At 39.3% G+C, this 103,440-nt stretch overlaps 4 protein-coding genes across 13 annotated transcripts; 1 reads left to right on the top strand and 3 right to left on the bottom strand.

Annotated features, from left to right (window-relative positions):
• Nucleotides 1–2,744: 2,744 nt before the first annotated feature.
• Nucleotides 2,745–16,261, bottom strand: LOC135473468 (transmembrane protein 272-like). The gene is made up of 4 exons (XM_064753318.1): nt 16,061–16,261; nt 5,257–5,410; nt 4,324–4,383; nt 2,745–3,208 (listed from the first exon to the last, which is right to left on the bottom strand). The coding sequence occupies exons 1-4, from the start codon at nt 16,259–16,261 to the stop codon at nt 2,745–2,747; spliced, it is 879 nt and encodes a 292-aa protein (XP_064609388.1).
• A 17,187-nt stretch (nt 16,262–33,448) lies between these two features.
• LOC135473970 (uncharacterized) lies at nt 33,449–39,067 on the bottom strand. The gene is made up of 5 exons (XM_064753941.1): nt 38,825–39,067; nt 38,225–38,318; nt 36,878–37,002; nt 35,419–35,574; nt 33,449–34,715 (listed from the first exon to the last, which is right to left on the bottom strand). Exons 1-5 carry the CDS (start codon nt 38,880–38,882, stop codon nt 33,988–33,990), a joined length of 1,161 nt encoding a protein of 386 aa, XP_064610011.1. The 5' UTR covers nt 38,883–39,067; the 3' UTR covers nt 33,449–33,987.
• Nucleotides 39,068–42,439: 3,372 nt separating this feature from the next.
• On the bottom strand, nt 42,440–83,538 carry LOC135474057 (pericentriolar material 1 protein-like). Of its 9 annotated transcripts, none has more exons than XM_064754049.1 (38): nt 83,430–83,538; nt 77,496–77,675; nt 76,807–77,067; nt 75,927–76,106; nt 74,105–74,203; nt 73,140–73,232; nt 71,614–71,751; nt 70,550–70,720; nt 68,771–68,881; nt 68,357–68,450; nt 67,996–68,165; nt 67,396–67,593; nt 66,771–66,910; nt 65,306–65,479; nt 64,367–64,549; nt 63,622–63,873; nt 63,126–63,255; nt 62,229–62,316; nt 61,619–61,796; nt 61,251–61,369; nt 60,667–60,855; nt 56,710–56,801; nt 56,353–56,515; nt 55,413–56,121; nt 54,225–54,280; nt 53,310–53,499; nt 52,635–52,866; nt 50,783–50,875; nt 49,532–49,735; nt 48,648–48,842; nt 48,114–48,352; nt 47,516–47,648; nt 46,974–47,162; nt 46,491–46,615; nt 45,993–46,272; nt 45,561–45,629; nt 44,951–45,074; nt 42,440–44,058 (listed from the first exon to the last, which is right to left on the bottom strand). In XM_064754049.1, exons 2-38 carry the CDS (start codon nt 77,640–77,642, stop codon nt 44,042–44,044), a joined length of 6,225 nt encoding a protein of 2,074 aa, XP_064610119.1. In that variant the 5' UTR covers nt 77,643–77,675; nt 83,430–83,538; the 3' UTR covers nt 42,440–44,041. The 9 variants fall into 9 exon arrangements, with proteins under 9 accessions (XP_064610119.1, XP_064610122.1, XP_064610123.1 ...); XM_064754052.1 differs by having other exon boundaries at nt 48,648–48,824; XM_064754053.1 differs by having other exon boundaries at nt 49,532–49,687.
• A 126-nt stretch (nt 83,539–83,664) lies between these two features.
• Nucleotides 83,665–89,656, top strand: LOC135473177 (trafficking protein particle complex subunit 2-like). Of its 2 annotated transcripts, none has more exons than XM_064753020.1 (5): nt 83,665–83,824; nt 86,610–86,728; nt 87,089–87,236; nt 87,509–87,594; nt 88,192–89,656. In XM_064753020.1, the coding sequence occupies exons 2-5, from the start codon at nt 86,633–86,635 to the stop codon at nt 88,288–88,290; spliced, it is 429 nt and encodes a 142-aa protein (XP_064609090.1). In that variant the 5' UTR covers nt 83,665–83,824; nt 86,610–86,632; the 3' UTR covers nt 88,291–89,656. The 2 variants fall into 2 exon arrangements, with proteins under 2 accessions (XP_064609090.1, XP_064609089.1); XM_064753019.1 differs by having other exon boundaries at nt 83,816–83,910; nt 88,192–89,655.
• The last annotated feature ends 13,784 nt before the right edge of the window (nt 89,657–103,440 follow it).

The following is a 103,440-nucleotide window of genomic DNA, read 5'->3' as shown; positions in this document are numbered from 1 at the left end:
TAAAAGCAAGAGAAAAGATAGTTTCGATGACTTTATTCTTGACGTTTTTGACAGCGCAACCATTAATGTAAACGGGATCAGAAGACTGTAGAAGATAAATAGTTCTCGCATCTTCATCAGGTCAAGGCAGACACTTAATGGGGAGCAAAATGGTACAATGTCGACAGTCCATTTATCGGCCATATTAATCGATGTGCTGGTGATAGATATGGTGACATCAGCACTTCCGGTACAGATCGCTCATGCGCAGAACCTGACGGATGTACGTACGTAGAGAGTGTTCATCAAAGGAGCCATATCGATCAAGAGCAGGATAATGGTTCTGTTTGAAGTGACAAGGATCTCTCTCTATATTCATTGCCATAGCACACGTTTACAAATAGTATGTATTTTGGGGGGGTTCCAATTCACGATCCGTCTTTTGTAACATTTCCAAATGTCACGTAGTCTGAGTGCGAAATATTAGACTTGTGCATTGTATTTTTTTCGCCCTTAACTCACAGAATATAAAAATAAGACGATGAAATTGTCATATATTGTCCAGTTCTTGAATACATTAGTTCTAGCTGAACTTGGTTCAATTTTTTCAACAAACACTTAGCAGGATTGTCCAGTTTTCGCTAACTGAATATGTACAATTTGAGCAGAGGTGACAACGTCAATGATTATCAATGATAATTTACACATAAGACAGATTGAAGCACTTTAGGTGGTGGATAGAAAAAAGATACCGAGAGTTGTTTCCCTTTATCACATCATATTTCCCTGGAGAAATACGCCAGCACTTCTTTACTCTCTGTACAGGAGAATGTCACATACATTGTGTACTTTCACCGGTCAGCGTAAGTGTTTACATTAGTCACAGCTGTTGGATCATGTCGACATATCTGCAGGCCCAACAATTTACGCCTGAAAATGTGCTAACCACGCCAAGGTGCTACTCCTACAATCTGTGTTAGAGATGTCTCTTTTAAATCCCGTAATAAAATCAGAATTCGGCACTTGTACTGAGTCCACTATAGTTCTTAAGAATGTTACACCAGGTCAATGTGGCTGACCCGACCCGACAGTACCATTTGTTTTTGGACGCAATGCACAGAACAAGTTATTCGCACACTTTAACTGACAGTAGATGCGAGAGGTACCTCGCATGAATAATATCGAGAAAACACTGTGTTACAGCCACCTAGACCATTTGCAGGCGTTACACATGCTCAGCAAAGCCCTCAGCTTTTCTTAACAAGGTCTTACAACCATCACTTTGGATCATTGTCATACCATATATGGCATAGTGACCCCCACTGGTTTTTACACGCGTCACATCTGAGCAATGTCACGCCAAATCCTAACCGCTGTTCGTCCTGCTCTGTGTGATCGGCCCGGATAGCACAGTTGGTAGAGCGTCCGCTTCGGGACGTGTAGATCCAGGATCAATCCTTGATCGAGTCACACCTAAGACTTTAAAAGAGGAAAAAGAGGAAGAGCTTGGCGTTCAGCATTAAAGGGATAGTGCAACGACTGGTTGACCTGTATCAGCATAATGGCTCGAGCGGGGGCGTCTTACTTGCCTTCGGTAAGTCGTCTCAGTGAAGCAGCACTAAATAAAAGAGCGGTGGAAATCCGTCCTGTAACAAGGAGGCACATTACACGTACATGCACCCTAAGGATTCCTTCGTCGTCATATGACTGAAAAATTGTTGAGTACGACGTTATACCCCAAGCACTCACTCACTCCTGCGCTATGTAGTTTTTACATCTGGGCAATGTCCTTTCAGCTGTTGGTCTGACAGAATGTCCTTTTCTCATGGGCTTTACAAATGACCACGAAAAGTTCGCACCAGCGTTAGTTTACATGTGTCACATTTAACCATTGTTTCACCAGCGTTAGTTTACATGCGTCACATTTAACCATTGTCACACCAAGCCCGCAACTCTGTTTCACCAGCGTTAGTTTACATGCGTCACATTTAACCATTGTCTGTTGGTCTGACAGGATGACCTTTTCTCATGGGCTTCACAAATGACCACGAAAAGTTCGCACCTCTGTTCCACCAGCGTTGGTCTACATGTGTCACATTTAACCATTGTTTCACCAGCGTTAGTTTACATGCGTCACATTTAACCATTGCCACACCAAGCTCGCAACTCTGTTCCACAAGCGTTAGTTTACATGAGTCATATTTAACCATTGTCACACCAAGTCCGCAACTGTGTCCCACCAGTGTTAGATTACATGCGTCATATTTAACCACTGTCATATTAATTCCACGACTCTGTTCCACCAGCACCAGTTTTACACGAGTCACATTTAACCATTGTCACACCAAGTTCGCAACTCTGTTCCACCGGCACCAGCTTTACATACGTCACACTTAACCATTGTCACATCGTCCGCAACTCTATTCCACCAGCGTTAGATTACATGCGTCACATTTAACCATTGTCACACCAAGTTTACACCTCTGTTCCACCAGCATTAGTTTACATGCGTCACATTTAACCATTGTCATACTCTGTTCCACCATCGTTAGTTTCACATGCTTCGCATAGGAGCATTGTCATGTTCTCACCTTCGTTGACCTGGAGAAGTTCTAAGAGGCCTTACATCTGATCACTGTTACGCGGAGTCCACATATTATTTTGTTCCCTCACTACTTTCTACGTCACATCTAATCAGTGTCACCCCAAGCTCTCACATCTTTCGGTCACAGGGAACTTCTAACACGTCTCACATCTGACCATGGTCACGCCAGATCCGCGGCTCTGTCTCCCCGGCAGGAGTTTTTGCAGGCGTTACAAGTAATGAAGCATATGGTTACAATGAGTATGAAGGCAACGACGCCGTGTAGCGTCAGGATTTTGTAAAAGGTGAAGAGGTAGACGAATCTGTCGCACCAGTTGTTAGGGCTGTACAAAGGCTGCTGGTAGTTTGGTTGCCAGATGGAAAACACCCAGTAGTTTCCCAGAATGAACCAGACGAAAAGAAAGACACTGAGCCCTTGGTTTGTGAAGCGGGCTGACCTTGACATGACCTCGTCCGTGTTCTCTTCGTCCTCGCTCTCCTCAGTATCTCCCAACTTCTCGTAACGACGAACCTTCTGCTGATACCACAACAACAACAACACCTTGATGAAGCCAAGACAGCCACCTATGAGAAGATAGAGGGGTATGTTAGGTTCCTCTGGGCAGTCTCCCATATAGCTAGCACCTGTACAAGAAAGAAAAGAAGGAAAGGCAATTAACACCATAAGACACAAGGGTAAAGCACACAATTTTCTGACTGGTCAAAAACAATAAGAAAACAAGATATACTTTTTTTTCCTTAGCTTTGATTTAGCTTTTATGTCACCTTATGATCTTATGCTGATAGTCCTTCATCATATCAGCTTTAAAATTAGTGGCTGGAGTCCCTATGCAAGTTTTCCCGCGAACTCTCAACTCGAATCAAGCTGAACTGAACATTATTCTCTTGCAGTGAATGAACAATGTGCTATCAGTTCCCTCACAAAATATCAACGCAAAAATAGAAATGAGCAAATGCAGGAATAGACTTCACCGTGTAAAGAGTTCCAATCCAGATGATAGACATTAGTGATATACACCTGTTTTTATTTATTTATTTATTTGATTGGTGCTTTAGGCTGTACTCAAGAATATTTCACTTATACAACGACGGCCAGCATCATGGTGGGAGGAAACCGGGCAGAGCCCGGTGGAAACTTACGACCGTCCACAGACCCGCCTGTCTTTAACCCAAAGGTCACCACGGATACGAGTGTACGTGACACTCATATACACGTGGTTAAGGACAACCTAAACATGATGCTGCACGTATATAGTGTGTGGGACATGTTTTAACACATAACCATTCTACATTTGGGTGTAGAACTTGTTTCGTTTTACAATTATTATGGGGCGCATTTTCAGGGTCTTGCACAAATTCTGGTGACAAAAAAGAGACGAGACGGCATCGAGTTTCGAACCAACAAGATGCCTTCATCTAACCTCGACTTCCACCGTTGATATGTAATTCTTACGATTATAGGTGTCTGACTATCAGGTCGCTGACTTGAAACCCAGAGTGGTCTTGCCATTTTCACAAGTGGGTGCTGTCTTACGATAAGGATTGGCATCCCCAAAATTATAACGGCATTATTATTACTGTAAGAAAACATTTTAAAAGACATTTTTCACGAAAAAATGTTTTACTAATGAAAGTGTTTTATTACAGATATCCTATCTCTCATACTTTAATATAAAGAATTAAGGACGCACCTTTTTCATACAGGTTATGTATCAATTTTGCACACACTTATTACTCACCGACTGAAATCATGGAGATTGGTAATATAAGTAGCAGTACAAGAAGCATAGTCATCAACACTGTAAGGAAAACATTTGAGCATGTATAAATAGTAGTTCTGACATTTTCAGACCAGCGACGTCTAATAACTAAAATTAGAGCCAATGCATGTTTATTTACCTACTTCTACTTAAGCCATGTTGCTACTTTTTTAGTATTAACATGAACAGTGTAAACTTAACGTTTACATGAGAGAGTAAAATCCTAACTGTTGTAAGTTGGAAAGAGACCGTATTTCACGGGTTACATGAAACCATTTGCCAAGGATCACAGCTTCGTCGCTTCTCTGGTTTTACTCCCCATGCTGTTGGGGTTTTTATTATACTTGGAAGTAATTAAAAATCTGTTCCCTTTCTAACACCATAAAAACCTATCTTCTCTCGTAAAGGTGATATATTCCTGACAATACCACCCCATCTACAATCATATAAATGTGTATAGCTGAAATACTGGCATTTTCTTGGTACTGCTAAATAAAGTTTCTCTAATTCTTCATCGGCACAAAAGACTAGTTCATTACACGCAAGATATTACAAGATGACCGATAGTGGAACTGTTTAAACGTTTAAGGGACGTAGAATCGTCACTGACTGGCTGTTGTGAGAGATGGGCTAGTCCCAGCCAAGGCTTGGGCTAAACAGAATTTGGGTATATCACTTTTTATTCAACCTTGACTATAGCTGTATGTTTTAAATCAGGATAGTCAGCAAATCAGTGTCGATTCTATATGCATTTAAAGTACAACAACAACAAGACGCAAATTCTGATCGACTTTCAATGTCTCGACGTAACTGTTCAAGAAAGCACTGTACGCTGATGCTTTGACTTTCATGGGGTACAGTAATACGGTGACATTCTCACGTTGTGATATGGTTTCTGGGACGTGAACTTACGCGAAGAGCAGAAAATGTAATATATTCTCTGGAGGAAGTCACACGTGCCGGGGCTATCATCGTTCGCTTCCTGAAGCTGGCGGAAGATGGTGCCGTAAGAGATAGGCTCGAAATCTTCATCAAGCGTGTGGGTGCCATCAAACGTGTCAGAGGACTGTGGGTATAAAAAATACGTCTTCATTAGGTACGTCGCTGTGCAGCAAACATTTGTCGTTATAAAAGCAAAGCACAATATCCTGGCTATCAGACACGCCACTGAAAACTCTCTTTGATTTTAAGGTGGCTTATGCATTTTATTAAATATATCAAGAATTGTCAATAGCCAAACGAATAGATGTGTAAAGCGGCACCCAACAAAATAAATATGTTCCGTGACAGCAATCTCTTAGAATTTAAATATACATCCCTATTTTGCTCCAGGAGGTTCACTAGTACGTGAAAGTATTATTTCGTGAAGGTGAATCTTTCGATTGTCCACTTGGATCGACCTTTCATGGTTTATGAGTGGTATTCGAATGTCGGATTTGATGCTTACATTATAGATGTAGTTTTGAGTTATCTCAAACAATGGTAACATTTTCTTTTTGCTCTGTTTTCCATTAATGAATTTGTTGAAAATGTACATTAACTCCAATAAAAACCTTTAACATTATCAGCGGTAATTTGTTACGTTTACTGCCCTGTTAAGTCAGAAAATTATTAAAGGTCACAAATAGATTACTACCTGAGTCCGATCATCAAAGATTTAGCAGATTGATTTTTAACAATGGGTTGTATGAGCAAACAGTAGTAATGTTGTGAGGACATTAATTTCATACTCAGAACAAAACTTCTTTGACATCGTTACTCAGTAATAACAATGAATAGCCCATTCTCTAGTATGGCTGGCGGGGCCCGAAAATGCTGTATCATTTTCACGGAAAAGGCAACAACTTTTACAGATTTCAGTTAGTCCTATTTCATTATTGAGCTCATTTAAAGCAATATTGAAGTAGGATCAGATAACAAAAACAGTGTCTTCCTTTCCGGGCGTACGTGGGAAGGCCCTTCAGCAGCCTGCGGATGGCCGTGAGTTTCCCCCGGGCTCTGCCCGGTTTCCTCCCACTATAATGATGGCCGCCGTCCCATAAGTGAAATATTCTTGATTGCCGCGTAAAACACCAATCAAATAAATAAAATAAATAAATAAAAAAACAGTGTCAACTTCATCTCGGCAAATTATAATGTGCGACTGGAATAACAACAAGTGAACATGATCAAAAACATGTTATATCAACAGCATTTGACTGATTATCATATTTTATCTGATTCTTTTTCTGGACCTCTTAATTACACCCCCTTGCTACATGCATATTTACAGAAAAATGTAAGAATGTTGTTTGTAAATGACCGTTATAACCATAATAGATACACCGATAACAAACAAGTGCATTTCTTACCGACAACAAGTATTTCCTCTTGGAATTAACGTTAGGTGCTGATGCCTCAATCAAATTGGGCGACGTGCCCGTGAGGTACGCTACACCCCAGCCCTTGAGATTGCCCTTTTGGAACCCGGGCTGGGTAGCAGTCTTAGAGGCCTTAGCTGGCATGATCAACTGTGCATGTCCAACTTTTGCTCTGCTTGGGGGAGCCGAAAATGGCACTTTAGGGGTCCTGTGTTATTTTATAACCGTATGTCAGAAGGTCTGGATAGTTTACACCTTTGTACCGTTACCAGTGTATTTTAGAACCTCACCGTATGGTATAAATCCATCTTAATTAGGGTATTATATAAACTCCCTAATCCTGTTATAGCTGTAGGTGCTTATTACATTAGTGAAACTTCACCCAAGTGACTACTGGTACAAATCGGATCCGATTCGGCGCTTAAGGGATTGGTCGAGAGTTAAACTGTTCACAAAGACTTCAAGAAATCGTGCTCGTCTTGTCGGCATAAACTGTACGCAAATTAAAGGAGTTGTTAACAGAAGCAAAGTAATACAAAGATGTGCTTTGTAAGTGATATAACTGATTCTGTTATAGCTGGTTTTAACGAACGTGTGGACTTCACTCTTATTTTTGCCATTGGCGTTTTTACACTCACCCCCTTTTTTATGGGTTGTGTAAACTGGTCCCCTGTCCCCTGGTGTTTTTACTTCATACTGACAATCATTTCACTTTGCAACGTCGGTCAGGCATGGATTGGTGTCGGAAGTCGGTCAGATTTCTCAAGAAAACGCTCGTCACAAAACACCTGACGAACCTCCTGACGTCATGAGCCAAACCAGCTGTAAACGAATTTCCCCACGTCATCAGCCCAGCTAGCAAGAGACCAATTCGAATCTGCCATCTCATCGGTCATGGGATGGTGAACATCCAGGAGGCTTCATCATTCTCTTGGTCAAAAAGCCTCCTTACTCTGGTTTGATTTAATGCAAGACAGCCTATATCTTTACTCAAACAATGATTCAACCCATCCTCGAGGTACATGTTCTGCATTAGTGACATTGTTAGATAAAGGATGCCTGACAGAGTATGGCAGAAATACCGGTTTTAAACTTGCAAATATATGACAAAACTGATCACATTGTAAAGTTTATTTTTTACATATGAAGACAAACGTTAACCAAAACGAGCACGTAGGAAGTTTCACTTTTGGATTGTCTCCATTTTTATCACATATCACTCCACTGTTTTTAACACATACAGGTATGACACTGGGTTTCTCTCTATAATGGAGTAAAATGATTAGAACCCAAAGGAATATACACATACACCATTCAAGACAGATTTTTTGCTACTACGAATTATTTCTGGCTGTAATAATAACCTGTTAAATGACATTTAATTTTTCTGAAAACACTGTCCGTAAAACCGATAGCATATTCGCGTAGAAATAGATCCTCCACTTGAGTGGAAACACCTTCATCTATCAGACTGAATGCCGCCATTAAAGTGAAATTATTTACGCAACAAAAATAGGTAAAAATGTACGCTAACAATAGTTTAGATATGTTTACACAATAAATGGAGTAACTTTTAGTTCATGAGATATGGTCACAGAGATTTCGGTAAAGATAACGGTACCAGTGTCTAAATCTAGCATATAAAGGTTGGCGTATTACGCTTTTGTTGTTGGGCATCGATCACGTGATTGCATAATAAACATGAAACTACAAACTGGCTGCAAACTGATACTCCTCACACCTGGCGCATCTTTCAGTCTTATGAAAACAAGTACATTTATGACATCATTGTTTTTCTGTTTGTTTAGCTAGTGTGTGATCATTTTATTATACACTTGTGCTGGAGCTCCACAAGATACAAGTATGATAATTGGGCGTATGTTTTGGCTGTGATTGGGTATATGTTATTACTAGGCACCACAGATACGTTCACCGAGTTTGTTCTGCTAGATGATGGTGTCGTATGAACGGGCTCATTAAAGCACGCAATGGTCAATCTACGCGATCTCCATTATGAAAATGAATGACCTCTGGCTGACCTTGTTGATTTTTACACCTGTGATTATATAACAGAAAACAATTGCCACAGCTGTCATTTCCTGCTATGCGTGAAATGATGATTGCCGAATAGCGATTTACGCGGTGCGATAGACAATATCCCATTCTCCCAGAGGGATACGTTAAGCATACCAGACATTGTATCTCTAATACGAAAGGGACAAGTCATGACCAGAGAGTTAAGGTGTTTTTTTTGTCAGTTGCATAGACAAACGAGGTGTTCGCTCAGCCCCTGAGTCGACTGCTTCCTCATTGCATCAGTCCGTCCTAATTTGTCGCTGGTTTGACTCTCAATACTGTAAGTCTTATATAAAGAGATTATTCACCCGGATCCGTTTAGTTAGTAAACACATGTCTGTTTCGAAGGTTAGTCTGGTTACACCTGACCATTTGCCAAAAGTCACGCCCTCGTTCTTTCTTTCAGAAACATCCTGAGTTCACAAACGTTCAGCTCCTCAATTTTCGCCATCGACGTCTAGTTTAAATAACTTTTTTACGAAACCCTTTTCAGACACTAATTTTATAATAAATAGGATCAAAAATAGTTGTCTAACATTTTTGACAGGTCCTGTTTTTTTAATTACCTTTTTTAATGAGATTCTCTTATCTGCACTTTTGGAGGCAATAAGCAGTGGTTAGCTCTCATGTCTTGGGATAGTTTGGATGGTATTGCATGAAAACCGTTGAAGATCTCCTCTACCATTCTGACATACATACACACTGAGCTCGCTCTGCGGTCGAAATTAGTAGAGAGCGGGTGGTGGTGGCGTCGTCAGTGCTGGCTTGCTTATTTATAGCTCATACGACACGTGAGTTCGGTTCTATTCTCGAATAGGGAATTCCCTTGCTTCTCTAGTTTTCGGGACTTGGTGGAAGTCAGTTCTGTCTTGTTTAGAATTACATAAAGTTTACTTGCATCCCGCCAATATGATACAAAAGACATCAGCGTGCAGAGTAAAACTATAGCACAGATGACAGTGAGATATAGGAGTTGTAAAATGATCACAAGTAATCAGTGAAATCCGGTATCTTGTCAATTTACCTCAGTTACGGTTTTTTTTCCCAGTTCATGTAATTGCTTATAAATAGCAGCTTATGAAACCCCTAGCACCAAAGCTTAAGCAGAACTGCTCTTTCGTCATCATATTATATGTTACTTGTGGGGAAGCTCGCCATTACAATGGGAAATGCCTTTGCTGTTCTCAGCGGTAACTTGATTCACTTCGGTGTCATTGTAACTGTCGCTCGATCATGTTTGTCTTGTTCTTCTCATTTGTTCCCTGGGTTCTTCCCATGCTTGGGAGTCCAAACAAATCACGCAGCTCATTCAGTCACTAAAATTGTGCCGACTGTCACTAGATCTATTCTCAGTATGATGATTGCCAAGCAAGGAAGTACTAGATTGACAATTTACCAAAAGGCTAGCTATGATCCTTGAATTGAAGCCTGGTTAACCCGGGGTGAGGGTCTGTATATTCATCTTGTATATTCATGCTGTATATTCATCTTGTATATTCATCTCGTATATTCATGCCGAATTAGATCGCCACGTTGGATATATGAGCTGTTGCAGTCAAAGCAACGGAGAGATATATTTTGTTATCGACACCTTATATTCTAGCATGATGCACGATTTGAATACTGATTTCACTCAGTCCCCTAGAACATATCTTGCGTCTTTCCAACATCACTGAATACTGTTGACTGCTTCTCTTTGCATGGATATATGAACTGCTGCCATTCAAGTGCAACTGAGATACATAATTTGTTATCGACACCTTATATTCTAGCACCGCGCACCTTTTGAATACTGATTTCACTCAGTCCCCTAGAACATATCTTGCGTCTTTCCAACATCATTGAATACTGTTGACTGCTTCTTTTTGCATGGATATATGAACTGCTGCCATTCAAGTGCAACTGAGATACATATTTTGTTATCGACACCTTATATTCTAGCACCGCGCACCTTTTGAATACTGATTTCACTCAGTCGCCTAGAACATATCTTGCGTCTTTTGCAGACCTATACCCGTTTTCATGTGAATACGACTATATGCAGAAATTACTTAAGAGTAATATCTTTAAAGCTCGATCCTTTTCATTTACCAAGCGGTATATTGTTGATCTACTGGCGTTAAATAACCCCCATATTGCTGAAGCGGTGAAGGAAATCTATCCGCCTTCATTGGATTTAAAGGAGACAACAGATAGTCCTGATGGTAGATCTAATTTGGATCTATATCTGTACAAAGACGAACAAGATCTCCTTTCACGCCGCATTTACGACAAAAGAGATAATTTCAATTTTGAAATTGTAAATTATCCTTATTTGGATAGCAATATACTAAAGGGTCCTGCATATGGCGTATACATATCTCGACTTGTAGCATTTATCAGATCTTGCGTTAATTGTGATGACTTTAATCTGCTTCACAAGTTGTTAGTTCAAAAACTATTTTGTCAAGGATACTCCATCAAACGCTTTAATTCTAAGTTTCTCAAATGTTATAATGAGTATAACACTCTCGTTGGCAGGTATGGACTGAACGTTCAGAATCTCTGGCCATCTGCATTGCAATCAACCGCGTAGACGGCGCTGTTATCCTTATGTACATATCTATCGCGTAAATGGTATTTAACAACACAGATGGCGCTGGTTGCCGAGTATAAGCGTCTATCTTGTAGACAGCTTTCATACAGACCAGCATGTCATGTGTAACATCATAGATGGCGCTTCTTGTAGTATGAGATCCTTACATATTAACGGGAAAGACGTAATCGTCCGTTATTTTTGCATCACAATCCGTTCGGTTAAGGTCTGTAACGCTCGTCATTTTCTAACTGTATCTAATATCGCTTAACCTGGGGCTAGGGGCCGTAAAGGCAGCCATTCTCATTACATCTGCATGATGCCTTTGTGAACAGTTGCACTCAAAGAGCGACTGCGATACCTTGTTTAATTGTTATTTGACCTGGAACTCATTCATGGACTACGAATTTGAACTTTGATATGAAATTCATGCCTGGAAAATCAACTGTCTGCATGACATCATTGAAAACTGATGACCGCTTCTCTCTTGTGTGTTACCGGCTTTATTTCCTATTCGTATAATTTCTTACATACCTTTGTCTTTGGGAGCGTTGTTTTGGAAGCGTTGTTTTGGAAATGGATAATCGGCTTGGAACGCCTTTTACGGACTACGAATGGTATACGAATGTCGGACATGACGCTTATATTTCAAACATTACTGAAAACTGTTGACCGCTACTCTTTCCATGATTCCGTCCAATTTTCTCGCTGTATATACTTTTTTTTAGTTCTTTGGTGGTTTGTGTTATACGTCGTTTTGGGAATTGGCCTTGCGGTTATTGAAATGGAACGTCCTTATACGTTGACGTTCCAGTTTCGACACAATGTCTGTTTCGACGCATAGATTTGATGGAATAACCACACCTAGTCACGTTATACTGACATGGTTGTAATCAGTCCTGTTTCTTTGCTGTAACCGCTCAGTGCTGAGCGCTAGTCGAAGAATAAGTACCATTTTTCTTTGTCCTTGGTGTGCCTTCGAGGCGGACACTCTAACTATTAAGCCACTCAAGCAGCCACACTGGTAACGTAATACTCATTCATTTCAAGAGAGCAATGGTCGGCTTGGACTATGGCAGCGCTATGTTAGTGAATGTTCCAGTCAGTCAGTCAGTCAGCAAAAAAGTTGATATTTAATATGAAATACCCTTTGACATCAGATTACCACTGTTTTATGTGTGCTAAATAAATCACACATGGACAAGCTTGTGCAGAGTAACCTGTTGCCCATAACTGACAGAAAATCTATATGTGATAATAAGGCGTATTTAATGATTCAGGAAGACTTCGTGTCAGAGATGAGGCCCTCCTCTCACTCCGGTATAGGCCGATAATAGATAACGTCATGCACACACCATATGGTGTCTTCAGCCGCCGGTGCCCCTTGTATATTTCACTCTTTTGCCAATAAAGCCCTAAAAGCACCCTTCTTCTGGACAAGGCACAGCCCGACACACAAAGGCCAAGCCTCTCGGGACAAACCATCAATCATCGGTAACAGGATAAAATTTCCGCAACACGATTCTCGGCTTTCAGAGTTATAGATTGTCCGTCAATGCTCAGACAATGAATTTCAGGACGCTATAACGTTGGAAAAGTGAGTTGTTCACACTATACCATTTCTGTAAAGTCAAGGACTCAAACTACAACGTTGTAACAGTTTTTGAAGAAAATCTTTTCAAGGCCTTCACTGGGTTGTTCTTCTGACGTGTGAATGTGTCGACTCGGGATTGTCCTTTGACCAATCGGGAGAGATGTTCGAATCCAGCATGTTCAGCTGGGGCGTTAAGTCACGATTGTCACGTTAATGTACTTGGGGAAGAGCGGTGATATTCATCACCCATTAATGAACTGACCGCCATTTGTGAAATAGCGGAATACTGTTAAGGATGGCTTCAAGCCGTGTTAAATAAATAGACAATTTTCTCTATATCGGTGGTCAAGAGTAGATTAAAAGCTTAGTATATAATTTGATGGTTTTTGTACAGGTACCCACACGCACCCCTAAACCCCACGCCACCACATCCTCCTGTTATGGTAAAGCAGCATCCACCTGTTGTGAAACATTTTCATGAATGATAAGAAAGAAACCTTAAATGAAGTAAACAAGGCCATTTGGCCCTACCCATTATCACAGGTTTGTCGTTCATTCGCTTTAACTGACGTCATTCGTTATTTTTCCTCCTCGGTATAATAAACAGTAGACAGCCCGACCCGTTGATGAACATCGAAGATGACACCAGCGTGACGGTAGTTCTAATCATCGTCAAGGAAGTGAGGCACGATTTACCACTCCTTATTAACGGGTGCTGCACCATCACTAACACAGCATTTCTTTATTCCTCCAAACAGCTAAAACTTTTCTTGTTTTATTGTGAATTATGAGAATAACTGGCAACATTAATAATGCCCAATAATTACCGCCGGGAAGTGTATCTGGCTTTTGTTAGGCCCATAAAATGAAATATTGCCTCTGTTAGACAATTTATAACCCACTTTTCGTCTCCGTGTTTGGAAAAAGGCCGAGAGCTATGGGATTCCGTCCACGTCCGAGCCCTCTGCACGCTGAATCATTAATGACTGACTTCAGACGACTTTTAGTAACATGGAAAAGGATGTAAATTATAGAACATATGTCAGGCGAAAAAGCTAGGTCAAAAAGTTAAGAACAACTCACAAAAGGTCTGTATTACAAAAGTTCAATACAAAAAAAATCCAAAAAAAAAAATTGGCGTATGAAATGTGGCTATTTCTTAGAGCCAGGCAATCATAGATACCTTCTAATAGGCGGTGTAGGGATGAGCAGATAAGTAGGTGAAGATGACAGCAACGATAAATTTCCGGTTTGCTACTTTAACATTTGGCTCCACGATGAACTGGTTAAAAGGTCTTGCTTGGAGTTTGGGACAGTAACATTGTCCTTTGGCACGTGATTACCTCGGCGCGCGATTACCTCGGCGCGCCAGACAGAGGCTCTATGACTCTTATCCAGGAAAGAAGGAGACAAATGGCTTTCTAAAGGTTTGGTCTCTACTGAGCTGTGGCAATTCCAAAGTATCGGTAGACATACTGTCAAGGTCATTCAGACTGGATACCATCCTGTCATGGAAACCAGTGTGTGTGTGTCCACTCACCCCTCCTTTGTTGAATGTGGCAGGGTTTTACTCTGATAAGTATTGTTATTAGCACTAGGGGTTATTTTAAATGTCAATTAAATTTTCTTTAGTGGACGCATAAAGAGCACCGTGCATTCCGGTGAGGATGGGATTTAACGGCCTAACATATAAAGTGAGGAAATCCACCAACTGCTTTTGTCTCAACACAAGCTACAGGTGATTGATATTTATTGAATGCATTGCAAATGGCACCATGTGAATTTTCATGAAATATAGAGAAGCTGTAGAGAACAGGGAAGAAGACAAATTATTGTGGAAAACGCGAGCCAAATGTGAACGTTTACAAGACTCAGTACATTCTGTTAATAGTATTGCAATTTCTTTTGCAAATCGTCAAAACCTGTGATCTCTTTTGCATCATTTCTGGTATTTACAAGTGTGCCTTGTATAATTTGTATCCTGAATTTGGGTAGAAAAGGAATTACAACACGGCTCTGACCGAGATCTGCTCAAGGTTCGTGTCATACTGAATGCCAAGTATACGTAAACAATAGTTAGATGTTAATAATGCAACGAGAGACAACCGAAACCTGTTACAAATGAGCAAATGATACATTCAGACGACAGGTTTGCGCCACTCAGACACAGTAGATGTCGTTCCAGCTTGGTTTGGGCAGCCAATTGGCGCCAGAACAGTAGTTTGTACAATGCTATACACGAAACACGTCGCATTAGCTGAGAGCACGAGCTAGAGGCAAACTTCATTTCCTCTGAGAAAATTTAGGCGAAAACTGAACTGCAGTCAATGTATGTACTGTGTGGTTAGCCTTGTACACAATTCATAGTGGGCGTGCACTACCGAAGCGCACTGTCGAGATCGGATAAAACGTGAAAACGACCCGCTAAACAGGGCGTGAATTGGCTATAGATCGGCATAATGGGCCTTATATTACCAAGGGCCTTAAACAATTCCGAGTAGATGTACGCAAAGGGTTACTATGGACAACCGATATAAGACCAATTTCGCGAAAATTCGCAAAACTATTTTTTCTGCTGATGTTGTATATGCTTTGGGAGTGATACCATTTACGAAATATAAAGTGACCTCTAAAGCTGAATGTTATGGATCCATTGCGTCCTGCAGTTAACTGAAACTGATAATGTTTTGATCGTGTACATGTAAGATTGCTACTACTGAATACAAACTGGGATATTCAGTTATTTAAGTCATTTAACTGATTTTAGTGGACTGGAGGGAAATTAATGTTTCATTCTGGATATCAACCCCTTCGGCTTATACGGGTAGTCCTGAAAACGGTTTCAGTTTCGACAAGGAACATCAACATAAAGAAATGTATATGCCAATCGCAATAATAATTTATTAACATTTAATTTAACATTAATGATTTATTTGTGCATCACGAACATTGACAACAACAACACTTTTATCCAAAGCAGTTACAACACAGATTTCAAAGAGCTCCTTTATGAACTATAACACAGCGTACATCCAATACGAGTATAGGTGTAAAATTCTTGAGTATGGCGTCAAACAACTATCAAATAAATAAAGAAATAAATATACTCACCTGAATGAGATACTTGGATGATGAAGCTGACAATGCCGGAGATGTCTTCCCTGAGTGTCCTTCCTGAGGGTAGTTCCCGTGACGATCATCTGGGGTGAGGCCTGAGTTCACATACCCTCGGGTAGACTGGCCCGCGGGCTTTCTCGTGGACTGCCTTCGCTTTGATCGCACCATAGTGCCCTTCCGGACGAGGAGCGACATATTGACAGAGAAGTGGTGAACAGACTGATGAAGATCACGTAGTCAGGAGCGGAGTGCTCGAACGATGACGGATCAGAGCCAGGGACAGGAGTCACGGAGTCAGGAGCAAAGTACACGCGCGATGACAGTCATACAGTCAGGGACAGAAGTCAAGGGGTCCCGACCGAAGTGCTGAGATCACAGATCACAGAGTCAGGGACAGAAGTCATCACACGTTGACAGATCATAGAGTATTTACACATACGAAGATCGCCGATCACGGGATCACAGAGAAACCCATGAAAGATAATGAATGAAAGATCTAATCTACAGTATTTGGAGTGCAAAAGATCATTCCATCAGTGCATGGGCTTTCACAGGTGAATGTACTCCAGAGACAGGAGTTTGGGTGTTTTTCTCACGGTGTCTGAGTCGCATTTACCCGTAAACGGTCTAGACACCTGGTAAGGCGTCCCCACACAGTAACACAGTAATGGATCACGACGTCTTTATCCCTGAAATATCACGAAACCATATGGTATAGGTAATGATGGTAGAAACTCCACCAGGTAAGAGAATCTTTACCCTTCGAAATATCACGGAGTCAGTTCTTGAACTCCCCGAGGTGGAGAATACCTTGACGACTGAAGCTCCACAAGATGACCACAGAGTTTACACTGTGAAATATCACGGAATCAGTTCTTGAACTCCCCGAGGTGGAGAATACCTTGACGACTGAAGCTCCACAAGATGACCACGGAGTTTACTCTGTGAAATATCACGGAATCAGTTTTTAAGTCTCCCCGCGGTGTAAGGTATATATGTCGAGAAGACGTCGACGGCAGAAGCTCCTCATCTCATCAGGATAGCCACCGCTTCCCATCTACCTGAAACTCTCTTCACTTCGCCTCTTTAATCTGGCTGAGTGGGCTGATAGTAGTACTCCAGTTGGTCATAGTCATCTTTCACGTCCGTGCCCTCATCCCACCTCTTCACTGTCCACTCAGATAGACTGAGGAAAAAAACGACAACAACAGCTAAGGAAAAAAAGACAGCCAAGATGTGGACTGATTACAGAGATTATTTTGTCAGCTAATCCCAACTTTTGGGGGTCGGGTGGTAAGATTGAAACCCTAACCCCATTCCCTGGGCAGATGAGTCTAATTAGTTTTGAGGAGACTTTCCCAGGCTGATTCCACTTTGCCGCCAAGTACGGATGCGTAATGTTAATATTTCTCGAGAGGTCCCTCCTCTCTTTTCTGACTTCAACGCTAAATTGCCTGGGCAAGTTCGGCGAGTCTTTCGCATACATCGTCAGCTAGTCAGCATCAATAGGTGGAAAAGCAGACTCTTATTGGCAAGCAAAATTTATAGCGGAATCACAAATGATCACCATTCACTTAAAGCGGGTGTCAGTGTATCAGCCCATAGCGTTATAGCCCATTATCAAATGCTTCTGTCATTTTTAGCGTCGAGGTACTCTCACGCTGCTTTTCAATTGGATAAGCAAGTGAAGTCGCATTTGGATTTATCAGTTGTAGGCATCTATATTTCGGGTTATAAATTATATAAATTGATAAAACTCTCGTCTATGATTGTATAACTACATGTATACTGTATTTGTTGATTTCAATTGTCTACACTGTATAGATCGAGTGTAAATAAGGCCAAGTATTTAGGCGTTGATACAGACATTCGTTTACCAATAAAAAATCATAGTGACGGCTGGTATAGGCCTTATAACACAGGCCTTGCCTTGAGATCAACCTATCGTCAAGATGCGAAGACACTTGGTTTTATTCGTATTTCAGATGATACACTCTACAGTATCCCACTTGTTATAATCGTCAAGCGTGTGCCCATGTGTAATTATAAAATAAAAGCCTTTCATACATTTGGTGAATGAGTAAAATAAAGGAAATGCCTTCATTTGAGTGGTTAGAGAAGGCCGGAATATATCGACCTACATTGTACTACATCAAACATCTTCCGGCTGCTTGCAATTTAACAAATGACACCAATACATCAACATGTGTGTTTCTGTTATTTTAGGCCTCTGGTCATTTTTCTTAAGGGTTTTTTCTAACTGTTCATGTTTTTTTTCTTGTTCATGTAAATGCTTAAATAATATAGCAACTTGCACTACCCTACATTAATTAGGTAAATAGAGTATAATGAGGTTAACTGCAATGTATCTGACGTCAGGCGTCTTGAAACACTAAAAAATGCTGTGTTGTCATCATATTTAATCAAAATATCACACAGAAAATAATGTAAAGAGATCCAGATCATCTTTCCATTTATGAAGATCGGATAAGAACGCTATACGCTTTCTTCAGTGGTAGCGTTCTAGTGGGTTCTTTCCTTTGGTAGTATTTTAGTTTGCTTGTCTTTTGAGTCCGTGTATTTCGGTTATGGATACACTTGCCTTGTTTATTCAACTCACGACTGCAAGCTTCTTAATTTAGCCTTAGGGAAAGTACAGTTTAACCGTTTTTACGCCCCAAAGAAGAAAGCTAAGAGCTCTTTGGTACCTAAATATGCTAGGACACACCGTAAACTGCAAATTAAGAAATAAAAACCTGACGTTTCGTGTATCCTTTAAGCTATGTAGCCTGTTGATCATTTTTACCCTTGCGATGCTATCTTATGAGCAAACGTAGTACTATAAGTGTTGTATTGTTCTATATTGTATGATATACATTGTTAAAGAGATGAGAATGGTCACTTCCGCTTGGAGCCTAGTCGCCGATGCACGGGAAAAGGTAACTTATTGTAAACATCCTATTTCTGGTTCAAATAGTTCTTTGATACCTATGCTGCACACGGCTGGCCACTGCGTGTCAAAGGCACCCAAATGGATGCGTGGAAGATACCGGCCTAATTGCCACTGTTTGTCAAAGCCACCCGTTTGTTTGCGTGGAAAACACCTGCCCAATTGCCACTGCTTATCAAAGCCGCCCGGTTGGATGCGTGGAAGACGCCGGTCCAATTGCCACTGCTTGTCAAAGCCGCCCGGTTGGATGCGTGGAAGACGCCGGCCAAACGTACAGTTGTGTTTAGTTTATCACGCTGTTGTATGGAGTGTAAAAAAATCAACACATATTGTAGGTATACTTCACTTGCCGGCGTGCGAAAGTAGCTTGTCTTCTTTCATATGTCAATATAGCATATCAAATATAGGTCCTGTACATAATGACTACATGTACTCTACAAAATTACCCCCACTCTCACCCTTTGTTCACCCAACGTGGAATTACGCGAGATATCTGCGTTTCTCATAATGAGAAAGGCAATATGCTATGTATCCGAATGATAAACTGTATCAAATTGCTTAACTCAGGCCTGCATGAACTTATTGGTGTGAGTAGCCTTATCTCCAAGGCTCCATAGCAGCAGCATATGTATATTATTGATCTCTCCTCTAACAAATTCGTATCTAATATGATATGCAACGAGATCTTCAAAGACCGCATGTCATGGTCGTGTAGCGACGTTTGACCGCCGGACACTGGGGCGTGCGGCTTATAAATCATCTAATACAACGGCTGGCAGACGACGGCATGCCGAAGGTCACGTGATCCAGTCATTGTTACGCTGCTCACACGCCGCCGTGTCACATGAAGACAGATGGTGGCAAGTTAAGCATATAAATTTAGTTTGCTATTTGCTTGCAATGTTCACATCCAAAGCAAGAGTATTGTGCCTTAATGTGTTATGTATGTTCAGATTATGGAATATATCTGGTTGAAACGTTGAAGTGTGGCCAGTACTGGTGTTAACAAAATGTACCTGCGTAGTAAAACTTACAGATGAGGGGCTTTGCTTTTTACCATTCCTTTTAGTTTACCTCAACCTATTCACAGCAGTATGACCACAATAATCATTTAGCCTCAGTGGCCAACCTGTATAAAATTTTCATCTCAGCGTGTACCGAAATTCACCCCAAAACAAGGCCAAAATATTTGCTTCAAACTCCCACGACCATCTGCAAGTTATGACAGATCTTCCCACTCACGACCGCATTGATACATGAAGCTAAAACTCTAAAAGGGATCGACCTCATATTTCAGACCACGGTTCTTTAGTGTTCACGGTAATGATGTCTCTTTTGAGGAGATCAACATTAAATTTCCTTCCTGAGGATATTCTCTTCATATGAAAGTATCTGCCGTCGATTATGCAAAATAGACAATGACAGTTAAGTTTTAAAGGAGACAAATTTGAGGGATATTGCCCTTCAGAACACTATGATGGGTAACAGAGATGCACATTACGCACGGCAGTTTAAATTTGAGACAGCAGTCGCCTCTAGAACAACTGACGCTTAAACCACAATTCATAATGCCATCGTTAATATTTGCCCGTATGAAGCAAAGAGCATTAACAGATGTAAATAGACACACATAACATTCTCTAAACCTTAAGCTGCAAGTCTGTAATACAAACTGGACAAAGGGGCATATTATAGTGCGTATTAAAATTTCTAAGCAGCTCACAGGAAAACAGTGAACTGAAACGCAAAGAAAAAGTATCATATCCTTGGTTTTGTCAATTCCTTTGATTTCCGGTAACATTTTGTTGGGTTGCATTACATGTATCGATGCATGCAATCAGGATTTAGCTAGCATATGACTTGGTCGCATTTCACGTCATCAGCCAATCCGAATGCTGTTGGTTTATGGTATGATCATGTTTAATCATATTGTCATCAGCCAATCACAACTCGGCTAGTTTATGGTGGGTTCCCATTTCTTATTACCAGCAGGAAAAATAACCTCCAAACAAAAACTGTAACCTGCAAAGGCACCTGAATGTTGAAGTAATTAGACACCACCCGGAATAAATATATATAAATGCAAAATTTAATATGCTAGCTAGAGATAGAACGTCTTGGCTTATGTGATTCATTATCGACTAAACTCGAAACTAAAGGCATGTAAAATTTAATGTCCAATGTGTCAAAACGCTGTCTATTTCTCATTTCTGGTTACATAGAGACAAAAGCTCAGCTTTGGAAATAATATTCCCTTCCTTTGAACAAATGATAATAAATGTACACTTCAGACACACAAAATTATAAATTATTTTACATTACAATACAGTTGGAATGAATAGCAGAAGCCTCTCCCCAACGCGGTCGCTGTGAGTTGAAGTCCAGCTTATACTGGCTTCCTCTCTGGTGGTAAGTGGGGAGGTTTTGCAGCAACCTGCGGATGGTCTTAGGTTTCCCCCGAGCTCTGTCAGGTTTCCTCCCACCATAATGCTGTCCGCCGTAGTATAAGTGAAATATTTTTGAGTACGGCGTAAAACACCTATCGAATAAATAAATAAATCAACAGGCGTCGAGATAGATATTCGTATACTAGCCGTCAAACAAAATGGACGCTCGAAATCAATATTCGCTAGATCAATTCCCAAACAACTTCCAGCACAAACCACCAAAGAACTAAAAAAAATATATAGTATGACATTAAGGCTGCTTCATGCAAAGAAAAGTAATAACAGTTTTCATGAATGTTGCTAGTTTATAAATTGCTGATAATCAAAACGTGTATCTCATTTGCGATGTGATTGCAACTGTTCATTTGTTCAACGTGGCGATCTAATTCAACACGACGAATGTGCAGCCCCTAGCTCTTCCATATTGTTTTTAGCTGATTTTAATAAGTCAGACAGGGTTACACATGGAGTACATTTGCAGCTGAATAAAGTTATTGCTTCCGGCTGCTGAATGAATGTCTCCTGTAAGGTTGACTATTTCTCCTTTATGTTAGCCATCGGTGTAGGACCCAGGCGCTGGACCTAATCACCTCGCTCGTCTCCTGGCACAAATCTTGGCAGATCTCATCTCCTCTCGTTATCAAATGGTAGATTACGTGATCTGGTCAGAGAGTTGCTTTCAGCTGTTTTGTGATTTGTGGAGCTCCAGAAACCGGCGTCATGCAGAGGCGTTCCACCCAGAAGATTTGTGCAAAGTCTAATAAGGGTACAACTCCCGTGTGTGGCCAATGTTGAATGGAAAGACTATTGCCCAAGTTATAGATTACTCTGGCAAATAAAATGGTAATCCTCCACTGATAACAACCTAACTAATATTTCCTTCTGCTGAACTATGGCTCCTTTTTAAAGGTAATGAAATCACTAACGTGAACTTCGTGTCAGATGAAAGAGCATTAAACACTGTCCAGGAAAACAGTTAGATGTTTCTTAGAAATCTATAAACCGAGTAAAATGCATTTCAAACATTAGATTCTACGGTGGCTTTGTCTGGCCTTATCGTGACTGACCTATGACGTCATATGAGCTTTGCGACACACATTTGTGACCGCTAAACTTCTACAGTCAGCCCCTATGGCTCAGTTGGAAGAGCGATCGTTTCCGGGGCTGTAGATCCAGGGTCAATCCTGGATCGGATCACATCTAAGACCTTAAAAGAGGAAGATATAGCTTCCTCGCCTGGCGTTCAGCATTAAGGGGATAGTACAATGACTGGTTGACGAGTAACATGGCTCGTGTGGGGGCAACTTACTTGCATTCGGTAGTCGTCTCAGTGAAGCAGCACTAGATAAAAGAGCGGTGGAAATCCGCCCTGTAACAAGGAAGCACATTGCATTCGTCGCCATATGACTGAGAAGTCAAGTACGACGTTAAACCCGAAGAACTCACTCTACATTCAACATACACATACATTTTGAGCTTTGAATGCATTTACCGTGTGACCATTCGTATAAATTATTTCAGGACATCTGCTTTCCAGTATTGTGCTTAATAGCCTGTATTTATTTATTTGATTGGTGTTTTACGCCGTACTCAAGAATATTTCACTTATACGACGGCGGCCAGCTTTATGGTGGGTGGAAACAGGGCAGAGCCCGGGGAAAAACCACGACCATACGCAGGTTACTGACAGACCTTCCCACGTACGGCCGGAGAGGAAGCCAGCATGAACTGGACTTGAACTCACAGCGACCGCATTGGTGAGAGACTCCTGGGTCATTACGCTGCGCTAGCGCGCTATCCAACTGCGCCACGGAGGCCCCCTTATATTAATGTATATCAAATGTCATGACAACACAGCATCTCGACTAATTCTACATCAGTGACGTCCAATAAATTCCAGGTAGCATAACCGCATTTTGTTCTTAACTCTACTTATGCGATGGCTATAGACGGCGTGAAATTTGCTGATAATGAAGCATTTTCATTCACATTTGGAAACCCTTTGTGAGAAAAATTGACAAGAGGCCGTATTTCATCATTTATGTGTGGCTATTTTCCAACTACATGACCGTCGTCGCTGCTTTAATTTTACTCTATATTCCACTCTCTAAATCTTTTAGTGCACATATATACATGTGCTCATAAAGGCCTTCTCTACATGATACAATGATTTCTTTTATACAGTTGTTGGTAAATGAAGCTTTGAGTAATCATTTGTTCGGTTGATCGATTTCTTGACGGACACTGGTCCAACAAAAAGCACCATAATCGTCATAGGTTACCAGGAGACAATATAAGCGCCCTGCCATGGTGATACATAACTCATCTGCTTAGGGCTTATTCCTACCTGAAACACACCTCAAATAGGAAACAGGCTGAAAACACGCCTTCTGATCTAGCCCGGGGATCACGAAGCGATCTTAGATTTAAGTCAAAATTTCAAATCATTATCTTAAAATTTTTTATTTCTTACATATCAAGATCAAGATATTGCATTACAACGTAAATTATTGTAAAACAAATTCCAGCAAGAATTACAGAAAGGAACATGCCAGGTTTAATTAGTGAAATTTTGACTCAAGTCTAAGATCTTGTAGTGATTCCGGTGCCTGGCCATTAACCGACATAAACAGCCCAGATCGACGTCCACGATAGAGACGAGATTTGCCTAAATCGACCGTCAATTAGTTCTCTTTGGTTGAATTAATGCAGTGAAAGTCGAGTGATTCTAATATAGGATTCATTTCCACACACAATGAAGAGTTCTATCTAGGATTCACTGTCAGATAGACGTGTCTCCTGGCGCGTGAAGTCATTCCCTGTTACGTCTATATCAGGCTCGTGCATCAGAGACGTCTCATTTCCCACGCAGGATATAACGCCATCAACACTTGACTTCTAAAGCTATTTTCACCTTGATTACACAAAGCAATGTCTATGGTCAGAATAAAGGCGTAATTGGACATTAAACGAGCGAGCTGATTCCGGTAATTAACAGATGACTAGTTATAACGTTGATCGGCAAAATTAACTTAACATGCATTTTAAACGATGACCAGTAAATAAGGGTCAAGTCTAAACTTAACAGGAGTGGTGCTTTTTTACCATAAATCATTTGGCGATTCTCTTTTGACCTTACTCCGTGAAATTCAGGAACACATTTGTGGAAATTTTGGCTGGTTGAAGGTGAAATTCTTCGTTGTTGACCCAAAATTCATGAAGCCTTCAAACTGTAATTATTCTGACTGGCGAGATTTTATATGCAGTTTACCTGTTAGCTAATTGCTAAATGTCATTTAACTTTCAAGGGGTTTTCCCGCCTCTCAGGGAGTAACGGTGTGCAATACTGTCAATCCTTTAGTGTCGTAGTGTGAAGTTCAAGGTGGGTCCTGACGTGGAGCATAAGGTAGGTCCTGACATGGAGCACAGAGTGGGTTCTAGCTTGGTCCTGACGTGGAGCACAAGGTGGGTCCTGACGTGGAGCACAAGGAGGGTCCTGACGTGGAGCACAAGGTGGGTCCTGACGTGGAGCATAAGGTGGGTCCTGAGGTGGAGCATAAGGTGCGTCCTGACGTGGAGCATAAGGTGGGTCCTGACGTGGAGCATAAGGTGGGTCCTGACGTGGAGCATAAGGTGGGTCCTGACGTGGAGCACAAGGTGGGCCCTGATGTGGAGCATAAGGTGGGTCCTGACATGGAGCATAAGGTGGGCCCTGACGTGGAGCATAAGGTGTGTCCTGACGTTGAGCACAAGGTGGGTCCTGACGTGGAGCATAAGGTGGGTCCTGACGTGGAGCACAAGGTGGGTCCTGACGTAGAGCATAAGGTGGGTCCTGACGTGGAGCATAAGGTGGGCCCTGACGTGGAGCATAAGGTGGGTCCTGACGTGGAGCACAAGGTAGGTCCTGACGTGGAGCATAAGGTGGGTCCTGACGTGGAGCATAAGGTGGGTCCTGACGTGGAGCACAAGGTGGGTCCTAACGTGGAGCACAGAGTGGGTTCTACCTTGGTCCTGACGTTGAGCACAAGGTGGGCCCTGACGTGGAGCATAAGGGGGGACCTGACGTGGAGCATAAGGTGGGTCCTGACGTGGAGCACAAGGTGGGCCCTGACGTGGAGCATAACGTGGGTCCTGACGTGGAGCACAAGGTGGATCTTGACGTGGAGCATAAGGGGGGTCCTAATGTGGAGCACAAGGTGGCCCGTAAATGGAGCAGTTTTCAGTGATGTTGGAAAGACGCAAGGTATGTTCTAGGGTATTGAGTAAAATCAGTTTTCAGATCGTGTGGCATGCTAGAATACCAGATAAAAAAGTATGTATCTCAGTTGCACTTTGATTGCAACTGTTCATATATCCAACGTGGCGATCTAATTCAACACGATGAATGTACAACTTCTCGCCTCGGGTTAAGTGGAATTAGACAAAACCATTAAGCAGAGCCGGGACGCTCTGTATATACTGACTTATAAGACAACTTTACTCACATGGTGGGAAGTGGTGTGGAGTACACGATGAGTCGTGGTGTACAGAACACGATGGGATGTCGTGTGGAGCACACGATGAGTCGTAGTGTGGAGCACACGATGGGATGTCGTGTGGAGCACACGATGAGTCGTTGTGTGGAGCACACGATGGGATGTCGTGTATAACACACGATGAGTCGTAGTGTGGAGCACACAATGGGATGTCGTGTGGAGCACACCATGAGTCGTAGTGTGGAGCACACGATGGGATGTCGTGTGGAGCACACGATGAGTCGTAGTGTGGAGCACACGATGGGATGTCGTGTGGAGCACACGATGAGTCGTAGTGTAGAGCACATGATGGAATGTCGTGTGGAGCACACGATGAATCGTAGTGTGGAGCACACGGTGTGAAGTGGTGTGGAGGAAATGGTATGTCGTGGAGTAGGGTATACAGTGGGTCTTGAAGTGAGGACACAGGGAGTGGTGGTGTGGGAGAAACGGTGGGTCTTGGAGTGAGGGCAGAGTGAGTGGTGGTGTGGGAGAAACGGTGGGTCGAGGAGTGAGGTCACAGGGAGTGGTGGTGTGGGAGAAACGGTGGGTCTTGGAGTGAGGACACAGTGAGTTGTGGTGTGGGAGAAACGGCGGGTGGTGGAGTGAGGACACAGTGAGTGGTGGTGTGGGAGAAACGGTGGGTCGTGGAGTGAGGACACAGTTTTTCTGACTTGAACGACACTTTTCAGTTATTTTGATTGCAATTTCAGGCGCAGCATGGTTCGTTTGGAATTTACGGTTGCGACCTGTTGACATTTCCTGGTTATGAAGGAACAAGAAATTCCCCACTATGACATAACGGTTTATGTTCCAGCTGCTCCCGTCACACGACTGTCCTATAACAATATGAGGGTGTACACGAGGAGCAGATTGCTGCACCATCATAAACACCCACCACATCATAAACCCCGCAAAATTGCAATTTCCCTGTCTCGAAATAGAGAACGTAATCTTTTACATAGGATATGAAATGTTAAAGGATGTTCTTATTTTTCTTGGCTTCTTACGCCAAGTTTTCAATTATTAGACTGTCCAAATAAGAGGATTTAGCTATAATCCCATAACGTCAATAACAAACGAACACTACAAACACAATTCGGTGTTATGAATTTTGAAACCACCTGCACGTCTAAAGTTCCTGAAGTTTGCAGACCATAGGCCCAATCAGAAAACAGTATTTCACTCTCCAAAAGTTGAGAGTTGATGCAGAAGGTACGCTTGATCACTGATCTCTTTTTATATAATAGTGAATATTTCTCACTATAAAATACAAAGAAACGCTTTCATCGTTTATTTGTGATTTTGTTTTCTTTGCACAAGGTTTAAGATACAGCCTAATAAGTCGACCAGCATGTAATAAACCTATGGTATAAAATAGCAGTGGACAATCTATGATACAAGTTTAATAAGATAAGAAAACACAACGTCATCATCTGCGATGGCGTGGTAGACTAGTAAATTTTGCCACACATACAAAAAGTATACGACTGACAGAGCAGTGGAATCATGAACAATGTTGAGGTGAATGAAAACAGCAGTGGGTGATATAATGGTTTTCATTGGACGTAGTACATATCCCAGAAGTCTAAGAAGTGGAGGCAACTCGGTGACCAAAATCACCAATGAACTGATGGGGCCGCAACAAATTCCATGGGCTATTCTTTTCAGCGACCAGCAGAATCCAAGAGTCAAGTCTGACATTCGCATACCACATGTAAACCGTATAAAAGAACGTTCCAAATCGATAATAACAAGACTCATTTCCAAAACAATTTACGTAAAACACCACTTCCGCACATAAAATGTAAGAAATAATATATAAATTTTAAATAATGCTGGTAACATGTAAAAGAGAAGCAGTCAACAGTATTCAATGTAGGGATAGGCAGTGGATTTTCTACACATTCCGTAAATAATATACAAATTGGATAAAATACAGGTGTCTGTCATGCTTTGATTGCAACTGATCAAAAAACTATAATGTTGTTGTGATAAACATGAATGCTTATGAAATCCCAGACAAGGTTAAGCGGAATTAGCTACATCTGTGGCAGGTCGCCGGAGACCCTGAACGCTCTGACCATATTTGCCAACCAGAGTCTACACTCATTATAAGGTTTTCGAAACTTAGAGTGAAGCCGTTTTATGGAGTATCTTTGACACTCTAGTTTTTGAATCATTAACTTGTGACGTAGATTTGTATCATGATATTTTACAAAGAGTCAAAAACAAATGCCAAAAAGCGAGCAATCTGATACACTTCAGCTTTGATCTTCATAACAGATGGAACTCAAAACCCACTTTCGGCATACCTGCCGTTTTTAGCGTTTGTGTCTTTCCGGGCTTCGCGTTTCTCTTCTCAGGATACAAATATCGTTAATAAACTATTTTGGTTAGATGCACAGTGTTGCTATAACACTATCACATTTTGGGGCAGTCCTATTTCGCCAGTATCCTGTGTTCTATACGATATTTCAGATAGGCTGTTTCATGTTGTGGTGGGTCAAACCGATTTCCCATTATCTCGGATCATTAGACAGTTAAGGTCTATCAGCGATAACCCACCAGCACAATGACTGCTCTCCATTGTGTCTGCAACTTACTGTATGATCACTTTCCTCCACATTTGTGTATTTTATACCAATATGTCTTTGCATTGTTTTAATGTTATTGAATGTTAAATATGATGAAAACACAGAATTTTGAGTAGTTCTGGACCATTGACGTGTAATAAATTATAATTAACATCACTGAATTTTTTATACCTAATTCTGCTAGAGGACGTGTAATTTGCTACTATTTGTGCATTTCATGAACAGTTAGAATAAAACCCTCACTGAGGTAAATTGACAAGAGGCACCAGTTACATGTGACCATTTACCAGCTATCACACTGGTATCGACACAAGCCCATATAAGTAAAACTCCTTTCTATTCCTTTCAAATTAATACATATTACTCCGGTCAAGTCCTCATCCAATCGGTCCTTTTTATAAACCCTATGATCGAAATCAAAACTAAACCGGAAATGTCAGGATGAATATTTGTTTATTTTATTGGTGTTTTACGTCGTACCGGTACTCAAGAATATTTCACTTATACGACAACGGTTAGCATTATGGTGGGCGGAAACCGAACAGAGCCCCGGTGAAACGCACGCAATGCGTAGGTTGCTGACCTTTCCAGGTACGACCAGAGAGGAAGCCAGTCTAAGCTGTGCCAGAAATCACAGCGAAAGCATTGGTGAGAAGCTTCTGAGTCATTATGCCGTTAACCACTCGGTCTAAGTATAAGGAGCGGCCACCTTACCTGACCTTATGTTTTGACACAGTTGATACTAAAAGACTTCATCATATAATTCTGCTGTACATTATTCGGTGGGCACTCATTACATTGATTGTTACATATTGCCGCCATCGTCAGCAACATTAAGATGCATTAAGTAATCGAGGATTCCATGCTGCGGAATACATAGATTAGTAATCTAGCAACTATCACGCTTGAACAATTACTTTGTCTAAAACAAAAATGTCGCGTAGGCTCTACTCCGAGACAGACTGAAGCACAAAACGCCACACTGTCCTGACAACTATGCCACGCCAAACTTTCATGGCATTGCTTTGGTGCTAGGTGATGTATACGTTGCTAATATTCAAGCATTTACATGACAGTTATAGAATAAAAACCCAACTGAGATAAACTGAGTCATTTCTGCCTTATTTCACTGGTTACCCGATACCATTTGCCAGTTATCTCAATGTCGTTGCTGCGCTGGTTTTACACGTAACGCTGTAGCCTTTTACACTGATGCAGAGTAGAGACAATATTCACCCCCACAAGAATCACTGGTATCATCCTCCGATGGTATGCCTGTTTCATGGACATTGGTCTGTAGCCTTAAAATAGCCCAACCATTTGACCGTTTACAGCTACGTCACATTAACTAATTGCATCTCCAATGTATATGGTGTGTTTTAGTGAAGAACCAAATCTATTTCGCTCCGTGTTTTAAGGCGGTAACCAAGCGGGAAATGGAGAACAATTCGAGTTTCAGTTGTAGTGAAAGCACACCGTTGGTCATCTGGTCAGTACTGTTTGACCAGCCGCCTTTGTAACCATCCTGCTAAGGACAACATGACCAAGAACGACTGACCATAATACACCACCACTCGGCTGGTGTGGTTATTTTAGTCAACTGGTGCTAAAGTGTTATCAATGGTAAAGCGTATTTCAATAACCCAGTTACACCAAATTCCTTCCAAACAATAGCTGTACAAATACAATATGGAATACTTCACGCTTAAAGCCATTCGGGTCCAAGTTGTATAATCTATTCTTATACTGTATTAATGTGGTATACTCTTTTAATGTGGTATACTCTTTTAATGTGGTATACTCTTTTAATAAGGTATACTATTTTAAAACAAGAGAATGAATGAACCACCCGGTTTGAACCCAAGTCACAACTTCACAGAAAAAGATAGCTTCTTTCTTTTCAAATATACCAAAGTATAACTCACGGTTTGGGGGACTCACAATGGAGTATAGGTTGACCATTTTTCAATCTGTTACCAACATGAAAACGTCCATCTATTAAACAACTTGGAGGACAAGAAAGGTGCCCTAGATGCAACTACAGAATTTTACCACAATTGCAGCATAATTCTATGAAAGAGAAAAGATCAAGGCTTTCCAATTTATTCCACTGGTCAACTGCATTAAATCAACAATATCAGAAACCCTCCACAAACCCTAGTCAATTTGTTTCACAGAAAAGAAAACGATCTGTCAATGGTTTTAAGGCATTTTATCCAAACTTATTAAAATGGTCTCACTTATATTGATCACAAGACCCAAAATTTTTGTCAAAAGTTAGTGTTACAAGCTGCACGACAACAGCACAGAAATGACAATTATAACACGTCAACAAGCAAGGATTCGTTATCCGCCCGGTCTTAGACAAATCAGTTTCCCCAGAATCTGACCATTTACCACTGTATCATCATTTCTTAACCAACAAATGATACTAAAGACTCTACAGTGGTAACATTATCCACCATCTATCTTGGTTTACAACAGGCGGCCACATACTCAAGAATGTATTGCTATACGCATCACCAATTATCCTAACTGAATAATGGGCTATTATATGGTTCAAATGAAAACAATGTTTTTTTAACTGTTGTAAAATTTTACCGTAAAAAGTTATCTCTGGTTTGAATATAGAGTTACCAATTACTAAATTAGCAAGGTCTTAGTAATGTACTCTAGGACAAAAATTGTTATCTGATGAGTACTAATGCTTAGCACTCGAAGCTAACAGCGATGGGTTGTGGCTCTATAAATTTAATATTACGGTTCATTAGAGGCCCAGGCCTACCAGTAACCTGCAATTGTCATGGGTATCCCCCTGGCTTTACAAGCTCTCCTCCCACAATAATATTCTTGAGAACGATGTAACTCCAAACAAAGGCCAATACACAAGTACATTACCTTTCATCTCGACTTGACGAAATCACTCTAATCAATAACAACATTTAGAACAGAAAAGCTTGCGGATTTACAATTGCTCTAAATACAAAACAGCAATGACACTTAAGCCATACGTTACACTCAAAAAAATTAAACTGTTAATTTTAACAAAAAGTCTGTTGTCTGAGTGTTGCTAGAATCTAGCGTCACTCAGACAAGAAACTTTCTGTTAAAAATTAACAAATTAATTTTTGAGTGTCCCAAGAAAAAAGAACACCTTAATTAAGAAATGATATATCTCATTTGTCCTGAATAATCTGTAATAATATACGGTAAACTGTAATCAATCTTTCACAGCAAAAGATATGAGTTTACCATAGTATCTATATGAAGGACGTGTTAACATCCAACAGTAACTCAGAACAAACTCCCACATTCCTGAAATGAAGATGATGTTGTAGTATTCACCGTTACGTTACTTACCTGTTGTTACGGACATATTTTCTGGCCTCTCGATCGGGGTAAGCTATGCACAGCTTGTACAGTCATACGCTTCCAGTCCAGTCGTCTATATGCCGTGTGAATGCGCAGCGTTAACTAAAAGCCAAGCCTCCGCGGAGCCGATGCGTGTCTAACTACACTAGCGATGGCCTGGTTCCGTCAGCGACAGTACCTATCTATATGTACATATACGCATCTCATTTCCTTACCGGTCCAGGGACTACAACCTGTGACCATTGGTTTGTTGTGGGGTCATATGTGGACCACACAATCTAAGAGGCAAATGCACGCGATCACTTCACCAGCGTTGTGTATAGTGCACCAGTCACAGAGACCGCCACCTTCCTAATTACCAGTAAATTATCCACCAAGCGGGATACACAAAGCGTTTACAATTACCGTTATACAGATTACGTTACTCACAATCACAACATATGCGTTCAAGTGAGATATCAATAATGTTATATTCACTACAGATTCTTATGAAATTTACAAAACACAAATAAACGTGTACAGTATCTCTGGGAAGTATTTTTGCTACTGGTTTTGCGTGGCTGATAGTAACTACATGTATTATTTCGTATTAACTGTTTTGACTGTAGACCGTAATTGTTTGTCTAACAGAAAAACGATAATGTAAAACTAACGCGGTACGTGTTTAGTGACAATGTAGGGAATTACTTTTTGCCCTATGCTTTAGTAGCTTGCATCCGATAATGGTGCAATATTCTGCTTTTCCATACAGATGACGGAAATACATATGAAGCGGCATACACGTAGCTACTGAAGTACAACTCCAGCTGAGTCGGGTGGTTACATCGCATACACAGGACCAACTCTGAAAGCCCTGTTAAGCTGAGTCGCATATTAAGCTCTCGTGTATGCCGAACTTAAGTTATTTATTTATTTATTTATTTGATTGGTGTTTTACGCCGTACTCAAGAATATTTCACTTATACGACGGCGGCCAGCATTATGGGGGGTGGAAACCGGGCAGAGCCCGGGGGAAACCCACGACCATCCCCAGGTTGCTGACAGACCTTCCCACGTACGGCCGGAGAGGAAGCCAGCATGAGCTGGACTTGAACTCACAGCGACCGCATTGGTGACCGAACTTAAGATTTAACTCATTTGGTCGTACAGAGTTGGTCGCAGTCACCCATGGCATGCGAGTGAACTCCAAATAGCGCCGATTCCAGTCGAGACGAGTGGAAGATAGGGTTAATTGAGTCGGATCGGACCATAAAGGCTTATAACGACACAATTCAGCTAGAGTTGCACTTCAGTTGTGTGACCATCAACTACAACAAAAAACAGGTTAGTGCAATTGCGAGATTTCCGCAAAAGACAGATTCGGTCTACAGTCGGATTCGCACAAAAGATAGATTGGAGAAACAGTAAGATTCGCACATATGACACAGTGAGGCGACAGTCAGACTCACACGGACGACACATTGGGGCGACAGCTAGATTCGCACAAAAGACACAATGGGGTGACAGCCAGATTCACACAAAAGTCAGATTCAGGTAAGAGGCAAGTGAAAATATGCAAGTGTTCGTCATTTTGCTAGGAATCTGCATTTTGGCGTTCAAACATAAACACTTGTATAAACACTTGTATAAGAAACAGTACATAATAATTTTATTATATACCACGATCAATAATCATGATATGCACTGTTAGTAAGAATACACGCGGGGGGAAAGTGCGGGCTTTTAAAGTGTTCAAGATACGTAAGGCACATAATAGTTTTACGGATCTTTTTCGTATGTCTTCGTTATTCTGGAAACACACGATTAACCGACCTGCGCTTTAAAATGTTGTTAAACGTAAAATATATTGGCTTACTACGTTCCACATGTAATTAAGTGCTTCATACAATAAAAACTTCACATATATTTTCTCTCCATGAAGTAGATATGAATATGGCATAATAATTTATGATTTAATGAAAAGATCGGATAATTCATTCAATATTTCGACATCTTCCTTTCAAATCTCCGACGAATGCCTGAGAATCAACTGTTACTTTTTTTAATCATTTGCGAATCTGCAAAGTTTTGTTGAAAACACGGTTGTTTTGATCACCGATGACACGTGCTTGTCACACACAATATTTCTTTCAGGCGCTGGACTCACTCTCACCTCTGGTGTTGATAATGATTGCTCACGTGACGTTCGCATTCTGCTCTGGGTACTTCCCAGTCTATCCCCTGACGTCACTGCCGTTGGCGTAGTTAAAGACTGTCTCTTACTCTTGTCTATTTTCGCGTTGTCGTCTACACTAACATGTGTGTTCATCGACTCGCCAACTTGATCACCCATTTTTCCTTGACTTTTTGCGCCTTCTTTTGGCGGATAGAATACGTACATCACTCTTTTCCTGTCAATTTTAGAGTTTTCTGTTTCCTTTGATTGTTTCACACCATCGATATTGTCTTCCGTCTGTCCTCCAAATTGCATATCCCGGATTAAGGTGTTTTCTGCCATTTTCACCACCGCATGAAAATCGATGTGGGGTCTCAGGGGGCTGGTTAACTGTAGACTGCTCCTGTCTTCTGTATTTGTGGCACCTGGTTGTGAGCTCGTCCGGTCCACTGCCGGTCGGTAAATGTTATCTCTACAGGAGACCAAGACAATTTTAATCCGGTTCGCCATCAGGAACAGTGTCGCTGCCAGAAAGGTGAAGCTTATCAGTCCAACAAGAACCAGCAAAAGGTCACGATGAACGCCCGGCGTCATCTTTGTCTGCTTCACACCGTCTACAGGATATCAGAATATACAATACATCAATGTGTTGTAACTTTTACTGTTTAAGGCATGATTAACCCACTAATTCCGTTGCATATGTTCAATCTTCCATTAACTTTGCTCAGCGATTTGTGGAATCTCTCTCCAATATATCGACTGGTTGATTTTATGACTGACTGCTTTGCTTTCTGATCAACTCATGTTGAACTTAAATGTGACGTTTACCATTGTGGAGCGTTTTACTGAAGTAGCGATGCTCCACCACTAATACATGGACCTGCTTAACATCTTTATACTTAGGTAACCCTTTCTTGAATTTAAAACCGAACAATTTTGTGTTAATTTATACCATGTCATTTTGGTTTAAATGAATACTGCGTTCTTGTGACACCTTCCCAATACTGAAAAAAGTCCCAGCAGATGCACTGACGCATTTCTCTTAAAACCAGTTCTCGCTTTGCAAATGCACACAGATGTATATATTCAAGGCGTTAATTGTTTTGTCTAGACAATTGAATTTTTGAAATGGAAAATCACCACAGGAGACAAATATTTGATTGTTTTCAAAACGAAGGGGGCTAATTGCGTTGCGGAAATGTGCAACCAAGGATGCCTCTGTATATATCAAGTTTTTAATAACAAAAAACGTTTTCCCTTGCAGTTCCTGTGCAGATACGATGCGAATGCACAATGTAATGAACATCTATCATTTACCTTTTCGTTCGCACCAGTATTCCAGGGCAAATCCCCTCCGGCAATCTCGAAGGTTGGTTTTAAAAACGGCTAGCACGTTATGTGAAGTTGGCAGCAGCACTGGAGGTCTCCGCGTGCCACACCATCGGTACAGAGGCTTGTAGATCCGGTGGGGCCCTGGCAAACGGTTGGAAGAGAAAAGTCCACATCTGAGTAAAACCACAAACTATATTTTGTTCTCATCGACGAGTTTAAAACATCAACCCTCTTTCAGACATATTTGATGGCATATAGCCATTTATGAAATGGGCATGTCTACATCACACGGGAGAATTTTCGTCAGTAATTTGCCAAGAGCTTGATGATGTACACCGAACATTCCGATTTCTCATAAACATGAAAATTCTAAAGTAGGAAGTTATTGAGTTTAACAGCAATATATATATATATATATATATATATATATATGATAAACATCTGAAATGAGACATTAAACATTTCCACGCGCACGTTACAAAGACAGCGAAGTCTTGTTTAATTTTTTCTTATAAAGACAGAATTAATCATGCATACAAACTTTTACTCCATACAGTTCCTACTTAATGCACAACCGTTAACAATTATAGCAGGTGAAAGCGGTTGATTGATTGATTGATTGATTGACTTGGTAAGGATTTGCTCAAGAATAACTTAGGGTGGGGTTGGTCAGATTTATTAATGGAGGGAGCACAAACCCAGCTAGAGCGGCTCCTGCTATATTCAATTTCAATAATTTAGCGAAGAACCCCCTGGAACATTTGGTATGATGTTCCAATAAGCAAGCGAGGGCTACCTGGAGTTTTAGACACTATGTTCCAGTGACGTGGCATTAGAAATATGTTGTAAGCCACGTCATAACACTATCCGGACACAAAGAAAAATGTATCTGTATCAGGTATATAATCAGGTATATTGTATCAGATATATAAGAAAAGTGCAATCTAATACGTATGCAATATTGTTGTGTATACCTACTGGACTTTTATACAACCCTTCTGTATGAACACGCGGTTTGTTCCACGGTTTTGCAACAGTTTACTTATTGATGAGTCAAAAGAAATTTGTGGACAAGTACGGGTGTGTTTAAAGGGAAAGAAGCACGTGCACCAATGAAGTAAGCACGTGCTTTCAAACAGCAAATGAGTACTGCTTTGTACACGTGTTTGTGTAGCCCGCGAAAATTTACACAAAAAGGTACACAATGTGTACACATTAATGTTCCTGTGCAAATTTGTTACAATTAATGTCTGCCTGTGATACATATCTTGTGCTTTGAGACAGTATGTACATAAAGTTGGGAAGTGAGCTACATGAATATGTACCGGAAGGCACGGTAATCAGATGAATTTGAACACGTATGTAAATTGGATACACATGCGTTTGGTAAGCATATTCTGGAAGGTTAGGTTATGAGTCCAATTCAGTACATGTATGTACATACCGTCGTGAATTTGAACATAGTCGCTTCGACACCCTGTGCTCGGTTCCAACTGAGTGTCCTTGACCTTTAGTCGTACCACTTCGCCTTCACCTTCAGCGTGAATAATCCATCGACAAAGCAGGGCTCTGAAATGTAATTCATTGGCGCTATAGTCGCTACAAAAACTAATTCAGAAATGACGTACGGCAGCGAATATGTTACTCGTGGTTTTCAAATCTCATAGTAAGAAAGAACATACACACTTGCATTAAAGTAACCTACATAGTGGTCTGTTTGAGATGCCAGTTGTTAGTTAGGCCATTTTAACTATAAGTAATGTATTAATATGTATAAATGCTTGGGATTCCAGGTCCATAATCGCAGCGCAAAATTCCCAAAACGTCGTCTAACAGAAGCCACGAAAGAACTAAGAAAATATCTAAAATACGAAAGTAGAACGGAATGATGCAAAGAGAAGCACTCAACAGTTTTCAATAATGTTAGAAAGGCGCAAATTATATTTTGCGAATGAGTGAAATTAGTATTCAAATCGTGTACCTAGTTAGTATATAAACTGTCGATATGAAAATATGTACATTTGTCTCCGTTGCGCTTTAATTGTTAATGTTCATATATCCAATGTGGCGACCTAAGATAAGATGACGGATTCAACTTGGTAGCACGTTTTTCACAATGCCATCTCATTCAAAATAGGAAGGTCTTCCAGCAACCTGCGAATGGTCGTGGGTTTCCCCCGAGCTCTGCCAAGTTTCCTCCCACCATAATGCTGGCCGCCGTCATATAAGTGAAATATTCTTGAGTACGGCGTAAAACACCAATCAAATAAAATAAATAAATCATTCAAAATATCACTCTTCTGAGATGGCGCTTTCATTTCGTTGGTGCTTGCCATCTGAAATGTCGGCGATTTATCTTGGGCACTCCACCCAATAAAACCCAACGCCGTTGAAATATTCACCAGCATGCCGCTAAAAAGCAAATAAAGAAACAAGCCATTTGCATGTACTTTGTTATAATTCCATGGAGCATTTTGAAAAAAGAAGCATAATACCAGTTTTGAAAATAAAAAAATGTTCACAAATAGTCAATGTTTTCTCAAAACACGACCATTTAGGAATAGGAAAACTGTCAATCAAAAGTATTAAGCAAACTCATTTCAATGTTCGTCACGGCAGTTTTTATTTCAAAAGTGGGATTTATTTCAAAATTATACAGCAGGATTATTTCAAAACTAGTCTGAATTTGAAAAAGTGGAATATATTTCAAAAGTGGAAGTCTGTTTCAAAAATGGTGAAGTGCACTAAATTAACCCATTGTATACTTCGACATATGGTCGTGTAGACCTACCTGTCGTATTGGTTTGGGTAGCCGGGTGAGGTAAGGACCTGTTTCCTGGATGTTGCAATCAGTTGAACGGGACTGGACGAACATTCCGAGGAGGCTAGAAATATTTCAAAAGTAAGGTAACAGTGATATACTTTAAGAATAACCCGCTGGTATATTTACCGATACGTTGAATTTTAAAACATAAAAAATATTCGACACATCAAAGTCTGTCCCACTACGTATTGTACCTGTGCCAGTGAAGACTAATTGTTCATCCTATGCTATAAAAACTGTTTACCCTAGGCCATTTTTGATAAATACAAGAAAATTGGTCTTGGTAATTATTGAAGTGGAGCATCCATTATGGCTGACAAACGTTAGGCCCAACACGAATTTCTGCTACCACACCTAGATTATTTCAGTGTACGTCAATGGCATCAAGCACGTACAGTGACATAAATAACAGGGAGTTCTAATCAACCTAAAATAAATAAATACATACATACATACATACATACATTACATACATTACATACATACGTACATGACTGCAATCTAAATGTTATATCTTCAATAGTAAGTTCCAAAACATAGCCATATAGCAAATGTCAATTCACTTACCTGACATACCAAGGAAAAGAAGTATTACACCGATGAATAAAGCGATATTAGGCCCCATGACGCACAAGTATGTATATGTAGCGTATTCACAAATGATCCTGGAATCCTCAGGCTTGTGATCGTGATCGTACACAGCTACAAATGATCTTATACGTCGTAAAGTACACAGCCACAGGTGATCTTATGCGCCCTGAAGTGCACAGCTACAAGTGATCTCATACGTCTTGAAAGGCACAACCAAAAGTGATCTTATGCGTCCTGAAGTACACAACCACAGGTGATCTTATACGTCCTGACGGGCACAACCACAAATGATCTTATACGTCGTAAAGTACACAGCCACAGGTGATCTTATATGTCGTGAAATATCTTATGCTCCCTGAAATGCACAGCCACATGTGATCTTACACTCCTGAACTGCACAGCCACAAGTGATCTTATACCTCCTGATGTGCACAGCCACAGATGATCTTATGTGTCCTGAAGTGCACAGCCACAAATAATTTTATGTCTTGAAGTGCACAACCACAAGTGATCTCATACGTCCTGAAGTGCACAGCCACAAGTGGTCTTATATCTCCTGAAGTACACAACCACATGTGATCTTATACGTCCTGAAGAACACAACCACATGTGATCTTATACGTCCTGAAGAATACAGCCACAAATGGTCTTATACGTCCTGAAGTGCACAACCACAAGTGATCTCATAGGTCCTGAAGTGCACAGCCACAAGTGATCTTATACCTCCTGATGTACGCAACCATATGTGATCTTATGCGTCCTGAAGTGCACAGCCACATGTAATCTTATACGTCCTGAAGTACACAACCACATGTGATCTTATACGTCCTGAAGTACACAACCACGTGACCTTATACGTCCTGAAGTGCACAGCCACAAGCGATCTTATACCTCCTGAAGCGCACAACCACAAGTGCTCTTATACCTCCTAAAGTGCACAGCCATAAGTGACCTTATATCTCCTGAAAATACGCATCCACAAATGATCTTGCTCGTCTTGAAGTCCACATTTACAAGTGATCTTAGAAGGCCTGAAGTTCAGTGACATACATACGCTTAATTTTACGTCTTAAAGCGAAAATACAAAAAAAAATCTTAGTTACAAGTTACAAAAACAGATCTTACGCCTAGAACTGTTTATCGAGAAGTGGTTTTACCTTCAGAGATGCACATAGGGAAAACTAACCAAAAGTCCTTAAGTGGCAGGCTAGGGCCTATTACCCCTGAAGCAATCAATGACCGTTGAAGTACCCATGCATTAAGAGACTTGAATTAACATTGTGACCTGTATACGACGATCATAATCTGCTAATCAATGTGGTATGGTAGCACTGGAAACCCCGGGGTAGTTACACAGGGATAAAACTAGGAACTGATAATCTGAAACCAGACCTTGTAAAAACCGCTAACTCCTGAATCAGTCTTTCCTTTTCAAATTCATTATTTATCTTATTTACTCATACAGTGTTACAAATTAGTCTAAATCCTATTATCGAAACCTGTCATGACGTGATCTGATTAGATGCTGTGTTCATTTCGTGTTCGTATGCTCACGCTGTCAAACATATTTACGTATATATAGTCTCAATACAAATCAGTAGTCTGAGAGGCCATATTTGTGTGACATATCGAACACAACATAACACACAGAAGAATGAATGAATGAATGATTATGGTTTAACACCACATTCACACAGAAGAAAAAACTTTACACTGTATTAAGTCATTTATAATAAATTATAGCTCATATGCCATCACGCCCGACTAAAACCTTAGTATGCTAGACATCCATACAGCTTTGTGTTGGTGGAGCTCAGTGGTAAGGTTATTGCCTATACATGGAATGGAACTACTCTCGTGTTGTCTTGATCGAGTTCTTCCATGCACGTCTGTAGATTTTGAACTATATACTAGATTTTTGAATTATATATGACGTTGTGTAATGAACTTAATTGATAAACAGTTCAGCGGCAGTAATACAGACAACCAGATTTCCACATACATGTTTATACCACGATCATCGACTTTTTCCATCACAGTTTGATATTTTGAACTCAAGTTCAGTCTATATTCTACGTTCTATGATCCATGACAAAAAGTTCATCTGTACCATACAGGTAGCGGAGCCACTTCCAAAGTGGTTCAAATTATACAACCTATCAAGATAGAAGTTTTGTGGGAGGTACTACAGAGAACCCGGGGCCTATGTCCCACCTCCATCGAGTTATTCAATGCGTTGAAACATCAAAGTTGTAAAATTACCCAGGACTGATCTTTATTCTATGTTGTATAAACCCATGATCAAGAGTTCAGCGGCAGTGCTATACAGATACACCGGTTAAATGGTAGTCAAAAATGATATAATGTGCCGCTTCACTGAAATCATTAGCCACTATTTACACTCCCAATCACATGGGCCCAGTTGTTCGAAAGTGCATTAGCTAATACTGGTTTTAAGTCCCCTTTATACTTAAATTTCAGCCAAATTCAGCAGCAAATGTGGTTGTCCAAAGTCAAAGCAGAATAGCTGTTGACTTGCAGTTCATATTTAATATACCATCACGTAATTATTTTGGGGCTAAGTACTAAAGACTTCGATGAGGCTTAAAGTTAAATTTGGTAAAGTCTAAAAACAGCTTTGAACAACCGGACCCTGCTGTTTTAAGACACTGGCAAACTAGCAGCAGCACCCCAGTCGGTGTAATGTTATAAGCTGGGTTGTCAACAACCGACTTGATAAACTCACTGACCAATCAACCGACAGAGAACACAGAACGACTTCCAGAGCTGCTCGGTGCAGTCAAAACACACTGAAAACATCACGATTATCATATGCATTTAACCCAGAGAATTTATCCAAAGTTTACTTGAGAATGGTGAAATTTGATGAAGAGGGCCAGGAATTGCATATTATAGTTATTTATCAATTCATTTGATACCCAAGATTTTTCTCTCCTACTTTGGTTGTCAGTTTTATCGGTGGAGAAAACCAGAGTGTCTGGAGGAAACCACAGACTTCTCACACGTTACTAACACTTCCATGCAGGCTTGACGGACGTATTTTTACTACATACTGATGGGCGACAAATGGTCTTCAATGAACTACGCAACTGACCACACAGTGGAGGCCTTCGTGGTTAGCACGCCTGCGGGGCGCAATGACCCAGACTCTCACCAATGCGGTCGCTGTGAGTTAAAGCCCAGCTCAAGCTGGCTTCCTCTCCGGCTGTACGAGGGAAGGTCTGCAGCAACCTGCGGATGGTCGAGGGTTTATCCCGGGTTCTACCCTGCTTCCTAACACCATAATGCTGGCCGCCGTGGTATATGTGAAATGTTCTTGAGTACGCCGTAAAACACCAATCAAATAAATGAATAAATCAAACGACCACACGGTAATAGAAGACTGTTTATTGTTACCACAGTCCTACGAACATCGAGTGCTTGGAACATACAGGTTACCTGTCCAAAGAAAACACGAAGTCTTCAAACATGACAAATTCCCTGTTCAAGGCTGGGACTATACCCATACCTCGTGGTTTGACGTCGCGAACATTACTAGCTCAACTACATACCGCTCTCACGCCGCTGATATAGAACAGTTTCACTTTTATTAGGTACTGGTTGGATGCTACGGTTTACAGGAACAAGGCAAAAACATTTAAGTAAAACAGCAAATTCGTTCAACGTGTTTTAAAGCGTATTTTTTGACAACTATAAAGCAAACATGAATAAGTGCACACAATAATGTAAGTCGGAGAAATACTGCAGAAACATGAAAACGTGTTAACTTCAAATACAAACATCTTAAGCTAGTAAAGACTAATGGTTTTAACTTGCGCCTTTAACTGACTGTATCACATTCCAAACAACACGAGAACAAAATATCTACAATTAAGATACAACATGTGATAATGAATGGAGAACTGATGAGATTTCAACTTCACATGTCTCTAGCATTTCACACACACACACACATCTGTTTAATAATCACAACCGTCACTTTCCATTTGATGGGAAAAACATTAAATCCTAAACAAAAAATATGTATTTATATGATGAATATGGAACAAATGTCAGGCTATATAATCAAAACAAATACCAACGCACTGGTATAGACATCTTCAACGTGTCTTCAAAATATTATCCAGGGTATTGGACGTATTCAACGAATATTCCTCTCTGACTACTTCCTGATACCTGCATTGGAACTTATGAAACGCTGAAATTACTATCCTTCAATGTAATAAACAATGTCTTAAAATGCAACTGTTCATATATCCTTGTACACATTGAACATTCTGCCTTGTTCAAGACATTTAGCTGCTGATATACCTCGTGTATATTGAGAGAAAGGAAAACATACGCCAATATCTACTATCGTCCTCGTTGTGATATGTCATAAAGTGATCTAATTATACATCCTAATGCAAATACATCAGTGCACTTGATTACTGCTACAACACTAGTATTGCCAACAACAGATCCCATACCAGATATTTACAGTGGACAGAATACTGATCACGTCAGCAGTGTTGGGACAAATCAATAATTGTCAGTCATTAATCGATACTCGCACATTTCAACAAAATTAGCTTACAATATTACACAGGAATCTAGTATGTCGGTAGTTCATTAATGTCAATCAGCGGACCACAGCTTTGATATGAAGAACATCAAATGTCCTATACATTATGATTTACTTGGGTAGTCCAAATGCATCCTTAACAGATGAGGTTTCTGGCGTACAATTGAAAAAAGTATACATTTGCCTTGGCTTGAAGTTGGTGGTATGACGATATCACATGGTGTTTTTTCCCCCTCAAATATTACATTAGATGTATGAAGAAGAAATCTGATCACATCATTGAAAACAACGCACAAAAAACTACGCACGAACATGCTGTCAACTTTTCTCTAGTGCCTAAATTGCCTAAAGGTGTTCGCTGTTAACCTTTCAAGGTGTTTAATGCACACATGAAAACATACAGAAACAGATTTCTACCATCCGACAATCCCAGCCTACACTCTCTTGTTTTATTGACACATACGTCAATATATATGTCATTAATTATTAACAGACATTTAATTCAGTATTCAGCTGGTATCCATATTGTCTTAGGGGCATAGTTACATGTGCCAGACTGACATGTTATCAGTTGTCTTCAGGGCAGATGGCATGTTGTCAGAACCAGATCAACACGAGGAGCAGTCTGCAAACAAAATACAAACAGATGACTTCTTCTGACTTTGCACAACAAAAAAACAGTGACACTATCGATAATGTGTGGCATGGATAAAAGTTCCAGTTTTGTCTGTCATGAACGCAGTATTTCAACTATAATGCTTTCTCTTCTTAATGTAAATTTCTTATACGTTCATATGTGTGCTCTGTCTCAAGTAGAACAAGTAAAATTTCATAATTTACTTACTTAATTCAACACCACACTTTATATAACGATAAGAATACAGCGTTGGTTTACACTAACGTAGATTTGCCGGACTGAAAAAGACCAGCCTTCGGTGCAGTTCTGTTTAGCTCACCAATTTAAGGCTGATTGTGTTTAAACATCAATCAGTAGATCTGACATTTGATCTCCCTACAGGGAGCACAAACTTGCACCTGTCACATTAGTATTAGTCTACATCTAGGTTGGCAATAGCTGTTTTGCATTCACTTGGATGAAAATGATGCACTAAACCAAGCCAATCTAATTTAAGCCACCAAAATTGGACGATCAGAAAGAGCAGTCCTAGATAGAGCCAACTTAGTTTGGGTCACCTGTTTTCTCTAGTATAAGTATCTGTCGGCATCGACATACCAATTTTTTCCTAGCGTAAGCAGCTTATTTCAGTAACATAAGAAGGAAATCAGTTTTTATGTACACAAGCCAGATTCCGATTACATTGTAAGAGATGTTAACCTAATCATAATCTGACTCCAATATTAACATTTCTGTCCAATTTCACAAAAACTTTGTAAATCAAATTTCCGTAACTTTTCTCATAAACCATGTGGCTGTTTGGTGCTATAAACAAGACGGCATGCACACAAAACGTTAGGAGAAATTACTTTCTGAAAATGAATCCTGAAATAATACTCACCAGGTTCCTTAAGAGCCTGTCCATCCCCTGCCAACTCAATGTCGTCTGTCTCCAGGTTGGTTACCAGGGCAACAGATTCTGAATTAGCTGCCTGTTCCTCACTCATCTGGTTCGCAAGATCACCCTATTACGTTTGAACACAGGGCAAGCATTGTTTATTTGCACACACATATGTAGCTCCAGTTACGCCGTCTGGTTTTACACACAAGTTACAATATAATTTCATATAGTTATCTAAGGGATACATTTATTTGAGCAGTGCATTGCACTTGCATACCATTCACCAAGAAACTAAAATCAGTACACACTTACATCAGTATTGTATGTATGAATACTTGGTATTTTATGTTGTGAACAATTTGCTGAAGGTATGTGTCATGTACTTATACATGCGGCAGGGTGAGTCTGTGCCGCCAAAGTACTCCTGCCACTGGAGTAGTATGTCAAAGACACCAGACATAACACCCCACAAAGTTACATTATACTTGCTCAGTGTTCAGTGCCAGTGTTCAGTGCCAAGCGAGGCAGAAAGAAGTACCATTTTTGGGTGTGACCTGACCGGAGTTTCCATCAGGTATTTGTAAGTTCATAAAATACATGTATGACATACCTGTGAAATGACACTAAGCTTTACAGGAAGATCTTCAACAGTTACCTCCCCATTAAGTTCTCCTGCAGCCTGGAATCATACAAACCACAACAGACTAGAATGCCAGATCCTCCAAAGCACAGTTCATACACCACTATCAGCAAAATTCACTGATTTATTAACATTCCATTGCATGTACATGTATGTGTAAGTCTGACGCGATAAAAAACACAACCAATCTTTCCACAAATTGTTAATTACCATGAGAAGGTAATTAACTACAGATGATACTACAGACACTTTCGAACTGTTAATTAAGAACATGCACCTGATAAACCATAATATATATTGTTGGAAATAGGTCATCCAGATGTTTAACACTGGCACAACAGTTCAACCTTACTGGGACATTGGGAAGTAGGACCTATCCATAAATCATAGAGATGAACTTACATCCCCATTGACTAAGACTGGTGCTGTGCCATTCACCCGTGCTGGGGAGGCACCTGCAGCTTCCAGGTTCTCTCCCCTTTCCTGCACAGGTGTCACTTCCAGCACAGTGATGTCCCCTTCCATGCCAGCTTCCTCAGCCTGACTGGGCTGACCATCAGCATCCAGGATCTCCAGGCCTACAGTCTGCTCTAGCTTAGCATCCCTGGAGACCGCTGTCTCTGAGGGGTCCCCTGCACTGAGAGACTCATCACTCTCATCATCATCCTCATCACTACCAATCCTAACAAAACCAAACATCCTCAGTTATGTTACAACATTCATATTACAAGTAGCTTACAGTGTTCCTGTTGTACCTCTGAGGCGATACTGATTATTGCACTTTCAGTTTAACAGTTTAAATGTTACAAATTTAGAGAGTATCAAAATTTTGTAACTGAATTCTGTAATATACAAATGAATGAATGAACCAGACAATTGTAGAATGCTAATGCTTCCTACCGAGTGAATGGCTTGGTTTCGCTGACAGCTAGCTCTATGACAGACTTGAATGCGGATTCTGGTTCATCATCCTTCTCATCAGCATCCTGTATACGAATCTCATTGGCCAGTGCATCATCACGTCTCTGTAAAAACAGGTACAAAGTTAAGGACTAGGAAATCAAAGTCATATGCACTTGCCTGCAAATGAAGGTGCAATCTTCAAGTGAAATTATGAAGTTTACATCACAAAGATTACATCCTGCATCCTCCAAGAAAGAGCTTATTTACAAAACAGTCTGAACTTTCATTTTTGGATTGCTCAGTTGCTTTGACCCATACCACATTGGTGTAAAATTCTCAAAATTTATGAGAACTTGTCTTTTCTTTAATATACTGTTTTTCAAGCATTGAAATATATGTACAGCACTTCTTCTTCAATACACTGCAGTCTCTGAGGACTGGTTGAGCCACACTACAGAGTCTGGAACAGTCAGTAAATACCTTGCCAAGATCCTCCACCTCACTGGCTCCGGCTTGTGTAGCCGAGTCCATAGGCTCAGACTCTGCCCCCAATTCTGCCTCATTCTCTCCGTCGAGTGACGTGCTGTCACTGCCCTCCCCATCTGTAGAGTCTGGGTCATAGTTCACAATCCTCTGACCAGCTGATGTCGAGGAGGAGGAAGCAATTTCCTGCCCATCAAAAGTTATCAAATAAGTCCATGGGATATGACATAAGAAAAATCTTTGAGAAAACCTGCGGATGGTCGTGAGTTTCTCCTGGGGATTTGATGGTTTCCTCCCACCATAATGCTAGCTGCTGTCGTATACGTGAAATATTCTAGAGTACTGATTAAAACACCAATCAAATAAATCTTTTTGAGAATATCACGAAACTTTCAACACGAGAAGGACACGAACATCACTGGCAAGTGACAAGTGTTTTGACTTAAAGCCACAACCAAGCCAGCAAATTAGTTTAGAGCCCTTGACCTGATTGAGAGAGAGAGGCCAGGAGGGTGGGGGGAGTCAAAACTGTGTCTTACATTGGAGTGGAATTTTGGCTGTATCGTGGCCACGGCGGGGTCATCCAGATCACGGAGAAGACGACAAAAGGCCAGCTCATTGAACAGCACTTCCGACAACTCCACAAGAAGGTCCTCACCACAATCCCTCAGTCTGTGAAGAAGAATATTCACATGATTATTGTTTTAATGCCTTACTCAAAAAAATTTTTACTCATATAACGGTAGTCAGGTTACAGTTGGAGGAAATCAGAGCATCAAATCTTCAGAAAGTTATTAGTGATATACATGTACGTCACACTGATGGAAAGCAAGTGCTCTCAGTAAATTTCATGCAGGGCAACACAACCCTCATTGTAACAAAGGCCACAAGAACAATGGAAGAATGGGAATCACTGTTCAAGAGACCCACATCTCTGAGATTGTTTGTTTTGGTTCACTCCAGTATTCCAATTAGCCACTTTGGACAGATTACATACACTTGTAACATTAAAAAGTGCATTACGGAACAATTACATTACAACATTTCTCAGGTGCCCATTAATTACATAAACTCCTATAATCTCAATTAGTGTCAGCCATCTTAGTCGCAACAAAATCCTAACTCTGATGTACTTACTTTCTGCCCTCAAACTTCACGAGTGAGTCTCTAAGGATAGAGCCGAGTTGTCGGTTAAAAAAGCGAGCCACATCCTGACCCTTGTTCTCATTTCTTGTAAGGGAGACAACCAAGCGTTTGATGTAGTCCAGCAGTGGAGGGGAGCACACATCCTCCATGTGCTCCTTTATGACTGGGATGACCTCTGTCATGATGCTCTTAATCTGGTGGTCCAACTGCTGAGTGTCTATACGTGGGTGCTGTAAAAAATGCCACATCATTAGGGTCAATTTAGAAGGAGAAAAGACTCTAGGAATAGACATTCCTGAAGAAATGACAAGAATGTGCAAGTTCATGTATTAGAAACACACATCTGTTTATAAAATACACGCATTTATCATTTAAGGGTTAAGCTGATGATAAATCACTGCAGAAGTGTGAACATACTGTTAGTAGAGAAAGCCTGCACACTCATTGGAATGACTGATAAATGTATAATGAAGAACGTATCTGTACGAGTGGCAAACACAAAAACACTTGACTTCAAAGACCTACAGGTACATCTGAGGCCGAGCTGTCGCTGTGACCATCCCCCGCCTCCTCGGATCTTGTGCCACCTTTTGACCCCATGGCCTTCTTCTGGTGACTCTGCTTCTCTGTCAGCTTCCTCACCTTCTCCGCATGCTCAGCCTCCGTCTTCTGTTGTTCATACTCTCTCATTCTCCTCAGAGCCTGAAGAGAAGAACACACCTGTTGATGATAGAGATCAATCACTTACAAAAACACAATATGATCAGATTTAATCCAAGGCTTCACTGATTTTCACTCATTACTTCTACTGGACAACAATTCTTGAACACTGATGCTTGAACAGCAATTAAAGATGAGAAGTCAATTGGTAGTCATGTACTGTCTGTCTAACCAAAGCATAAATAGTAGCAAATTACTAACTTAGCTACATAATATTATACATGTTTTAATTATTCCCATGAGATATCAAATTGTTACATATTTAGCATTAATGGTCAACCATCACACTCTTCAACCACTTCCAGAAACATGCAAATGAACCAGCAAATTTACATGCATCAATATCACTCATGCTCCCAAAATGCAGGGTTGGGGTAAAGCTTTTGCCTATAGCATTCATATTAGGGTTAGGAGAGGCATGTTAGCAGTTTATCACTAAATTTAATACATGGGAACAAGAGCATAGATCATTAATGCACTGAACCAATACATGGATTAGAAAGGTATTAAGTCCATTAAAGTCCATACACAGAAGGCACCTTGACTTTACCTCTGAAAATCAAGCCATTTCTTAGTGTAGATTTAGAATATGATGAACCCTCTATATGATATATGCCTATCCCTACCACACTTAATAGATAAGACTTGGAGTGAGGGCTACTGGTATGTAAGTTGGATTGGGCTCCCACCTGGTCCAGGTGTATGACTGTGTCTCCCAGAGAGTCCTGGGCAAATGGAGACTCCTTAAAGCTGGTTGTGGACGGGGTGGACAGAGAGCTGGTGTTCTCCGCAGTCTCCACGTAATCAAAGTTCTCGTGGTTCAGTGAGCCAGTACGTTGAAGTATCTGCCGAGTTAATGTTCTAGTTTCAGCCATCCGTCGATCAAGCCTTTCCTACACAGGGACACAAGCATAGCATCATGCAAGTCCCGATAATTATAATTATGACCACAAGCTACAATTGTTACATGAGATATATCTCCTGCAGTGAGGTCCAACCAATTTCTGATCAGTATACAAACACGGAAAAAATAAAAAAAAATTGCTGTATATTTTTATCAGACAAGGCATACAAGACTTCTATCCTACAGGTCTGCTTTTAACGTTTTTTTCAAACAGAGCTCTTAAAGATATTACGTTTAACAATGTACATTAATTGGCATAACACAAGCTGCCATATACAAATTCTGTTAAAATACAGCTGACAGTCTGGACCACTTGATATCATACAAAATCTATTCAGAAAGCAGTAACCATGAAGAAAATCGATTGGGTGTAGAAATTGAGATCAATTTTGTCCGTCAGAACAAGTGATAAATACATGTAATCAAAAGCAGAAAGAAAGCAGATTAGAGGTAAGAAGCATCCACTACTCAGCCTTTAAGAAGCCTCAAATATTATATGCACAAGGCAACACTGAGCTTTCATCAATGGAATAAAATTGAGTCAACCAAAAATCCATACCACCATAAACTTTCCACAGCTGTTAACGTAATATTTCTCAGGTGGCCAAAAGTTTTGTGCAATTACATGCTTTAAATTTCAGCAATAGCTCTCATTCATACAGCACATGTCATATTCAGACTAAACATGTCAAATGTGGTAAGGTTAAACACAAACAAAACTGATGTATACAAGTATCAGTGAACAGCTGTGCACACAATTTGCTTGCTACATTAGGTTAATTCACAGGAGGAGAAACAATCTGCCAGATGAAACCTCAGTGAGTACTGTATTATTAGTGAGTGGTAAGAACCATGTGTGAGCTGTAAGAACCATGTGAGCTGCAGAAATGGATCCCCATGCAGGATCCCCTTCGCAAACTCATCTGACACCCACATTGACACTTTGGTTATCATGAGGGTAAACATGATGCACAGCACTCTTCAGGCCACCTCACAGTTTAATAACTGACGTCTTCATGTCTGTGCATGGACTTACATTCAGATCTTCATCATCTGACGTGAGCAGACTTTCACTGGGTGTCAGCTCAGAGTTGGTAGCTCTGGTGCTGGTAAGCCAGGGTGGGAGGGGCTGGAAAGAGGCACAGGATAAACCAACACCAGAGTCATGCAAGCCACAGGACACAAGCACTGTCCCTCATACTCTCTAATCATGCATACAGTTACAGGGATGAGGTCTACCTTTTCTCACGTGTTCATCATTTATTGTCACTATTTAATAGTTCTAGAGTTGCAAAGTATATGTAGAACACAACCAGGTACACAAAGATTAAAAACATCCATTTTTCCCGTATTTACAGCATATCATTCTGGATATAGATTTATATAAAATCATGCACTGGATGTATTAATTTTCAATTTGTAGGTCAGGAGTTCATAGACGTCAAAATGTTAACTAGCCAAAGTAATATTATTTCTATGATCTTCACATTCTGAAATATCAACCTGAAAATACCCCATGCATCCATTCTAACCGTTCGATTGCCTGCCGATCTCCTAAACCATATAAACATGAATTCCTGATCACCATGCAAACTCCAGGAAAACGATAATTTCACATCCTGGCAAAGTGTACTTTTAATGGGTAGGTATATTCATTTTAATTACAAAAAAATCTGTCTGACCTTTATGCCAGTTTAAACAGAAAATGACTGACCGTCGACATCGGTAAATGACATGAGAATAGCTGCTTGCATCAGTGAGTGTAGACTACTATTTAATATGACCTGTGATTGGCTCAATGAAAATTATGTGACCAATGAAATGTCTTGTTGCATAATCCCAAACAAAAGCACATGTCCACACCTCTGATGTTTGTGTACACACTTGGTTTGAAAATTGACCTCAACAAAGGTGGAAACCGTTCATAAAAACCCTTTCACATATGGCCATTGAAGGATAAGTCTATCATTCTGAGCACTGATAGCGGCGGTTATAGAGCTAAACTGCAATGCGAGATATGTGTGATGCATCTGTTCGCCATGTACGGGCTGAAGCCGGTTGTCAAAATGCAAAGGTTGCTGTACTTGATGCGACGCAGTCAACTATTTACCAGAATGACGTAATACATAAACAAAGACAATCAAGTGTAATTTTATGATTAATATTTTTATGATATATATTTTTAACACTATTTCCAAGTTAAAACCAATCAAACAATATTACTGAAAACAGTACAGTATATATGACAATTCTCTGTACGAATTTTCCTTCAAATGGGATAAAACCTGACACTGTTAAAACGAAGAAAACATATACCTTGTAAAATATTAGAGCCCTATATCTGTATATGGATTGTGGATATATGTAACACAGTGTAAAGCACATGGTAGCATACTTCTCTGTAATCAGATGCTTAAGATAATATATTGGTTTGGGGTTCACTTCCCCCTGGATTTCAAAGATGAAAGAAGAAATCCGTAGCTGATTTACCACTGGCTGCAGAGATTGTTTTAAGATGACTGTCAAATAAGCAGGAAAGTGTGGTGCGAACACAGTCAAAACTTTCGGAGAGAACTGATTGAGATGTCCTGCTCTTCACGTTTCACAAGAAGTGTCTTTTTCAGAATTGAGTCTTACTGAAATATATTAAGTTTTTCTCTAGTTTATAGCATACTTTTTTTAAACTCCGTATTCAATATTTTCTCTTATCTACCATTAAACGGACTGGCGTCTATGAACCCCTGTAGGTTTCTAAACATAGCCACGGGAGACCACTTTGAACATACTTTTCTAACGTTCATCACCACCATTTTAAGTCAGCATGCCACTAACACCCTGATGATGTCATATCAGGACACAGAATCTAGCCATCATACTGCACATCTTACCTCTGTTCCAGACTCCACATTATCATCTGGCAGATATCTGGATACCATCTCACGGATAGAGAACAGTGCTGTCTGCCTCAGGTAGTCCGTCGACAGCAACTGAAGATCTTTGAAAAGCTCTATCAAAAAGTGTGGCCGGTTTTCATTTTGAGAAATAAGTGTTGCTACCTCTGCATAAATGTTTTCTCTGAGGGCATTGAATAGGGAGAGATCATTGCTGGTATCTGTATCCCTGAAAACAAAATAGTAAGACAAACATATTTATACATCTAAAAAAAAGAAAAAGCAGAAAATACTTAAAAAATTCTTTTTTCCTTAAAAAGTGGAGGATCTACATGTTCTAAGGTTAAGTTTTGAATCTTTCTTTGAATAAGACAACACTGAGCTTTCACCAAATGAACAATATTCAGTAATCCAACAATCACACAACAGCACCTATAGCATATATAAATGTCACTGGCTATCGTAATTCCTCTACCTGATCAGAAAAAAAAAAGACTCAAAATGCAACTTGTCCTCTGTATTATAGACATTAACTTGTGTTGTTTGAAGTGACCAATTTGAAAGATTCGTAAAAAGTATTACTTTGTCATGTAAAAAGGTCGAAGAACAATCGCTGTTGTGAGCGCCATGGCTATCCAATTACAATGGACAAAGAAAAAGGGCAGGACTAACCTATTTCTATTTCTTTGGTTGCCTGTTACGCTGGAGAGGACACTGGATACACTAGCACTATCTGCATGTGCTGTTCCACTGATGCCAGCACTGAGCCCCCCACGGTACAGCTCCCCAGCTTTCTTCTTACTGGCGAGGTTAGCAGCAGCAGTGGCTCGTCCTGAACCAGAGTACACACGCCCTATCACAGCTACAAATCAACCACACATACTTTCATCTTAGTTAGTTGATCTCTGGGAGATGTTTCTCACAAGAGTCGTAATGTTACATTGTCCTAATCACCATGACATCGCATACTGACGGCATACGCTGCCTTGGTATTTGCGACCGGCGTAACGTTATGACCCCTTTGAGAAACAGCCCCCTGGTGTTCAATGATGAAATGAGAAAAAAAAAAAACAACTTCTGTTCACTTATACGCCATGCAAAAAGAACACTCTATCGTTGTTTTGTCACTGACATCTATGTAGTTCTTCCTACCTAGAAAAATAAATCACATGTGAATTTTCAAATTACCTTATGCAAAGGCTTCTAATCTATGTACGGCAGACTTCTCATTTCATTCATAACCACCTTACAGGCCTATCATACTCATTATAATTAATAATGGTTATTTCCAATCCTCCTCATCATAGTTCATATTATCTGAAACCGGGTTTGTCCCATCATTCACATCATTCTGGTGTTGTTTTTGTTGAGAGTGTTAATGTGCATACAATAACCCACGCACAAAATCTTTCCCTACAGAACTTTCTACGACGTTTTGTCTTCAGTTATTTAATCATGATATGCGTTTGGTGGAAACCTTTCACTTTATACAGGTACATAAATCCGCAACAGATCCACTAGTAGCTGGACTCTAATGCACAACTTCATCTGGGAATTAATTAAGGTTTTTCTTAAAACAAAACGTACCTGATTCATCGAGAGGTGGATTTCTCTCAGTTGACGTTAAAGGCCCTGCTCTGCTTCTGTACAAATGGACAAAATAAATGACATGTTAAAGTATGAATTTTTAGTTTCTTATGGTTTGGTTTAATTGTACGGTATGGTTTGTAGTGGTAATCAAATTTTTGCATTATTGCACACCAAGGAAGGTTTATTTAAACAAATTGGGCCTTTAGGGGTGAATTAACGATTGTTCTCTTGCAATGCACAAGAGATTGCCCCAAAAATATCGTTGTAAATCAGGAATGAACAATAGACTACCCATATTGTAGACGTGCCCACCCCTAGTGAATGTAATGTGTACACACACCCATATCTACGTGTACAAATCAAATTTTATGTGTACAAAACAGCGACAACAATGTGGCAGATATATTTTTAACCCTCCTTAAAAATCACTTCAAATAAAAACCCCAATGCAAAAAAGTTTCAATTATTGCAACCTTTACCTTGTGTCACTAAAATTGAGATCTCAGGAATTTCCAAAAAAGGGCTAAGGTGCCCCAGAGGTAAACAAAAGACATGTTTGGTGTGTTAGTTTGGGTCATTCAGAGGATAATTCTGCATGTCAAGATCTACCTGAGGATAATGAGGTTATTAAGGATTTAGCATGATTAGCTGGTGTATAGTCTTTGATGTGTTCTGTATATTTTCTGTCGTCAGGCTTTTTTTTGACGGTGTGCTTATTGTGCTGTACAAAAAAAAAAAATGCAGATTTGAATAGATGTTACATAGATGGATACCCTAAAATATTCGTGACAGGAACAACAACAAGGGTTGACATAAAGAGACAGAATGAACGGGTCACCATTTGGAAACCTTTTGCGCACTACATTTAATCTGTATTAATTCGTAAGTTGGCGGTTTTCCTGCTATGTCCTTGCTGTAATGTTAATGCTAAAACAGTGGATCTGATACTATAAATGGACATGTATAAAAATAAAAAATTAAACCAGACTTTGGATTTTATTTTCTTTCGTGTATGGTTTAAGCGTATTTTATACTTCTTTGGCGTACAGTCATACTTTCTACATGTCTGATGTACAAAATACGCCAAAATCGTAAAAGTAGGCAGGTCTGATATTGGGTCCAAATTATTTTAGGCAGGAAATGTTTCGCGTTAAATGAAATTTATTTCACCCAGGCAGGACTCACCGTTTGGTTGCTAGTATCCTATTCAGATTTAGCCTGGGAACAGTTTCGGCCGCCTCAGGACTAGTCTGCCCAAAAGGTTCTCTACCACTGACCACTGACCAACTGGCTGGGGCATTCAGCGGACACGTTTGGGTAGCACTTTGCGAGGTGTTATTCTTCTTCAAGCCTTTGGTACTGGCTGCTCTGTTTGATGACAAGCGGTTGTTGTTAAAAGGCTCCCTGGCAAGATGAGCTTCTGCCTGCATGCCCAGAGTCCCTCCATCCCCACCGCCTTGGCCAAGGCTTGAGGTTCTTCCCCTCACATTGCTTACATCAACACCATTGGCAGCAGCGTATGCATTAGGGTTGTTCAGGAAGGAAAAACTGGCGGGGAACTGGGGGTTTAACGAGAATGAGCTGGCTTGGTTGGATGAGTTAATCAGAGGAACTTGGTAAGGGTTATAACCAATCCCCTGGGTCACCGGACTTAACTTTGTTGAGTTGTTCAACCCCTGGTTTTCTGGGTTCGGCGAGTTTCCGCCAATCTGAAGGGAGAGACACTGCAGCTGATTCTGCAGGCTCTGTAATTCAGACTGCTGCAGTGCCATTTGCTGGTAGCACTGGTTCAATCTGAACATCACTTGTTGCTGTTGTTGTAACGGTGGGGGCAGAGCAAATGGGTCTTGAAACATTCCCTGTCGAAACGACGCCGTTCCATTCCATCCCAACCCTGCAGAAAACAACAGTCGAACCAATACTGATGATTTTACCCGACAACCAAATTTAGAGCTGCACGAAGCATGTAACAGTACTTTTTGCAGGCAACCATTATGCCTTGGTTTTACAGGTACAAACACTGTTCTCGAAATATATTAAGGTTGGTTCAGATAATTTCTGAATGGACAGTTGGTTTGCTTTTTCACACTGAAAACATCTCACACATCTTCTCACTGTCACCTACCTGCCGGTGTTGTGTAGCATGCTCTGAACATTTGGTACAGTGACTGTTGCTCCTGTAACAATGACTGACAGAGCGAGTTCGTGGTCTCTAACTGACGCTGTAACACAGTCAACTGACCTCTCTGCTCATCTTCTTCTATGATGTCTTCTGGGGAACGGTAATTCTGAAACATAACATTAAAGTTCTGGTGAACATAAATGTTACGATTTTCCCCACAAAAAGGAATATCCACCAAAACTTTCTTGGAGGAGAAGAAAACAAATTTGAAGTCTTAGAGACAAGTGCTTTGCTTTCACAGTTTATGTATAGCTCTCAGAAAAGTTATTTAGCATGCACAAAACTGGACACCTCACTCACCCCTTGTCTTGTTTTGGCTCGTGTCCTGTTGTTAAGATTGGACCATTTCTTTTTATCATAGTTGCTCTGCCTTTGTGAGTTCCGTGATGCTCCTTGTGGGGAAAAATAATTACTTTACAATACATTTCGTCACACAAAAATGATATGTTAGAAAACTATTTGCACACTTCCAACACATGTAGATTGAAAGTTAGCCTTCTGTTGTGTTGTTGCAACATTTATTTCTAGATCAAATAATTGCTCTGCCTTGGACAAAACATGAGCTCAATACAGGCATTACTTTCTAAGATATCACCCCTTACACTTAACCTAATAACATTATTTTCCATGTTATTGGACGCCTAGAATAGGCACTTGAGATATGACATAAACTACACCTGCACACAAAGGCTGGCTAAAAAAACTTTTATCAAACTTCTAGCTGACACTTTACTCTAGAATAAAGTCCTTTTTGGGAGAGGAGTCTGTCTCATTATTAGGGTTCCCACCCCTATCTGAAATTCAATTTTTAGGACTCTCAAGGACTGTCCAAATTTCAAGGACCTTTGTAAATCATTTATTATCTGTGCTCAACTTTAAAGGAATTAATACAGTCAGTAAATCACAAATGAGACTTGTATTCCAAGTGAAGTAAGAATGTCCTGGGACAGGCCATTGATATCGGGGTTAGCAACTAATTGCAATATAACTGATTTTCCTATCATCATTGTAGCTTTGTTTCCTCACGCTGGTGTAAATACTCCTGAAGTCTGTTTGCTTAGTTCAGCTTCTCCCTGCCATTGGACTGACCGCTATCATAAAAGTACATTGAAATACTATTGAAGAGATGCAAGGATTTCATCAGGTCTATATGCCCTCTTAATGCTGCTGTTATAATTTTGCAAATGCAAATTGGTTCATAACTTATAAAGTGACAAACACATATGCTCTTCAGAAAACATCCTTCAATAAACATTTAAACTCAGTTTTAAACTGATGCATGTATGTATTTGAATGATTGTGAAATGTGCTACAATTTCATCATACCACCAGCATCTGAAACTAACCAGATAAACAGAATACTCAGAGCCAAACATGGAGATGATAACCTACATGTATTTTACTTAAAAAGCTGATTGTCTTGACTTGTGAGTTCAAACATCTAACTGTTCGGGATCCCCCCAAAAATCAGTAATACAACAATTTCTGATATTATAATATTATACAATAATACCTTACAATTGGTTTTAAACATAAAGAAAGCATCAAGACTAAACACCTTTACTGGATATACAGGTCAACATCAGGCATATTGGTTGTGTACATGCATACATGCATACATATGCACTGTACACGTCTTTAGCAAGAAGAAATTTTTGTTTCTCTCAATTTTTCATCTAATGACACATCAACCTCTTTAAGAGTTTGCTCTTTTTCCTTAGCAGATCGTCTAAGACTATTTGACTTGGCTACAAATGTCAAATTTCTTGACGTTTCTGCTTGTTCAGAAAATTCAGTAGCACTTTTGTGCAAGCCAACAATGTCTTTCAAAAGATACTGGCGTTTTTCCTTTAGCTCATCTAGCTCATCATTCGTTGCTTTCTGTCTGAGTGCATTCTGCTGGGTTAGTTTTTTTCTTTTTACATCATCAAGATGTGCTAGGTACTTTTGTTGTGCATTCTGCTGCTGAAATGAAGTGGTTTCTAAGTGATATGTACGAGTCATCTCTTAAGATTTTCTGCCTTTATTTGTCTGTTTATGGAGAATCCTTGTTCTACTGATGCCCATCCATGTGAAATCATTAACAGTGTTCTTATAACCTTGCTCTTATCTACACCAACCATAGCTCACTGAAGGAGTGAATCTAATCGGAAGAACATTCACAACATTCACCTCGCTGGTCAGACATGTAGTCACTCTTGCATAAACATTGTCCATGGTTGAAAGCACCAGCCACAGAGAGGTAACTTCTTGAATGGATAACTGTGGCTAATGGTTTGTATAGGCCATAGGTAGTTAAGAAAATGGGCGATATTTACTTCCAAGGTTTGATCTCTGAGAGACGGAAAGTCTGTTAAGATTTGAAATGGCTTTGCATGAGTTTGCGCATTGTAGGAGTTCAAAATGCTGTCAGTAGCCTTAATCCTGCTCCAACATCGATAGTGAATGTGACCAAGAGAACTGACGTTTGTACATAAGTTTTTCAGTAACAGCGTAGAAGGTCCGTTGCTTGAGGTGGTTAGAGCTTCAATGAAATTGATAAAACTGGGATTGTTTCTTTTCTTGTGTGAATGAAAACAACAAAGTGTCAGTTCGCCACATGAAATCACGATCACGAACTGGAAATAAATTGTTTGATGTTTTTTTTTCCCTTTTTGTCCTTTTGGTCTTATGCGCGGTGACTGTAAATGACACTTGACAATGGACTCACTGTGCAGGATATATCTGACACACTTGACAATCGACTCACTGTGCAGGATATATCTGAAATACTACTGATGAGAAGTGATTTTTATCGAACTTTCATTCTCTCCAGTGGTTATGGGGGTAAATCAACCTTTGTTTAAAAGAAACCAGAAAGGACTTCCCTAATCCCAGTGAAGAATTAGTGTATCACCCATTGTGCCGTATTGTAAATTACGCACACTTTACGACAAGTGGCGTCGCCGTATGGGATAACGTTAATGAGTGTAGGGTTGTCAACGTTGCAGGAATCGATGCTTTTGCAATGCACATGGAGCAAAGACAGGAAGTTATTGTACATTTAGCTTTTCTAACTTCCATAGCCGCTACAGGATTACATTCAGACACATCACTTGTTTCCAAAATGCCAGGGAAGTGTTCTTTCAATGACTGATGGTTACAAGACCCACAATACATGGACTGGTTGGAAGCGAGCGAGGATAAACAGAGGGCAAAATGTAAAATTTACTTAAAATTCTAGCCTTGTTTACCACTTCAAGACTTATATCCATCAGCTACACAACCTGATAGGACAAGTAAGCAGGGCAATATGGCCAAATGTTATAAAGTATGTCAGAGCAATTGAAGGGAAAAAAAACCCCACATCCGAGAACAAAGTTCATTCAAACAGTGAAGGAAAGTGTCAATGATGAGTTAACCATTCTCAAAATCTGCTGTTTTTCTTCTCTTGCTCAGCTACTTGAGCCTTTCTTAACCCTGCATCAAACTGATAAGCCCACGATCCCATTTCTCTCCTCAGATATTGAACAATACGACAGAGAGTTGATGGATAGGGTTATCATAGAAGATGTGTTAAAGGATGCTAAAACTCTTCAGGCCTAAATGAAAATTGAAATTTCGGATAAAGAAATCACCAAGACTCAAAACGAATCAAAGCAGGTTTCAAAGCAGACAGAATTCTGGCTGATTTGAAAAACTAAGTGACTTGCAGGTTTTAGACATCCGCATGCAGACAAAGGACTTTGTCTTGGGTGTTTTGAAAAAAGTGTTGGACATTTGTCCAATTAAATATTCACTGGTTCGAAATATGGGTTGCCTTGGCCCAAGAGAAATATGGAAGAGCAAGATTGGATGTGAAAATAAGTTAAAGATGGTGTTACATTTCTTAGAGGCAGCTAATAAGATTGAGGAGGACAAAAGTGATGCTATTCTGAAGCAATACAGCATTATCATGGATGAAACAATACCATTTAGGTTGATAGATTTTTCAGAGTTTGAAGAAAAGATAAACCGACAACGTGGGTCAAGCCTCATCTGCTTCTGAGTTGGAATAATATGCGTTTTCAAGGTAAACTTCAAGGACTTTCAAGCACCTGTCAGTAAAATGGACCTTTTTCAAGGACTTTCCAGTTTTTTAAGGACCCATACAAACCTTGTGTTATGCCCAGCAAACATATTTTTAATGATGGCCTCATCTAAATAAAACTCAGACCAATCCTTCTAAATCTCTAGCAATGTATGATAGTTCAACAGGAAAGTTAAGTGGAGACTAACCTGTCATGTCTCCCAAAGGTCTTGGGTAGGTCTGTCTCCCGTTCTTCCTGGAGGATCTCTCCCGTCGTTGTTGTTGTTGCCGGGCTTCCTGCCGTTGCCGGACATCATCCTCGATTGTGTATGTCTCACCAGACTCTTCATTCTCTTCTTCCTCCTCTTCTACTTGAACAATCCCATCTATAGGATAGGCTGTTTAAATACCCGTTAGATCAAAAATTGAACTCCAGAAAATAATTCTTAATTTTACCTTACTTTACCATTTTTCCATGGAATCTTCCATAACATCTGTCAGTATTTATGTGGAGGACAAATTTCAAAAATCAAAAAATGACTGTCGTCCTTTTATGATTCTGTCTATGACAGGACATAAAGAGAGGGATCAAAAAGTTTTTTAAAATCACATAACTCAATGTCATATGTATATATTATACATTTCTTGTGCTCATATAAACAGCTAATGGTGAGACACAAAACCCTTGCAAGTTAACATAAATGTGGATGCAGAGGTTAAGGTGATAATTGTTATGAAATGGTTCGTATGAAGGGGTGGGGGTGAGGGGGGGTTGATCTAGTGTGTGACTGACCATCCTCCTCCTCTCCGTCCTCCTGAGTGTTGTCCTCATCCTCTGTAATACTCTCCAGGTTCTCTACAGTTGATCCTCCCCACGTGGCCATCGTGGCATCTGCACTTACCACACTCGTACTGAAACAGACGTGTGAAAACAATTACCGTATCAAACTATGATCATACCAATGAAAATAAAAATATAGTTAACATTGTTTTTTACCAAAGGGATGATTTGAATTGATTCCTTGTTGTTTAAAGTCAGATTTGAAGTTTTGCGAGTTTTATAGATGAAAACATTTAATACAAGAATTTCCTTATGTGATATTCCATTTTTTACAAACTAACTTTCAAGCAATTAAAACATGTGACATCTTTGACAGTTACCCAAAAGCTTCTGTAGAGTAGGACACTGTGTCACTTTGGTTGTCTTGGTTTCTAGAGTACTGTTTTTTTGGCCGATCCTTCCTCATGATAGCCTCCAACTCTCGCTTTTTCTGCCTTAGCTCCTCGCGCAAAATACGCTGTTTACGCATACGATCATACAATTCATCATTTGATGAAACTGTGCAACAAAACAAAAACAGATCCCTAAAGTATTCTTGGCCACAGATTGCATCTACAGATTCTTGTAACAACCTCCACTTCTTGTTTCAATATTCAGATGGTATCGACTACACTCAAAGTAATTATCACTCTAGTCAGGGAAGAAAATCTTCTCCATCAACTGAAATTTCCTCTACTAGCTGACCCCAAAAAGTAAAAAGGTTACTTTCGGCCATTTTGATACCTTGAAAACCTGAATTTCCCTTAAAAAGCTAATCAGCTGAAAATTCTCATCTCTTTCTATTACCTCCATTATCATTCTCAATTACTTACTTGCTCTTAAAGATAACAAGAAGAAAGATAATTCGGCCCATTATCAAACTTCATGACACGTCTCTGACAAACTCAGCATGTATATAATGGTGATGAAGAAGTCTAAAATCTGACTTACAGGTTATAGTCTGTATCTGAGGCTCTGGGGCAAACTTCACCTCAGTGTTATTCCTGTCTGGTACTCTCACAGGCTCTTCATCATCTCCCTGCAAACATCAACAGAATTGTTCAGCTATAAGGACCATATTTTAATGAATTCAGACCAAAATTCAACTTGAAGCAAACAACTTTATGCAAAGATGTCATCTGTCTTCTTTAGGTGTCATTAACCATCAATTACTCAAGGCTTTACCCATTCAGTCCCTTTATATCGATAAATAAGATGGAATGATTGTTAACAAGATCCATGGGAATGTCTGATCACCTCAATGAAACATGACTGGTTTCTTTTCTTTATATTGACTTCTATCGAGCATAGATTTATTGATATTCAGTCCATTGAAATAATCTTCTGATAACATCATGATTATTTGGTTATTACGGCAAGATTATTAATGACTGATGTCACCTTTAACTGGATTCTTTATTGGTATAACAGTTAGACATTTTATTTTATTTTCATTTCATTTTATGGTTTGGGGAAACTCGGTATAGCCTATGGAAGCCCACGACCATACACAGGTTTGCTGGTACAACCGGAAAGTTCATGCTGGACCTCAACCCACAGTGGTTGAAAGGCCGGTGAGGGGTTCCTGAGTCATTGTCATGCGCTAGCACCCTAATGGAGGCCCAATATCCTTGCAAACATGGACATGCAACAGGTTACTGATAATAACATAACGTGCATGGTTAAATATGGAACAGAGGCTCTCAACACAATGTCAATGTTGTGACTGTTATTGTTTGGAAGGGCTCTAGACTGCTGTACGAAGTAGCATTAGTTTGTTTGACATGTGATCACTGAAAGTTTAGAGACTGAGTGAATTCCTTACAGGTCTGTAATTTGTTAATTTACCTGTGAAGGGTACTGCTGATGTAACAGTTTTAGCTGGTCCCTGATAGCTATTAGGTTCTCTCTCTCAACCTTCAGCTGGTCAAGCTCCTTCTGCTGAGTCTGCATTGTGGCTTCAAAATCAGCTTCACCCCTGTCAAATACAAAACCACAGTTGTAACACAGCAATGGGGAAACCACCTGATGAAAACAAAATTCTTGTGATGTGTTTCTAATCAGCATTTAATGGCTAGTAATCATAAGTTTTTCTTTTAAGTGGCATAAAGAAGTTAGTTAAGTTAGTGATCAAATACATTTATAGCAAAAAGGTCAGAATAATCAATTTCCAACCGGATAAATTATTTCAATTTAATTAATTCTAAGTATCCTCATGGTTCCATCTAAGACATGGACACAAAACAAAGAGACTGCTGTTTCTGCTGAACACCGCCAGAAATACATCAAAACAGTATATTACAAATCCTTACAGACAGGATTCATGATATGCTGCTTAGCCTACCTCTCCCCTGCCTGCTGGGGCAGTTCCCCATCACTCATGGCAGAGCTAGAGTTGTCCTGTAGCTGGGCTGTCACATCTGTGACAGTAGTCAGGGCAGATGAGCCTGGGATGACTGCTTCCATCTCCTCGTCCAGACTGTTCGCCAGCTGAGCCAGATCATCTGGCAGTACACTGGACGTCTCAGGATGTTGCTGGAAACTGTTGACCATGTTCTGTAACTGACGTAGCTTGTCCTTGGCAGCTTTCAGTTTACTACACAATAATGAAAAGAGAATTTTTAGGATTACTGTTTGTACTGATTTTCCTTAAAGCAAGTAATAATACACTAAACACAGTAGAATTATAAACACTTAGATTATAAATACTGGACCCCAAACTTTTCCTGTCTAGAGGTAACGGTATTCCATAGATTTCTGAGAAATCTATATTATTATGATAGAATATTCCATAGATTACCAGAGGACACTGTATAACTTCTGCGCAGGCCAAAATCAAAGACACACGGGAATTCTGTGTTTTCATTGGCTAACAAATCACAGATCTAATTAAGAGACTAACTAATGAGAGGTACAGTTATTGCTTGTTTGTCCACAATAGATTTAGTCCTCACCAGATTTGTGGAACTGGGTCCAGGTTATTACATCTAGTTCCGGTATAGGTGGTTTAGGTAATGTATCAAATCATTTAACTCATTTTGTCTTTGTGGCTAATGTTCACCTAGAGCATTATTAGCCTGCACTCTTACCGCACTTTCTCCTGTATCTCTGGGTCATCTCCCCAAGGCCCCAGACTGGAGGTGCGTGACCCTGTTTCAGAGGTGTCTGAGGCTGGCATGTTGTCATCATCCGACTGTTGCTGGGAGTCGGTCTGTTCTGTGGCAGGGGTTCCTGTCTCTACTGTCTGAGTCCTCATTGCCATGGCTGGGGATCTGAGGCAGACATAAACCACATGACAAAGGGTGCAACAACCCACAAATATTGCAGGGGCATACTTGTTCACAACTATTAACAAAAAAAATTAAAAATCAATGTTATATTTATTTGATCTGAATGGAGTTTTAAGCAGCATTCAAAGAATATTTCATTTACATGATTGCCATCAGCAGAGCCAGGAACAGCCACAGGTGTCTGGCAAACCTTCACACGAATGACCAGTATTTTGTTACAATGTGGTCACATCTCAAATTCCACCCACGGAGAGTGAAATGTACCAGTCCCTACCTCTGAAGAACTTTTTTTCATTTCCACACAAAAAAGGGTCCTATCTTTTCTAATTTTAGTGCTAACTTTGAACAGTCTTCACATTCATGTCTCAGTATCCAAAGCAGATTCCTGCAGAGGGACCAATGTATCAGTCAATGTATACTTGTCCTTTTAAGAAAATGTAATCAATACATGCAGCAGCTGAAATAGTTAAGATAATGCTAGAAGTTCAATATCAACCTAGAGAAATCAATCTATAAACCTTATAATGACAACTTCTGACATAATAATCGTAATCGTAATTTGCAGTAATCAAAACATTGTCACATGCAAGACAAACATACAACATTTCAAATAATAGCTGCAATACCGATAGCTTCACATATTCACTAGAACACGGCAATCTGCTGGACCGATACTGAAGCACCACAGCTATCTCCTTCATACACGTATATCCAGTGACAAATCTCTTATCTTCTCACCTAAGATTACTCTGCACAGTGATATCCAGGTCATCATTATCACTGACCCCTGGCAAAGAGGACTGGTCAGCCTGATCTGAGCTGCCAGGCATGGGCTGGTCCAAGCTGCCTCCCTGGAAATAACCAACCAGCTGTCTCAGCTGATTCAGCCTGCCACGTACCTCCTGAAGTTTTCTGTAAATATTATAAACCAGGTTCCAATTCAAATTCTTTTTATTCAGAATCACTATCTCCAAACATGCATTTGACATGAAGGTAAACTGCTGTTTAAGCATTTAAAATGTGCCAATGTAAATTCTATGTTACTGGAAGAAGCACTTATATTCAAAAGTCACATAAAGCATTCTGTTAACAAGAAAACATCACATTGTATTTTTCTCTTATATATCCTTACCTTTCATACTGAAACACCATATGGGGCAATACATATTGAACTCATCTCACACCCTTACAGATCCTCCAGAAATGCATCATTCGAACTAACACTTATTCAAAAAGAAATGATCACACTTCCCCTTTGTTCCGTCAACTATCCATCTTACCACTGCCAGAGATGAACATTCTATCTGTATCCCTCTTAGCAAACAAGTTTTTTTATCGTCCCAAACTTATTCCTCCCAGCTTTGAAACTTATTTGTTAAAACAATCTGCTACCCATCACTATGTGACTAGAGCAACTCAACTGGATTATAATAGACCTACATGTATATACAGAACGAATGTATCGTACTTCTCGTTAAGGACAATTTGCCCTCAAGAATGGAATAAACTACCCACCACTCTTCGTATTATAAATTCCACATCTCTTTTTAAATCCAGGCTTAAAATATATCTCCTTGAGCAATTTGATTAAGATGCATTTTGGTTGCTTATGTAGGTTACTGATGAGAAAAAAAGTTCCCTAAAGTTCTTCCTAACGTTTCCGACATCTTTTATGCTTCCTGATTGCTAACATTTGTTTGTTACCATGTATGTTTATATATGTCACCCTGTTATATCATTACCATTAATCTATGTATATACTCTGTTATATAACATTCTAGTTTCCATGTGATAGGGCAAGCTCTTGTGAGCTTTATTCCCGCCTAATGTATTACTCATGCATACTCATGTGTACTTAATTTAAGGCTTATGGTGAATAAAAAAAAATGAAATGAAAAACTATTTGACACCTAATATTGGTATCTAAACTTTTAACCTGCCGCACTAATTAGCTGAACTTAAATTATTTTTTCTTCTAAATTTTATCTTAATACTTTCAATTCATTTCCCCGACTGGCTTTGTTCCTTTCCATTCATCACATGTATTCCTTACATATTTTTTTGTCAGGTTTGCATGCAGAGTATTGTAAAACTTTTGGATTATCAACTACTGCATTTCTTGCTGAGGCCCAAGATAATATGACACTATAAGGTAGGTAATATTTTGTATTATTCCATAATAGGACTCCAGTTGAGGACTCACTTGAGCTTATTCTGGTTTTCAATGACTTCGAGGAGGGTAGCCTCATCCTCCTCATCTGCTGGTCCACCAGAAGCTGCAGCCAGAGACTCCCCAGCCTGGGCCTGAGACAAGGCTGTACTACGGAGATCACCAGGTAGACCTGACAGCCAAAATAACTTCATTATTATCTATTTCAAGATCGATTAAGTACCACATTATCCGTTTGTTGACCTTTTGCACGTGTTTTTCCCACTCCTCAAAGAAACAACAATAATACATTTAAGTTTATTGGTGAAAGAAACTAGGAAGAGGCAGCTAGAAACTACTGTGCATGGTCTACCAAATTTACTCTTTATTTTATGTACATGTAAACTGCATAACTATTAAACCAAGATGAAATGTACCTATAGCACTGGCCATATCTGAAGGGTCTTCCAATCAATCAGATTGACTTTCACATTAAGGACAACACTAGATGGTAGTGATACATGTTTTATCCCTTAAAATGAAACTGCCATGTGACCATCCATTTCTATACTGCCACAAAGCATGTCACAAAAGATTACTCAACGCTTTGGCTATAGGATATTTTAAATCATGGTTACCATAGAGGGCTTTCTTTACACAAAATGTTCCTTTCTTACCCCAGTCCTGGGAAAGAATCTCCATTCAGAAGCTGCTCTACTCTCATCGACTTGAGACCCTGCAGTTCACTGACTAGGTCATCCATTCGCTTCTTCTTGTTTTGTAGTTCCTGAAGCTTGTCCTGCAGCTGTTTGCGTCCAGCATCACTGATAGACCCATCAGGATTGCGATTTACCTCAATGGGCTCAGACACTGTAACCTACAACAACAATTCAGAATTGTGAACAGGTAATTTAACATTTTAATCAGATCAGAACTGGATAATATAAATTCTTGATGAACTTTACCAATTATAATAGATTTTGGTCACTATCTTAGTTCATTAGAAAAGATGCTGTCTTATCTTTCTGGGTTTAAGCAATACATATTAATGTAATTGTTACCCAATACATAGTACAAAATGTCTCATTCGATCCTTTTTAGGACAGGTCCTTTGAAAACGGAGGGGAGTCCTATCATCATAACGTGCTTTTGATTAAAATCCCCAAAAAACACAATGACATCAACCGTAACATCATATATTTGTAATACAAACTAAATTTGGCCAAGATTACACATTGTTGTTTTCAGATTACAAGAGAACTGTCGATTATTCCCTTACCTCTGATTTCACATCATATATATTTTTCTTCAGGTAGTCCAGTCTGTGTCGGAGATTTTCGAGTTCAGGAGGTATTTCCCCCTGGGCTCCAGTGGCATTCTCCGCATCACTGAGCGGCTCAGCAGGGATGTTGGGTGGTTGAGGAACATCAACATTTGAGGCCAGTTCAGCTGGTGGATAAAAACAGAAAGTTATTTTCACACAAGTCAGTGATGATAGAGTGTTGGTTGAAGAGCGGCACTTACAATACAATCCAATTAACAATCTGCCAACCTGACTACACTTTCAACGTATGACATCATTGTGACATTATAATTACTACAGCCCTACATATTAATACAAAACACAGATGTCCATTTACCTGCATTTCTCCGTGCCTTGGCTAGTTTCAATCTGCTCTCAGCGTCCTTCTGCATAGCCAACAATGACTCCTGCTTTCCTTGGAGAGCTCGTAACTGAAAAGGCAGCAAGTTAACTTCTCAGAGTCTATGAAATCATCAAAGTTGAACTATATCTATACCTACAAAGTTTTAATTGATAATTCCAATAATATCTACAGACACTCTCATTACACCCAGTTTATTTTTCAGACAATTCCTTATTTAAAAATGTATGTCCTGGATGGCAACTGGATATAATGTTCATAAAAAATAGGCCAGTTACACCACTGGTCAGATCAAAATTCTACTTGTCTCTTAACCAGCAGGCAAGAGCTAATTTCAAGCCCTGAATTGTTCCTCTCAAGGAAACACTTGTATACAGCAGGTTTACTTACTTGCTCCTGTTGTTCCACAAGTGTCTTCAACAACTCTTCTTGTTCCTTTAACATGGCTAATTCATTCTTCCTTTCTGATAGACCATCTTCGGCTCGTCTTAATTCCTCGGACTGAATTAGAAAATTACACCGTTTTTAATGTTAATAACAAGTGGTATTACAAAACAGAGGTTTATCAACAGCATTTATGTGGTTACAATGTCACCAGCCTCATAAAACCCAAGAATTGTCAACAACGAAAATTAAAAACTGTTCTCATATGTTAATATGAGTGTTAATAATGTTATAGGCTGTATGCTGCAAAGGGGTTAGTATCATTTAATCCAATTCACAGCCATGCAGATCACAAACATTACATGAATACATGTACAATGTATTCAATAATATCATCCACAACATACTGTAGGGACAATAAATGTGAAACTACAAGAAACACATTAATCTTCTCCTAGACAAGCTTAAAAGTGATATAGGGGTTTTGTGTACCACTCAATTCTCACTGCCAAAATTGCATGCTAGGACAGGTAATAATCCTTCCCAAAACGAAAAACACACTACTTATTTATGGGTCGTCCTAGACAGGCATGGCAACAGTAAATTTTGAAACCAGCTGAAAATTAGCCGGGGGTCTGCCCCCCTGCCTGAAGCTGAAGCATTATGTGGAAATTTAACTGCTATGAAATCAAAACTAGAGATTAAAAATTAAAACGACAGAGGTCATTTAACTGTCGAGAACACGGTGTTATTAAAAATGGAGTAAAAGGTTACTTTTCAAATAGTATTGGGTAGCGCATTTGTTCATAATTTGTTCATTTGCTCACTAAATTTGTTTTATGGCATTTATTATTATGCATTATAGTTTATGTTTTTAAAACATACAGCAAATAGTTCTTGAAGTTTTAGTAAAAATGCCTGTTGATGATCAATATGTGCATCAACAACAACTTTGTCTGCAATGATAATCAGGTCACAATAATTAGACCCTGGATAATATCGTCAATACAAACATCGCACATTCACAAGATCTGGCAATGAAATAGTAAATAAAAGAATACAATAAAGTCAATTTACTTCAGAATGAATCAGCGATGGGGGTGTTAATGGTTTAGTCCCGAGTCCCTCTTCTGAATGGGTTTTGCAAGTATGCCCCATCGTGTAGTATCAGACACAACAATGCCACTGGCATGTTTCTTAGCGAACAATGATCCAAGTGAATAGCTTGTCAAACGAATTTTAACATTTGATTGGCTACTTTCGTAGCATTGTCAAAAAACCCAACACATTCCCCCAAGAGCCGTAATTGATAAATTTGTTGCAGTAGGAGCAGATTGCTTTGCCAGGAAATGTTGCATTTCTTCACAAAGTCCGATTCTCAAAATTCTTGCTGATTTTAAACTCGAACTGTTACACTTCTGTCAAGCCACCCCAATCGAAATTCGTTCTGAACAGTCTTATCTTTTTCACGGGCAACTGATTCCTTATCACTTGTTAATGTTTTCACCCTTTTCCACCCTAAACTCCATGTGTTTTAAATAAGAACGGTAAACATACACTACTGAATGTAACAGATCAAGTGAATGGATAGAATGGTAAACCTTTTACAAAAATCACCACTGCCGATTTTAAAATCAGCGGAAATCTACAGAAAATTGCCATGTCTATCTAGATAAACAACACTAACTAAAAGACACGAAACAGTCACATGCTCAGGATTAGTATGAAAACATGAGATGTTATTGTTTGAGCAACAGATTTCAGGCAGTTCCGGTGTACATGTACCTCATATCGTGAAGCTTCATAGTCCCAAGACGGGAGCCTAACGCGAAGCGCAGGAGGAGGACCCATCTGATCACAAACAGCCGGAGAGGTAAGACTCCTAACCTCAGAGTCAGAGTCTACCCCAAGCTTATCCTCAATGCGGGGTCGAGATGATGAACTCTGGGTACGCTCCTTTACATCAAAAGCAAAACAAAGCTGCTGCAATAGCTTCTGCCCCCTTCATAGTGGTTATATTTTCCAGCTCTTTAACAGCGTACTACATACGCATGAATATGTACAAACATGAAAAATGCCTGTATTTTGCAATCACAAAATGTTGTGTTTCTTGAACTATAAGAGATTAGGACAGACTGGGTCAATTTACACAGGGGTAAACATGAATGAATTGAGAAGTTTTGGCAAGTTCAGTCACATGAATTTGACAAGTACACCGAACCACAGGGACAGATTAATAAATTCAGATTTACATGTAATTCACCATGAGAGTTAGCCAATGCTATGTTACAAAACTAGAATTAGGCTAACAGTTAACCTGTAAACATTTTTCTTTTATTTTTTTTTTTTGGCACATGTACAGCAAAGTAAATGATTGCCAGAGAGAGTTAAATATTGCATGTGACAGCATATACTGTACAAGTCTATGATCCCTGACAAGAGACATGCCAAACACCAGGAGCCAGTCTTACAACAGTATTACCAAATGACAACACATGAACAGAGGAGAACATACGCATACCATACACATATCATACCACCAAACCTTGAATATGAGCACTGCACAGAGCCCATCACAGTTATTACTGAAAATATTTTTTATACCTTTTACTTTTTTTACGGGCTACAAGTGACCATGTGTTATCAAGATTCCCGTATACTTAGACTTTGCTGACACCATTTTAATGTCTTAAACACTTCACCAGTAGGTTGTGTGCATATATTTTTCTTGTAATTATTTAATGAACCTTCAGTGTAACATACTTGATACAATACTCTACAATGTCTCTAGATGAAACATCTCATGACAAAGGTTTAAACTATGAGGAAAAAACTAGAAAATAACATACTGTAGTGGCATCGGACACCTCTGAGCGTACATCAAGGTCCAAAGAAGCAGTTTCATCTAAAGGCTCAGCTTTAACACGGACCATGTTCCTGGCATCATTTGGGTTATGCTCCGCAGCTGAGGCTTCATCTCGCAAGGCCTGTCATGAGAAAATATAATGATGGTAAAGGTGAACGATATCATCTAAGGAACTGCAAACATTTACGTGCATCTTAATTCTTTAACCATGTTTTTATTAAAAGTATGACTCATTTAATTTAATGTCTGAGCAAGTAAATTACTTGAAGCAGCACAGTACATTGGCCCAGTTAAACTTCATGGTTTGGAAAAGAAACAATTCTATTAGCCTACCTAGAACATGTTGTTCACTATAGGCTGAGATAGGTATGATATCACACGAAATGGTTGAGGGATTCATATAGTAACATATTCTTCTTTCATATAAACCTTTTCATATGAACTTGTTCGTAAAGTATGCGTATATATCCACCACAAAGCAACAGATACACGAACTTATGATGCTTGTTTACATGTGCATAAAATTTATATGCAAATCAAAAACCAGCACGTAGCAGAATTTACTTGCATGGGTGAAAACATACAAACAACACAGAAGTTGTTAAGACTCGGAAAGGTACACCAAAAGGCTGTGCAACATAGATGTACAGTGTATACCTAATTTTATGAATTCTTGAAAGCTCTATATATGCCTTTAAGGATTTCCTATTAAGCGCAATTTCTAAACATAACTTTATCCGACCTTATCACTACAAGAATGTGCTACAAGTTTATAGACAGTGTATATCTTCAAATAAAAATTTGTTTAAACTTGCTCTCACTTCATCTACAAGGCTATTATTACAGAAGAATGAGTAGCACTTATGAATAAGCAAGTGATGACTAAAGAATCCGCCACAAAATTTAGTAGGTAGGAAGATATTCAACTAAATAGGACTTCTAAACAATTAGAAGCCTACTGCCTCATGAATATGCATCATTTAAAACTGAAACTGAGCCTGTGTAGAATATATGTGTTCAGTTTTATTGTTGATCATTTTTCCCCTTCCCCTACTGTACGAACAGCGTTTTCACAACAGCTGATACATGTATGCTGAATTTGCTCTATTCATTTCTTTGACTGGTAGGTTTATCTCACAGTTTAGAGGTATAAGGCTACTTTCTGGGTGGAAAAAACCTGGTGGAGATCAGAGGAAACAATGAGCCTTCATCAGACACCCAACTTACTTCTTGATGTGACGTACGGTAAACATCCTAAAATATCACCCAAAAAAGGGAATATTCACAGGCAAGTATGTGTCACAAAATATGACTTTTGCTGCTGAAATTCTAGTAGAATTGCATTCTACCTTCCAAACCTCAAGAGATCTTTTTAAGAACAACTCAATCTACTGAAATGGTACGGGTTCCATCACTTGAAGCTCTACTTTATTTTTGAAACTCCCCGGACAGTTAAGTTTAGCAATAAGCAGATAACCTTCAGTACCACCACTTGTTCCTCTCACTCACCAGTAACTGTTGTAACAGGGTCATATAGGACTTCTCTTGCTCACGAAGGTTAGTTAATAGTTTGCGCACGTTCTCCACTTCAGAAACTGATTGCTATTAAAACAATAAAACGTTTGAAACACACATGCATGCTAAAACTGAACTAGGCTCCAGAAAATATTAGAAAGCAGGAAGTGTCATTAGATTACATGGTGTGTCCCTTAAGTCACTTTCATGTTTCCTCAGGTGAAGAAGATAATGTTGAATGTTTTCACACAGTGGACAAAAAACTGTTAGCTTTATGAGACACCATGTAATCTGATAACTGTTAAAGGAAAGCAGTACTCTACCAAGACATCATTTTCACATCGTGAATATCACTGACGGCATATCAAGCATTATCAAAGTTGCACCCAATTTTTGGCTGTGACAAGCAGCTCTATTTTGCTCTATCTGTTGGTTAGTTTTGACATTCAGTTGTAAACAAGTGTTCTGTGTGCAAAAGACTTTTTGTGGGATGTCACCATTACAGTAAATTTCCAATCTACTACAGGTATTGAATATGATGTCTTGGTTAAAAAACAAAAAGCCAGGAATGTCACTGCTGTAACTGGAGACAAACCCGAAGTCTCTGGAGAAGATCAAGGTAGGCATGTTCCTGTTCCTTAAGAGAAGCCACTACAGGAGGCCAGCTTACTAGCTTTCTGAGCTTCCGTCTAAAATTATAGTGGGCAGTGAATACAGTACCTTAGAATGACGTTGAGCACATGTAGGTGAAAGCAAATTATTACAGAAACATCAAAAGTATAGTAAAGAAGCAGAAATATTCTATCTGTATGGAAGCTAATAACAAGTACTGGAACAAAGGAAACTCAATTATACAGAATTTACAGACGAAACAGATATTTTTGTCTTAGTTTGAGCTTACTTCACAAAAGAAAAATTGATTTTTGATGTACAAAAGGCTTCTAATGTCTGCTACTTACTGGATTAGGAGACTTCTGCAATGTGTTCATCATAGAACTGGCTTGTTTGATGTAATCTCGAATTTGCATTAGACGGCTTACAATGTGATTTGTGTCAGGCTGAAACAGTTAAGCATTTCCACACATAAGCAAGAATGTTAACAACAGCTCTGGGTAACAGACCCCTTGCTAGGATTTTAGAGGGGCAGGGTGCAGGGGGGAGGGAGGGGGCTGCTGGCCCGCGACTGCCAGCGACCCTGCATTGCCAGAAATGATTTCATAGTTGTAAGTCGATCGTAAGTTGATCATTGAAAACAAATTGTCATTACTGTAATTCCTCATTAATTTTCAAGTGATGCTGTGTAATTTCTTCTATTCTAAATAATATAGTTTTAAGCATAAAATATTAATACATACATTGCAAACTGTTGAAGATTTACACTATTAACATTCATTTTATGTGATAAACCAAGATCAATTCATATTTAATTGTGCGAATAGTTAAGTATTTATTTTAGAGAATTTTAAACCTTTTGCTGAAAAATAAAACAAAATTTGTCCTCCCTAAGCATTTTACATCACTCACTTGCCCACACATGGCTGCCATTTAGAGCATGTGTGTTGAACTTTTTACAGCGTTTATACAGAAGTACTGAGGATATGTTTGCTGAGTATACTCATTGAATATCTCTTTTATGAGCAACCTATCGAAGTTCAGCGTAAGAATAGCTTTTTTTCCCAAACTAAATGCTTACAATTGTTAACTTTGGTGTTCTGTACAATTGACGCTGGCAAATCAAATTGGCTGTGAATTTCGTATCTTGCGCCACACTGCCATAATGACAGTTAGGCCCAACAAAACGAGGTTTAGCAAACTTGCTGGCTGAGTTTCATTGTTTGAAATAATGACTGGAAAGTAAAAAAAGGCAGCAGGGCGCAATTTTTTTTAAGAAAAGCAACAGGACGCAGTTTTCAGACGGCAGGATGCTGCGTCCCTCCAAAACGCCTAGCGAGGGGTTTGGTAACAAAGCCAGTGAAGGTGAAGAAGCGGGAACTATTGGGTATTCCTTCAATGACCTTGCATAACCTGCTCAATAATCTGATTCACACTGAATATTTTTGTGTAGACCGACACAATAACAACAATGAAAGAAGAAGAGGACTTTTTGTCGAACGAGCCATATTATAACCTCAATAATGTAAACACAAAAACGACCTGTTATACTATCATACACAGGCATATTTTGCAAAACTTGCATATGGTCCCAATGAAGAACATGACTCATTCCCAGATGGATATATTTAATGTAACCAAAGAAACTTAATTATGGAGGTCTATTTTTGGAGATTCAAATAAGATTAATAAAGTTATGTTTTCATTTATAAAATTGACATAGCTGTGATGTGATTTGTTTTCCCTTCTTCAGTAACCATACTTAACAAATAATGAAATATGCAGGGCTTTACCTAGCTAAAATTGAATAATCATTTATTCTCCACCCCAATGGTCAGACAAGGCACTGTATAAAGTGAGCATATCGTATCGCAACTCCTGTATCGAGTATCGTATCATGACAGAACCGTACATGCCTAGATTTAAGCCTGTCTGAACTTTCAATACACTTTTCAATTAGTCGTAAACTGTGCCAGACATAATGCCCATGACCACATATTGTGAAGACATACACATCATCAGATTTTTAACCATAGCATTACAACATTTTTGTGAAATGGGTCTTATGTTTTTTTCACAATTTTCCTCATATGTATTATAAATTTTTCCACCTCAGTTGTCAAACCATAAAAATTTCTCTGGGCACACAAAGTAATCAAATGCTCCTACCCCAATGTCTTCCCTGTTGTTATTCCTATTGTCACTGGTCCTGGCGTCTCCGGCAGACCCATGTCTCCTCATGTTGCTACCATTACTGCCTGAGGTATCCTGCCGGGTGTAGTTGGCTTGTCGGTCACGGCGAAGTGTCACCTTCCTGGCGTTATTCCTCTCCCCATCATTGCTCAGCTGCTGCAGTATGACAGGTTGGAATCCATTAAACTTTAGCTCTGTAGATACCACAGCCGTCATTGGCAGCAAAGAATTTGTGCACTCACTGATTTATTTATTTGATTGGTGTTTAATGCTGTACTTTTCTCTCTTATATTAAGGTCAGGTTTCCCGGAGAAGAAAAACAAAGTGACTAGCTTCAAACAGCCCTTCATTGTTTCCTGACAAACCTACTGACATAAGGTCGCAGTCAAACAAGCAAAGGCTATAACAAGGGCCCCGAAGTATTCATGTACATTAACCTTTCAATAGCAAAATTAAATGTTGTGGGCACAGGCAGAAGAAGTACACATAGGAAATGTATTCTGTTTAAAACCCTTGCAGAACTGAAATTCCCACTTGCAGAAATCAAGTGAAGAAATACATGTGCATGTATTCCTAATCTTCACATCTTCTGTAGGTGAATTAATAATTTATGAGTAAATCAATCCTATGATTTTTACCTTACATATATCAGCTAAATTATACACTACATTTATTATACAACACATGCACACTTTATTTATACATCTCCTTCCATCTGTGTCAAGGCAAAGCACAAAGGCAATTTCATGAAAAGCATCTACAAAATTCTAGCCTATTATGTAAATCAAGCACACTGATAAAATTTAAACATATTTCATAATTCATTCACAGAACCACACGAGTGATCAATACTGACATCTTCGAGATCGCTGAAGGTCATATGCTGTCGCAGATTCTCCAGGGCAAGTTTTTGCCCAGCCTGGGTGCCTTTAGTCCTTGGGAAAGTGGAGGGGGTTCGGTGGTGTTTCTCAGCTGCCTGCGGACTGGAGTCCTGTGATAGAGACCTCTCTCTTTCTCGCTCTCTTTCCTTCTCACGTTCACGCTCAGGATTGGCCTTCGCCTTTTTTCTCCGTTTACCTGCATCAATGGCTGAGCTTGGCTGCCAGTCAGAGAAATCCTGTAATGATTGCAGTTATGACAAGTATTTGTTCCCAAATATTATACGTGATTCTTCAACCTTTTCGCATGTTTGCGATGTATTTATTCAAGCATATGCTGAAGGCATTATTCTGCGTTCACTGATAAAAATTATACTTTTGGTGAAGCCCAATTCAACGAATGTGGTTTGGTCTCCAAATTTAAATTGAAAATATGCATAAATTGCACTGAAAGTTGGTCTTTGAGGAATCAGAGTACATGATGTAATCACAACTTTGTCATGAACAACCTCCCCTTAAGTCAAAAAGACCTTAATTTTTCATGATGAGCACTGAACAAAACACACACACAAAAAGCCAAATTAAATACAAAATTCTTTTCTAAATGTGAATTTAAAGCAGACTTTGCAAGACAAATGAAATTATCGTTTCATAAATAAGTTCTAACCCAATTATTTGGTCTGGCATCCAAAGGATTACTGGTCATGCTGGCATTGTCATCACCATCTGCAGTACTATTAGACCTCTTCCAAGTTCTATGTGCTCGACCCTCTGAGGCGGAGACTTTACGAGGAGGTCCACCTCCTGATGCCATGGTTTAGGTCGCAGATGTGAGCCCAAACTTCTTCTGAAACACCAGAAACAATCATAAGAATTTTTCCTGACTTAAAGTTGCCATAGTCATCCTATTTAAAAATATCACAGACTTAATGAGACTAAATATAAAAGCACCTTAAATCCGAAAAAACGAAAGGCTTACTTTAACTCAATATTTCAGCACTTTATTATGCCAAATTCAAGGGAAGTTAAAATAATTCAGAATCTTGATTTACTATGGCACCAAACCTCTGATGATGGCAAAATCAAAAGTCGAAACATTGAGTCAAAATGATCCATTAGTTTTTTTAGAGTTATACCACTCGTACATTACATTAACCTAATCAGTGGAACACCAAGTTTATGCTACTGTTGCTATAAACCAACAGCAGGCTATCACTTTGCTTCTTCCAATATGCAATTGGCTATTAACAGCTACACCAGCTACACTGAAATGACAATAAGCAAATCCAGTGTATCAAGATACAATATTCATGCACAAGGCCTGCTTCACATACATGTAATAAAATCAGTCGCATTCATTTCTCTTGCTGCCAAGGAGCAAGTAATGCAGGCAGCTGATAAGTTATTTATTAGAAGCTCTATAGTCTTTACACATCAGACACGAGGTGAGAAATAATTAGCAACACTGCATGCATGTACATCACGCAAGTCCGTATTTCCTGCATAGAAAATGTACACTGCATAATCCACCTATAAAACCTGTGTAAAAGCTTATTAACAGATATGGGGTCTTCCAGCAACGTGCGGATGGTCATGGGTTTCCCCATGGACTTTGCTTGGTTCCTCCCACTTTAATGCTGGCCACTGTCGTATAAGTGAAATATTCTTGAGTACAGCATAAAACACCAATCAAATAAAGCCAATAAATCAGTAGATATGTAGATAATGTGTAAACTGCAGGACAAAAAGACAAATGTTTAAGTATATGTGAAGTCTATATATGTACATCACCTTACAAGGTGCTGAAAAATATTACTTGAATCATTGTGGTACAGATAAAAGAGTATTTAAAGGAAACCTACACTTGTATCATTTGATAAGTTCAAATCAAGAGATGCCTACTGAAATTAGTAAAACTGAAAAACTAACAATGTTTCATATCTACAATGTTTAAATTTACACACAAAATCCAACACATCCATGAAACTGTAGACACCTATATGTAGAAGAATATTCACAATATTAACAGTACTCTGGTATATTACTGGGCATACACCCTATCAACATCTCCCTATACCAGACTACTACTGAATTGCATTAGAGAAATGTGGCATTAAAGACAATCAAAAACCATCAGACCTACATCGGTGTGGTAACAGAAACACTAAACCTTTAACTTCTTCTCAGAAACTCTGACGATAGTTGTCTGGATAAACACTGGTATCCTCAGAGTTATATTTTTGTCGACTGACATTTACAGTGAGTGTACATACCTCAATGAACATATTTGCTTCAGCTACAGACAAAACTGCCACAGTATGAAGGAGTCAACTACACTTACTATAATTAGAAGACATGGCTACTCCTGCACATGCAACCTGGACAAACTGGTTTCTCAGCCGTTACAACGGAGAACTTTTTGCCAGTTTTTTTTCCTCTTTCTCCCTTAAGAACATATGTGAGTGCAGACAGTATGTCAGTCTTTACTTGGTTTGCACAAATAATTTAAAAAAAAAACCCACATAATTGGCACAACATAAATTAGGAAATAAATTCAAATTCTGCTTTATATTCAATGTTTATTTAGATACACACACCTGGAAATGGAGAATTATGGGACATTAAATCAAATGCTCAAACCTGAACTTGTCAATTAAGAAAATAGCAGTTAACATCTTTATAAAGACATAAAAAATACATCATACAAATCTCTTTTTCTTATCAGCTAAACTTTGCATGACAGTAAATCAAACAAATAAAACTGCACGTCTAAACCTACTTAAGCATACCACTCAATGAAGTCTTCAGATATGTTTCAATTTGTAGTTATTTTTTGTTCTGTTCAACTTTTGGCCCTATTGTCACCATTTCAAGTTATCAGAAGTAAACTACTGTTTTTAAAATCAGGTTTTAATGTTTAGCTGTTTTCAAGTGACACATTTTTCTTGATTCTGATTGCTTCATCCACCAGGCCTCCTTTGGCCATGTTTCTACATTATCTAATTTACTGCCTTCGAAAGTGTCACTTTCAAGGCTTTATGTCCTTATGAGACTGCAGTTTTACAGGCCAAACTTGAGGTCAATACATTCCCTGCCAAACATATCAAAAATCAAAATACAGCATGATGGTTCCTGACAAGAATGGTCTAAAGTAGCAACTTGTCTGAGAAACTGTCAAAGTCCATAACAAGACCTCACAAAACTGGCCACATCCTATTGTTTTTGAAACGAAAACTGATGAAACGGCCTGTAACTCAAACTGCAGCACTTAGCTATTCTGACAACTGCTATTAAATGGCAGGTCCAACAGAAAGGTTTGCGAACAGACAATAATAAAATTTTATTTTATTTAAAAAAAAAAAAAAAAAATTTGACCGCTGTTTCATGAAGCAAGTATTGTGCTTGGTAGGTTTGGTCTTGGAATTGAAAGTGCAAACATGATAGGCTTGTTGATGACGGTCTTGTCCACTAAATGACGTCCTAACAGTGTTGACTTGTTCTGGCCAAAAATGATGAAGTCTCGCCAAGTAAATACAGAATTAATAAACATATACATGTATGAATATTGACAAACAGGATTGTAAACTTATTGAGCCTGTTGTTACTGCGACTAGGTGACCTGTCGCCAATAAAAATTACCTAGACAGGCGTTACTTCCACCCCTGATAATGAGGCTGGCTTTATGCATTTTTTTCGCAGACACTCTCTGGTCCCTGCCGAATGAGGTCATACAAGTCCAACCTTTACCAGCTTGCCATTAAGTTCAGTGCTAAAAAACCACAGAAGTGACAACAAGCATATCAAATTTCTCCATGAAATGGTTTGCTGTTCTGCATAAGGGCTGGGTTGGTGTAAAACAAAGCGGTTCATTCGTCATTAGCTTTATCAATCTTTGGTATGTCGGTAAAGTGAAAGAAAAGAAGATACAACCATGGGATGGCTTCCAATGAATGTCACTTCGATACATGCTATCCCATTGGCTGTGGACCAATGAGTGGGCTTCTAACAAACTGTAAACTGTGTACAACAATGCAATGGTCGTTTGACAGATACGTCAATGCTAGCAGTTTCTCACCAGCTACAGAGGATGATCAAAATCGAAAACAATCCAAAACTAATGGTTTTGCTTGACTGCGTTAAACAAGAATTAATGACAGGGGTTGAAATACTGGTTGTTTATTGAAATTACTCATCAAAGATGCGACAACAAGTGACATCTCTTTGAATACTGCTCAGGGTAGGTGCAAAAACTATATTATATAGTGATAATCCATCCCCCATTGTTTTAATGTCTAATCCAGATTGGCAACACCGCTATGACCAGACACTATTTTTTCAGTACTGCCTTTATTAAATGTACGAAAATTAATTCCCACGAACCCATTTTAGAAGTAAATCTACTCGGGGAACAGACTGATATTTATTGTGAAGCGGATAGACGGAGCGAAAAGTAAATATTAAATCTGATATACACATGAAACGTAGATCTGCAGTGTAACACAGAATAAAGCTACAGCTTGCCAGTCCATATTATCAGTGCGGCTAGAATTGCCTGGACAAAAATCAAATTCAACAACTCAAAACTTGGAATCTGAAGTCTGATCAGAGGTGTTAATGTCATTAATCGGAACTTCGTCGTCCACTATGAGTTCAAATTGATACGGCAGTATAGCTGCTTCTGTGCAGCTAGAAAATGACATCATTTTGATATGAATTCCCAGGTTTTACAGTCCAGCTAGACTTCGGTTGACCATCTATGATGTCACCCACTGAGCTTTACCGGGCAGCCAGATGGAGATTGGCTAGGGTTGTAAATCTAATTCTCTTGACAGATATAAGGTCATAATTACGTTTCTCAGAGGCAGTCCTGGTAACATACAGTTAAACCGGTTGTAATCTTTATACTCTGGGCAAGTAGCTAAATCTGGACACAAATCCTTTAATGTGATCTTGATATTATTTGTTGCAATTACTTATTCTTCATCTTCACACTCCACCCTCCACTGTCTACACTCACTTTAAGACAATGCCTATATTCCTGAAACTGACAAGGCAGCCTAGACAGGTAAAGCCTTTGTGACATCCACATGCATTGCCTTTCAACACATTATGGAGTAGCAACCTGAGATTCCCTTAAAATGTCTAAAAATGAGAAAAACAAAATGTCCGATTTAAAGTAGAATGCACTTCATACAACCACTGTGGCCAGAACATAAAGCCTGTAGCAATGGGAAATCCAGAATCCCATCATGGTATGACTTTTCACAGTACAGGAACTCTTGACTTCTTCCATTTACCATTTTGAAATCATTATCTCAAAGAAAGCTCTGAGACATCAGAATAAATGTATTTGAAACATGATTAAAATCCTTTTCAGGTGCAACATGCAGCTCTATTGTTTCCTTATCTACAAACAATGCATTTCTCCTTGGTTTATAATGAATTGCTGCAAAAGACAGGTAAAGACTTTGTCACAACTGCTGTGTTTCAATAAATCATTTGTGATATTAGCACGGTACCCTAGAATGCATATTTTTGGGTGAATCCTTGTGGCACCATCACCCAGGTAGTCTCCTTTGTAGCCTAATGATGGTGGACGGAGAATGAACATTTATTGCTGGCATTTATGCTTTGGTTCCTTTGATTCCATACAGACAGCTGTCACAATTGGGTTCCTCCAGTTACAATGACACAGGGTATGCATGTATCACTCATCAATGTTTATAAATACTGGAATTTGAATACAGTTTGAGGCTGGGCAAAAACACTACGGATTTTGAGTAAAAACATGTGTGATCTGCATTACGCCAGCAATATCTCTGGACATAGATGAACAGTTAAAAGTTAAAAGTAAAACCCAAATGTTTGGCCTCTTGCCAGCTGAGTTTATCATTTACCTCATGTGTATTTAAGCCAAAATGATTTAAGGAAAGTACAAAAGTATGCAAAACTATTTAAATCAAATCACACTGCAAGATTAGCCCATGTATGTCAAAATCAGGGGCAAACCTGTCTAATAGTGGCAGTGATAACTGTTGACACGAGTCCCCCCTTGCCCCGCCTCTACCCCATTAACAGAAGAGGCGTATATCAGTATGGACAAACACATTGTTTGGCGGTCAGCATTAGTATATTCAGACCAGCACGAAAGATACAGAGATGTTCATGGTAGGCTATGGAACAAGACAGACCTGTGATAATATACGTAATCACAGTCCTACAGATCTATATTTGTGGGTAGATTTGAAGATTTCCGCTTGTGGTCGCTATGGATATCGACTGGCACTACTGAGCTTCCTGTATCTCCAGCTTTCAAGTGATGGGAGCTTTGCTGCAGCTGTCAATACAAGCACTAGTAGAAATGCTCTCCAAGAAAGGCGACCTAGCAGATACATATACACAGGTGCACATAGGCAGTCGATACAACGGACTAGTAGGGTGTAGAACGAAGTCATGCAAACGTGAGCAAGCATGTGCCCGTCATATCTTCGAATCGCACAAGACAGGGCTAGGCTGTAATTATATCTCTTTCTTTTAAGAATCGAGCACGGTAATCATTTTGGATGACAAATGCTTCACAATAAAAATAATTTGTGCTTACATTTATCTGACCGTTCCAGCGAAAGTATTTTCAGTTGTTTCGAAATGCAAATCGGATGATCGAAAACCGCTCAAACTTCTGCACCGGCAGCCATGTTGTTGACGCCAGTAATGGGTAAGTCAGATTACTACGCGTAAATCACATACACAAGTGCCACATTGCTTGGTATAAAAATGATAGCTAACGGAGACTGACAGAAAAAATCTTGCAATCACAACTCTGTTCACATATAATGAAAGTTAGTCAGAATAACGTGGCTAATATACGAAATAAAACAAGATCTATTTTATCTCAGGACTGTTTACCTGCCGCATTACGCTAAATCGTTGTAGATGGCGCTGATGGAATAACTTCCGGTATCTCTTGATATGGGCATGCTCCGCATGTTAGGATAGGTATGTGGGCATAATATTAGATCTTTCCTAGAAACATAAAGCGAGGCGCGTTCGTCGCACCGAGAGCAGATGAAACTGTGTCGAAGGTACCAACTGGTTGCCACAGTATTATGCTGTTCTGTCGGTCAATTGTAAACAGTAGTGCAGCGTGTAGCTGCCTTTTGATTGTCACTGTAGACAGTAGTGTCACTGACCCTGTCAGCGTCCATGTCACATAAACTGACAAGGGCCACCCACCCCATGCGACACATGTTTGACAAAATGGACAGTTGCTCCAAATCTTTATTTCGAACGTTTTTGGGGCATGGGTTCAAGTTAGAATAGTCCGAAGAAGTGATGCTGAAGTGTACAGTACGGGTTCAGTCATGACGAGTTCAGTATTTTGCAAAGGCTACAGTGCAATAACTGCTGCTGCAATATATCATTTTCAGCATCAGTTACAGCCAATCAGTTATGGCAGATATTATATTAACATAAAGCGGATAAACACATTTCTGACAATAGTGTAAGATTCAAGCTTAAGCTAACTTACATCTTACTGTTTACTGTTGTTCAGTAATATCAAATACATTTAAAGTGAAAGACTAATGTTTGTGTCCACTGAAAGACTATCATTCAAAATATCTTAAACTGGCATTAACTATTGTTTTAGATTATTTTTTTTTCAACCCAGTGAAAGTTTAGTGAAGTTTAGTCTTGAGACAGCTTCAAGCTAGTCTCCATTATCAAGAGAAAAGTGACGTCATGTTAGCTCTAGCTCTCTAACATCAAAGGTATTTTCCGTATAATAGTCTAAGCAGTAGCCTATCTCATATAGGACATACTGGAAGAATATTTCTTCCTCTGCTTGAACTGTTGATACAGTAGCCAGACTTACTATATCATTTACAAGGAACTCCTGCAACCTTGTCTAAATGAGATGCATGGCCAGGGTATTCCTGGTTAAGGTCGTAGCCTCTGGAGGGGTTGTGTTGGTGATATTGACTTGTACAACTAGATTGATGCTCAGTTCTGAAACAAATTGAAATAAACCTAAGCATCACTCATGCTGATCTGGGCATTGGACTGTTGCTGGATTTTATGCTTCAATTTTGTATTGGTGGCTTCTAAGATGAGAACAGTGCTGACCTAGTTATCGTGGATGTTAGAGAAAGCACCACCGGCTGAACACCGTGTTTCAATAATTTTACTGTATTTTATAAAACAAAACAGGAAAAAAAATCTGTTGTATGGGAGACAGACAAAGGAGCAAAATTTAAATTCTTCATTTGTAATAAATTTAGATAAAGAAAAATATAACAAGACTTAATTAATTTAAGCATTATCTGGTGAGATGCTGTCTTTTTATTCCCACAAATCTTGGACATCACTAATGAATTTTTCACTGACCCTGATATTTGTTATTGAGAAACTGCTGACTGAACGCTAAAATGAATGACAAAAAATGTATCTGTATAATTTGAACAGCGTGGCGAAGTAGGCCTATGGTCTACTGGGGAGATGAATGAGGTTTGGGCTGAGATGGTATGCTACTGTCTGACATAATTTGTGATGCTGTAGTTGAATGTTACACGCCTTGTTACTCAAACGATATTAGGTCTGTAAATTATACAGACCTTTCACACAGCTTGTGTGAAATGGCCCTGCTGTGTTGATTCACAACAGCCATTTGCACAGTATTGTCATTTTGTTCTATATGTTATTCAGTGAAATCTCATTGAAATAAATATAATACCTTTTAGAAAGCTTGAGTATCTTGCTTTCAAGTGAAAAATGTTTTAGGAAGGTGCTATCATGTCCTTTAACGCTAATTATGTATTGCACTGTTATAATGTAGTAAATAAAATTATCTCCTGAACAGCATTAAGGTTGTCATCATAGTAGACGGAGTGAGGGCCTTGTTGGCCTAGTGGTTAGCATGTTAGTGCTGTAATGAACCAGGAACCCATCACTCTTGGGCCGGGAGTCCATCCAATCAATGTCCTCTCCAGTCATACATGGGGTGGTCTGTCAGCAACATGGGCTTCCACCACGCTCTGTCCAGTTTCCTTCCACCATAATGCTGGCTGCGTTGTGAATATTCTTGAATATTCTTGAATATGATGTAAAACATCTATCAAATAAATAAATAAATAGTATAGTATACTGGGTATAATACCCAGTGTGTCTGTCATTTTAGACTCAAGTTTAGCACTTTTGTACTGGCACTGTAAATACTGGGTTATTGAATTGTAAGAACATGTAAGCTTTTCTCCAATCACTGTTTTGTTGCAGTAGATGTATTGCCATGATCAGAAATATCACACCAAGCGCCTTGCCCCAGAGAATTTGGACAGCCTTAGTGGCCTAAGTTTAGAACATCTGCCTTGAAGTAGGGAGATCTGCGATCAAACCTGGGTTGTTCTCTGGCCATACTAAAGGGCAATGGGTATTAAAATGGTTGTTGTTGCTTCCTCACTTGGGACTCTGCACTGAGAGATAAGAGAAAGGAAACAGGACTGGTTGGCCTGGTGTCAGTATGATGTGAATGGGTATTGTGTCATATCTGATGTTTTTCGGCATCAGATACTTTAGTGGAAGCAGCACTTTGGTAGCATGGACTGACCTTGTCACAAAAAGACACAATATACGTACACACACCCAATGATGACTTCAAATCATGTGACAGAAAAATTGTTAGTATGACATAAAACCCCAAGCATACATGCATAGATATAGTTTCAGTAGATCATGAAGCGCACCTTTAAAGATTTAGACTTTTTGGGGCTTTTGTTTTTTTTTTCAGATTGTAGACATTGACAGTGTGCCATGGCTGGTAATTATTACTTTGCGATTGTTGGTCACCATGACAACCCAGTTTTTGAGCAGGAGTTCTCTCCATCCAACAAAGGCAATGACCCAAAAGTGAGATGTTCCACGTCTTAACACACATTATTATCAGTTGTATTATAATAAATACATGTATGTCAGTGATAAGTTTGATTGTATAATACCTAAATAAACTGTTAGTTGTGAAAGTTATTATTGAAATTGACAAAGTGTTCGTATTCATTTGTCATCTTCCTGGACATTCATCTATCTTCATGTTACAAGTTATCTCCCCTGGATTATTGGTCAGGTAGTTTCAGCTAATGTTGATGCAAAAAACTTCCTGTGTTATGATAATGTTTGACATTGATAAAGTAAATTTTTGTATCATATGAACTTACTGTGCTTTTAATATTTATACTTAAATCTGTGACTTTGTCTTCTGTGTTTATACAGAAAGATGATCATCGCCACTTGAACCAGTTCATAGCTCATGCTGCTTTAGATCTCATCGATGAACAGATGTGGACCACAAATAACATGTACCTGAAAATAGTGGACAAGTTTAACGAGTGGTTTGTGTCTGCATTTGTCACAGCAGGACATATCCTTTTTATGTTTTGTTTTTATTAAAGTTTTGTATTTATAGGAGTGCAGGCCTAGGTTCGATCCCAAGTCTAACTATTGATGATATTCACTGAAAAGTTACTTTTTTTCACCTTTGAATACATTAGTTCTATTTACAGGCTCGAATGTCAGTATTCAGTAACATGAATATTGGTGTAAAAAACGTGTGATGGAAATATCAGCGATGTAAGACACTTCCTGGGGTATATTTCCACATATGTACTTCATTTGTACCTTAACTTGATACACGTATGAGATTCATCATGCTACATGATATCAAGAATGAAGATGGAATTAAAAATTTCTTCACTGATGTTTATGAAATTTACATGAAGGTGAGCATTACAAAACCAATTTTTTTCTCTTCCAAGTTTTATAGAAAACAAGTTATTTAGTTGGTACTTTGCTTGCCAGCTAGCAGCTGCATGTTTGTTCAGGTTATCAGGCGACAGCTTATCCTCTTTTGACACTTAGCACAGGCCCAGTGTCCTTGTGACCATCTGCAGGTTGCTGGCAGACCTTCCCACATACGGCCGGACTCAGAGCGAGAAACTCCTGGGTCATTACGCAGCTGAGCCATGGAGGCCCCAGTGTCCTTTTGACTTGGTGGAGTGTCCTGTGTGGTGTCTTTGACACTTGGTGTTAGAGTGATGCACCACCATAGATATATCAGCACTGGGACTGCGTAGTACAAGGAGACACTATTGTGATGTGGCAAATACAATATTGAAAGAATTGTTAAATTTAAAGCATTTAAACTATGAAAACTGTGAAACTTTTCAAAGTGTGTTTTCAGCCAGTACCTGAGTTTTCTTAAATTGTGTTTGCGCAGAAAATCAATGCTTTCATGTAAGTGAAAATTGCTAGACTACTGAGTCAAACACATATCAGATGAATCAAAATAAAATGTTACAAACTTGTTCTCTTTTCAGTGGGCAATGAATCCATTCTATGAACTTAATACTCCTGTTAAATCTGCTTCATTTGACCGAAAAGTGCAATTCTTTGGGAGGAAATACTTAACCGGGTAATGTGCAGGGAGGAAGTTCGGCAAGTGTACCATGTGTGATACATGTAAATGTGTGTCTACTGTGTATGAATGTTGAAGGGGCCAGAGTAGAGATTGAACCAATGAAGGAGTTGAAATTTAGGCACTATCATTGCCTAGGGACACTAAATCCAAACAGTGGAACGTGATTTATATGTTTAAATTTGCATCATAGAAGTTCAGACTGCAAACATTTCACATGTGTTCATTATGCTAAGACAAATGTGTCACAGCATTAAACTTCTAGTGCCTGGAAAATAGAAGTACATCACCATGTATTATAATCAGATTTGGACTTTAGTCAGACCTGCTTCCTTTTTCAGAATTGAATCCTTATTCATAAAGTATTTGTGCAATCACATCTTGATGTGGACCTAGTCATGTTTTGTGACATTGTCTTCTATGTTTGGGCTGGAATTACCGGAGAGATGTTATAGTGTGTCATAGTTGATATTTGTGAAAAGTTCAAGACGGATTTGAGGACGCTCACTGACTCAGTTGGCTAAGGCATTGTTAGCTGGTCAGCCCATGTACATTGTACGAGGTCACAGGCTCAAATCCAGCTCTTGTTCATTTAGCTGAAGCTTTTAAGTCATCAGGTTTGTCAGATGTCTGGTGATGGCCAGTGGTTTCCTCTATCCATAAAGCTGACCTTTGTCACACAAGGGGGAAATTCTTAAGTACAGAATTAAAAGTCAGTGAAAGAAATAAATCTAAAGGATTCATTATGGTATGCATTCTAGGGCTGGGAGGATTTTGTGCCACATTCTTAGAGATAAGCGAACCCAGAATAATGTCCATGTTGTTCCATTTTAAAGGAGTTTAAGGTTAAATTGGCCTATTTATGTCACATTATACATTTTTTCTTGTCTTCATGGGTTAGAAAAGGAAGTCCGCAAAATAATTTATTTGTATTAAACTGATTTACTAGTTTAAACTACTGTTTATTAGTGTAAAAGTATATGTAGATAAGATAATAAGAGTATGTACATGTAGATGTATAAATTGTATGTACTTTTGAATGTCCAGTCACGTGTATGTACAAACGTATAAAATTACCTTGATGTATTTACATGTTTCTTTGGTGTTAGCTGGGCTTTGGTATAGTATGGTAAAAATTACACCAGTATGTTTTGTGATCAATCGCCTGTAAAGTATGGTTGCCAGGGATCTGTAAAGAGTGCCGTCCATTTGCCAAAATCGACTCAAAACGCCTCTCCGGCTACATAGGGCCTTGGAGTTTCAGCTTGGTAGGTCGATTAGAATTGTCAAGATACGGGCAAGACTTATGAAGATTATGTAACGTTGTTGCATGATAAGAAGAAAAAGGGCTACCGTGTCTTACTATATGTGTATAACGAATAAAGCCGATGTGCCAATGACACGGTCACGAATTCCGACACGATATTTCTGCGGTACCAAAGCAAAATTACTTGAGGTCAATAATAACGACCTCATCTTGTCAGTTCTTCTCAGTTCTTTTCTCTTTCCACTGAAATAAGTGCTTAAATCGTGTGCCATTCTAATGCATAAGTTTTCAATAATCAAATATATATCTCAGTTTATGGATCTCTGTATCAGTTATGAAGCAGAGTGTCAGGGATTCTGGATGCTGTGCTCATATTTACTTATACAAGAAAATCATGAGTTAAGGCGTTTGACGTTGATCAAAATCGTCACATCCACACATGATCTATAACAAATGCTATAAGGTGAGATATGTACATGCCATGAGCAGGACCTATCGGTATATTGCTGTCCAAGTAAGGATAATTTGCAACTGTCGAAATTTCGTTAAGTTTGCGAGACAGGAAACTGTTTTGGTCTTAGTACAAATACAGGCCCGGATAAGATGTGGTATCTGGAGAGTCTGTACAGTTTCCTTTAAATCCAGCAGAGGTGGGTATGTATCTTCCACAGCCTTTGCTAAAGCTGACCTACACGTTGCAAAAGCTCTTGAAACATTTCTGGAGCAACAGGGAGTGAAGATACAAGATGGTCTGTCTTCTAACAACTTGAATCTTTCATACTGACCATAGGGAACAGTGCAGGAGACATCAGAGGCAGCGACCACATTGTGATGGTTAGCAAATGATCAGATGTATCCTGTCTCTTGACAATTTGCCACTGTTTGTGTTTTATTCTAACAGTTCACGCGAAGGCTTAAAGACCTGGGCGTCTTTTTTTTTAGGTACGCCTAGCAGCTTGGCTTAAGCAGAATTCTGTAAAGGACAAAATGCAGTGATGGTAATTGCTGTTTATTAAATGTCATGGACAGGTCTGGAATAACTCAAATCGCTGTGCAGTCATCACAAACAAAACAATTGAAAGGGATCAGGTCTTGGGTATTAATTGTCCACCAGCAAGAAAGACACTATAACAATAAACTAACAATACAAAAGACACTAGCATGAAGAACAAAACTAAGAGAGCGACGGCAGTATGATAGTTCACAAATGGTCTAGTATTTGCAGGTATATATAAGCTCTTGTCTGTAACATCCGCCTACATGCATTGATACCGTCTTAGTTGTTGCCTCCATGGGAGCTGGCCCACATCTAGTTACTGACGCCCTCCCTCTATTCATCTGGAATAGTGATAGCTTTAAAGAGGGCTAATCCTTAACAACATTCCCTTGTTTGCCTACAGTAAAGCTCCCCCCCCCCCCAAGGCTGTATATTTATATATCTGTTTGATGGATAGGGAATTCTTTGTAATTAATCTTCTTCTCCCGTTTCCCACACACCATTTAATTCGCTAAATCTCTCCCAAAGAAAATAGATAAAGTGGAAATTATCTCCGTATTAACCCCTTGTTGGACCACTTAGACACACATCAAGGCGACCTCCGCTCTACAAAAATCTGAATTTTCACACATTCCCGCTGTTTGATCGATGTGTGTTTATCAAATGGCCAGTGAAATTCTTTAATCATTTTGACATGATCAAGTAGAGTTGTATGGAAACTGGAGAGTTCGTCACGCGTATTGTGACAGCATAATCGCTAAATGATTGGATGTGACAATAACTCGGCATGTGGGAGGATATAGTAACAGGGGAGACCACTCTCGCAGGACAGTCGTTACGCACTTGGGATGGGATAGGTTTTTCGCTTGATAGCTTGTCGAGTCACCTCCATTCTTTGCGGTCACTTCCATTTTGTGTCTGCTAAATGACATTCAACCAAACGAAAAAGTTATAGAAAAATGTGTAATGAAAAATACAGGGTGGATGAAATTCACAGCAATCTTCGTACACGCCAATGAAGATGAAAATATATTAACAGGCCCAGTCTATACAGTTAGGTCTATGGTATTCTACAGTCTTTCGTTGATTTGACTCTGTACCATGTCTTGATAGTGCATATTTCTTGCCTGTAACATATTCTGATTACGTTGCTGATCTTGATTCGGTGTATATGCGTAAACAGGTCACAAATAACGTCACCGCCTTGGTGACCTACAATGGTTAGGGCGTCACAAATAACGTCAGCACTTTGGTGACCTATAATGGTTAGGGCGTCGTCCTCGATGTCAAAAATCAAAGCTGGATCAGGTCATACTAAAGGTTTTAAAAATGGTATTTGTTACTGTCTCACTTGGCGATCGGCACTGAAAAGTTAGAGCAAGGAAACATGACTGGTCAACCCGGTGTCGGTCACTGGGTGGGGTGTCCTGCCTGGTGTCTTGGCCATGATACTTCAGAGGCGGCAGCTCTTTAGCGGCATGGAATCGCTCTGCCACGAGAAGGCACAGTATGTGTACACTCACCTAATGGCTCCTCTTCGTCGTATGACTGAAACATTAACAAGTACGACGTTAAACCCCACACATTCATTCACAAACAACGAGGCAGATGTATAAGCAGGTGTATGCAGTTCTGATAGAGAACTCACTGTTTTATCTTATTTTACTGTTGAACACCGTTCTATGTCGGGCAGGTTTATACATCCACGAAACATGATTAAATCACCGCCCTTATTTGAGTAACTTTCAAATGTCCTGACTAAAAGCTCCAGCCAATTCAACCAGATCCTGCTGTTTCATTCACCAGGAGCATTATTTAACTTATCTATCTGTTAACGAGCGCACAATAAACAACACTGTATCTCCACGACCGTAACCTGCACAGTCTCTAGTAAAAGATGTACTCTTGTGATTGAACTATACTCCAGACGTTCTACTGAATTGTATGCATATGGATGTATATAGATGGTATATGTGAGCACATTGTGTGTGCAGGTGTATGCCTATATGTGTAGATAATGTCTAACGTAATGACGCAGATTTGTTGACATCTGGTGATATGAAGGTACAGACGCCTTCATCCTGCCTTGTATGTCTGCTTGTATAGGTTGCTATGTCTAACGTCATGAGGCAGATGTGTTGACATGACACGGATGATATAAAGGTACAGACGCCGTCATTCCTGACTTGTATGTCTGTTTTTATGGGTTGTGATAAGGTAGATGTGTTGACATGACACTGATGATATGAAGGTATAGATGCCTTTATTCCTGACCTGTATGTCTGTATGTATAGGTTGTTACGTCTAATGTTATGAGGCAGGTGTGCTGACACGACACTGGTGATATGAAGGTACAGACGCCGTCATTCCTGACTTGTATGTCTGTACGTATATTCCCGCTAACCTTACGAGACAGGTGTGTTCACAAGACACTGGTGATATGAAGGCACAGATGCCTTCGTTCCTGACTTGTATGTCTGTTTGTATTTAGGTTGTTATGTCTAACATTATTGGGCAGATGTGTTGACATGACACTCATGATGTGAAGGTACAGACGCCGTCATTCCTGACTTGTATGTCTGTACGTGTAGGCTCGCTAACCTTATGAGAACAGACGTGTTGACAAGATACTGGTGATATGACGGTACAGATGTTTTTATTCTGGACTTGTATGTCCGAATGTATAGGTTTTTATGTCTAACGTGGCCAGGCAGATGTGTTGACATGGCACTGGTGATATCAAGGTACACACGCCTTCATTCCTAACTTATATATGCCTGTATATATATACGTTGGTATGTACTCCTGGTCTGTGGCGAAGTCTAACGTTATGAGGCAGATGTAACTATACAGACATCTAGATCACATTTCGTCTCAACCACTGGGACATTATGTCCCATTCGCTCTAACACTGTGCATGTTAATGATGTTACACCTATATAGGATCCCAACTGGTAGTGCTATATATATATATACATGTTACATGGAGCTTAGAACAGCTCCATTCTATTTCGGACATGAATTAGGTAGAAACTGTGATAGGCGATATTGATACTAAGAAAAACACATAAAGTTGTGTGATAATTATGATTTGGAAACAGTGTCATGCGCATGCGTGCCATGAATTCATTAAAATTCAACGTAATACATCACGGTATAAAGGTTTAAACCTTTGTCTTATTTTAACTGATAGATTTAAATACGTTATACACTTTCAAAGATTATTGCATGTAACTTGTTACAGCATTTTTCTAGTTTGAAAGTAAGAAAAGGCAATATGCATTGCTTTGTACATACGCGTTCGTGTATAGCTCGCGGTATATAAAAAAGACGTGCATCATAGGTACATAACTGGGCACACATTTGTAGCGTATACCACAGCAACAAGTACGAAAGGTACACATAATTTAAATGTGTCTGTGAAAATTTGGAAAGTCAGTCAGCAACCTGCTGATGACTGTGGGTTTTACCCGGGCTCTGTCCGGTTTCCTCCCACCATAATCATGCTGACCTCAGTCGTAGAAGTGAAATATTCTCAAGTAAGGAATAAAAACCAATCAAAATAAATACGTATGCAAATTTTTTACGATGAAAAATGTATACCTGAGGAACTTACCTTGTGCATGTTTTGCACACAATTTTTTAAAAGCCCATATACTGTGCCTGCTCGTGTGTATATAAGAATGAGATGACATATAAACTTGTTCTCAGTAATAAGTGCACTAAATGGTTCTTTTAATAAGAATAATATTAGTACGCGAAACAGAACCGGTTGTCCCAGTGTCAATATAATGTGACTAGGTAGAATGTCATTAGCTGGCAGGATACTAAAGTGGCGGCAGCACTTTGGCGGCATGGGCTCGCCGTGTCACAAGAAGACACAGTATATGTACACACACACCTAGTGACTCCTCCTCGTCATATGACTGAAAAATTGTTAAGTGCGACGTTAAACCCTAAGCATGCATACATACTACAATAATGCTAATTACTATGGACTGAAGCATAGTTTGGGAGCCCTAGAGTGACACACACGAAACCACTACGCTTTGACACCTCAGGGCTATCGCTGCATCGTTCCAGTACACCATACATGCTTCCGACTGCAGCCGACCAGCCTTTGGCCATCAGCGTCAAGGGCTCGAATCCGGCTTCCGCGCTAAACCAGTTACAGCTTTAAACCAGTAGATTTTTTCAGATATTCTGATGAAGGGTGGACGGATGGACAACCGCTGTGTGCGTGAGATATTTGTCATCCCAGCTTTAAACTTTATTAAACTCGAATTCATTCATTCGAATCCAGGGCTTTGTGGATTAGCTGACGTTCTACACGAGACAAAGCTTTGTCCAAAAGGACAGTGATGCAGTGGTTCATAACCTCCAGTTATTAACCAAGTCCACGCCTTACCGGCTGGAAAAGACTGCAAAGTAAAGTATACTGAGGCGTAAAATGGACGTATCCGAAGTAAACAAAATTGAACAACAAAACTTACATATATGGAAAAAGATTATTTTTAGCTTCCTTGCATTTTTTTTTTTTATCTCTGAAACGTTTCTTTGGAACTAAGACGTCTTATATTATTTGGGAAACATTATATATACAGATCTGAGCAAAATTCTATAAATACTGCTTAACGTTAAGAAAGATGAAAAAGAATATTATTGAGGCAAACGATTTTGTTTTATTTATTTTCGTATTTTGTTTTCAGCATTCACATCTGACTTGTTTCTTTTGCAATTTCATAAAAGCACTGATTCAATGAAACATATAAATAAATGCTGTCATTTTAGTTATTTTTTTCGGACACTGTATATATACAAATAAAACCTAATGCTCAGCTCCACACAGCGCGACTAACGTGGGCTAGAGCTGGAAGGCGCCAGGACCTGGAATAATTATTCCTGTTTATTCCTGTCAACACATCTGCCTCATAACGAATGCCTTCTGAAAATGACGCGAAGGACAATATTACATTGTATACACAAGTTTAGTAGTCTCGTCGATATAGGTTATATCTGTAGTCATTTTCTATTGGACTTCTCTGTCTGCTCTGCACGTTCTCCAGGAAGGCCGTTATATATATATATATATATGCTGTGATATAGAACTGAGCTACTCTGTCCATCTGTCATGCAGCATATCTATATCTATATATATATATATATATATATATATATATATATATATATATATATATATATATATATATATATTCTTTGGGGGTTGGGGGTTGGGGGGGGGTTGGGGGGGGGGTTGTTCTTTTGCTCCATCCCGTGAATTGTATTCAATGTTAACGGCATTTGAAGATGCGATCAGGGCTTTAAAAAACGAATTCTTGTCACACAACCTCAATTACTATCAAAAGATTTTGCTGAAATTTTCATTGCTGTTCACCTTATCGTCGATTTAATTACAGAGGGAATCTGCAAAATGAGAACTTACCGACAGTAAGTAAGTGAGTAATTATGGCGGCCATCTGAATATCATGTGCTTTAGTTTTTTTTAAATGCCTTACTTAAGTTGCTTTCACGAGATTTGCGAAACACATTTATGTATTGCAACATATGTTGATGATTTATGTATAGACTTAATTATTGGCCTTGCACACGTGTATATTGTACGCTACAGAGCCTTAGAGCGATCAAAATAGTTATATTATTTATGATAGCTTTTACAGGTAAGTATTATTGTATAATTGTGACTAATATCAGCTGTGATCAGTTACATGCATGCATAGATTAGCTACTTTTTAGTTAAGTTTCTCATAGCATGTGGCATAGTGGGTTTTTTTTCATATGCACTTCCACAACAGGCCTATAGAAAACGAATGAGTGTCATGAAATACTGAGAGAACAATAAAAACTCCGCCATTCTGATGTCCAGAGCTCGTATGTGTCATTGCAAGGCGTACATAACTAGGGAATTACCTTCCGTTGATAAATCGGTCAGAGGATTTTTTGGATATGAATTGCGGGAGTTTTTACAAGAACGCCAATGTCGGTAAGAAAAAGCTCCGCTTAGCAAATTTTAATCTGGTAAATACTTCGCTATTCTGACGGGATATTGCTCCTAAGTGCCTTTGACGTTGTCCGGATTGAGGGAAAATTGGGATCCTAACAAAGGCGAGTATAGCATTTTTCAAAAATAACAGTTATGAGTTATTGTAGTTTAAGACAATAACAGCGACATGCAACAACTAATCATTTAATATTACCCACGTTTGTCTCCATGTGGCCAGACGTGGGTCCCCGGGGGGAGGGGGAATGGCCAGTTTGAGACCCCTCTGCCTAATTAATACGAGATAAGAGGGAGTGTTTAATCTCAACATTGATTAACGGGGTTAAGAGAGTTGATTAAGAAGACAACCCGATACACTGCTACAACATCCCGTTCTATGGTCGCAAGGGACTGGCCAGCAACTCCCATGCAGTCTTTACACAACATGACTTTTTGGATGGATGACTTTGTTCTTGGCTGCACGAAGTTCAAGCTGCGGCTTTTAGTCAGGAGGACTGTCATGTATCTTGTGAAGGGCGGTGATTTAATCCCTCGCACTCTGGTTTCCTACATGCATACATTCATGCCGTCGTTTAAGTGAGAAAGTCTTAATTATGTTCGGCGTTAAATACCAATCAAAATAAAATTATTAATTAATTAAATAAATTTTGCGACTTCGATGTACATCAGTCCTAAATTATATATAGATAACCCTATAGCTTAAAACATTAATTGCTTTGTGTGTGTGTGACTACGTCATTGGATTTAAACTAGTGTAACGCCGTATATGAGATTTAATTATACGTCTTCTCCCCAACGTATATACATGCATGTGACATTCACATGTCTATGTCCATGTAGGAATGCAATATTGGACTGTTTCTTGAATCACTCATCTCTGTATAAAATTAACCATAGATTTCAATTTTTAAACAGCATTTATATCGATCTAAATATATATGTAAAATATAATCAATGTTTGTTTTTTTTTTAGCATATATCGATATAGTGAGCCCATTCATACATTGAGCGAAGAATGTTAAACATTGCCTTTTATATGTAAGAAACTAATAAAAAGTTAAAGTAATTTTAAAAAAAAACCTTTTTTGTCCTTTCACGCTTTTAATTTGAATGTCAGATGTCGCATCCTCACATTCTGGCATTTATACATTAATTTTTGTTTTTATAAAAGGTTGGGTTAATTATGGCCAAAAGAAATGGCCTGGACTAAAAAATGTGACTGTAACGCAGATTTTCTTCCTTTTTTGTCTTGTTCGTTTTTGAGCGGACTCTTCTCTCATTTCGAATTTCTTGTTGAAATACGCTTTCGATACAACATAGAAAGTTCAAATAGAGTGCTGGAGACTTGAAGTACAGCATAAAATTATCAAAAAGGAAATTTAATGTAAGAATGTTGCAGATAGTATTTATAATAGACCAGCCAGTCACTGGATGGACAGCGGACTGGTCATCTCACTGTCCAGAGAATCTCTGCCCTCTGTTGCCAGACAGACCCCTGATTTCTCAACAAAGCCAGATGGAGCAGGAATGATCACCACCATAACTGTTTGCATACTTCTGATCATATTTTCCGGGTCTTTTGATGAGAGCTTGTCTTAGGTCCTGTTCTCTCATGTCCAATCAAGCCTTTTAATTGACCTTTGATGCCCTTTGCTGCCCTCTACACGGCTTTCTTTAGCCAACAATGGCCACTCAGAGTGGTCAGTAAGCCAGTTGTGAGCGGTGGACGAGCGCGCCGCCCGGCCAAGGCTGGACAGTGTCCAGTGGCCGGAGTTTGATGGTGCATGCGTGACTAATCGTTCAGAACACATAGAGGACCATCCATCCTGGACAGCGCGACTCATTTGCCTTGACAGTTTTCACTGCTGAGGAAAATGAGCGTAGAAATCATGTTTATATGTTTTATTTCCAATGCCTGACTGATTGCAGATTTACGGGAACATCACCCAGCCCTGCATCATGTCATAGCAGGCCCAAATGTAATTTGTATCGACAGCCTCTGATCAAAAACGGACCGCACTCGACCTCTTCATATCAGACAAGACGCCCCGAGCTCTTTAATTAGAAATACCGGTGTTTAACTGAGATGAAGCGCCTTGTTCGGGGACGTGTCCATTGAACGGCAAAAGAACCGCTTCTTCACTTCACAATCATCTTTGCCATTTTGTGGAATGAGTTTTATCTTCCACAAAACGTGCAAATCTCCCAGTCTGCTAATAAATAGAAGTCTGGTCTGTTTTCACGGCTCTCGTTGTTTTTGCTGACTTGCCGGCGTCGTTTCTAATTAATTTTTTCCCACAAGCCTCCAACAACAGATTGCGAAACCATTTTTTGGATTAACAAATTGCACCCCACACCTTATTGTCCCTACAATAGAAGCGTTAAGTTATACCAGTATTTTGAAAATATTACAAATTCTGGGCTTTGTTGAAAATTACACAGTAATAATATTTTTATCACTAACAGCATATAATTGTGAACAACTATACACGTCAAAGGAAAGTTGGTTCCATCTTAAAAAGTGATCTTTCACACTGATGAATTTATTCATGGATTTTCATGGATTTTCGGTTCTAGACTCCCCCCTCTTCCCCCCCCCCTCCCAACTCCCAAACACAAACTCCACTCATGTAGATCTCCAAACGTATGCCCTTAATTCATGTACACTCTCTAAAATCAAATGTGTACAATTTCTACATCTACAATGACGTGTATCATGCTGATGTACCTCTGATACGTCATTAAGGATTTCATTTATTTATTTATTTATTTGATTGGTGTTTTACGCCGTACTCAAGAATATTTCACCTATTCGACGGCGGCCAACATTATGGTGGGAGGAATGGCATTATGGATGTAAAACACAAAGACAGTCCACAAATTTTGTGGATGTGCATTTTTGCATCAATACTTCAAATGTACCACTCGTTCAAAATAAGTCTCAATAAGGCTTATACACCCTCTACCCTTAACAGATATTAATGGTGTATTTATTGACAGTTGTGGGACAACTCGACATTTATACTTTACGAACTCGACAGCTATATGTACCCTTCAAACCTCTAAAATTATAGAGATTTCAATACTTGGAACTTGAAGTGATTTGGGCCGCTTCAGCGAAACTACAAATCTGATTTACTCAGCCAAAGAGCCCGTATACTTTTCCTACCTTTATTGCAGCTCTTTGGGGGGGCCATTTGCATTGTTTCCATTTGATTGTTCATTAAATGCGACATGACTATGCGGCATTTTGAGTAATTCTAGACCAATGAAGTATAATAAATTTTAAATATTTTTTTTACCTATTTCTGTTTAGGTCCATGGTGCCAGGGGATTGATTCTATCCAAGCATTTTAGTGAACAGTTAGAATAAAACTCCAACCGATTTAAATTGGCAAGAGTCCGGATTCCACCAGATTTGTGAGGCCATTTGCCAACTGTCGCACTGCAATAGCTGCTGTCCGTGCTATAAATCTTTATATTACATGTATATCCATACAGGAACATCTCATACATGCAAATTGGCCACTTGATAATTTATGCTCATGTAGAGATGTATCACTATTACTGTCATAACCGCGTACGTTATACAATAGAGTACACCTCTCTGTAAAATAGAGACATATGCCAAAACATGATATATCGTGCAAACAGCCGTATATAATTTCGTCACCCAGCTTCAGATCAATGACGGCCGTACCTGGGAAGGTTTTCCAGCAACATGCGGATGGTCGTGGGTTTCCCCCGGGCTCTGCCCGGTTTCCACCCACCATAATGCTGGCCGCCGTCGTATAAGTGAAATATTCTTGAGTACGGCGTAAAACACCAATCAAATAAATAAATAAATAAATTCAGATCAATGATCCATTTTCATACGTAATGTTGTGCTATATTTGATGAAATTTATGCTTATGTATGTAACCATATATAAGTATCAGTAGATTAATTTCGCCTATTTTGGAGCTATAAATTAATATTCGAACGTTTCTTTCTAACTTCCTAAAAAAAGGAATCCTCAGTTCGGGATAAACTGTTTGTTTTTACTTCTGTTTACCTGTGTGAATAATATCATTTAACTCAGGATTTCATAAATGCAAAGGATGTATAATTGTATTAATTGTATTAATTGTGTTAATTTTTTCAGTCAGTTGGGTTCAGAACCGTTGCCGTCTCACCTGTTCTTCATTTTTGTACCTATGGTAGGTCATAAACGAAATGCGCGGCCTACAGTTACAGATATTTATCGCAAAACTGCGTGATGCTTAGACTACTGCACGTACATACGTATGTATGCCTACAGTCTTAAGTTCATTACAGAAAATAATTAATTAATTTATGAAGTATACAGGTTATACAATGATCTGTCTTCAGGTTTGCAACATTGTTACATCTACAAAGCAATATATAAAGACACTAAATGACCATGACTTTAGTTCACGAATAACTTCTCCATTTTACGTTATTCTGGGAGTTCAATTGAGTTTAGAAAGGTGTTTTAAGGTTTGCTTGGAACATAACGACATTTTACTGGACAATTGTAAGTTTCAGTGCCATTAGTCATATTTTGTGACATTTGTTTGACTCCCACAAATGCAATTCTGTGGGTGAAATTTTAGGTAATTTAGGGTAAGTCTGATAAAAGCTTTGTTATAAATTTTTTCAGATAATCCCAAAAATATCCATATACTACATGTATATAAACACTGATTTTGACCTACACTAAATTTATCACCGGCACATCCCAGTCAAAACACATGCACATACATATTCAAGTGTTGCATGTGTATAGAATCCAGTTTTGCTGTGTCTGATTTTGACATTATTATTCATAAAACTTCATTATCTATTGCTACACGTATTTGCCCTTCTTGACCCCTTGAGATGACTCGTGTGAATGAGTGTGCGTAAGTATTATCTCATACGCCGTATCAACCTGCCGGCGTAATGAGCTAAATAGTTTGTCTGCGACTCTGTCGTAACAATAACACACGTGTCGTGAATGGAGATCAACTACGCCCGATGATTTCCTGTGACAACACTGGAAGCGGGTTCAAAAGTTAATCTTTCCGGCACACCGACAAGGGACCGACAGTGGGGCATGGTTTCGGTCGGGTCCGCGCTCCCGACAGATGGCAGCATTGGACACACGCGTACCTAGTATACGATGCAAATTACAATGTAGTTCTCCCCATATTACCCGTAAACGATGTAAATTGATGCTCCTTTATTAAGGAAGCTGAGGCTTCCGTCTTTACCACCGCACCAACTGGCTTACCATGGGTCTGCCCGCCCCCTCGGGCTGCCAAGCGTAACGCTGAGAACAGACTCACTGCCCCCCGTCTCAGCAACTCATCTGGACTCTGTCTTTTGTTAGCTGGACCAAATTGTCATCATTTCCTAATCTTTCAAAAACAGTGCTCACTTTACCAACACTATGACAGATCCAAGGAAACGTGTTCCATTTTCACTAGCGTCATAAGCTGTACTCATTCATTCTATTCTCACAAGAAGAGGTACAGAATATTAAAGACAACTGCACGCAGATTAAAAACCAGAAATCCTCAGAAATCTATAACTTCTCTTCAGACGTGATGTTGTATTATAGTTGTAAAAATTGAACTTTAATTCCCAGAGGTATTCATATATCAGTGTAAGTACATTCTTACTAGAAAAATAAATTATTATTCCAGCAAGATTTCTAAAAAGGAATTCCTCAGTTGAAAATTAACAACATGCTTTTACTTACATTTATGCGTATATGCTATGTAATGAAACACAGATTTCTGAAATAAACAGAATGTCATTTCTTTCTTTGGTCAGCGTTTCAAAATAGAATATTGACTGTTTAAATTACTTTATTGTGTATCCTTTCTTTCCAAACACAGCCATCATATTAGTCCGAAATTACATAAATAAATCTTTTATATTCCTTATAATGGTTAGATATATATTGCTTTTCACCTTTTTGTGTGCGATTAGATATTTTCTTATAAGTAACAGTTTAATACAATGAATTTGTATTTATTTATTTATTTATTTGTTTATTTATAATCGTTACACTCCACTAGCTTCTCTTGTGTAACGGTGAAGGAAGCCAGATTGTCCCAGTAAATAGCTTTTGAGGACACATTGTGTAAAACTTGTTGAGATCTATAGATTTGAAATCGTTATCTTATTTGACAAGCTATTGTCATCTCAAAATTAGAAAAGTATAGCGCATTTAACGAATTTCAGGCAAGTGTTTACGTGACAGAGAAGTGTCATGCAACGTTTGTTATCAGAAGTTGTGTAGTGAAATTAAACATGCATGTATTATAAAATTTTCTAATACATTGCATTTGCAAGATTTTTAATAAAAATATTGAGTCTTCACCCCCCCCCCCCCCTTCCCCTTCAACGATAAACCTAACCATCTTCAAGTAAGTGACAAAATTCCTGAGTACGGCGTTTAACACCGGTCAAAATAAACAAATAAAATTAAGCGTTGTCCAAAGCCAGCATATCTAAGACAAGGACAGAGCACATTGTCTCGCCATTAATTCGTGATGGTTAAATATTGTTTACAGAACAATCTTCAATTAAGTACGCCAGCTTTCAATAAAGAAACGCCGTGACGTGGTTGATTTTATATGTGCAGCAGCGAGGCCGCCATTCCTGGTGGTCGTATATTTAAGTTTCCACCAAATCAAATCAATCTGTTAGAACCTGTTAAGTAATCCTCCAATCAAGTTTATAGCTTGTGCACTACGAAAAGTTTTTCTAGTCCACGTGTCTTTTCCATTTGGAATTTCTTTATTCCAGTTTAATGTGCTTTTGGTGCTAAAGGGGTTTCTAATTTCATGTCAATATGGTGAGCAGAAGACCCAAG

Source organism: Liolophura sinensis, chromosome 8, assembly GCF_032854445.1.
Source record: "Liolophura sinensis isolate JHLJ2023 chromosome 8, CUHK_Ljap_v2, whole genome shotgun sequence".
Lineage (NCBI taxonomy): Eukaryota > Metazoa > Mollusca > Polyplacophora > Chitonida > Chitonidae > Liolophura > Liolophura sinensis.
The sequence above is the reverse complement of the archived record's forward strand: the minus strand, read 5'-3'. Positions and strand labels throughout refer to the sequence as shown.

What these genes read in the sequence shown, in the direction of transcription:
- LOC135473468 (XM_064753318.1), bottom strand. Translation starts at nt 16,261, where the DNA reads ATGTCGCTCCTCGTCCGGAAGGGCACTATGGTGCGATCAAAGCGAAGG. An exon ending in CATCCAAGTATCTCATTCAG is followed by an intron (nt 5,411 to 16,060) that starts GTGAGTATATTT and finishes TTATACCCACAG; the next exon opens with TCCTCTGACACGTTTGATGG. An exon ending in TTACATTTTCTGCTCTTCGC is followed by an intron (nt 4,384 to 5,256) that starts GTAAGTTCACGT and finishes TTTTCCTTACAG; the next exon opens with TGTTGATGACTATGCTTCTT.
- LOC135473970 (XM_064753941.1), bottom strand. Translation starts at nt 38,882, where the DNA reads ATGGGGCCTAATATCGCTTTATTCATCGGTGTAATACTTCTTTTCCTT. An exon ending in TCTTTTCCTTGGTATGTCAG is followed by an intron (nt 38,319 to 38,824) that starts GTAAGTGAATTG and finishes AAATATTTCTAG; the next exon opens with CCTCCTCGGAATGTTCGTCC. An exon ending in CTATGTTCAAATTCACGACG is followed by an intron (nt 35,575 to 36,877) that starts GTATGTACATAC and finishes ACCGTTTGCCAG; the next exon opens with GGCCCCACCGGATCTACAAG.
- LOC135474057 (XM_064754049.1), bottom strand. Translation starts at nt 77,642, where the DNA reads ATGGCATCAGGAGGTGGACCTCCTCGTAAAGTCTCCGCCTCAGAGGGT. An exon ending in TGCAGAAGTCTCCTAATCCA is followed by an intron (nt 73,233 to 74,104) that starts GTAAGTAGCAGA and finishes TTGTTTTAATAG; the next exon opens with CAATCAGTTTCTGAAGTGGA. An exon ending in GAAACCAAGCCATTCACTCG is followed by an intron (nt 46,273 to 46,490) that starts GTAGGAAGCATT and finishes TGGTTTTGTTAG; the next exon opens with GATTGGTAGTGATGAGGATG.
- LOC135473177 (XM_064753020.1), top strand. Translation starts at nt 86,633, where the DNA reads ATGGCTGGTAATTATTACTTTGCGATTGTTGGTCACCATGACAACCCA. An exon ending in TGCATTTGTCACAGCAGGAC is followed by an intron (nt 87,237 to 87,508) that starts ATATCCTTTTTA and finishes AACTTGATACAC; the next exon opens with GTATGAGATTCATCATGCTA. An exon ending in TTTATGAAATTTACATGAAG is followed by an intron (nt 87,595 to 88,191) that starts GTGAGCATTACA and finishes TTCTCTTTTCAG; the next exon opens with TGGGCAATGAATCCATTCTA.